This window comes from Aptenodytes patagonicus, chromosome 2 (genome assembly GCF_965638725.1).
Source record: "Aptenodytes patagonicus chromosome 2, bAptPat1.pri.cur, whole genome shotgun sequence".
Taxonomy (NCBI): domain Eukaryota; kingdom Metazoa; phylum Chordata; class Aves; order Sphenisciformes; family Spheniscidae; genus Aptenodytes; species Aptenodytes patagonicus.
This window is the reverse complement of record NC_134950.1, coordinates 816585-943846: the sequence shown is the minus strand read 5'-3', so window position 1 is coordinate 943846 and position 127262 is coordinate 816585. Positions and strand designations below refer to the sequence as shown.

Sequence of the window (127262 nt, the reverse complement as noted above, 5' to 3'; positions counted from 1 at the left end):
GTAGGGAAAATGAAACTAAACCAAACATAACTAAGAGCAATAAAGGAGGACATCATGGAAGGAGTCGTGACTGAACCATGGCCTGTTACAGCACAGGCAGCACGCCAAATTGCTAAGATGCTCGGCTCTTTGCCAGCGTTGCCAAGACCCCATTGCATGCTCACGTGGCACACATCACTACATCAGGACAAAGCTGGGGTTGGCGACACCCCATGAAAGACATGGGGATGAAGCAGAAAGCTGGATGAGTCAACGAGGCTGTAGCCATCCAATACAGGGTCCCAAGGGAGAAGGAAGAGAAGCCTACTACAAAAAAAAAAAAAAAAAAAAAAAAAAAGGGATTGTGCCACGTGCCTGGGCTAGGAAGAGAGGCCAGACCTGCTGGGTCACCTCCCCTCACCGCCTTCAAATCTCACCAGCCCTGGAAAGACAGACAGCAGAATTTGCTTTTGCAGGCACTCGAGGTCATCCTGTGCCTGTTTTTGTGGGGAATCCTTGTGCATGCAGAAGTGGGGGACAGAGCTGGGTCCGAGGATGCACACGAGAGGGGGTGGTGGAGATGTAACCCCCCCAGGTCCTGTTTGCGACAAAAGTAGGGTTTGCAGCACCAGGAATGAACTATGGGAAGTCAGGAACTGTTTCTGCCTGGGGGACTACCAAGAAGGAAACATGAGCCCCAATTAAAGCTGGTTGAAATAATTGCCATCCCATTCTCTTCCACTTTGGCAAACTAAGCCTTCAGGAGTTGAAGAGTCCAGCTATAGCTTGAGAAATAGATAGAATCATAGAATCATTAAGGTTGAAAGAGACCTCTAAGATCATCGAGTCCAACCGTCAACCCAACACCACCATGCCCACTAAACCATGTCCCTCAGCGCCTCATCTACTCGTCTTTTAAATACCTCCAGGGATGGGGACTCCACCACTTCCCTGGGCAGCCTCTTCCAATGTTTCACCACTCTGTCAGTAAAGACATTTTTCCTTACATCCAATCTAAACCTCCCCTGCCGCAACTTGAGGCCATTTCCCTCTCATCCTATCGCTTGTCACTTGGGAGAAGAGACCGACCCCCACCTCGCTACAACCTCCTTTCAGGGAGTTGTAGAGAGCGATGAGGTCTCCCCTCAGCCTCCTCTTCTCCAGGCTAAACAACCCCAGTTCCCTCAGCCGCTCCTCATCAGACTTGTTCTCCAGACCCCTCACCAGCCTCGTTGCCCTTCTCTGGACATGCTTTAATACCTCAACGTCCTCCTTGCAGCGAGAAGAGATTACACAAGACAGCTTTAAAAACAAAACAAAACAACTTAAGAGCTCATTCGTCTATAGGTGACCTGCGGGAAGGGATTAGAGACTTCCTCCTCTGACCCACCGTGGCAGATAAATAATCTGCCCTGTTTACAAGAGAAGGGGCGGTCTGAATGCAATCCACCAAGCTAGTAACACAGCATTTTTTTTGAAAGGCATCAGCTACCTGCCTCGCCATCCCTCCTGCAATGCAGGGCAGCCCCAGGGAACGACTGGAAGCTACCTCAGTTTGCAGAGACCTCGCACCACGCTCTTCTCAGGCTCATGACAGCAGAAGGAACTTATGAGCCCTCCTGCAGCTGTGAAAGCAGTTATTCAGAGGCTTATTTCTGAGTCAAGCCAATCACTCATAATTGCAGTTTAATCCAGACTTGGATTAAGAATATTAATTAAGTAATTTATTGGAATTCCTCACACCCCAGCTTGCAGCGGCTCAGGATTAAGGTCTAGAGAAGCCATTCTCAGAGCTTGGGACAAGCTCAGCTGAGATCTTCCCGATTCTTTATTTTCTTTTGAATAACACATATGCTCAGCTGGCCAAAAATATCACTACTATGGCTAAAAAGAAGCCGTAGGAAGAACCAGCCTATGTATTATCTACTCATTCCCTGCGGGACACCCACGATGGGCAGCCATCCCCCCTTCCACAGCTGCACGGAGCAAGTGCCAGTTCTCCTTCGCAGAGCACTAACCTGATATCTTGGAGTTTTACCCTTGCCTTGGAAGCCCTTCCTCTGCCTCTCATTAGACCCGTCCTTCATTTTATCACAGCAATCCAATTTCTCATCGGTTAATCATTTGCTTTTCTTTGCAGCGACTCTCCTTGGCATCAGCAGCACCACACTTACAAACACGTGGCAAAGGCTAATGTCTGTCCAATTTGAGCTTATTTTACAGCCGTCTGAACTTGGCTGACTGTTGATGGACACAGAGTACACCTGTGTAAACCCGAGGAGCTCCTTAAGCACATGTTTTATTTATGCCAAACCACAGACATAGTCTTCTCTCCTGCTAAACCATGTTGGAAAAGGAAATGCCTCCTTTCATTGCGTTCAGAGACAGAGTATCTGAAGCACAGCAGTGATAGTCTCAAATGTTGTTCTACTCCTTTCCTCTCGTACTGAGAAAAGCATTCCCCTTTAAAGTTTCTGTTCTATTTTTCCCAATTTTTTTTTTTTTTTCCTTCATTTTTGCAACATCAGACCTCAAGGGAAGAGGGAAGGGGAGGAAAAGCCCTCTGGGAACCCTTCACACATTTCTCTTCCTCACATCCCCACAGGGGTTTCCCCACCTCTCACGTGTCTGCCAGACTACAGCTGTTTTGCTTTCCCCTTAATCTGATCACTCACCGGGGAGCAGATGCAGAGCATAAGCAGCAGTTCAACAGCACATGCTCCTCACTGAGGAGTTTTCATCACACCCACTTCCCTCTGCACCAATTAAAGATGAATCAGCCAAAAGCCCATCTCTCCAAACCACCTACGGGTGAGCGAAGGCCCTGTCATTAAGCAGATGAAAAAGCAGCTTTAATGGCTGCCCTGCCTCAGATCACCCACCAGGACCCCCTTCTCCACCCCACGCAGCCCTGATGGGCAGGGGAGCAGTGCTGTCAACCCTCCTGCCAGCCCCGACCACTATGGAAAGTGGCTCTGGGAAACAGGAGGCTGATGCACTTTTTTTTCCATCAATGAGGATCAATAATCTGTTGGCCATGCATCAAGAGCGTGACTCATACCCAGGAGAAAGCACAACGTGGGAAGGTTTCTGATAAGCACGGCTTGGTCCAAGGGCTTTAGTGCCTGCAAAAGGTGCCAACGTGCAGGGGTTTATGTTCCCATCTCTCCAGGGTGCTGATGCAGAAGCAACAGGCAGGGACAGAGCCCCATCAGAGCCTCCGGTTGCTCAAACAACTTCCTATGCAGGGAGAGGTATTGCTCGTACACACCCCCAAGCTATAGACTGAGATGGTCCTACCTCCTTCAGCCACAAACTCGTACCACATCCCTCCAAGGCCCAGCAGGCTGGTGTTCAGTGGAAGTTCAGAGAAGCTCATGAAGTTCAGCAAAGTCCCCGATGTGGGGCTGAATGACCCCACGCAACAGAGCAGGCTGGAGGGGAGCAGGCTAAGGGGCATCAAGTTGTTGCCTTCGGCTATTTAATGGGGGGTGGCTATAGAGAGGCCAGAGCCAGACACTCCTTGGAGGCGCACGGAGAAAGGACAAGCAACTGGTTACAAGATGCAACAAGGGAAATCCCAACCAGATAAGGAAGAAAAAAAAACACAGTTTGCCAGGGTAGTGGCAAACTGTCAAAACAGGGACCCTGAGATATGGTGGAGCAATCTCCCTCCCTGGAGATACTGAAATTTGGCTGGAGGAGGCCCTGAGCAACCTAATCAAAGTTGGCCCTCCTTTCAGCAGGAGGTTGGACTCGAGCCCTCCAGAGACCCTCCCAACCTCAACATTTCTGGGAAGAGGCTGGGCATGGGCAGCAGGTGCCAAGGCAACACAAGAGGAACTTCTCACTACCTCCTACCACCCAGGGGTTTATCTTATCAAACAGACACAGTATCAGGGCTGTCCTTGTGCCATCACACAGTGCAGGACATCCCCAGCCTGCAGGCAGGGAGACAAACTCCCCAGCCCTCAGAAGGGTTTTTTTTAAGTATCATTATGTAACTAGAGCAGCCATAAGCCCATCCCAGTATTAGCGTGAGCAGTCAGCGTTGTTCTTGGTAAAAGGTTGCCTTGAGGTCTCCTCCCAACCCATATGAACAACAGGCTTTTATGAAAAAAACCACCACCAAAAACACTTCTGGTTTTGCCTGAAACCAGATCTTCCCTATTTGCAATATATTTTTTTTGTTTTAAAATTAAAAAAGGAAGTAATTGCAAAGGGAAAATGTTCAACTTTTGACTTTGCATTTCACTAGTCAAATACTGGCAAAAATACTAGTATCTTGACTTTGGGCTAGCAAGTGTCTTAGGCATCAAAGCACAGGTTTTTATGTGCCTACAGAAAAGGCATTTCACTGGAGAAGCCGAGTTGAAAACATCCTTGGAAGGACTAAGGCAGGTAGGGTTCATCTGAGTATGCCAGTATTGCTTGGAGTCACCAAATAACCCCAAACTGTTGGGCTGGGAGAAGGATCCTACTCTCAGAGGTGTCTGTGATGGGGGCACAAACCTGCTCCACAGGGTCCTGAGCAGTGGAAAATCCCTGTCAGATTGGGTGTTACGCCAGACTGCTGCTTTGTGCCACTGTGATGTCAATGGCAAGCAGATCAACTTCTCCAACCTGTATCTCACCTGCTTATTGCCAAGGGCCAGGAGGACACTCCCCAGACTTATCAGCCTCTCTTTAAAGCTTAGCTTTTTCAAACACATCGTGTTACTCACCCCAGTATGGGTTATTCAATACCCAGCAAGACACATGAACTTTCCACCTTGCTTTTGCTTCATACCTCCCAGGCACTGGGATTTCCAATCTTGGTTTCACTAAGCTTTTTGACAGAAATGGTCAAGCCCCATAGAACTGGTTTATAGAGCAACACGATCCAGGGTAACACCCTTTGGGGAAAGGACGCTTCATTTAAGCTCCTACAGAATAGCCAATAATTACTATTTAGCTGACACTGGCAGGTCTTTGCAGCCCCGACATCCAGAGCATCTGAGCATGGCCAACGAGTCCTTCAGTATTGCACAGAGCCCATGTGCCAGCCTGGTCCTCCTCATCTGCTGCGGCACAAGAGGCAGACACGAGGCCTCCAGCTTCATTAACTGAGCTCTCACTGGAGTTGAACCACCTCAATTTTGCTCCAAGCATGGCCTTTTGGAGAGAAACAGGATGCTTTGATAGAGACAGGGAAGCTGTTGAGGAAAGCACAGCCCTGTAAGCATGAAATATTGCCAGCACTCACTTCGTGGATCCACCACCCCAGCAGAAACAGGGTGAGGATGGACAGGACCATGTGGGACCGCAATTACCCAGCCTTTCCACCTCATTAACCCAGCAACCAAAACAAGGATCACAGCATTGATGGGAACCTGCTGGAGGAGAGGCCAAGGACCAAGTTACTCATTTCTCCCCAAAGCTGCAGTAGGATTTGATTTCTGGGGCGATTTTTCCACTGCTCCCCCAGCAGCCATTCAAACTGCTGCAGCTGCTCTTACTAATGCAGCTCCTTTCTCTCACACTGTGCTTGAGAGACTTTTTCCCTCTAGGAAATACTTAAAAAAAAAAATCTGTTGGTTCAATGGAAACACCTGTAGTGCTCATCCGATTGCATCTTGCTCCTTTTTTCTGCTACTGGAAAACAGGAGCACTGTTTCACTAGGGGCTTGGCTAGAATTACTCCCTTTTTTGGGATGGAACAAAAACTTTCCACCACAGCTAGTAGCAAATATTCACTTTAACCTCTTTTGAAAGCCAGAAAGCATTTAGCAGGGTGGGCAGAAAAACCATCTCCATCCATTGGGACCAAACTGATTACCTCTGTTTCACAGGCACAAATCCAACACAGGGGTCAAGGCAGGCTTGGCAGCTCCTGCCCGTTGCTTGTGCAGCTGATAACTGGTCTACCTTTGGCAGAAAAAGTAAATCTTGCCACCATTCAGATTGATTTAGATCCCTGTTGTAGGAGTCAGTTGCCTCATTAAAACCAAACATGAGCTCTTGGGGCTTGCAGAAGCAGTCCAGTTAGAGTTTCATAAGCTGCCACACCTCAGCCTGGCTGTGGAGCACACCCCAGCACGGACGTGAGATAAAACAGCACTGGCTTCACCCGTGCATTTTCCCCTTGCATTTGTCACTACTCTGCTATCATGCAGCAATTCAATTTTGGTGGCTCAGTTTTGCGTACGGGCCCCTTAGGGACCAAGCACAAATGGTTTTTGAGATCTGCAGGCAAGCTCTTTGCTTGAAGGCAAAGGATTTCCTATCAAGCCTAATCCCCCGCAGACAACTGAGCGTACACAGACCCCATTACAGAGACTGAGCCCTGGCTCAGAGCTCTGCACATCAGCTCACAGCAGAACCGCGTCTTGGATGAGTTGCAAAAAGCCTCCAGCCACCGATACTCAGAAAAATCACTTCCAGTTTTAATGAAATGCACTTCAAGTACCTGATTTCCAACCAAAATAGCAATAGTTTAAACACAAGAACAAGTGCCTGTAAATGAACACATGGGAACCACCGAGAGCTTTGGACTATAGCGACCTGAACATCAGCCCTGAGATGCCAGAAGGCTTTGCTGCCAATGCAACAGCTTGCTGACACCTGAGATTCACTGCATGTAGGCTAACTGTTGCCAGGTACATGCTGATATCACGTATTTTTTTTCCTCTGAAAAGCAGCCAATTAGGCAGCAAGCACCAGCAGTTTATGCTGTCAGTCCCTGCCTGCTCCATGCCCAGCAGGAGCAGGCTGGGGAGGACGGAGCCTGATGACGAAGCTGTCATCCCAACACAAGCACAGCTCCATCAAGATTGGTACTGCTCCCCAGCGCGCTCACATCCCACCGGAGCCTGGTCCAGCCCCACAGCCAGCATCATCCTTTCCCATTGCTAAATCTGTGGCTGGACAGTTTAGTTTCTGCTATGGATACAGTGCACTGAGCCAACTGAACCAAGTAGGGGAAAGAAAGTACGGCCCCAAATTAGACGTCCTCTCCCAGACCAAGGTTTAACCACATAGGGGCGATTAAAGTACACTTTGCTCATGCCAAGGTGAATTTCATCCCTCCGATGTGAAACCTGGTTTTTATTCCGGCCTCTTCCCCTCCCTCCTTCTCCTGCCATGACATTCGCTCCCTCTCACAACATTTTCCCTTTTCGATTACGTTTGTGCAATTGCACAATTTTCTCCTCTCCTGGAGGTGAAAGGGAACAAAGTACCCTGACATGTGAAACCCTGAGATTTTTTCCCTTCCTCCCAGTGCATCCCTGACCCAAGCCCAGGTCTTACGCTGCAGCTGCCTGTTTCGGTGCTGTCACTGCCTTGTGTTTCCCCATCAAGCCAATTCAGAGAGTCTGAAAAGGGCAGCTCAGCTCCGCTACATCAAGGAAATAGGATTAGATCTAATCTTGTTTATCAGCACAATTAAGGCTCTCATGCAATCTTCTTCCCAGACTCGGGAGGAGGAAAGAAAAGATCCAAAGCACCTGGCAACTCTGAAGAGGAGTTAAAAGTTCACACCAAAGTCACTGCAGTCAGGATGGGTGTCACAAGTCAGCAATACCTGTTTCAACTAGAAACCGGGTGGTTTTTTGTATACAAAAAAGGCACAAAATGCCTGTATCAAACTCTCATTAGACAACCCCCCAGCCCCATCCCTGCAACGACTGCAGCAGCACGTAAAAAAAAGCTTTCCAACAGCACCAAATGAGCACAAAGTAACATGAAAGGCACTGTCTCAGAATTCGAAGTCCTCATCGGCCATGTCGATCGCCCAGGCAAACTTCTCCCTCTGCGTCTTGTTGTAGATCTTCTCGATGGGCACGCCAAACTTCTTGCACCTGCACACAGAGCACAAGACAGCAGTGAGGATGTGCTACCCATCCCGCTCTGCTCCCACCATAGAGGTCCTCTCTGCTCAGGGTGCAGCATCTTTTACCCATGCAAGCTTCTTAGCCCCAAGCTCCTTAAGAAGTTACCTTTGTGCCACTGTCGATAACGATGTGCAAAGCGACCCCTTTCTTGCCCTGAACCCAGAAGGGACATCCTGCTAACAGTTATTTGCAGCAAGGGAAGCCTCAGCTTTGGACTTTGCTCACCTCCCCCAACACATTCAGGGCTTGGACAGGTTTCTCTGGCCAAAGTTTATTCCTTTCCCCCAAAGGCTCAGGGCTCTGGCATGTGTTTATCCCCCTCCCCAGGCAGGGCTAGGTGATCTGCACGTCTCTAGAGGAGCATCTGCCCCATAGTATGCCCAAGATTTACCAGGCTATGCTAATCCTGGGGTCCAGGTAATTCAGCTTGGACGTGCCCAGAGCTATCTGCTTGTTCTCCTCCTTGTCTGTGGCCTGGACATTCAGCTTGGCCAGCTGCTCTTCCAGCCGCTTCAACAGCTTCTTTTTCTTCTCCACGTTGCTGAGGACAGAGGAAGAACACCACAGACAGCATAATAAAGGGGAAAAGAAGCAGCAGAGGCGAAATACAGAGCAGTTCTCCTTATCTGCTGCTGCCTGGGAGCATGATGTGAAGCCAAAGAGCTTCAGCTCAGAGTAGTCTCTACATTCACCTTAAGTCCTATAAGGCCTGAGCCTAGAAATACTCCAAAATGGCAAAGTGGAAGATGCCATTCAGCACTAACTTATTTCAAGTACTTTAACCTGATGTTGTGGTTTAATTTCAGTCGGCAACTAAGCACCACGCAGCCGCTCACTCACTCCCCCCCACCCGGTGGGATGGGGGAGAGAGTTGGAAGAGCAGAAGTTAGAAAAAGTCGTGGGTTGAGATAAAAACAGTTTAATAATTGAAATAAAATGATAATAATAATATGATAATAATAATAATAATAATACACAAAGCAAGTGATGCACAGTACAATTGCTCACCACCCGCCGACTGATGCCCAGCCAGTCCCCGAGCAGCGGCCCCCCCAGCCAGCTTTCCCCAGTTTATGTACTGAGCATGACGTCACATGGTATGGAATGTCCCTTTGGCCAGTTTGGCTGTGCCCCCTCCCAGCTTCTTGTGCACCTCCAGCCTTCTCAGTCAGTAGAGCATGGAAAACTAAAAAGTCCTTGGCTAGTGTAAGCATTACCTAGCAGCAACTAAAACATCGGTGTGTTATCAACTTTGTTCTCATCCTAAATCCAAAACACAGCACTGTACCAGCTACTAGGAAGGAAATTAACTCTATCCCTGCCAAAACCAGGACAGCATGGCATGAGCAGAAAACAAGAAACCCCAGAGTACAGCATAAAACACAAGCCTTGTTTCTCTCCTCTGACCTCCTCCTGTCTTTGGGCAGCAAGTCCCATTTGGGCTCTGAGAGGGGGGAGCAAATTTGAACAGACCCCATGCAGTGACCGCTGCAGAGATCAGACAAGCCACAGTCCACCACTCAAGTGCCCCGCGAGAAAACCGTGCATCGGGGCTAGTCCGCGTATCCCCAGGTCCAACCCCAAGCTAGGCATCCCTCGCACCACGGCGTTTGTAGGATAACTCCAAGTCAGCAGCTTGGGCTGAAGTCTGAGTATTCAGAGAGATGGGCCCTATCCCAAAGAAATCCCCCTGCAGGAGCTCTTTCCAGTCCTGCTGTTGCAAGGAACCATCCACACGACCTCCGCTCATCTGCCAGGCTGCCATGGGACAGGAGGCACCTGGTACCCAACACGGACACGTCAGTTCTGCTGAGCTGCACGTAGGGTGTCAGACCACACCATCCCCATCCACAAAGCCCTCCACACAGAGATCCCTCTGCAAAAGGGTGTTGCAAGGAAGAGTAACTCACACTTCTGCTTTGGCATCTTTTGTGTCTTCGAACTCATCTTCGGCTTTTTTCAGCTCTTGCTGGGCTTCCTCCACCTGTTGCTTCTTGGCATCGATCTGTGAAGGTAAATACAAAGTCAGCCCATGCTCCTGTCCTCCCTGGAGCTTTCAGCTGCCTCCCTCTTTCCCTTTCGTTTGCCACACCACTCCTCAATTTCTCACCAGCCCTGCTCCAAGTCCCAACAACTTGCCCCTACAGCACCTGCTGGAGCTCAAGCATTTCTTAGCATCTTGCAAGAGTTCCCCACAGTACTGATGCCAGAAACATTTGCAGCTCTTATCTGTTCATCTTGTGCAACTGCCTGAGACTGACTGGCTCGTGACAGTGCTGGAGCCCACTGCAAAGTCCCAAGCTCACCAGTAGAGTGTGAACAAAAGCTGAGAACAATTAAAAGGGGTAGTCTGAGGTATTTCCATAGCAGACCCATGAAATTTTAGCTGGTCCTCCCGCAAACAGCCGGACAGGAAAACCAATTTCCCTGGTCCCAAACAAACTGTGTCGAAGTTGTGCCATTGCAAAAGGCACCCAGCTTGGTTTGAAGACACAAAGCCAGGGAAAACAAACTCTGTGCCAAGTGTGCTTCATCCAGCATTTGAGCTTACCCCATCCCTCTCCCCCCCTGGGTTGCTGATGTCTCTGTACTGATTAAAAACCACTATTCCTGGTTTATTCCCTGCCACGCTTGATCAATGCGATCTCTTTAGGCATCAGGTTATTCACCCTCTCCCCATCCCGCCCCCCCAAAAAAAGATAAGAGGTGAAGTCAGGTCTGGGGGCTCTCAGTTTGGTCTGTCTCACTTTGGTCTGGAGGTTTTGCATCGACTTCTCAAAGGTTTTCGGTGTAGACCTCTGATGGTTGCACAGGATGGCCACAGCTCGGTTAGCTCGGTTGTAGGAGAGGAGCTTTCCTGCAACATTATCTTCAGCTGGAAAGAAATAGAAGCATCATTATGTCTCCTTTCTGGGAGCTGGGGAAGACAGGGAACAGACCAGAACAACAAGTTGTTTGCCTTTCCCATCCTTTCTCAGGGGAGAGCAAAACTGGTTGTGGAAATTGGTGAAGGACACTTGAGCATCACTGAATCTGATACTGTGCCCCATCACTCATAGAATCATTAAGGTTGGAAAAGACCTCTAAGATCATCGAGTCCAACCGTCAACCCAACACCACCACCCACTAAACCATGTCCGTAAGCGCCGCATCTACTCGTCTTTTAAATACCTCCAGGGATGGGGACTCAACCACTTCCCTGGGCAGCCTGGTCCAATGTTTAACCACTCTTTCAGTAAAGACATTTTTCCTCACGTCCAATCTAAACCTCCCCTGGCACAACTTGAGGCCATTTCCTCTCGTCCTATCGCTTGTTACTTGGGAGAAGAGACCGACACCCACCTCGCTACAACCTCCTTTCAGGGAGTTGTAGAGAGCGATGAGGTCTCCCCTCAGCCTCCTTTTCTGCAGGCTAAACACCCCCAGTTCCCTCAGCCACTCCTCAGAAGACTTGTTCTCCAGACCCCTCACCAGCTTCGTTGCCCTTCTCTGGACATGCTCCAGCACCTCGACGTCCTTCTTGTAGTGAGGGGCCCAAAACTGAACACAGTATTCGAGCCTGTGCGGCCTCACCAGGGCCGAGTACAGGGGCACGATCACTGCCCTGCTCCTGCTGGCCACACCATTTCTGATACAGGCCAGGATGCCATTGGCCTTCTTGGCCGCCTGGGCACACTGCCGGCTCATGTTCAGCCGGCTGTCAACCAACACCCCCAGGTCCTTTTCCTCCAGGCAGCTTTCCAGCCACTCTTCCCCAAGCCTGTAGCGCTGCATGGGGTTGTTGTGGCCGAAGTGCAGGACCCGGCACTTGGCCTTATTGAATCTCATACAATTGGCCTGGGCCCATCGATCCAGCCTGTCCAGGTCCCTCTGCAGAGCCTTCCTACTCTCGAGCAGATCAACACTCCCGCCCAACTCGGTGTCGTCTGCAAACTTACTGAGGGTGCACTCAATCCCCTCATCCAGATAAAAGATATTGGTAAAATATCTTTTGGTAAAAAGATATTGAACAACATATATCCAAAGCAGGCAAAAATAATGCAACCAAGCAGCAACGCAAGGAAGGGGGGAAAGAAATACTCCCATCTTGGCTATCAGTTAGTCAGACTATCACTGAACGGGTAACTATTTCTCACTTAGCATGGTTCCCAACCTGCTGCATGCCCCTGTAAGCTACATACCACCCTACAACATGGTGCATCACCTGCCAAGGAGGGGCAGGCAATTCTAGGGACCCCAAGGCAATGGATGGACATCGCTGAGCCCGCTGGCCACACAATGCAGCTGGTGATACCACAAACACTGTTAGTAACTCACAGTTGGTGAGCGCCTTGAGCTGCTCCTGCAGGGTGATGGAGGCATTGTAGGTCCTGAACACTTTGGCAGTCAAACCATCCATCAGACTCTGGAGGTGTCTGTTCAAGATGGATGTCTGGAGGACAAAGGAAGGAAGAGAACAAACAGAAGCCAGGACAATAAAGCACTTGCTTTTCAGACCATCTTCTGCCTAAGCAACCAAATTAGGCATTAAAAAGAGTCTCCTGTAGCTTGCATATCTACTTGTTGGGTCAGGCCCTCATCTACAAAAAGCTGGCACAAATTGCACCTAAACCCACACAGGATTTCTCTGGAAGTCAACAATTTCTGCCCATCTATGTCCAAGAGGACACATCTCGCATCCAATACCACATCTCACGTATATCACATGCGATATCTTTGTTCTGCAGAGCACATGGGGCTGCGTGCAGTTGGACTGGAACCAGAAAATGCTAAGAAGAGTCATCTGGGGTTTGGAAGAAGCCTTACTTGTACCAAGAAAGCCTGTCACAGATAAATCCTATATAACCAGAGAGAAGCAACCTCTTCAGAGGAAAGATGGGCAAGTGGCTTTGGAGGGGGTGCAGGCAGAGGGGGAGCATGGGTGGCAGCACCCTATATTCCATACTGAGGAAGAGGAGGGAAGAGGTTTTTGTAGGGGAGTAGCTCAGGAGGGAAGGCTGCAGCACATCTCTCCAGCATCCCTGTGCTCCGGCAGCCTCTCACACTTCTGCCGAGCCCTGGCGAGGTGCGAAAGTGTCAAACGGCTGAGGTTTGACACCTCCAGCAATGTCCCGCGCAACATGTGTGTGGGCAGGCCTTCCCAGGCTAAAAAAGAAGCCCAAGCAGATGAGTTAGAGGAGGGAAGGAACAGAAAACCACCTCCTTAGCAGGGACATGGGTTACTTGTGGGTGCAGGCAGGCAGCCAAGCCTGTATTCAGAGAAGCAGAGATGCTACCAGCGCAGAAAAAGGATGGAAAAAAAAAAATATATATATATATCACAGCATCCCAACAGGGTGTTCAAACAGTTACAGTGGTGTCTCTGGAGGGGAGATAGTTAAAACCAGGGTAAAGGGTGATGCTGATGCAGTGCCACAGCCTGGGAGCCTGCAGGCTGGACAGGGGTGTCACAGATTAGCTTCTACTCCCTCTGGGCCATCAGTGCTGTTTCAAAAGCTTAGAAGTGACAGCTCACATTGAGCCTATCAAAGAGGTCATCTGCTGGGTCCTTGTTCTTCATGAAGAGCTGCAGGTTCTTGAACACCTAAAGAGGAGGAAAGGATGGCCCTGGTCAGGGACAAAGAGCAAATTGCTCCCAGACATCTCCCTCATCTCCATCTGTCTCCTCATCCAGATGGACTCTGATTCAGACTCATGTAGTACACATCCTACCACACCACCAACCTTCTCAACTTCAAGGGCTGCCACTGGGACCTCAAAGCCGCTGGTGCCACAGGCTGTTTCCCGCCCCCCCATCTCTGCTATCCCTGGCACTCCAGTTTCCCCACAAACACCATTAAAATCATCTATCCCATGGGCAAATCACAAAATAAAATATCAATGAGGACAGTTCAAGTCCTAGTGCCCACCAGTCAACTGCAGATGCTCCAGCAGGAGGCAGGACTTCTCTTTCATGGTTCATGGGCTAGAACAACCTTGAAAGCCCTATCCCAGAGTTTCTCCCCCTTCTCTAGGACAGGGTCAGCATGCATGTGTCCTCATCACCCAGCACCGTTGCATCTCACACACATGCTGCCACCATGGTGTTAAAGCACAGGAGGCATCTTTGCAATGGATTTCAGACGCAGATTTGGGACTGACGACCACTGAGTGAACTGAGCCACCCGGCTAACCCTGCACCAAATTGCCATGCCAGCCGCTGCCTCCATTTCTGCCCCCACTCACCAGCTTCTCCACTGACACTTTGTTGTAGTAACGGATCGAGTCTTTCCCAAGGAAGTCAAACTCCACCACGTGCTCCTGCCCATCCAGCTTGGGGTGCAGCTTGATGTGCTCCACGCGCAGGGAGCAGCAGCCAACTGTGTCCGCAGTCTCCCCTTCCTCTTTCTCATTGCCGGCTCGCAGGGCCAGCTGGAAGGAGACAATGAGTCACCCAGCCCAGCCCACCACTATTTCCCTTTCCAAGGTTAATGGGGACATGGACACCGGGGTGGGGGGGAGGGTGGGAAGAGAAAGCTTTCTCAGGACAGTGCCTCACTGAATGGCTGCTGGGACCCTGGTAGAAACCAAGGGCTGACTGGTTCCAGCAAACGATTATTTCACTGCTCTAAGAAACCCTAGAATATCCACACACACACCCCCAGAATAAAAGTTATTCAGGTCTCCAGTGGGGCCTTTGCTGTCACACAGACGCACACATGCTGGTAAAGTCCAGGAAGGACAGTACAGCTCCTGCACTGCCACACAACTGTCTTTGCACAAGCATCAGCAGATGGTAGGAGTCACCATCCTCCATGATCATTGCCAGATGCCTCACGAGGAGCAACCCTGGCTTGTACAACCAGAGGACACCAAAAAAAAACCCTACAGGGTGGGGTGGATCAGGTAAGCTAAATCCCAGCCTCAACAGGGATGGGGAACCTGGGGGCCAGGGTGAGGCCACAGATACCTTATCAATGAAGTAGAGGGCCACTGCTCTTTGCCTCTTCTTCATCTCCTTGGACTTCCAATCGGCTTGGTACTGAGCACGGATTTTGTGGACAACATCCTTTAAGCGCCGGGCTACCTCATACTTCTGCCAGTCTTTCTCCCCCTGGAAAGAGAGGCCAAGAGCCAGTGCCCCATCTTCCTTCCATCCCCACCAGTCAGACCCTGTTCTGGGAACACCTCCAGTATCTAAAATACTGCTCAAACCCCATTGTTTTCTTGAGAAAAATCCATGAAGTAGAAAAGTCATAGCAGGAACAGCTCATCTAGGGTTTCTGTGCCCTCTGCTGGCTGTGCTGGACCTGGGATCCTGGCCAAGTCCGAGCTGCTCCATAGTCTGGAGGTGTCCTCCACCAGCTAGCAGCCAGCACACAGCAAGTGAGGAGTCAAGCGGTCGAGCACTGCACGGCCATGGCCACTGCTGCTTGGACACCACCACCGTGGACTGACACGATGCGCTTGCTCAGGTGCGCCCAACTTGCATGCAGTTTCCTTATTTGCTTTGAGGACTGAAAATAGCTTTAAAAATCACCTTTCCCTCCCCACAGTGTTCGATCCCTCCCTCCCGTGGCACTACAGATGGTCATCCCACCTCCCCCTGCCCTCCATTTACTGGCATAAATGAATTCAACCCCACAGACTCTGGTCCCTGCGGACTCTCTCTGCCCCTGCCGGGCTTTCAGTAGCCTTCCCTGGACACACATGAGCAGCTACTGGCTCTGCCAGTAGCAATCCGTCCCCTGGAATAGGCTCGATGCTTAACAGTCATCTCTGTCCTTTTCCCCTCACCACCCAACGGCATACCAATTAATTTCATTTACCCCCCTCTTTTTTTTTTTGGGGTGGGGTGGTGGTGGGAGCGGAGGGAAGTACATTTTTGTTGACGTGCCACATCTCTGCTTTCCCCTGATCCTTCCACTTGGCAAAAAGCCAGCGGCCCGACAGGCAACAGCTCTGCCTGAACAGCAGCATCACTCAAACCTTCAGCTTGGAGCTGGGGTTCAGCATGATGTACTTCAAAGTGTTCTGGATGTTTTCCGTCCACGAGGCCAGCCAGGTAACCGTGTTGTCAAAGCGCACCTCCTTCCACTTGTGCCCTTCTGGTGGCTCGGGGATCTTGGAGTCCCTGCGGGCAAGAGCAGGGTTACAACCCTCGGACCATGAAGGAGAAGAAACGGGAACAGGTCGTCAGCTCAACTGCTTCTTCACAGTGAGCCAAGGATGGTGAACACATCACAACGTTACTTACAGAAAACAGACAGCCCGCCCAAAATTGCTCCACAACATGAGGTCTTTATCCTTTGGATGCTGGGGACAACGGGAGAATTTGCTGGGCTGGTGGGGAATGTTTTGAATCAAGGCCACAAGGTCTTCACATGGGTGGTTTAAGACCAATCCAACTCACGTAACTTAGAGGGCAAACACTCTTAACCCAATCACTGCTTTTCCTCCCTCCAGTGAGGATCCTGATGCTTCCAGCCAGCATGGGGGACCCATGAAACGAGGAGGAATGGCTTGTTTGGAAGAGGAGCACAGGAGAAGGAGTACAGAGTTGTCCCTTCTTCTGAGAGGCCATAGGAGCACTGCAGTGTTTGCAGTTGATGTCGGGTGAACAGTGTAGGCACCAGTGAGAGATGGTAGGTGCTGAACAGCTTCCCTGGCCACCGTACATCCACAGAGAAACTGAAAGTCAGACCTAACTGCAAAGCAGATATCTGGAAGTGACCAGGAGGTGATAGAAGGGCTCCAGTGAGTTCAAGCCTGAGGGTGTGCAAAGCAGTGATCGCAGGAGATAACAAGACCCCACAGCAACTTGGGGCAGAGGAGATGTGCTGTTTACCCCAGTCCCAAAAGCAGCTCAGCTTTTGGGAGCTCAGCTCTTCCCATGGCGACTCACTTGCTGCAGTTGATGACAACATCTTCTGGCATGATCCTCCTCTTCAGCATGCCCATTTTGGGGTGGTCACCACGTCCACGGAACAGCCCCGGTGGTTCAGTTTTGAAGTTGCCTATCTTCTCCCGGTGCCCATCCAGGATGCAGTACCCATACTCCTCTTGGATCTTATCTGCCTCCTCCTTCAGTTTCTGAAACGAGCGCCGTACCACCATCACCCCACAGGACGAAACCAAAACCCCGTAACTCGTGCCTGCCTATTGCTACCCTGCTTTCCCTGGAGAAAGCAAGGCTGGAAAGGCAGAGCTCAAAGGGTTGGAGGAAGAGGTGATCACGGGTCCAAGTCCACTCCCAACAAATGGCTCATCTCCACCCACTTTGCAAACCCTCACAGTGAGGCTGTCCCAGCATGATATGCTGATGAAACAAGCCTGTGTGCCACCAGCCCCTTAGCAAGGTCCACCATCCTCTGGACAGGGCAGGACCACAAACCACGGTCTGAGGATGACTGGTAACCTGCAAAGCCATGAAACATGCAGCATCTGCAGATAAACTTAATGAAGAGTGTGATGGTCATCGAGACAGAGCTGGTCCAAAGGCCAAAGAGGTCCCAGGTCAGGGCATAACACCAGGAAAGGAGATAAGCAGGAGCCGAAATACCCCAGGCTGGTCCCAAAACATATCAGCCAGCCCCAGATGTCATCAGAAACAGTCCTCACCTGCTTCTCCTCTTTGGACAGTGCTTTCCGTGCCTCACTTTTGTCCATGAAGTACTTGTGGATCTCCCTGAAGTCGCACTTGTCCAAGTCCTTGATTATCTTCTGCTCCTTTGAGGTCATCTCCTGAGCAAGAGATGAGAGGGGCTGGGTAAAGCCGGGAGGCAAAACCAACTCCGCACAGAACTGCTGCCTATGCCTTTCCTTCACAGAAAAGGAAATAGAGACCCACATGCCAGTTCTTCAGAAAAATCAGAAGGAAGCAGCCACCCTAGCCACATCCACCCAAGGGCAGACAAAGCTGCCACGGTAGGAGGCCACGCTGCCTCTGGACACCTGAGCCTGCACCCACAGAGAAGCAGAACACAGCCAGCTCTGGGGTGGAGCAACCTCTAACCTCTGCAATGGAAACAAGCGGTCCCCAAGCATGGCTGCAAGCAGCTTGCAGGGACTGTGGAAGCAACACTGAAGGTATCTGGGGGCACGTAAACTTGCCCTAGTAGGGGTCTTGCTTTCGTTTGGGGACCGAGACGTGTTGCTGTGGGACCATGAGGTTAATCCTTCAGATGGACACATGCCCCAAACCATTTGTGAAGCTGTTTGCAAGACCCAGCACCTGCTTTCTTAGGTAGCATCACTAAAACTCAGAGGGAGCACAAGTGCCAACGCGAAGCCCTCAAGGATGCTGCAGACAGCAAGCCCCAGCCCAAATCCACAAGAAGCGAGGAAATAAGTCATTAGTTTAGAATCTCATAATTATATGATTATAAATAAAGAACTAAGCCACAAAAACCCTCATCCCCTCCATCCCACGCCTCGGCCTAGGGATGACAGGTTTAATGCTGAGTGTTTAACGTGGAGGACGGACAGCAAGGAAGCCCCCACAGGGAAGGTACCTTCCTCCAGTCATTGAAGAAGTTGTTCTGGAAGATCTCCTTGGTCGTGTATTCATGATCAAGCATTTTGGCATAGAAGGTGGCAATTTCCTCCGTGGCCAGGCTCAGCTTCAGGGGTTTGCCTAGGAACGGAGAGGACCTTTAGCATCAGTTATGGGGACAGCCCAACCCCGCAGCCCCAGGCAGTTGTTTGGCGAGTCCCCCATGCTCAACACAGTGCCAAAACAGGGACAAGGGGTGAGAACAGACACTGGCAAGACTTCAGCACCCCCCCTGCACCAAGCACAGCCTCGTCTGCGGATCAATAGCCAGAGCACTTGGCACAGCAGGCTGCTGCTGCAGCCCATCTGCAGTCACACGCTTCATTTTCTTTTCCAGGAGAGTAGAAATCCTGATTTATGTTCAGGTCACTGAGCCACCAGGCTTTCAGCAGCCACCATGCCATGACAAGTCCTAAACTTCTGGCTCCACAGGACAACACAGAAAGGTTTGTTTTCTGACCATGATCACTTCCAGGACCATGCTGAATAGCCAGGATCCCACTTGGAGAGGTTTCATCTCAAATACTTTCCCATGTGGATGGAGCAACCATGGGAAGCTCAAAGCTGAGATTTGTGCAACAGATACAGATGCAAGAGCCTCTCATGGCTGTCCAGTGAATCCTGGATCATTTCTTGGAGGTGGCAAAGCCACCGTCCTCTCCTGAGCTCTTTGGCTAGAGCAATGAAGTCTAGTGAATCCAAGGAACACCTTGGCTCTTCCTAGGAAACCAATACTTTGAAATAGCTTTTCTAGGCAAGCTGCAGGAAAAGCACCCTGCAGAGCTCCAGGGAACGGCTCAATCCTACCTGCCCCAGACACTCCGGCTTTTTGGGGTTCCTGACCTTCACCTGAACTGCCGGGCATGGTGGGTCACAGCCTTATAGCAGCCCCATGACAACCTACATACACCAGCTCAGCCATGGTCCCTTCCTACTTGGGGTTGTTGCCTGTCCACAAACACTTTTTCATCCAGGAATGGCAACGCCTTTCAGAAAACGAGCCAACATCACCCAAGATGCCAGGCCAAAGCCACCAGCCTAGATGCACACAACACACAGATGAGTCTCCAATAGCTCAGAGGCCACAGAGAAGGTCCAAACCCTACGCAGGACTACATACAGCTGCCAGCGCTCCTCCTCATAGAGCCAAAAACGTCTCCAACATCCCCATCTATGTCCCAGCAGTGCCCTCTGGTGACAGCGTTGCCAGACACCTCATTTCCCCAGATTGGCTTTTTTTTTCTCCTACTGTAAAAAACCCACAAGGTATAGGAAGCCCCAGCGAGGGGGCTGAGGACCACCAAGATGGGTGGCGGTCCCACCATGGGACTGCAGTCCCCTTCCATCTCCAGCATCCCTTGGTCAAGCCCTACAGTCCTTCTTGCCTCCCTTTCCTTGATCTGTCCAAAAACAGTTCAGGGATGGAGCTGAGAGCAGGGAGGAGAAGAGAGCCCAGCAGGCACGGTGGGAAACCAAGGAGGACACAGCAGAGACCTGATGTGCCCTGTTGACCTCTCAGCCCCTTCACTGATGCACCAAGTTGCTGTAAGGCGATGCGTGGCGGCCCTGGGGACAACACGGGGAACTGTGACCGAGAGCTTGGAGCAATCGAGCCAAACCCTGCAATGGCTTGGGGGACAAGCAACACATCAGTCACCAAGACCATGGGACAGGCAAACTGCCTCTCTCAAAAGGAAAGCTACATTGTCCCAGCTTGCAGTGAAACTGTGCCTGAGCTGACTTAAAGCTCAAACCCCAAAGCATCTTAATGAGGAAAAAAAAAAAAAAAAGTGTTTCTTTCCCCTCCCTCACCAGTCCATCTTTGCAAGAGGTACACAAGGACTTCAGGCAACAGCATCAAGATGCCTTGCTTCTCCTCGAGAAACTTCGGGTCCAGCCCCACCACTGCATGCCCCGCGGCCAGGAGAGGCTGTGAGCAGAGGTGCAAGTCCCAGACCCACACACGGTTGCATTACAGCATCCTAAAACCAGCTGCAGGCAACCGCATGGGAGCCCTCACCCTGCCCAGGGTGCTCCGCACGGAGGGGATGCGTGAAGCACCCTGCAACTGTCAGGGGCTCATTAGCTCCCCAGTACTCCCAATAACTCCTTCCATGTGCAAAACCCTCCCAGCTTTATAGAATCATAGAATCATTGAGGTTGGAAAAAGACCTCTAGGATCATCGAGTCCAACCGTCGACCCAACACCACCATGTCCACTAAACCATGTCCCTAAGTGCCTCATCTACTCGTCTTTTAAATACCTCCAGGGATGGGGACACCACCACTTCCCTGGGCAGCCTGTTCCAATGTTTCACCACTCTTTCAGTAAAGAAATTTTTCCTTACATCCAAATTATCCCACGGTTCAGGCTTTATCCAATGGGATATTTAGGCCCTTTAATAATCTGTGGCCTGCAATACTTCCCCCTTCATACAAGAGAAGATACGGGCTCTTTGGACAGGCAGAGGACAACTCCACATGCCCCAGGTCCCATCACAAAGCAGACGTACCATCGTAGTAAAACTGCACATCATCAGGCAGCGGCTCGTAGAGGGGGGCGAAGTAGGGTCCTCGGTGCTCCAGTTGCATCCACTTTACCCCGTCTTCTTTCTTCTCCTCTTCCCACCTGGGACAGATGCACAGGGACTCGTGAGAGCATCCTCACCCTGGGGTCTGGGACCTTCTCCCAAGGTCACACCAGGAAGATGCTCTGTGAGCAGCGAGGGTTGCCGCAAAACCCAGGTGAAATCCTGTTGTCTCTGCTACTGCCTCAGTTTCCCCATTCTTTCAAACAAGGAAGACTGCAAGGCAACCCAGGGAAAGGGGTCTTGAGGAAGGGGACATGCTCGGTGCAGTGACGTAAAGGAACGCAGGGGGAGAGCAAAAGGATGGATGGGTCAGCCAAATCCACAGGGACAGGCACAGAGACCCCACTGCTTCACACCAAAGAGCTGCAAGGGCTAAAACACTCCCCCCCCCCTTCCTCCCCAGACCTCACTGCATTCCTTTTTTAAAAAAAAGCAGCACACAAAAAAGCTCATGGGCATATTCCAGAGGAGAAGCTCACACCACACCACGTTTGTGGCTAGGAGACCACCACCCCATACTACTTATACCTATGATCTTAATGCAAATAAAATCTTAAAGCACCTCTCCTCCCTGCAGAGCAATTAGGATTTTAAAGTCACCACAAGTCTTAGCTGAGAAATGATGATTGTAAAAACTTTAAAATAAAAAAAAGTAAAAAAAAAAAATGAAAACACCCACCCTGAAGAGCAGAGGAATAACATTGATAAAAGATAACCCAGGTCAGGGGCACAAGAAGCCCGCCGGAGAAGCGTTTGCTGATTGCAGTACGTGGGACAGGCACGGGATCTGCACCCTGCGGCTCAGCGCCAGCCAGGCTGGCACTGGCCCCTTAACCCCAGCATCACCAGGAAAATGAGGGTTGCCGGGAAAACACAGCAAGATTTCACCCTGGGGAAGAAAAACCCCTGTGTTTCTTGCTCAGCGGCGCCCCGGAAGTATTTCCGACCTTTCTCCTCCCCATGGGAAGTGGGGTGGAATAAATCAATTGCATCAGAAGGTGCATTGTGCCAGGAAAACATAGGGGAAAAAAAAAAGATTTTAAAGAAAAAAAAATCAAGCAGCTACAAAAAACTTGGCTGAAAGCTTCTCGGCAACTGGCAGCTGCAAGGGTGATTTGTAGGATGCTGCAAGGGCTCTGTCTCTCCTCCCAAACCCACGCGATCCTCCATCCCGGCAGAGCACGGCCCACACTCACCTGCTGCAACCCCCCGAACCTGACCAGAGGCAAATGGGGATGAGCCGGGGGTGACGAACCCTGCAGCCAAGCAACGAGGAGGCAAGACGGCGGTGCATGCCACCAACCACCCACAGAGACAGAGAGGCCGGTGGATGCCCGGGTCACCCCGAGCATCTTGCCCCAGCACCCTGCTACCCACCGGGGCATGGCAGTGCCCGAGGCATCGCCATGAGGAGCCACCACCGTGTCCAAGCAGTCCAGGTTGTGGCACTCCCCACGTGCCAAGGCAGTGCAGCCTTATGGGAAATGTAGTCCTGCACGTGTTTCGGGGAAAAACTGCTGCGAACCGAGCTGATGCTACGTACTGGCCTCTTGCCTCCGTGCCAGGCTCCAGCCCCCCCAAACAAGGCATTACTTAGCAAAAAAAGCTGTATAGTCCCACTTTTCATGCCACCCTGCACCCCACAAGAGCTGTCCCAAAGGTCCAGGCACCCACAGGCATCCCTGTCTGGGATAACACCCTAGCAGCTCCTCGCAGCCCGGGTTGGCAACAGGCTCCAAAGCATCCAGCCCCCTAAACGCTCCTTCTCTACCCCAGATATTGGGGTGCTCCGAGAGAGAGTGACACCAAGTGGCGAAAGCCACTGCTCCCTGCCACCTCGAAAAAAATACAGCATCCATCAGCTTCACTCAAACACCCTTTCCCAACGCTCTCCTACCGAAAAGCTTGCCTGGATCATCCAAAAACTGCTGCAAAGGAGGCCAAAAAAAAAATTTGCAGCCCCTTTATATTGTCTACAACTCCCTGATACGGATCCCGCTGTCTTGGAAGCTGTTGTATTACAGGGGGTTGTGGGGATCATCTCCTTCCACCAGCCACGAGCATCTCCCTTCCCTGGCTGGGCACCAGCAAAGCCATTTCAGGAGGAATACATATTGTATATACTGTTACAAGAATAAAAAAAATAAAATATATACAAATACTATTGTGTATTCAGCACCTCCCGTTATCCCTCATCCCCTTCCTCCTGCCAAGAGTGCCGAGTTCAACGGTTAAGAAAATACAGCAGAGCAGTTAAAAATAGTAATAAAAAAAAGAATTTTCACAGTTTTACCCGAAGAAATAAAACCCCAGTTGCATTAGTGTTAAACCTGCCCACAAGCCCAAAAGGCACACAGGACACTTACCATTTCCACTTGTTTTCTGCCTTTTCTTTCTTTTCTTCCTCTTTCTCCTCCTTTTTAGCCTTTTTGTTGTTCTTTTGTTCTCCTTCCTTAGATTTCCTTTTCCGGGTTTTCCCTGGGGTCTCCTCCTCTTCACTCTTCTCTTTGATCTTCTTCTTCCCCTTTTCTTTTGTTTCCGCCTTTGGCTTTTTCTCCTTGACTTTCCGCTTTTTCTTTTTCCCTGGCGCATCTCCCTTCCCTGCCTCCTCCTCCTTCACCTCCTGCCCAATCTCTGCACTGTGGGTCTCTCCCCATCTTTCATCCATCTCATCTTCTTCCTCCTTTACTCCTTTTCCATCTTCTCTTTCCTCTCCCACCCCATCTCTCTCCTCCAGCTCATCTCCCACTCCTTTCTCTCCTTCCTCCTCATCTGTCTTCTCCAGCTCTTGCTCCTCTTCCAAGATTTTTTCCTTCTTCATTTTCTTCTTCCCCATCTTCTCCTCCCCCTCCGTTTTCACCTTCTTGCGCTTCTCTGCTTTCCCCTTCTGCTTTTGCCTCCCATCACCCTGTCCCCGGGTGCTGCTGCTCCCTCGCTTGGCTCTGCCCCATCCCGCTGCCCGATTCCTGCACCCATCAGCACCCTCCTCTTCCTCGATGCCCTCCATCACATCCCCACGACTTTCCTCAAATTCATCCTTCTTGCTCCCTCCTTTTCTCAGCAATCCCTTTTCCTGCTGCTTCCTTTGCTCTTGCTTCTTCTCTCTTTCTTTTTTCCTTTTTGGGTCTTGGGCACCCCCTCGCTGATGTGGAACAGGGAGGTCCAGCTCCTTCTCCTCACCCTCCCTCATAGTGATGATCGCCACATCCATCTCCAAAGCCCCAGGCTCTCCAGAAAGAGGTGCAGCCCCGCCAGCAACACCATCGTTTGGCTTTGGGACCTGTGGGAAGCAGCCAGAAGGGAAGAAAGGTTGAAGCTGGGAAAGGAGAGCGATTATCCCAAAGCCCAGGCCCATGGAGAAGGTGCTAAGGGATGTGCCCCGTGCAGGATTGGGTCCAGGGGGGTGACAGTCCCCCCCTGGGTTTCCTACCCCAACTCCAGCCTTGGTCGCTGAGAGCTGCTGTTCCGCTGCAGGTCCTGCTCTCCAGGGTTTGCACTGTGACCTACAACAAAAGCACAGCCACTTATTGCATCGGTGAGCAGCAGCCTCCACCTCTTACATGCAAAATTAGGGGATCATTCCCAAACGATCCCGTGTTTCCCTTCAAGCATGGCAGCGCTCCAGGTGCTGCGATGGATGGAGATATCCCAAAGCAGCAGTGACCGGCCCCCGTAGGAACTGGCCCCGGGTTGCAGTTTATGAGATGAGGAAGCTCAAATGAGCAGGACCACAAGGTCTCCAGACCAAATGGAGGAGGCCTCAAGGAAATGTCCCCAGGGACACCTCTGCCCAGAGAAGGGGACAGGTTTGCAAGGTTTAGTAGCACCAACAGAAAGTGGGACAGAGATGGCATCAGGCTGAGCATCGTGGACACACTGGAGGAGGAGACCTTGTGATGGGACACAGCTCCTGGGACTGTAGGGACAGGTTCCCCCACTCTCCTCTCCCGAGGAGGCAGCCCGAACATTGGCATGACAGGAAGGACACAGCCTCATCATCACAACAAGCTGCAGGACCAGGAATGTCCAGATCCATGACGTCTGCCATCAGGAATATGGGTGGGGAACACAGGAATGTTTCCTTGGTCAGCAAAGAGGTCAGGGAGCTCTGTGGGACATGCAAATTTATAAAGCACCAACCTGCTCCTGTAAATACTTTCTCCCAAGGCTTCTCCAAGCCAGACAGGGAGTTGGGAACCTCATCTTCGAGTTGCTCATGTTCCAGAAAAGCAAAGCAAGAGATGAACATGCACAGCCTAAACCAAGCCTACATCTTGTAGGTTGAGCCTACATCTTCACAGGGTTGAAGTGATGGTGTCCCCTTGCCCACAGGGAAACTTGGGGCTGTCCCTGCTTGGTCATTGTCACTTCCCAAGTGAGCGAGATGCCCACCAGGCTGCAGAGCATCACGTCCCCACCTTGTGATCAGCACCACCACAAAAAAAGAACCCAAACAAAAAAAAAAAAACCAAACTGATCCAGGCCAGCAGGTCAGGGCAGCAGGTGAAAAGCAACCAGGGCCACATTCCTCCAGCCCATGCCAGGCAAGTTTGGAGCTGAGCTCAAGGCCCTTGCACCAGCCCATGGGTCAGACCCATTGCCTTCCTTTCCCCCCTCTTGGCACCCCTCAGCTGGGCCAGTTTGAAAGCACGGCCAGCTGCCCTGATGCCACCCAGGAAGGAGCTGGGAAGCCAGGTTTCTTCTCCCAAGGACGATGGTGACGTCCAGGTAGCAGAGCCACAACTTCTGCTTTTAGCCAAAACATCCTGCAGACAACATTTCTGCAACAGAAAGGGAGATTTTTGACCCTTTTCTAAAAGATCATTTAGGCTGATGCTAAATTACCAGGCTGCGGGACATCAGAGCAACGCAAGGCTCAGGAAAGCCTTCAGGCCTGCTTGGGATGGAGGCAGCAAGTTCCCAAAAAAAAAAAAAAAAACAGGGGCCGGATGCTTTTTCCGCACAGCCGGAGCACGCATTGCGCAATCTCCACTAAACTCATTAGGGCAAACAGCCCGGCAAAACACGCTCAGCCCCTCCAATCTCATTAGAAGCCGAGCACCAGCAGATTCATGACTCAGAAGACAAAGTCCTGCTGCCTTTTGGGATCGGCTCCTTCCCCAGAAGGTCTTATTAGAGGCCTCTCACCGGACATGAAAGCCCCTGCCTCTAAGACTCAGCGAGGATTAGCCTGTTAAGGGACAGCTTTATGAATTCAGCTTCCTATCTCTGCCCAGATCTAGCATGGAGTGAGGAAAAGAAACACCCTTTTCCCAGGCTTTGCGAGGCTGGTTGTCCCCACCAGCATTTCCCCACCGCCTACCTCCGTATTTATGTAGGAATGTGCATCTGAGCGATCGCGCCCTGCTGACTCGAGCATCCTTGGGGTGGTTGGATGGGACCAGGAGCCTCCCTCTCCACCCTCAAATCCCAGGATGGGGCCTCAAATTCCACTTGTGATGTTTTTGGCAAGCTTTAAAGTCACTGAAGACACCAGGACGTGGCCAAGCTGCTCAGTGAAGGCAGCAGCAGCAGGGTGGTCTCGGTGATACAGGAGGGAAAGCCAGGCTTGTGCAACCCCATGGCAAGAAGAGAAAGGCCAAATTTTCAGTTCTCTGGGCAAAAAGCATTCAGAACGTGGCCCAGCTTACCTTGAAGAGTCTTTCAGCCCCACTGATGGCCCTTGGTGGAGGGTTGATTCAGTCTCCTCCTGTAAGAAATTAACAGGGTTGATCCGGGAGACGTTAGCTGGCATGGGTACCCCAACAGCAGCATCACCCCCAAGCCATCACCCAGCCCTTGCAACGGGGCAGCCAGCCAGGCCACAGCACCCATGTCCCATTGACATCACCTTCCCCTTCCTCGGCCACCTTGGCTAGAAAGCAGGAGCCCAAACCAGCAGGCTTTTCCAAGCATGAGGAGAGCTTTGAGGTTTTATGGGGTTAGAAAATCCCTGTCTTACTTCCAGCAACACTGAAAAGGTATTTTATAGAGCAAATGCATGAAAACTATCACCCCTCCTCAACCACCTGCTCCTTAGGTGTGTTGCTGCTCTCGGGGACAGCAGTCCAGAACAGCAGAAGGGATGGGAGGGCTCCAAAACAAAGCTGCGTCAAGTGACAGCTTACGTGCATCCACGCCAGCTTGGTCCTTAGAACCTTAAACGACACTTGCAGCAGATGGCAAGAGGGAAAGAGAGGTGGGGGGCAAAGCCACAGGGTGGGGATACGACAAGGGTGAACAGAGGGCAAGGAGAGAGAAAAAGCAAAGCATAGGGAAAATGGGGACAGAACCTAAGAGAAAATGAGCTCAGAGGGGATTCAAACAGAGCCCCAAGAGCTGACCTATGGTGGCCACCAGAAATATTATCACGCTGTTTGCACGCTTGTTTTCGAAGCTGAAGCCAGGCTCTTCAGCTCCTGGCCGTGCAAGGCTACGTCTAACCATGCAGCGCCCTGAAACCCATCCCAGCTTCACCCAACGCTTGCCAAGCATCGAGGCTCTCGTTATAAATTCCAACTTCCCCAAGTTTCTCTTTCGAAGGCTTTCAAGGGAGGCCAAAACCACACAGGGGTTTTTCTTGAAAGCTGCTGCTGAAAAGCTGCTAGGTTAACTCATTAAAGGGGGAAAAAAAACCCGAGTTAATTATAGGTTGGTTATGTCAATATACACTTTCATTCCCTGGGAATACGCCTGCTCTCGAATTCACAATCCTTCAGCTGCTGTCAAAAATCAGGTTGGTAAATTCAGGAGCAGACAGCCACGATCTTCCAAAAAAAATCCTGCATGCAAATGCCTGGCAGTTGCACCGGGAACGCCGGCAATACCAAGACACCAACCACAGGCACCCTTGGGGGAGTTTCAAGGCTGCAGCTCTGATCGCATCCATCCAGGAGAGTTTGCTGATGTTTCGGGCACCGTTTGCCAAGAGGGATGGAGACTCACCATGCGGAAGGGAAAAAGCATCTCTGCCGGTTTTTACACACCAAGAGGACGGGTGCAATACGTTAACGTGGGCAAAGCAAAATACACAGGGAATCAGGCAGGATCTGTGCTCTCCAGCATCATCCCAAAAACAGCAGCGAAGCTCAGATGCCTCAGAAAGGGATGCTGTCAGGATCAAACCAATCCCAACCTCATGCTTGGGAAGCGATGGAGTCCCTGTGTCCTGATGCTCCCCGTTAGCGTCAGCTTGCGCTCTTGGTCCAACACCAAAATGTGACTGATTCAACCCCAATGCCACATGCATCTGCTAGCAGGGCAGAGCTTCAGGCAATTTACTCTTTAATTTAATTCAAGATGCTCAAAGGATCCTTTTTTAGGGGCTTGCACACAGCCACAAGCTGTAGGACAGCATCCTCACGGCTCCTTTGAGAGCAAACCACATGAGTGCTCCTTAATCCTTCGGTGCAGAGACCACCACGTACCGACCCAGATGCAGCTCCCTCCTCCGCTTGGATCCCATCCCGCAGGCTCGAGCCGAGACCTTTCCCTTCTGCAGCCTCTTGCTTTAGAGAGCTTCTTGGCCAAAAAGGAGACAGAGAAGGAACACAAGTTTTTTCCCCAATTAAAAAGCCTTTTTGATAATCAAAGCAGCCCAAGGAGAGCAGAGTTGGACACGATGCTCCCCTGCGTGACTCTGGGGTGAACCCAGATGGGGAACCCCAGCCTGGGGGGGCAGGGAGGGACGGGCAAAGCCCCACCGATGCCACCTCCCCCCTGGCTGCCACCGTCAGCCCCCCCATCCAGCCAAGGAGTTACCTGCTGATGATGTTTTCCTGCAGCGGCTTCTCCTTGACCTCAGGCAATTTCTTCCCTTTTACCACAGGGGGCTGCACATAAGGACAGAGCAGTGTAAGAGAGAGAAGGAAGTTCACGGAGTGGGTTCAATGCCCACAAAACACTGGGGGACAGTCACAAGGGCCACCCCACCGCCCGCGCATGGAGAGGGCTGGCTGGTACCTGCTCCGCGCACGGCGTTTCCTCTGGCTCCTTCTTCACAGCCTTTCTCCTGGGCACCTTCAGCACCTCCTGCCCCTTCCCCGACTCGCTCTTTCGCTTCCTGGGGACAAGAGCAAGTTCATCCCACCAAGGCCAAGCAGGCAACGCCTGCAGCAAACCCCTTGGTGGTGAAAATAAGCCGCGGCATGATGCCGCACTGCCTAACCCTTACGTCCAGCAGCACCGAAAAAGAGCTCCCAAAAGGAAATTTGGGGGGGATTTCCCTGCTGACCATTTTAGGGCTGAGCTGCCTGACGCAGCCAGCTGCAGCAAGCGTGGTAACATAATGCTAGAGGCCCCCAAAAATCCCCTGCCGTGCCCCATGGTACCCACCTGCTGCTGCTCTTTGCCCCACCGGCCCTTGAGACCCTCATGGCACTGTCACCCACCAGCTCTTCAAGATGTGACACAGGGTTAAGGCAGCATCCCCGAGGATGTTCACTGCAACAAGATGGAGACAGTACGTGGCTGGTAGCACCCCAGTTTTGCTCTCAGAAGAAACCCCAACAGATGCCCTTTTCTTAAAGGGGGCTTCTAAGAAAGAAGGGGACAAACATTTTAGCGGGGCCTGTAGCGATAGGACAAGGGGTGACGGTTTTAAACTGAAAGAGAGGAGATTCAGACTAGCTATAAGGAAGAAATTTTTTACACTGAGGGTGGTGAGACACCGGACCAGGTTGCCCAGAGAGGTGGTGGATGCCCCATCCCTGGAAATGTTCAAGGTCAGGTTGGACGGGGCTCTGAGCAACCTGATCTAGTTGAAGATGTCCCCGCCCATGGCAGGGGAGTTGGACTAGATGACCTTTAGAGGCCCCTTCCAACCCAAACTATTCTATGATTCTACGCTCGCTCCATAGCTCGACTCTGAAACTTGCAGCTACCCGCAGGCTTAAGCTCAGCTTTAACAAGGACCCAAGTAGATCATCGAATGGAAAAGCCTTGAGCTCAGTCCCTGAGCTGATGTTGGAAGTGGTAAAAATAAAATTGCTGCTAAAATAAAAGGAAAGCCTCCCCCCCCCCCCCCCCCCCAAAAAAAAAAAGTATAGGAATTCACAGCTCCAGGAGGTAGATGGGGATTGTGTGCTGGGGTGGATTTGCACCCTCAGAACAGCCCAGGGTATGCAGCAAGTATTATCCAGGCCCTAATTACACCCAGGAAGACATGATAATGGAAAATAATAAAACACAACAAAGAAACAAGAGCAAAATTGAGATACTGACTTCCCCCACCAAAGCAGGCAGCCATCACCCAGCTATCACCTCTCCTTCTCGTGGCTGGAGCAGCCAGAGCCCCCTGAATCACTGCTCCCCCTGGAAACTCAAGGCCTCAGAGAATGCAAGAAATATAGATCTATTTCGAACCAAGGTGGTCCCCATCCATGAAGGACCTTCACCATTGAGGAAGAAAGAGGACTTTTCCAGGAGAGAAGACAAGCTACAAAGCGCCATGAGACATCCTGCAAACTTTTCGAGAAGTAGAAAACGCATTGAAAACCATATTTTACCAGCCTTTACCGAGCCGTGAGCACTTGCAGCTGCCAGTGGGACCACGCTCACTCAGCGCCGGGTGACATGTTGCCTCAAAGCCACCCAGACTGGAGAAGACCTCACCCCTTGCCCAGCTGCCTCCCTAAGGGCAATGCCCCGCTACAGACAGCTTATTTGAAGACTCCCTCAGCCCTGATTGGAGGCTCCCAGCCCGAGATGCACCCTGGGAAATGAAGTTTTAGCCCAAAAGCTGACTTTGTGGAGAACCCTTAACCAGCATCTCCCTAGCAAAGAGACCTTCTAAGGGGGAAAATACTTTGCACCGCTCAGGTGGAGGATTGGGCCAAACACATCGCTTTAAAAACAGCTTCGGGAAACCTACCTTCTAGGAGCTATCCCCTCTTCAATTATATGATTAAATTAGTCCCAAAATCCAGCCTTTCTCAGCTGTCTCTTACCCATCAGAGCCCCACAGTTGGATTCGGAGACGTCTTTGAGCCCGGACTCTGGGTGCAGAGGCCAGATCCTGCAGGGTGCTGTATCCTGCTGCCCATAACCCTCATCCTGAAGCACTCACCCATCCCACTCCTCTCCAGCCCTATTCATGGAGGTGAGTCTATTGCTTTCACCTGCCCACGTTGCCATCAAGCACCTCATCGCAGCTGAGCCTCAAAACGGTCTCGACCATCCTCAACCCGGTGCAAGCAGCGCTGCTGGGAAGGGGCTGGTGCAAAGGGGCCACGGAGGCTTTACACAGCATGAAGAAACACGAGCTTTCCCCAAAAACGCTGGGGTTTGGGGCAAAAAAAGGCATCGCCCCACGCCAAGATCGCCGGCCGGGGCGAGTAGCGGGGCCAGGCGTTCCCCTGGGAAGGTGCCACCCGGTTGGTGGCCGGGAGCGGAAAACCCCGGAGGTAGGGCTGGCTCCGGGAAAGCCTCTTTGATCCCCGTTGCGCCACCCGAGGAAAAGGCATCCAAGCCACCTTTCTTGCTGGATGAGTAAAAGTTGTCAAGGGATGGGATCCAGCCCCGGGGCGGGGAGCAGGAGAGGACGATGTCGTGTCGGGGCTTGTTTGCTCTCGGCCGCCTTCTGCCAAGCCGGGGACCGGCGTATATTTGATTTTCTTTCGCTTTCACCCTGGGTCCCGTATAGATTCAATCAGCGCTGATGCTTGGTGAAGGTTTCTCTCAAGCTCTCCGTACCAGTTGGGATGTCCATGATGGGAAACGATGGGGTTTGCAGGGTGGGTGAGCTGGGAGAAACCTGTCCCGACCTAAACCAGCTCCATACGTGCTGCCCAAGCACAACCTGGGTTAAACCTCTTCATTATTAAGATGGGTTTTATATATTTTTTATCGATTTTCCCTTTGCAGATGCTCTTCGCAACGGGGGAGATGGAGCATGGCTCCATCCAGGGCTCTGCAGTGGGGAAACGTGGACCACGAAGGGGGTCTGGCTCATCCTTGGGGAAAACCAGATTGTAAATGGGGTCGCTGCACGGTTTGGTGACGCCGTGGATTAAATAGTAATTTTGCTTTTCTAGTCCAGCGGCTCCTTTCAGACTGGGATATCCAGGAGGGAGAGAAAAGCCCTTCCTAACATACTCCCTTCCCTGGGATCGCGTGCAAGCCTCGAAGCCCCGACAAGGAAAAATTGGCTGGGAAAGGTGGAAACGTTTTAATATATTCAGGCTATTAGAAAACAAATTCATGCAATATAAAAGCTTCTATGTATGCCAGGCTAATTTTTTTTCCCCTCGTTAACCAGCTGAATCTGCACGGTGCTCCCCGTGCCCTACTGACATGACAAGGATTCATCACGCACAAGCGCGGTCTCATTAACTTCATTACAGAAACGAAGCCAGGCCCCGCTAAAGACCGAGGAAACTTTTCGCGGTGACACGACGCCGGTGACAGCCCAGCTCAGCGTCCCCATGCCGGGCACTGCACATGTTAGGGTCCCGTGTGCGTCTTGGGAATTGGATTTTTCCAACCCCCGGTTACTTTTTCCGTAAAATTTTGCCGGCTTTAAGGCTGTCGCCCGGTCCAGCTCTTATTTTACGAGCGTCCTTGAAAGTAAAACCCTGCTATGGCTTAACAAGACAGCTCAGAGGGGGGAAAGTGGGGCAGGATTTGCCTGTATCTGGCTGGAAACAGTCAGAAAGTGGCGTTTGGTTTTTTTTTTTTAATTTACTTTTGTATTATTTTTATATTATATTATATTTGGTCCGGGGCTGTACAGGAGCAGCGTCTAACGGCTACAGCAGGGCAAGGGCACGGCGGTTCCAGGCGTTGCGGAATTGCTCCGGCAGCTGTGCGAGCTGCAGTCGTCACCATCCAGATGTTTGGGTTTGTGGCTGGGGTTTTTTTCTTGGGGGGAGGGGATATGATGTGGCCAAGGGGTCACACAGAGGGAAGCGCCTGGGGCACGGCACTGGGGCAGAAGGCAGCTGGAGCTGGCTGAGGGGGGGGGGGGTGTGCACGATGGGGGCTGCCTTATTACACTCCCCCGCCACAGCAGCCCAGATGTTGCACGGGAGGGGGGGTGCGGGGATTCTAGGGTCTGAAGGGGGGGGTGCCCAGATGGGGGGGGGGCGTCTGGTTGGAGGTGGGGTCGTCCAGATGTGGCCGTGGGGGGTGAGCGCCCCGGGTCTGAAGGGGGGGGGGGGGGGGCGTCTGGTTGGAGGTGGGGTCGTCCAGATGTGGCGGGGGGCGGAGCGGACGCGCATCCAGATGTGGTACGGGGGGCGGGGGGGCGTCCCCAGCTGTGGCCGTGGGAGGGGCGCGGTGCCCCGCGAGGCCCCGCCCCGCCCGTGACGTCCTCGGCGTTCTAATTCCCACCGTTGCCACGGGCGACAGCCCCCCCCCGCCCCTCCCCTCCACGAGCCGCTCCGTTCCTCCCCGCCCCCCCCGCCGCCTCCTGTCCCGCGCCTCCATTGGGCAGCGCCGCCGCCGATCCTCGCCGTCCCCCTCTCCCATTGGCCGCAGCCGCGCTCCGCCCCGCCCCCCCACCCTGCTTATGCTCCGCGCCGCGGCGGGGCCGGCGCCGCGTTCGCTCCCGGCCGGCAGCGCCCAGCGGCGGGGCCGTGCGGGGGGGGGGGGGGGGTACGAGAGGGGTGAGCGGGCGGCATCGTCTCCCGGGGGGTGGGGGGGCCCGGGGCTTGATTCACCCGGGGGCGTGGGGTTTGCCCTGGCAGGGGGGTAGGTTTGTAGGGCTGTGGGGTTTGCCCCCTGGCTGGAGCTTCTCTGCCAAGGGAGGGGTCTGTAGGGGTTTGTCCTTCCCCCCCCCCCCATCTGGGGTAGCTCTTGCAAGGGGGGGGTCTGCGGGGGTTTGCTGCCCCCCCGCTTCCCCGCTGGGGTAGCTCTGCAAGGGGGGAAGCAGGCTGTGGGCTTGCGTCTAGCCAGGTGTGAGGTGCGTGGGGGTTTGCAGCATCAGAGGGCAGGGGCTAATGGGGGTTTAAGCTCCCACCCGGGACAGGGCTGGGCTCTGAACCCCCTGGGGGGCTAGCAGGGTGTGGGGCTAGGCCAGGAGAACTGCAGCCACCCTGTGGGGTCAGGCAGGAGCCCCCAGCTACGGGCCCCCCCCTCAGCTTGTGGATGCTGCGCCCCTGGAGATGATGCCCCCCGAGGAGGAGAGCCCGGCTGGCGGCGGGGAGGGGGACGGGGGCAGTGGCCTCGTCCTCCTGCAAGCCCTGAAGAGCGGCAGCACCCGGAAGGTGAGGCCACGGCGGTGGGGTGCCATGGGTGGGAGCAGGATGGCAAAGCACCCAACTGAAGCTCTGTGGGGCTGGGTATCCCCATCTGGTCCGTGGGGATGGTGGTCCCCATGGGTGCCGCAGGGCATGGGTGGGGGGTGCGGGTCCATCCTGGCCATCAAACCGTGCTGGGGGCGTCAGGGCATGGCAGGGGGCTGGCTGGGGAAGGGCTTGATGCGTGATGTGGGGTAGAAATGTGTCCAGTAGCTCATCCATAAGGAGACCTGCACAACTATCTCATAGCTCGTCATCTCTTAAACTCCACTCCTCTATCACATCTTCCTCCGCTGGCTCCATCTGCAAGCTTCCCAGTGACTACTTTTAACCAAATTCTCCTATATTTTGGCTTTTTCTCCTTCCTGCCCATAGGAAGATGGTCCAGCCTGCGCTCTCCCCCCCCCACCACCACCACCATTGGAGGTACCGGGCAGGGTGGTGTTTCTCGCTGACATGCCTCTTCCCCCAAGAGCTGCCCACGAGGAAAATAGGTGCAACGGCAGCCTGGCTACGCGTGCGAGACGGGGCCGATAGCTCCGCTGGCGTCACTCGTTTAATTAGTAACAGCGGGGTGAAACCAACGGGGTTTGTCCTCGGGCTGCCACCGCCTCGACTTTCCCCGCCGTCCCTTGGTCATCAATGCACGCTCCTGGGGCCGAGGAGGCTTTAAGGAGTGCTGCTTGTTGCGAGAAAAGATGGGTAAACATTAGTTTTTGGGGCTGTTTAAGCGCGTCTCCCGTTAGGTCTGTCCCCTGGGAGCCAGCTTTATAAACCTGCAGTGAGTTTGCCCTGTAATCTGATCTCTTCTTGCAAGTATATAATTTTCAAAACTTGTTCTTCAGCAGAGGGCTGCGTTTCTGCAGCCCTTCGGCAAAAAAAAAAAAACAACCCAAACCAAAAAACACAACAAAACACACCTAAAAAACCCCAACAACCTAAAAAGCAAAACTCAGTCAGGCTCTAGAGGTGTTTTTTTTTTTCCTGAGCGAGGGTTGAGATTGCAACCTCGGCTGAACAAGGATCAGTCTGATCTTGAGTCACTTGAGCCTGGCCTCTTCAACTGCAGCTACAGAGGTTGCAACCTTAAACCAGGTTGGAGTTTACCCAGGGCCTTGTCTAAATAGCAGGTGCTGCTTGTAAGGGAAGATTAGCAGGACTTTTTTTTTTTTCCCCAATTTATTCTGTGTACAGACACACCATTTACCTTGTATGAGCAGTCAGTTTACCCTGTTTGGATCTGTCGGACGGTAGCACAGAGGAGAATAACATAGGAAAATGTTGCAAAGCTTTAGTGGTGGTGGGGAAACTGGCGGGGGATATGCAGCCTCTGTTATAACACGATTACTTTTTTTTAGTTAAAAAAAAAACCAAAACACCTGATTAGGTTTCCCATTAATGATATCAGGTTTTTATTTAAAATAAACTATCACTATAGCCTCTTCTAGTTGTTTTTTTTTCCACCCTGACAGCATCGGGGCTGCGGATGCGGCCGCTGCGTGTTCGCTCTCTTGCAGGGGATCCCGAATGCTGCTGCGATGGTGATTTTTTTTTTTTTTTTATTTATTTATTGCCAGGGTTCATGTACTGGGGCCGAAGATTTAATACATCTGTTTCCTGCTGGCTCCCTGCCCTGGCTCTCATGATGCACAGACACCCCTGTGCCTCCCCCAGCTCCCCAGAGCAGTTTCACGCTCCTGAGATTCGAGCTCTGGATGCAGGTTTTGCTGTTTAAAAACCCCAGTCCCCCATATTTATTTTTTTTTCCCCCCTCCCATTTTATTTTTCCTTCCTCTTGCTGAGTGCGTTAGCCAACAGTGAGGGCACTTCTTTGGGAAATTTAAAACCTTAATCCTCCACTCATTTGTTAAAAGGCTGTGTGGTGTAACTATATTCTCAATAAAAGGTTTTAGAGGTTTTAGCTGGTAAAGTCTCCCACAGAAGAACAGCTTTCAGCTGGAGTGCTTCATGAGATTAGTTTCGTGTTAGGGACTTTTATATATAAATAGATGTTCAAGGAGCAAAAACATTTGTTGTGACCTACTGGTTGTCTTGTAGTAACAGCCCATATTACTTTCTGAAATGCCCTTGGCCGGGAGGAGAAGGACATTATCGATAATCTTTTAAAAAAGAGAATTTTAAAGCCTGCTTTTGTGTGTGGAGTGGTTCTCCGGCTTTTGTTTTGCTCTCTATCCCACAAGCTAACGTGGCTAAACCAGGGTCACTTGGCTACTTGTCCTGTGCTGGCCTGACTCAAACTCACGGGTTGCAAAGAGGAATAATAATCCCAGTTGGCAGCTCTGACTCTATCAAAATAGTTTTTAGATTAGCGTGGTTCTGGAAATAAAATAGGTGCTGAGAGTTTGATGCTCCAGTTACCCTATTTCTACAGCAAGCTTTCCAGCTGCTGGATCGTCTGTGTACTTGGAAACATCCCTTTTTGGGGACAAAACTCTGTGTTAGGAAATATTTTTGCTCCTGAGAGTGGATGAAACTAAGTACTTGCCTAATTTTTTTTCAGTGGGAGACGTTGTAAGCAATTGCTGGGTGAAACTTGTAGGGTTGAGGTTGCAGCTGGAGACGACGTGCTCAATGCACAGGGTTGGGGTCATGGATCAAGGGTACCTCTGTTAATGACAGCGGTAGCTCGTGTGTCAGCGCTTCCTAGAGCTGCAGAAATTGTTGTCACTTTTGGCTGTTCCTTGTCTCTGCGCAGGTATTTTGCTCTAGTTTTAACTACAGAGCAAATGTTGATATATTGTAATGTGCCTTGATGCAAGCTGGGTGAATTAATGGAGAGCAAATGCAGCTTGGACTTGACCAGCTCTCACGGAGTTGCCCACCTCTGCCTGAATTACACTTGGTGGTTGGTGGTTGACCCTCCCAAGCACTGATCTTCAGCTCCTCATTCACCATCCCTGCTGGGGCTGAAGGCTTCCTCGGCACAAGCCATCTGGTTTCCTTGTGCTTCAGCGCCTTGTGCTTCTTCGTGTGCAGTTTTCTTTAATTGCATCGTGAGCGCAGACTGGTAGTGCTGGAAAGGTTGGTTGGTCGCTCACTTGGTGGTGGTGGTGAATGCCGTAGGAGCTCGCCACCCAGGACTCACTAAGCAGGCAGCTCTGAAGACTGGGGACCTTTGGGGTTAGCAACAAACCCAATCTGGCACGGCTTTGGCATTGCCCGTGAATCTCAGTCCTACCTAAAGGAATTCCTCCTCTGGATGAGAGGACTGTTTGCAGACGGGGTGACTCATGATGTCCAAAGATTGCTGTGGCTCTATCTGGAGCATGGCCCTTGTGGTTATCAGGTGTCAAACTGAGATATCTCAGGCTTGTTTTGTAGCCTTGCTTGGCTTTGCCTTTGGCTCCAAAGGTGTTTTTTATATTTATTTTATTCTGACTGCCAGTTCTCTCTCTGTGTGTGTAGAAGGAGCACCTGGGGTGGCTTTTATGGGAGCTGCTGGGGTAGGAGGAGATGAGGTGGAGATGAGTCACGGGGAGCCAGGCTCCAACAGAGCTCCTGCCATTTTGTCTGAGGGGTGTATTTATGCCCTGAGCAACCAACCTCAGCAACTGGTTTGTGTGAGGAGGGAACAAGGCAGCACTGGAGAGGTCAAATGAGTGAAATCCCGACGGGGGTTGTCCAACAGAAGAGCTGAACCACGTCGTCTTCCTTCCCTGGGGAAGGGTTCAATAGTAACGCTCTTGATGCCTTTTGACTCCCTCCCTTAAAAAAAAGCCATAAGCTGTCTATTCCCTGGGAGGGATAAATTATAAAATTAAAATAAAATAATCCTTAAGGCTTTAAGGAACCTATGAAGTGGTCTGGGATAATGGAAATGCTGAAGGCAGTTGAGGCTTCAAGGGATGTAGCAGATGAGCATCGTTGGTCCCTTTGCTAAATGCAGCTGGGCTACGCTTAGGATATTCATGGTATCCACCGTCTCCCAAGTTGGTCTGAGCAGTGGAAGCTGAGATGGGCCTAATCCTGCCATTGGTCCTCAGCTATGTCCCTGAGCTGGGACTGTGTCTGGTGGTCCGATATCAACCACATCGCTCTGCGTTGTGAGACTGGATCCGGGCCTGTGTTGTCTGACGTGGAGTACCAGGACTGCAGTGCAGATGTGCTGCTGCCCACGTGTAGTGCATGACCTTAAGGACAAATTTTGGGGGCAGATAATTTGATTTCCACGAAACCGGGTGGTTCCCTCATTGAAAAAGGAGAGAGAATTGGGTGGGGGAAATGCCTGACTTCCCTGAAGCAGCAGCTCATCCCTTATATATCGCATTATCTGGCAGCAAGGGTCTCCATATGTTTGTATACCCACACGGCAGTGGTACGAGGCTGGCTGGTGCCCTGCTCCCCTTGCAGCTTTCTCCTTGAACTTCCCTGTCCTTGGGGATATGAAGGTTGTCTGCTTGCTGGTGGGGCTGGCTCTATAGCCTAGGTCGGCACCAGGTGGTGACTCATCTCACCACTGCCATATTGCGGATGTCTCCAGTCTACGTGCAAATTAAACTACTTTAGTTTCTCCTGCTATTCTGTGGGCGCTCTTCTGCTGCTTTGATTGGCCATAATCCTGGTGGTGACTGTTTTGTGGCTAAAGCCAGTCTTGGAGATGGCAAGGCTTGGTCCGTGTTTCAGCAGGTAGGCTGTGGAGCACCTCCTGTGATCCAGCCAAGCTCTGCAGGTAGCTGGGAGCTTTAGCTGTGATACCTGTTGGGGCTATAACTTAACTCCCAGCTACGCACCCCTTCTTCATTTCTCTGAAGAGATCCATGCCTGGTTTTTACCAGCACGCTCTTGATCTGTGCCTGTTCCTCCAGACAAGGATGCAGAAGTCCCTTAAACAACCGGATCTGCATGTTTGTTTCTCTCTAGCTTATAACTTTAATAGCATGTCCTAGGATCGTGTTTTTCCCTTCTCACAGGTGTCACGGTAACAGCTCGCAGTTGTCCTTTGATCGCTTCGTATTGCTGAAGTTTTGCTTTTGCTCAGTTGCTTCCAGCGACTGAGCTCCTGTTCTTCTAGCAGAAACGAAAGAGCAGAAATTAGTCCCTTTGTGCATGGCTTTGCCCTCTGGACTTGCTGGCATCCACCTCTTCCTAAAGGTGATTAGTTTTTTCTGTCATTAGCGCTGGGAAAGCTGGGAGGCGGTGGCCTTGTTTTGGCACCAGGGTCACAAGTAATGCTTCTAGGTGTGTCTTGTCACCCAAGACATATCCAGGCTTCATCTCTTTGTGTTTACTGGAGATGTGAAGTGCAAAGTACACTTGGTGATTGTCTCTAAATAAACATTCCCTAAGGACTTGCTTATAGAAGGAAACCTAACCACGTAATTGCCCTATTTAACACCCCAGATGGGTGCTCTTGAAGTGGAAGAGGTGTAGAGGAGTTACTAACACCATTACATCATGGTATATATTCCCTTTAAAGATAGGGTTTGAGTTGGCAGAAACCTTGACATCCCTCAAAGGGTGTTTGTCTTGGCCTCCTCTGGAAGGGGTCTTCTGGCCTCTTCCCTTTTCTCCCTTAGGTGGAGGCATTGGCTGAGCTCTTTCTGTACCGCTGTCATCTTTCCATGCCGAGGGTTGAACGCAATGTTATTTGGCAGGTGTCTTCTGAGCATAAAATGGCCTTGTTAGAATAATACTGGCTCTAATCCTGCGTTGTCAGAGGCAATAAACTTCAGAGCTGGACACAACTCGTGTAACTTAATGACCCACACCTCATTCATTTTCATGGCTTTTTTAACATATGCTGTCCTCTGTACATGCAAGCTGTGCTGTTCCCTGGCTGCTACACAATTTATGGCCTCTTACCGCAAGAGTTATGTGCTCACTTCTCTTTTGTAAAAGTTTTAAACTAGGAAGGCTAAGAAATCTCATGTTCAACCTGGCCCCTTCTTAAGCACCCAACTTTACTCTTCTATTGACGTCCCTAGGTGCACCCCAAAGCTCAAGAGTCTGGTTGAAATAATCCATCTTTCTTCTGACCTTAAAGGGTTGACCTCAAGAGCTTGTACAAAGGAGAATTAAGCAAGGAAAATCCCTTTTATAACCTAACACTGGGTTTTGGTGGGTTTTTTTCCCTATGCCCCCCTTATGTAAGGCGTGCTTAAATCCATCACCGCTTACTTTAGAAACTCTGTGCTGTAGTCTTTAGCTTTTGGCTGCAACTTGGAGAGTACAGGCACAGGTTCCTTTGAACGCAAGCTGTTGGAGGACGGGCGTGCTCTCCTCTTCACTCTCTATCTTCCCTATCTACCTTTTGATTTAAATATGACCTTTTTTGCTTGTGATGGTGTTTCCTTTCATATGTAAGTTAACCTGGGCTAAGCATCTTATTCTGGAGCTGAACTTCCTTCTTGCTCCAATATTTGTGAAATAACGTCATTTCTGCAATGCTCCAGGAGCAGCTGCAGACTAGGCTTGGTTGTTCCCCACGGTGGCCTTGGCATAATGCTTATATTGGTCCGTGCCAGCCAGGGATGATGCTTTGGGACCGACGACAGATCCTCTCGAGGTGAGATGTGCTGCAATCCCATGGGTTACTGCAGTTACCCAACTTCATAAAGGGTGAGGAGGAAAGCAAGGTGCGGGGAGATCACATGAAGTCCCTAAGGGCAGCAAGTCTCAAGATCCTGACTCGACATCCTCACAAGGCTTTGGTATTACATCAGGTGCTCCAATACCTGACTTCTCGGTACCTTTTTGCTGTTGGCTTAGGAGCCCGGATGGGAATTGATAACTATCTCTTTAAAACAGATTGAAAAGACACCCAGTGTTCAGATGGGGGGGAAAAAAACCTCGCAGCTCTACAAATGGCTTAGTGTCTCTCGGAGGGAGAATAAAATAGAATAGACTATTTCAGTTGGAAGGGACCTGCAGTGATCATCTAGTCCAACTGCCTGACCGATTCAGGGCTGAGCAAAAGTTAAAGCATGTTGTTAAGGGCATTGTCCAAATGTCTCTTAAACACTGACAGGCTTGGGGTGTTGACCACCTCTCCAGGAAGCCTGTTCCAGGGTTTGACCATCCTCTTGGTAAAGAAATGCTTCCTAATGTCAAGTCTAAACGTCCCCTGTGCAGCTTTGAACCATTCCCATGAGTCCCATCACTGGATCCCAGGGAGAAGAGCTAAGCACCTCCCTTTCCAAGTCTAAGCAAATCCAAATGCTGTGATGTCCTGGATGTTGTTGAACTGTTTGGTCCCCAGCTGCATCAGGGCTTGCAAGCGTTCCTGGAGGGCAGCTCCTTTGTGCCCTTGTGGAAGGCCAAAGTGATTCATGATTGTCGGCGCTGCTCTGTTTGCATTCTTGAGAGGGGTCTCGGTCATCAGGTTTGACACTGTGGCCACTCGAATTTTGCCCCTTGGTGTTGTCTCAAGCCAGGCATGGGAGAAGTGGGGAGCTGCCAAGTCAATTAGCTAAACCTCTTAATTGCTTTTGCAGTGAAGAGGTTTTAACGCTGTTTTTGAATGTCTTGTAGAGCCATCCAAGTGTCATCTTATGCCACTCTGCATCTCGCTGCTTTTCTTACTTAGTTTCTTCTTGCCTCGCCTCCAGACAAGGAGGCGTTCATGGACCTTCTCTGTGGTTTTGGATAGTCCTTCCACTCGTGCCTCTTCCATCATCTCTCACCTGTAGTTCGTCTGGCCTCCTGCCCATGTATTCAGGTAGTCTTTGCTTTTTTCCCCCTGAAAAAAATCTTAAAATCCTCTGACCGCTTTCAAGCGAAGCTTTGCAAGAAGTGGAGAGGTCTCAAAGGTGATGAAAGCTCCTGTAGGAAGAGCTGGAGGCAGAGGAGAGGTGCTTTCCACCTCCAACAGTTGCTACCGGGGCTGTTGAGTTCTGGATGGATTTTTATGGCTCTGGAGGCAGAGAGGGGGGGCCTGGATCCTGCTCGCTTGCGTGTATTTGGATATATTTGCATATGCATTTGTCTTGTGTGTCTCTGGAGTTGACAAGCGCACACAGCTCTTATCTGTAAACCTGAGGGGCTGTTGAAATTTTAATAAGCACCACCTTCTCTTTATGGCTCCTTCTCCCCCCCCTTAAGCTTTAACTTCCGCGTCTGGGTTAATGTCTTGCACTGTATGAAGAAACGTCATTGAAGGCACAATGTTTGTAATCAGCCTTTAATAAAAGAAATACTTGTGCAATATCTTGGACTACATCTGCATGAGCCGCTACTTTCTAGACAAGAGGTTGGTGCTGTCTCCTTTGCTTTGGGAGCCTCTGGGTGCTCAGATTTGAGTAGTGCCAGCATGGTTAGGTTGTTTTTTTTTTTTTTATTTCAAGGGCCATGTTCAGCGATGACCCAGCTCCTTCGTGCTGGAGAAAACCTGGCATGGTCCCTTCTTGGGCTTCGTGGTGTGGGATTCCTCATCCTTTTTCTTTTTCTTCCAATTTCTGGATTTTTTTCCCTGGGGAGCCAACAATGTGTGCAGGATGGATGGGTTCCCCCAGGGTAAATCCAGAAGTGGCACTTCTGGATCAGCCTTTCCTGTATTTGCTCCTGAGTGTCTCAGACCCAAGATTTGTGCAGCTGTTGGGGTGTTTTCCTTAAGGTCCCACTTAATTGCTTTTCCAGAATAATCAGGGTCTCATGCTTCCAGCTTGTTCCTTCAGTAATTTCAACAAATTCATGGATTACTGTAAAGCACTAAGCCTGCAGATTTATGGACCAGATGGAGTGACTCTGATTCCTTAGTCTCCAACGTACCAATTAGGAGCTCAAATCGTTCACTCAGATGAAAATGCCAATGTTAATCCCAGACCCTTTTCAAAGGGGGCACCACTTAGTGGACTTCAAATATGAGAAATTAATTTTCAGAAAGCTGAAGTCCATGAAAATGCGTAATTTTTCCATTCCCTACTTACTAATCAAAGCTGATCTCATACTTTTTTGAGCAAGGATTTCTTTTTTCTTTGGTAGAAGTAAGTTTTCCCAGAGTAACGCTGGGACCTACAGTGTTTTCTGGAGAGGTAACCAAGCGTTGCCATGGCTTGTTGGATTTGAGGCTGTTGTGAGTCATCCTGGAGGATGAGATGAGACCTGGGGAAGCCCCACCGAGACCTCTACATGGAAGAAATTAGCTGAGAAGGTGTTTTGGACAGGACGAGAGCGGGCACTGGTGGTGCTCTGTAGAGTCTCTTGGGTAGCAAAACCCCTTCTTGATGTGGAGGCAAGGGGTCCACCCGCAGTGGTGGAGGGAAGGCAGTGGGGAGCAGGGTAAGACTGACGTGCATAGCAAACGGAGGCTTTCTAAGGGAAGCAAGAGGGAGAAATAGTGGCTTTGAGGAATTTCTTTTAGTGCTACGGTGGATCTTAATATGTTCTTGGAGGGATCTGCCCGTGCTTTGCACTGGTGTGTGAAAAGCAGGCTCGGAGGTCTCCATCCTCTTAAACTGCCCAGCCTTGTGCCCTCCCAAACAGTTTTTTATTGTGTTTTTTTTTTATCCAGGGGTCTTTTTAGAGGCTCATTTAATCCATCTGAACCTCTCTTTGCACAATGGAAATCATCTCTGCTTGGGCAGAGTTTTTGTGGCCCTGGATTCGGAGACCCTCCTCGTGGCAACCTCTCTGCCTGGGGCATCCCATAATAACCTCTTGCCCCCGTGAGACAGAGGGATATTGCCGTCTGTTATTTCCTGAAGTTGGAGATTAACCGCGTTTCCCTGTCTGCAGAAAGTCCGAGCCGAAGCCAAAGAAGGAGGCAGGGATGGAATTAATTTACTGCTTTGTGCAACTCACTTCTCCACCCCCGTGAACTCTTGACTTGCTGCCTGCGCTCGATCCCCTATAGCCGGCAGGAGAGGGGAGCACGTACAGACGTAGGGTCACATCTGTTCCCAAGCTCGAGGGTTATACTGAGCACATCTGCAGCCCCCTGGGTCTTGTCTTGTGTCCGGATGGCGAGACCCTGGAAGGGAGATGCTTAGTTCCTGTATCCCTTCGTGGTTGTATTTGGGAAGCGTTTTCTGAATAGCTTAGAAAATAAATTGCTGTAAGCGATGTGTGGTATTAGATAATAAAACTTTTTATTTCAAGTGCAATGCCGGGCTCTGAAAGTGCCATTTTTAATCCCAAAATAGTGGGGGTTTTGGTGAGAGCCTGCTCCTCTCTCTCAGCAGGGCTGCGACCCCTTCGCCCAGACCCAGCGCAGCAAACTGCAGCATCGCCGGGCGCGGATTAACCAGCAGATCAACAAGGAGATGAGGATGCGAGCGGGAGCAGAAAACCTCTTCAGGTGAGTCCTGACCCCCGGAGCGTCCCTCTGGCCCAGGGATTTGGCTGGGAGGGCAGAAATATGGTCTTGATGTTTAGGAGGCAGCTGATGCTGGCACTCCCCTGGCTATGGTGGGGGTTTGCTCGGTCTTCCCTTGACTTTGCAGCGTCCATCCTAGAAATGCCTGCCCGCCATTCGATGGAATGCTGATGCTATGCATTTTAATTAAAAAAAAAAAATAAATAAATTATCATTTTAACGTCCTGGAAGCCTGGTACAAAGCAGGGTGTGAGCAGATGGAATAATGGGGAATAAATGTTTAACCGGGATTGAGCTCGGACTGCAGAGCTCCTGCCTGATAACCCCAGCGGGTTAAATCCGATAACCCCAGTGGGTCAAATCCAGCTTTGGTTCCAAAAAATCCCCATCCCAGTGCTTCCTCCAGAGCAGAATCTGAAAAATTCAGGTATGTCTCTGCAGATGGGCACAGTCCAGTGGCTCTTCACCCTGTTGGGAGGATGCATTTAAGGGATGGTGCAAAAGTTGGTACCTTTCAGATTGCAGCTGGTCCAGGAGAAGTAAAGCCAGCGGGTTAATGCCTTCCTCTGTAGAGCGATCATGATGCAATCGCGTTATTTTTGCAGCTATTTTATCTTTTTTTAACCCGAGGATGACCTTTTTTGGTAGCTCTTGTGTGTATCTCATGTTTCTGTAGGATATTGCAGCACATGTGCAGGGTGGGCAGGTCTGTTAATATAAGAAAATATCAATAAGGCTGCCCTAAAATAACTTTTTTTGGCGTATTTTGCCAGTTTGTTTTTTTTTTTCCCCTCAATAAAACAAAAGATTGACTTTTCACTTCTGAACTTGAATGATTTAACGTCAGTGGAGTATGCACTTGGAAGAAGGGAGTAATAGTTGCTCCACCAAACTACAGGAAGAAATGGTATTTTACTGGTGGCCGAGGACAGCGGGGCTTCCCGGGGGAGGTGAGGTTACAGCCCGCATACCCCGCTGCTTCAACCAGGCTGCCGTGCCTCATCTAATTAAAAAAAGGCGATGAAATCCCAACGTGTGCCACTCCACGTGACTCCCCTTTTATTATAATAAAAAAAAAAAAAAGAAATAGGGGGAAAATGTGCTGGCTCAGCAGAAACGTGCCTGGCCGCGGTTTTGGTGCAAACAGCGGGAATCAGAGCCGCGTGCAGGGGAGTGAGCAAAAATGTGATGCAAAACACATCTTAATTACTCAGCCAGGGAAATGCACTGATGGGGCTCTTTTTTTTTTTTGCTGGATCAGCAGTTTGAATGTCCTTTGGTAGCAGCCACTTTTCCTCCCTCCCCCAAGTCCACTTCGCAGCTGAGAAATAATGTGGGTTTCTGGGTGCGACGGTGCTCAGAGCTTATGAAACATGGGAAATCTGGGGGGGTGTGTGTGGAAATCAAGCTTGTGCCTGAAATTAAAGGCTGAGGTGGGGGGGGGGGGGGGATTATATTGTAAGTCTAAAGGTTACTGCTTAAAAATTACAGACTTGAGTTGCACGGAGAAACTTCCTTTGCATCTCTCTAGGCTAGTGCTAAATGCAAATAGAAGAAGCTGTGGGTTGCCCAGCTTGGAGCAGAGTTTTCAGCTGAACTTGCTGGTTTCTTTGCTTCTGCCAAGACAAAAAAAAACAAACCAAACCCCTCAATGCTTTAAAAAAAAAAAAATAATCTGAACTGTTCTGTTCAGCATATCGGTCCCCTTTCCTGGAGAGGTTGCCATGAATGGTGTGCTGGAAAAAATGCACGTGGTGTTTGCTCAGCGGTGTTAAGAGGGTTTGTTTGCTGGATAAATAAATGGGCAGAGGTAGCGGAAGCCTTTTCCTTTCTTGTTCAAATACTGGGGCTGAGCGAAGCAATCGGGGAGATAAAGGTGTCGCCAATAAACCAGTTTCTTAAAAAGAAATTAAAAAAAAGATTTCTGATGTTTTTTTTCTTTGGTGTTAGCTAAGCAAACAGCGGGTAACTTCACCGAGGAGGTTGATGGAGACACGTAGGCTCTGCGTGCTCATATGGTGATTGGTGCTTGCCCTGGAGAGGGAGCACAAAGTGCATCAGTGCACGTTTGCTCATGGAAACGATCGAGTGCTCCCCTAAATTACCTCTGAGAGTTACTGTGCTCTTAATTGCTGCATGTGGCGCTTGCAGAGTGCAAACTGAAGTGCCCCGAAGTGACGTTGGGCTTTAAAACCTTAACCTGGTGGCAACTCTTGGAAAAACTTGCACGTGCCTGCGAAATCCTGCAGAGCACGACTGGGCTCTGCAGGGTGATACGTCCTTTCTGCTGCAGAGCAGGGGTGAAAGCACTGGTCAGAAATATATCATGTGGATATGCAAATGTTACCCTGGTGTCGCTGGGTTGCAGGTCAGCACAAATCAGCTATTGGTAATACAAGAAAATAATAATAATAATAAAAAAAAAGATATTGTTGCCAGCTGGGAGCAAGAAGGGGAAACTCTCTTTAATTCCTATTGGAAGAAAATTGTAGCGACAGCAGTGATGCACCCTGTGTCCCGGAGGTGGTGTGATGTGTGGAGGACTAAAACGGTGACTGAATACTGGTTTATATGGAAAGAGGGTGATTACTGTGCTGATGCTGTATGGGGAACTGCAGAAGTGCTGAAGGATGTTTAAAGAAGGATGTTTAAATGGAAGAGGCCGCGGAGATCTTTGGACCTGCTGTGGTTTTTGCTTTGTTTAGAATTAAAAAAAAATGCAGTGGCCTTGGGAAATCTCAGCAAAGGGGTGTCAGGGGAGGAGACCCTAAAGGACCAGCATCTTAAAGGAAAAACAGCATAGCTTCTTCTCCTGCCCTAAGCCAGGACAGGGCAAGGCCCCTGAAGGATGCTATCCACAAAAAAACACGAGTCGAAGGCGACATGCTCTGCAAAAGCTGGGGGAAAGCGGTGCCCTGGCTGAGCAGAGCTCGTGCACGTGCTATTTTTCCTGGAGCCTGGCATGATTTAGCACGAGCAGCCAGAGCCCCTTTCAGCCGACGACTGGACTGCACGCTGCCAGCTCTGGGTTATCTCTCCCTGCTTTCCTTCGGAGCAGATAAGGAGGTTGTAATCAGCCTGGGAGCTTGTCTTGCTGGGAGCAGGCAGCTGAAATCAATCTTTGGTGTTTACATCTCCTGTGAGTGGGGAAGGGAGGGCAGGATCCGGCTTTCCTAAAGGGCGAGCACAGCAAGCCTCTTCTCTTGCAGAAGGGTTGTTTGCACGCAAAAGTAAGTTTGGTTTGTTTTTTTTTTTTCCTCCTCAAACCCAACCATAAAGCACTTTTTTTTTTTTTTTTTTGGTGTGAGTGAGCACCTGGAGTGCTCATAGCCAAATCTCAAGCTGCACTGGAGGTGGGAGCATGGATGGGCAAGGGGAAGGTTGCTTTAGGGCAGGAATAGCAGGTTCATCTGAGCAGGGTGCAACGCTGTAATGAGTTTTGCCTGGCCTCAACCTCCACAGCACAGTAGTCTGGATGTTCTGGCTTCCCCGGTCCTGAAAGGCTGAGAGAGTTGGGGTTGTTCAGCCTGGAGAAGAGAAGGGTCTGGGGAGACCTTGCGGCCTTTCAATACTTAAAGGGGGCTTCTAAGAAAGATGGGGACAGGCTTTTTAGCAGGGCCTGTAGCGATAGGATAAGGGGTAACGGTTTTAAACTGAAAGAGGGGAGATTCAGACTAGATATAAGGAAGAAATTTTTTACGCTGAGGGTGGTGAAACACTGGCCTAGGTTGCCCAGAGAGGTGGTGGATGCCCCATCCCTGGAAACATTCCAGGTCAGGTTGGACGGGGCTCTGAGCAACCTGATCTAGTTGAAAATGTCCCTGCCCATGGCAGGGGGGTTGGACTAGATGACCTCTAGAGGTCCCTTCCGACCCAAACCCTTCTATGATCATGTGCAGAGCAAGAGGCACGGTTTCTGCGTGAAGGTTTGGATGGATGCACGTGGTATTGCACCGCTGGATAACTTAATCTCTAGTTATCAGTGCAACCAAAGCGTTGATAAATAAAGGCATTGATGAAATGGGGGGGGGTTGATCCACACGGTGTTGTCTTGCAGGGCCACCAGTAACCACAAGGTGAAAGAGACGGTCGCCCTGGAGCTGAGCTACGTGAACTCCAACCTGCAGCTGCTGAAGGAGGAGCTGGAGGAGCTGAACAGCAGCGTGGACGTGTACCAGAACGACAGGTACACCGGGCAGCCGAGCCAGGCAGGCAGCTGCCTGTGGTGTGGGAAGAGCAGCTTGCTCAGTTGGGATTTTATTTTTATTGTTATTTCACTTTTGCTTTTTCTGGGAGCAAGGCAGCCTCTCGTCTTGTACCCATTGCTCTGCCTGCCTGCTCTGCACAGGGTTTGGCCCTCTGGCAGGGACCACGAGGTGGTGGCTGGGGAATAGGGGAGGACTTGGGCATGGGCCAGATTTGCTGGAAACAGTTTTTCACCCTGGGAACGTCCACGTTTCATCTATAGAGCTGCAAGGAGACCAAACTCAACAGCTTTTTCTAGCAGATACTTAGGAGGCATTTGGAGATGGATGGCGCGTCCTCTGGACACCGATGTCCCAAAGCAGGACGAATAAGTCAGAAGCAACCATCTTCGCTTGCATCATCCTCCTTTCCTGAGCATCCCACCAGAGCATGAGTTTTTTCCAGCAGGTGAAATAGGTATTTAGCAGAAGAAATTAAAAGCGTGGCTGCTCAGGTGCCCAACCTTCTGTTCTGGCTGTTCCCAGAGCGGATTACTCGCTGGTTTCTTTTCCCATCGAGGGTATTAGGTTATTTTTCTCTCTTTCCGAGGTTAGACCTTTTGTTAATTGAAACGCTCTGTCGCTTTGAAACGCTTACCTAGCCACCTCGGGCTTGACTCACCGGAGCGGTAATCCTAGCACGCTCGCCAGCAGCAAACCAACGTGCCAGGGCGGCTCGGCAGCGCTGTTTCGCTGGGTGAGAAAAGCAGAAATCCCCGAGGCAGAAAAGACCAGGGACACTGCAGCAAGATGGGAGCTGCTGCCCCTCCTTCCCTCCCCGAGATGGATGGGTGGATGGCGTTTGATGACACCAAGCTGAGTGGTGCAGTCGACAGGCCAGAGGGATGGGATGCCATCCAGAGGGACCTGGACAAGCTCGAGAAGTGGGCCCGTGTGAACCTCATGAGGTTTAGCAAGGCCAAGGGCAAGGTCCTGCCCCTGGGTCAGGGCAACCCCCGGTATCACTACAGGCTGGGGGATGAAGGGATTGAGAGCAGCCCTGCCGAGAAGGACTTGGAGGTACTGGAGGATGAAAAGCTGGACATGAGCCGGCAATGTGCGCTCGCAGCCCAGAAAGCCAAGCGTCTCCTGGGCTGCATCCAAAGCAGCGTGGCCAGCAGGTCGAGGGAGGGGATTCTGCCCCTCTGCTCTGCTCTGGTGAGACCCCCCTGGAGCACTGCGTCCAGCTCTGGGGTCCCCAGCACAAGACAGACACAGACCTGTTGGAGCGGGTCCAGAGGAGGCCACAGAAATGATCAGAGGGATGGAACAGCTCTGCTGTGAGGACAGGCTGAGAGTTGGGCTTTTTTTAGCCTGGAGAAGAGAAGGGTCTGGGGAGACCTTCTTGCAGCCTTTCAATACTTAAAGGGGGCTTCTAAGAAAGATGGGGACAGACTTTTTAGTAGGGCCTGTTGCGACAGGAGAAGGGGGAATGGTTTTAAACTGAAAGACGGGGGATTCAGACTAGATATAAGGAGGAAATTTTTTACGCTGAGGGTGGTGAAGCACTGGCCCAGGTTGCCCAGAGAGGTGGTGGATGCCCCATCCCTGGAAACATTCCAGGTCAGGTTGGACGGGGCTCTGAGCAACCTGATCTAGTTGAAGATGTCCCTGCCCACGGCAGGGGGGTTGGACTAGATGACCTTTCGAGGTCCCTTCCAACCCAAACCGTTCTGTGATTCTGTGTCCATCCACGTGCTTTTCCTGGCGCATGGTCCTCCTCGGGGGAGGATTGCTGTGCTGCTGGGGGCAGAGGGAGGTGCAAGGACCAGGAGACCATCAGTGACTCCATCCTGCAGATTGCTGCAATGATATTAATTGTAGGACCAGGATGATCTGGGTGCAGGATTGTGTTAGGGTCTCGAGGTCTCCTATGGGGAGAAAGCCGAGGGAGCCCATATCTCCACCACCCTTGGGTGTTTGCTGCACTCAGAGGGTCTGTTGCAGCCTCTGAATGTAATCCTGGATGTTGGCCCTTCTTCTTCTGTGCTAGACATAGGGATGCATGCAACATCTCCTGTGTTGCATGCATCCTTCCCAAGTTGTTCCAGGGGATGCTTGGCTTTTCCAACCAGCCGCTTGTGTGCCCTGGTTTAAAAAGAAAACAGCAACCCCAAAACCCTTCCCAGGCCAAACAAAAGCCCCTTTGTTTGCTCCAGGCGTTGGATTCAAGTGGAAATCTTATTAGGGAAGGAGCGATAATGGCTTTTCTGCACTAATTATAGCTCTTGAAGCTGTTTATTCAGTGTGAACAGATGAAAATGTGGGTGTAACCTCCCTGCCCTGCTCCCCGAGTTTTTGCAACTTTCTTTGCCTCTTTTCCTCCCTGGACTAATGAGTGATGTGCTAATAAGTTGTCAGCGGTTTCTGGAGGTAACGAGAGGGGGCTGTTGTGCAAACCTGGGTTGGCGAGGGCTTGATCCTGCCTGACTCCATCTCGCTCCCTGCCAAACTTTCTTGTCTCTTTAAACCAGTTCCCTGGGAGGCCAAGTGTCCGGGGATGCGGTAACGTGGCTCGGTGCCGGGGTTGGGGACTTCCCCGAGGGATAGATGGGTATCGGGGAGAGCATTTGCGGAGCCGATGTGAGCTGCAGGTACCACCATGGGTTCCCATCCCCCATCTCTGTATAGAGGAGCCGGACGATGGGTCCAGCTTTGGGGCTCTTTGCAGGGCTGTAATTTTCTGTCATGCTCCAGGCTCTGCTGCTTACACAGACCATTTCTTTACTTCTTGGCAGCAGAAAAACAAAATAGCTGCTAAATCCCCCAAAAGATGGTCCTTCCTGGCTGTCGTCCTGCAGCGCTTCTTCCTCGGTGCTGCACGACTGCCCTGTTTTAATGTTGAAACACAAACCACTCCCCAACTGGGTGTTCCCAGAGTCGTCGTCATCTTCAGCATTTTACAATATCGAACGGGCTTTGCGATAAGAGCTATTATTAGACAACTGCTTTTAATAGAGACAGAAAATTTCAATATCAGGCACAGCGCTGCAGCCCGAGCGAGCCCTTATCAGCACCGAAGCCCAGATTAGCACGTAGGAGTGCGTGAATCCGTGACCTGTGCTCGCATCACGCCTAGTTCCCAAGGGCTGGTAATTAAAGCAGCTTCGTTACTGGAGCCTATTTTGTTGCTATTGTACTTGTTATGGAGAGAAGCTGGAGGGATAAGGGTGATGGTTTCAGGTTATTTTCTGTGCACCCCTCCTCTCGCGCTGCCGTTTTCGACATCATGTTGGGAAAAGCGTCTTTCCGCTCTGCGGAGTTGGGTCCTCTTCTGGCTTTACCTTTAATGGGAGCAGCACAAGCCCAGGGCAAAGAGCTGCTTCATTTTAGTCCCCGACACACAGGGTCTCTCTGAGGCTTGTAAACCAGCCACCAAATAGGTTGCTGTCTTCTTCCAGCGAGTCCATCAGCGTCCCCATGATCCCTTTGGGCCTGAAGGAGACGAAGGAGCTGGATTTGCTGGTACCGCTGAAGGTGAGCATCAGGGTTTTGCACGCTCGATGCGATGTAAGACGACGGAGGAGAGCGACCATGCGCTTTGGGTACGGTTGGGTGCTGTAGAGGAGATGCTGCAGCAGCTGCAAAACGTTTTCTGTTTTGGAACAGTTGCAAAAAAAATAGGTTTATGGGGAGGAGCTGGACTTAAAACATGGGAAGGTGGGAGGTGAGGGTCTCGAGATGCTGGAGAGCAAGAGCCAGGCAGGGGAGGAGATGGCTTCCCCTGCCACAGGTTTCCTTGCAGAGAGAGCTTGCAAATTGCCTGTACAGAATCGCCCCAAGTCACCCTTTAAATCTTGAATATCTATTTCCCAGGGTGACTCAGGGTTTTCTTTTCTCTTGTTTCCCCGTCCAGGATCTCATCAGTGAACACTATGGAGAGGAGGCTGTCTTGTTTGAAAAGGAAATCAAAGAGTTCATGGAGCTACGGCAGGTCGGTGCCCCTTGAGTTGCAAAGTCTTGCTTTGGCTTGTCCAGAAACGCTTCTTGGAGGTGCCACATTTTGCTCCAGGGTCCCCTCAGCCTCTCTCCAAACTGCACACTCATCCTTGTGTCTCGGGGTGCGGGATTCCTGCGCTGGAACACCTTGCCTTCGGTTCATAGGTTACAAAATATTACAGGCCATTCAGTAATTTTTTCCTTTCCCCGTCCTTTAACACCCTGCTAACCTAGAACTGAACGGCAATAAAAGTTATAATGCAATCCCTTACTGGTTTATGAATATTAGTTCCCCCCCAGCAAAGCTAAATGACTGCTCTCTCTCCAGCCAGCGCTTGGAGAAGAGGAAATGTAAAGCAATCTGGTAAAGGTGAATTTTCTCCTCTCCTACAAAACAGCTCTCATAAGTAACTTCAAGTTTTGCCTTGCCGCGGAGCTTTGATCTGGGAGAGCGGAAAGAAAGAGGCTTGCTCAAGCCCTTGTGAAGGGCCCGATCCTGCTCTTTAGGCTGTGGGAGAGGAGCCCTGCGAAGCCAGAAGCGGGAAAGGAAAAAGCCCCGTGGTTAAAACTAGGCGTTAGGAGAGCTCTGACCCTCCTCCCTGTGTCAGGTCAAAAGCTCAAGGGCTTTTTTGTTAAGAGCAAAAAATCCGATTTCTTCCCTAGCATTTATTTCAGCAGACTTTGCATGAGTTTCTCTCTTAAAAGAAATAATAATCCCAGCTTGGTTTAGGTGAGCATTGCCTCCAGCACAGCTCCCAGGCTGCTGGCTCCGGATTTGGGTGCCCCAGCACCGAATTAGTGCCTCCCTGACCTTTCCTGCAGCTGAACCTGTGCCGGGGGGGCTGCCTCCCGCTGCTGCACAGCATCTTGTCCGCTATTGATCTAATCATATTGATCTGATCCTATTGATCTAAAAACTCAGGTGGATTTTCTCCCCCCCTGGGCTGGCCAGCATGTGCAGCTCCATAAATCCGTCATTTCCCTTCCCGTTTTCCCCCTCTCTTCCCACCCCCGTGTCTCCTCTCCCGTCCCCGCAGGCGATGCGCACCCCAAGCCGTAATGAAGCCGGGCTCGAGCTCTTGATGGAGTATTACAACCAGCTCTACTTCCTCGACAGCCGTTTCTTCCCTCCCACCAAAAGCCTGGGTGTCTTCTTCCACTGGTTGGTCCAGCTTTCCCCATCCCACCTGGGGCATCGCGAGTGGGGAGGGAGTCGGGACCAAGCCTCCACGACGGGATTGCTGCCTCGGCAGCAAAGCCGGGGCTGGCGGACGCGGGGAGCTGGGTTTGCTGTTGCCCTGGGTGGGTTAATTAGGGGAGGCAGGGGAAAGCGTGTGCCCCAGGGGGACGAGCCGTGACGGGAACGGTGGCTGCGAGCCCACACGGAGCGCTGAAAACCCTTCAGGCTCCACCTGCATCTGTGGGCGAGGACCCGGGGATGTGCAGCCGTCGACTCTTCCCTTCCCTAGGTACGACTCCCTGACGGGGGTCCCATCCCACCAGCGGGCGCTGGCCTTCGAGAAGGGCAGCGTGCTCTTCAACATTGGAGCCCTGCACACCCAGATCGGAGCGCGGCAGGACCGTGCATCCCTGCCGGGGCTCAACCAGGCCATCGATGCCTTTCAGAAGGCGGCCGGTACGTGGGTTCCCACCTTCTCCGGCTCTCCAGGGGCATGCGGGCAGCATTTCCCTGGGGTGGGAATAATCCACACGAGTGCAAGAAGGGGAGAGAGCAGTCGTGCAAAGAGGGATGGGGACAGGGCACCTCCAAGGGACCACAAACCAAGTGCAAGTTGGCACCACGCTACTTCTGTGGGGTTATGAAGAGGAGCTGGGATGACCCAACAGCCACCCAAAGGGCGCTCTCTTGCCGCACAGCAGTAGGGATGTCCCAGCTCAGGAGAGAAGAGATGCTGATCCGTCTGCGAGCAGCTGGGGGGGAAAAAAAGGACCCTGGGACTGCAGTCACCCAGGGCTTTGGGGAAGAAAGCTGTGGGCACAAGGATGGTTTAGATAGCAAGGGAGGGACCCCCGACCTTTTTACCCACCATTTATGGTGAGATGTTTGATGTGCGAGCTGGGTCGCCAGCTCTTCTCTTCCTGCGCTGCTGGTGGGGAAACCTTCGTGGTCCGAAAGTCTGACCCTCCTGCTTACAAGCCCGGTGGCTACCAGGAGCTTCTCCCTCACGCAGGTGCCTTTAACTACTTGAAGGAAAACTTCTCCAACGCTCCCAGCCTGGATATGAGCACCGCCTCCTTGAACATGCTGGTGCGGCTGATGGTCGCCCAGGTCCAGGAGTGCGTCTTTGAGAAGATGACCTTGCTGCGTTCCCAGCACAACTTCCTCGCCCGGCTGCAGCTCGCCCAGGAGGCGGCAAGGGTGAGCACCTCGGGGAGGAGAGAACTTGGTGGGGCTGTCACCACTGGAGAGGCTCCTTCTATGGTCGGCAGAACCCCCCAGGAGAGGACAGCCTGCTGTCACTGTCTCCTGATGGATGTCCTACATCTCAACCCATGGCTTAGCAGCTTGTCTCTTGATGCCCCACAGGTGGAAGATGTCTACTTGCTGGTGCACCAGACGATGACCCAGGCCCACGTGAAGGATTACGTTCCCTTCTCTTGGACCACCATGGTCCACGTCAAGTCGGAGCATTTCAAAGCCCTCTCCCACTACTTCGCTGCCATTGCTCTCTGCGACTGCCCTGGTGAGTGTTACAGCTCGGAGGCAGCTGCCTGCTCAGCCAAGTGCCGGCTCCACGTGGTAGCCTGGTGTTTGGGAGGGATTGCAAAAAAAAGAGGTGAAGGGAGATATGTGCAGGGTAGATGGATACAAAACCTAAAGTTTTTGGGATGCTCTTGAGCTGTTGATCTCGCTTATTGACTCAGCGATCGATGCACAGAGCAGATTTCCCCCCTATTTCTGGTTTGCACAGCACTTGCAAAGTCCTTCCAAGAAGGTGAGCAAAAAGGTGCTGTAGGGATGTCACCTGCTGGTCCCCTTTGGGGCTGGGTGGGTAAATGGGGGGGGGGGGGGGGGTCAGCTGCCTGCTGACCACACGTGTGCTGGTGTCCTCAGCCGGGCAGCCTCCAGAGATGCCCTGGTCCATGTGGCAGGCCAGCTGGGGGCTTCAAACAATAAAAACAAAACCAAAAAAACCTCGGATTTAATTGCCAGCCTCGTGGCTGGCTGCCCTGGGCATCCCAGGGTGGTGGGGTGCTGGCAGGAGGGTACGTGTGGCTGTGCCGGAGCCGGGCTGACGTGGCTCCGTGGAGCCAGCTGGAGCGTGGACGTAGGATGCGACCTGTGATCTCCATCTGTGCCATCACCAACAGCCGTGCAAGCAATTTCGGGTCAGGCGGAGGATCTGGGGGCAGGCAGCCGATGCATGCTGTGACCTGTGGTGCCGACCCGTCACTTGGTGGGGTGGCTGAGGACAGGCTGGGGGACTTCTTGCAGTTGCTGTGCCGGTGACTGCTGCCAAAAGCAGTGCTGTGTCGGTGACGGCGATGGCTGCCAGACTGTCCCAGCATCCTCCCCCGCTCCGGAGCCTGCCCAAAATCTTGCTGCCGGGCTTGTGCCGTGTGGGCGTTGCAGAAGCAGCATTGAGCAAGGAGAGCTGCTGGGGCAGAGACGGGAGAGAGCGGGGTACCGTGGGGCTGGAGCAGCTTAAAGACAGAAACGGCAGAGGACGGTGATGGGGCCGGGTTTGCATGGGGTTACAAGGGACAGGGCAAACCTTTCCCCTAAAATTTTGAGGCTGTTTGCCTGGCCCAATGACCTTAAGTGCTGTGGGAAAGACAAATCTGCAGGAGATGCCTAATTTGGGTGTTTGGGGATTTTTTTTCTCCATCCAGAGCATGCTGTTGAGATCTCAGGCGCACGGTCGCTGCCTCTCCCTGACCCCCTTGTTCAGAATAACAAATCTTTTGCTCCCCTAACCAGCCGGTAATAAACTCCTTATGTTGCAGTTTAATTCCCCAGGGATGCTGGCACGGAGAGGGTTGGCATGGGGAGAGCCAGCCCTGGAGCTGCCGGTTCCCTATGCTGGGGGTGCTCACCAGGCTTTGGGACCTCCTAACATTCAGACCGGCAAGTCCACAAGGCTCCCTGGAGCCCTCTGGGTTCCTTCCTATCGCACCCTGTTGCCCAGGCGAGGAAGCTGCCATCCAACCCTGAGCTCCCTGTGAGCCAAAGAGGATTAGGAACAGCTTTGGCTGGAAATAAGGGTGTAAAAATCATGCTGTACGGAACCCAGCGTGGTGCTTGGAGCACCTGTGCAAGCTCTATCCATCTCGGTTTCTCCATCAAAGGACCCCCTTGGTTGCTCTGCAAGCCCTCTGCCCGTGCAGGGGTCCCGGGCTCAGCTCCCAAATTACACTTTAATCTGCCCAGCTCTTGTGCTTTAGTTGTTGTTTGTCTTGGCACCATGTCACTAACCTCCAAGTGGGGAAAACCCAGGGCTCTTGATTTCCAATCTTGCTTCCAGACCGGAGCAAAGGAGGGAAGGAGGCAAAAGAGCCGGATACTTGTGCTGCGCACAGGACAAACCCTGCACTTGGCTTCAAAGCCTGGTGCAGCCTTGACTGTGATAACTCATCCCTCTCCCCATCAGTGATGTCTTGGTGGTTGTTGCAGGCTGGGTGAGAGGAAGCTGCTGCTGAAGTTATCAGGGCCACATGAGCATGGATGTGGCTTCCTGGTCCCCTTGTCCCCACCACCGCGGGGGTCCAGGTGGCCGAGCAGCACCCTGACTTCTCTCCAAGCCCACCCGCACCCAATTTTTTCACGCAGCGGCAACTGATGCTGAGCTGCCGGAGCAGGAGAAGGCTTTTATCCAGTTCCACGTCACCATGCCAGAGGGACCCTCGCTCCGCGTCCTGCTGCAGGACCCCGAGGAGAGGAGGAAGCTGGGTAAGTGCATCCATGGGGGCAAAGCCCTCCGTTCTTGTGATGAAACCTTGATGCACGGGCAGTGAGCGCCATCGTAACCCTACCTGGGTAGGCATGGTCTCTACAAAGGAATGTGATGAGCTGTTGGGGGATGTCTCTGTGCAAAGACACCTTTTTTTTTGGGGGGGGGCGATTTCTTTGAAAAGAGCCTCTCCTGGGAAGGCAGGAAAGTGTCACAGTTCCCTGTCAGGGTGTTGAGGACCAACTCACGGTGCTTGCACCAACCTGTCCAGCTGAGTTTGCCAGTAAAACCTCGAACACCGAGGTGTCCTGAGCCAGGTAACGTCACCCAACACAGCATGGAGAAATCCGTAGGGACACAGAGATCCTGGAAGCTCCTTGGCTTGGGCTTGCTGCTGACTTGGCTTGATGACAAGAAGACACAGCAGATGCCAGGGGGTGTAGCTGCATCAAAAAGCTTGGGAGACGAGAGCTTCCTCCCATGCGGATTTTCAGCTTCAGGGGAAAAACAAAGCGTTGCTTATTCAGCTGAAGTTGTGTTTTGGCAGCCCCTCCCCAACAAGGCTGCAACGAGAGCAAGCTCAGCGCCCCGATTTTGGGGTGTCGTCTCCGGTTTGCCTCCCCCACGAGCTGCCTCCTGGTGCTCTTTCCCCTCGTGGCGCACGTATGGAAGGAGACAGGTCCCACCAGGAATGAGTTCGTCACGTCGCCAGCCTCAGCAAAGTCCTACCGGCTGCTCGGCCAGATTTCGCTGCTGGGGATGGAGGTGGAGGACGTGCATGAGGAGACTTCTTAAATCACCCCCAAAACCAGAGCGTTACGGTAACACCACCCCGACACCCTCAGCTTGCTGCCATCTGGTTTCCCGATTTGCATCAACCCACCTTCCTGCCCTTCCTGGGGGGAAGGGGCTCCGTTCAAAGTCTGCTGGTGAAAAATGAACGTGCAGATGCCAGCCTCAGCTCTGGTTTTGGTTTACAGGAAGGGGAGAAACTTGCAGCATTAAAACCATCTCCCTGAAAGGATTTTTTTTTTTCCCTTTCCCTTGTCTTCTAGTATTATAACATAATGTTTTATCAAAAATGGTATATTCCACCATCTTCAATAGAGTGGAGCCAAAAGCTTGCACAGCTTCCATGCTCGACCTCTATTTCCAGTGATGTCTTGAAAATAGGGGTTGATGATATTCAGTAAAACATAGTTGTTTTCTTGCCCATGGATGGGGCTGGCTGTGGGTGCTTTGATAAAATATAATTGATTGCATTTGATACAATTATTTTGGAGAGTCTCTCTTCCTTTCTGGTTTCCATCCAGCCTCAATAGATTTCCTCGATTGTGACTTTTCGGGGAGGGGAAAGCAGAGGTCTTCAGGCCGCTGGCTGTGGTCCTCATAAGTCTGGAGCAAACTCCAACCATCTCTCTGGGTTATGTTGCCACCGTGTGTCCTAAAACTGGAAATGCTACAGGCACACGTGTTTCTATGATACGTGTGTGTGTATATATATATCTCTATCTTTTTCGGTAGTTTAGCGTTGGATGCGGGTATCTCGGTTGCAGTCTCTTGCAAAGGAGATGTTTGCGTTGATACCCATGGGTCGTCGTGATTTCATCTCTTCTGGCCATTTTTCGGCCACTCCGTTTTCACGAGGGTGGAAGCATGTTGAAGGCAAGTTGAGAGGAGCAAAGCAGGAGCAGATGCCGAAAAGGGTGGAAAGCAGGACCTGCCGGGCAGGGAGAAGGCTTTGCTTAGCCTAGAAAAGAGGGAGATGTGTTCCATCTTCCCGAAGCTAAAAGGCTGTCACCAGGAGGATGGGGCTCGATTGTCCTCCGTGTCATCCCCCCCCCGGGGGACGCAAGGCAATGGAGAGAAGTTAATTTGCAGAGGAGATTGAGGTTAAGTGTTAGGAGGGACTTCGGGGGCGGCGCAACGTGGTGGCGGCTCCTTCGCCGGTGGTTTTTGGGAACATCTGCCAGCTCTGCTGCCGGCGCCGGGGGAGTGAAGTAGGTCACCCTTCAAGGTCCCTTCCGAGCCCTACATCGGGGGCTCGAGCTGACGGCTGGGACCTACTCCATTTAGCGCACGTTGAACGCCTGGCAGGCTGCGAACGTGACTGAGCTGTCCCTGAGTCACGCCGGGTGACACAGCCACGGAGGCTGCTGTCATCTGTGGGCAGCTGAGCGAGCGGAGAGGGAACGGCGGTGGCGGCGGGGCTGCTCCGCTCCGCTCGGGCTGCGATCTCTCTGCTCCCTTGCAGGCAAAGCTCATCTGAAGAAAGCCATCATGAAGCACGAGGAAGCCATGAGGATCCACGGCTTGTGTAAGATCCTGCGGAAGATGGATATCCTCCAGGAGGTCCTCTCCTTCGCCCACAAACGCTCGCTGAGCAAATATTCGGAAATCGACCACGAGGAGGACTTCTTCGAAACTGGAGATGCCCCGGACATTCACCGTAAGTGGTTTTTTGGGGGGTGCAGCTGGGGAGGGGATTTATGGCAGGTTACATGGGGTGGGCAAACTCCACGGTGAGTTTGTGGCATGTCGCTGTGGACCAGAGCTCCCTGCACGGCGGTGGAGCATCACGGGTGGGAGTGGGGGCTCCAGGCTGCGTGTCTGGCAGCTGCCTGAGCAGGTCCCAGCTCTTATGGGTCACACCATCCCTTCTTGGGGAGCACAATGTAGAGGCAGCAGCTGCCACAGCTACCTGACCCCGGTGTATTTGCTCTTCTCTCCCTACCACTAGCCAAAACGCACCAGAAACCAGAGATAAAATCCCCCAACTTCTCCCAGGTGAAGGTCACCGACCTCTTCCACAGGCTGGTACGTACGGCTACGGAATGGAGGTTGCCCCGAGGGAGCAGACATCTCCTCCTCCTCCCCTGCATGCTCTGCTTGCCTGGTTTCCTTCTCCCCGCAGCCTCTTCTCCCTCTCCCGGTGCAGCCGCTGTGCCCACGGGCGGCTTTCCAAGGAGGACGAGCCGCCTCCTCGCAGGCAGGGACCCGTGCAGGGAGGAGGGGCGGGGGGGCACAGATCTGTCTCTGCCAGACCTAAATGGGTCGCAAAGCTCCTCCGGTGCATGGGGGAGTGGGCACAGGCATTTTGGGTGGGCTTTACCCGAGAAGGACCGAAGGGACCCTTTAGAGGAAGCTTTTGGGGGGAGCAGAGCCGGATGGTGCCAGGTGGGAGGCACCAGGAAAATCCCATCGGACCTTTATCCCTACCTTCTTTAGGCTTACAGGGTCCCGGGGAGCAGGACTGAGCTTCGGGGCTGCTGTGGGACCTGGCTGTGCTGTCCCCGTCCCCCAGACGCCCCAAGGGCTGCGTAGCACCCCAGGGAGAGGCTGGACTTCTCTGCTTTTGGACAGCCCCAGGGCAGGCAGGTATATCCTGCTCCTGTGGGAATAGAAAAGTAGGAAAAAGGCAGGAAAAGAGGAAAGATTTGGGGGGGGGGGGAATCTGACCCTGAAGAGGTGACCTGTCCCACCGCCTCACACCCTGCTGCTGGACCACCCCAGCCAGGCTGCCTCCCCCAGAGGCAGGCAGCGGTGAAAAACCTCAACCCCCATCGTCCCTCCTTGGATGATGGTTGGTTTTTTTTTGTCCTGAAGGGGGGAATTAAGGAGCCAGCTCTGCCCACCGGAGCTTTCTGTTTCATTTGCTTTGGGATTATAGCGTCTAAACTGATGCCAGCTCGCTGACTGTGCCGAGACCTCCTCCTCCTCCTCCTGCCTCGCAGGAGCGGGGCAGTGCCGGCAGGATGTCCAGACCTAGGCTCTGGACAGAGGGTTGGACCAGAGACCTCCCGAGGTCCTTCCCAACCCACACGAGACTGCTGCTGCTGCTCAGAAAGCCAACATCTGACATGGGTTTTAAGCACCTCTAGCTTTATAGTGTATAAATCTGCATTTTTGGGCATGCAGGCAGGGTAAATCACTGGGTAGGCTCAAAATCACATCCTTAAAGAAATGCAAAAGACTGCTTTCTTGCTCTGCCTCATCCCCATCAGTGGGTGTTTTGCAAGGTTGCACATCCCTAGGGAGTTGTTCTTGCTCTGAAAGGCGCTTTCCATGTCTCTACCTTACCCCAGGGGCCCCTTTCGGTTTTCTCGGCCAAAAACAAGTGGTACCCAGCGCGGAGAGTCCACCTGATGAGAGGAGAGAACGGTTTTGGGTTCACGCTGCGAGGAGACTCCCCCGTCCTCATTGCTGGTGTCATCCCGGGGGGCTGCGCTGCCGTGAGTACCCCAGGTTCTTGCTGTCCCCGTGGGGATGCTGGAAGTGAGGTGTCAGGGGTTGCCTCGAGGGGTGCCAGGTGGTTTTAGATCTGAACGCTCAGTTGGTAACTGCATTGGTGTGCTCAGGTGGAGATTCATCTCTGCCGGGGCTTGCAGATGGGTGTCAGGAAAGAATTGATTTTTTTGTTTGTTTGTTTTAGGAGACAGCTAAGGAAAAAATATGGAGGTTAGCTCCATTTTTAACTGCTGGCAGCCTCTCTTTGGCAAGCACCCAGCTCCCTTCTCCCCCATTTTGGGACGTGACAGTGGATGGAACAAGATGGCAAGTCTGAAACGCGAGTTATCTCAGTGAAAACTCACTGTTTGGGCTTTCCGATGTATCAGGGGCAACTTTGTTTTCCAGTAGAAGCTTGCTGGAGCATCCTTGTGGGACACCCTAAAGGTTTCCCTCCTCCCTCAGCACTATTCAGCATCAACCCTGCCATCCAGAGCCCAGCATCTCTGTAACAACACGCTCCTTAGCAGCAGGATCGCATCCCTTTTTGGGAGACTAAAATCTTCTCAAAGACCATATATGGTCCATATTTGGACCACAGTTGTGTCCCCTGGGCTGCTAACATTCCTTGCACTCAGCTGGGGTGAGGTTGGTCTCCAGATAGACACCAGAATGCGGGTGTCCCTGTGTGGACAAGTTTTTAAACCTCCATTGCAGCTGGTCTGGCATGTCCTGGCTGGGTTGCTCCTAGCTATGATGCTGTCCCCACGGCCCCGAGCTGGCACGTGCTTTCCTTCAAGCATGTCAAGAGCCTTGCTGATGCCTTGATGGATGAAGGGTGTGCAAAGAACCTTGCTGAGCCTGCTGTTTTCTCAAGGATCAAGGCTTGCAGGCAATATTTTTTTTTATTTATTTATTTTTTTTCTGGAGACCTGCAGCGTTTAACCTTTATCGAAGAGTCAGAGCTGGATGCACTTTTTGCAAGGCTGCAAAAAGTCACGGGGCTGGGAGTTTGTAGCATGCTGGATGTCAAGCGTGGCCATCGCCAGCAGCTGCAAAAGAGGTCCTTAGTCTGTAGAGCATCCCACTTTTGCATGCACGCTGCAAAAGCAGACATAAAATCTTTAGGATGATGAAGGCATCGGCTGTTTTGTGCTGCAGGTGGAGGGTGGACCCCAACCATCCCTGTGGCCCGTGCCTCCACAGGACTGGGACCTGTGGGGTGGAAACCAAGCAGACTTTGTGCAGCAGCATTCATGAGCTCAAACGCGTGCGTCTTCTTTCTTCCCCCGCAGGAAGCCGGACTGAAGGAGGGAGACTACATCATCTCGGTGAACGGCAAGGACTGCAAGTGGTCCAAGCATGCCGAGGTGGTGCAGCTGCTGAAGAGCACTGGGGAGGAGGGAGTGGAGATCACTGTGATAACCCTGCAGGGCTCAGAGGGACCAAAAGCCGTGAGTCACGTCCCAAGCCTTAGGTGGGAAACTGCAGGTCTTGGGGGGGAGAGACCGGCTGTGGTCCGCTTAAACGAGGCTCTGCGCTGTCTCTAGCGTGGCGGCTTTGTTTGCAGCTGGCTTAACAAATGTGAAGCAGGATTTCTAGGGACGGAAAGCTTTGCTCTTTCACCGTTAGCCTCGAGCCAGGCACCGAAGCAGGTGGCTCCACGGGGGGCAGAGGTTCCCCAGTGTCCTGCTCCCGGGATGGAGGTGCGGGGCTGAAGCCAGGCACTGCATTTGCAGCCCGGGTGCTGCCCTGGCTTCACGCCCCTCTCTGCTCCCCTTCCCAAACAGGCAGATAAGAAGGCAGCAGCGATGTCCTCGGCCAGCGGGATGCTGAAGAGCAACAAGGAGAACAGCCGAAAGAGCCTGATGAACAGCAAGAGCGCCAGCACGCTGCTGGTCTGGAGCAAGAAGAGCAAGCGGAGCAAGAAGAGCACCTACGGCGTCCCCTTCACTGCGGTGGGAGACAACGAAGCCATGTACTGAAGCGGCCACCGGGCTAGGTCGTGTCCCGTGAGCTCCGGGGCTGGCTGCCCGTGAACCCTCGCAAGCACTGGTGGCCTGTCTGGGCTGCGCTGGTGTCGGTGCTGCAAGGACCCCCCCGCCCTGGGGACGTGCCGCTGGTCGGATCCTCTCCGAAGAGGCGAGCGATGCACAGCACCGGACTCCTCCATCTCCCAGCTCCTGCGTTAAACGATCCTCAGCTAAACAATATGGGGAAACACTGTTTTATTCTTTATTTTTAATTTTCTTTTTTTTTTTCCCTCTTAAGGGGTCGGGGGGAGCTGTGCTTCGGTATAAAGCAGGGACTGGTTTGTGTCTTCTGCTCGGTGCGAGGAGCAGCCAAACCAAGCCCCAGCCATTAAAGCAAAAGCTGTAACCTTCTTTAGCGTCTCCTAGGCTTTCTCTGCAAGGTAGAAGACGGCACCGCTGCTGCCGCTCGCCGAGAGCTGCCAGCGGAGCCGAATTGTTCAGCAGCTCCAGCTGGAGGTCACCTTCAACTACCCTTTTTCGGGAGAAGGGGATAGTGTGGGCATCGGTGACTCGTGGTGACCCCATCATGGGGTCCGGCGCAGACCTGCCCGGGCAGCACTGGGCTGTGCATCTCTGCTGCGGTACCAGTTAGGGATGTCCCAGTGAAACAGGTTGAAGTTAGGATGGGTTTGACCATTTTTTTTTTTGTGCTTTTTGGGGTTTTTTTTAATGGACACCTAGGTTGGCCCAGCAAATACAGCCCAGCTGCACAGCCTACTTCTTTGGAAGAAAAGGGAAAGACTTAACGTGCATTTGTTGTCTCACTCTTTTTTTTAATCAGTAGAGGTGGATTGCCCTAAATATGTGAGTAGATTAATAGCTAAGAGCCTTGGTTTTTTTCTTGGTATGAGATTAAAATTCGAGGAAGATAGCTCCTCCAGATTATTAAACTACTAAATTTGTGCTAGTATTGGATCTTGCACACGTTGCTAATACCCTAACACTGTGCTGTCAGCATTCGTACCCGAGCTGGGCTGATGGATACATACATCTTGGTAATTGTACTGGAAATGCTGGGAGACTCCGAATACACACTTAGATATATTGGCAAAATTTTCTCAATCCCATTTCTGCCTTGTGCATTATTTTTCTGAAGGCTAAAGAGCTGTCTGGTCTTCAGTGCTTGGATGATCTTGGTAGGTATAAAATACCCTTCAGAGATGCAATTGTATTTTTGTACTTTTTAAGTCGTGACAAATTTGTAGCGGTAGTTTAATGAAGTGAACGCGCGCTGGCAGCAGGATATCGTCGCGAGAGCATCTCTCTGGGGTTGTACCGTGACTTCTTCTAGGTGGCTCAATGCCCACGTGCCAAGCTTTCGGCCCCAGTTTTATTTAAGGAGAACTAAAGGAGGGGTTCTAGCTCTGCGTTATTGACCGAGAGGCCTCTCTGTAGACTGAGACATCATCAGACGGGATTACAGATCTGGCTGCCACCACGAGGCCATCTGGTGCAGTCAAGCTTTTCTACGTAAGCTTGCCAGCTGCTTGGCGCGGGAGTGGTAAGGAAGGGGGGGTAGGTTCACAGAAAAGGCCACCTTGCTGTTAAAGCATCCCGGCAGCATCTTCCCCCGATCCTAAATGTGTTGCCGACACGGACACCTCCAAGTTGGAGATGTATTTAAGAAGCATGCACAAGCGGCGAGCCCGCGCATCGCGTTTCCACCCGCACCACTCAACTCCTCTGTTGGCGTTGGTGGAGGTGTTGTGTTTTGTGCGAGTTGGATAATTTCCCTAACACCGGTGGTTTTGTTTTGTTTTTGTTTTTAATTTGTACATGGACTCTCACCTTTTATGGATTAAAAAGCACTGATTCGAGAACACTTCGTTGCGCTCATCTCTGTTGCAAATCACAGGTGGACTGGGTGCACCCAGCGCGAGGGGTACAAAGCCCTGGGTCAGGCTTGCAAATGGGTTGTTTTGGGATTGGTTTTACATAAATCTGGAGCTGTTGAGGTCGGGAGAGATCATTTGGCTCTGGTGTCATAGAATCATAGAATCACTGAGGTTGGAAAAGACCTCTAAGATCATCGAGTCCAACCGTCGACCCAACACCACCATGTCCACTAAACCATGTCCCTAAGTGCCTCATCTACTCATCTTTTAAATGCGTCCAGGGATGGGGACTCAACCACTTCCCTGGGCAGCCTGTTCCAATGTTTAACCACTCTTTCAGTAAAGAAATTTTTCCTCATGTCCAATCTAAACCTCCCCTGGCGCAACTTGAGGCCATTTCCTCTCGTCCTATCGCTTGTCACTTGGGAGAAGAGACCGACCCCCACCTCGCTACAACCTCCTTTCGGGTGGTTGTAGAGAGCGATGAGGTCTCCCCTCAGCCTCCTTTTCTCCAGGCTAAACAACCCCAGTTCCCTCAGCCGCTCCTCAGAAGACTTCTTCTCCAGACCCCTCACCAGCCTCGTTGCCCTTCTCTGGACACGCTCCAGCACCTCAACGTCCTTCTTGTAGTGAGGGGCCCAAAACTGAACACAGTATTCAAGCCTGTGCGGCCTCACCAGTGCCGAGTACAGGGGCACGATCACTTCCCTACTCCTGCTGGCCACACGATTTCTGATACAGGCCAGGATGCCATTGGCCTTCTTGGCCGCCTGGGCACACTGCCGGCTCATGTTCAGCCGGCTGTCAACCAGCACTCCCAGGTCCTTTTCCGCTAGGTATGACCTAATCCAAGGCAAACTGTGCTCCTAAGCATCCAGATCAGCCCAACAGCCCATGGTGAGCCATCATCTCCATCTCCAGCGTGGTGTAATGGGAGCCAGTGGCTTTGGCGCATGAGTTATTTCATGGAAGTAATGCGGGAGGTGAGGATCGGGGCTCAGGCTGGATCCCGTGGGGGCTTTTCTCCTGGAAAAGACCCAAAACCGTTCAAGAAAGTCATTTTTGCTTCACACAGCATGTTTTGATCTGTTGTTTTTGGCTTTCCAAAAAAGGGTTTCCAAGGGGGTTTTCCAACAAGGGTTTCTAGACCCCTTGTTTTTGGAAGGTATCACTGGTGCTGGAGGAGCTCATTAGTAGCTGGTAAACAGCAAAGCCTTGACACGGGACAGCCCCCCACCCCATTTTCCCTTGGGGGTCTCTCTTTCACTGGACCCCACCTCCCCGCCATCCAGACAAGTCCCTCGCTCAGGGACTGTGCACCCCACAGGAGGTTAAAGGACAGAGTACCTCCTCTTCAGAGACACAGGGGCGGGTTTAAACCCCCTTAGATGGGAATGAACCAGGGTCAGTGCTTTCAACTTTGGGTTAATACATAAAAGGGTGGCGGGGAGCCTCTTTTTCTCCTGTCTACCAAGCCAGGGTTAAAACGGCGTCTGACTTTCTTTTGACATATTTTTGTAATTTAAGGTGTTTCCCGTTTCATCAGACCTCCTGTACCCAACACCAACCTCCAAGCCCTACCAAGTGTTTTAAGCCACCCACTAGAAGTTCTGCTGCAGTAGATCCCTTTCCCACCTACATTCAGTGGATGTGGGAAACTCGTGACTCCATAGCGGCGATCGCCTCCCCCTCCGATGGCATGTTTTCAGATGAGATGTGTGCTCCATCAGCAAGAGCCCGGTGCTCCCTCCCTCTTTGCTGGGAGGCTATGGAGCTGGATCTCTCCATGCTTGTCTTCTCCATCTGGACCTGGAGGTGCAGGGGTCCTGTAGGATGCTGGTGGTGGGGGCCAACATGGGTAGAAAGCACAGGAGCCATTGCAAAAACAGCTTTACAGTAACCAAGAACTTGAGGTGTCTCCAACCTCTGTCCCTGTGGAGAGGAGCTCCGGGTGGGCTCGGGAGCTGAGATTGTGCATAGTGCTCCTTGGTCCAGGTGTCCTGGGCTGGGACTACTTAATGCAACTCTTGGGAGCATCTTATGACCAGAGAGGAGGTGCAAAGAGGGTTTCTTTTAATCCCTTGCTGATTTTCAGGGCCCTTGAGACAGAAAATGGTGGTGCCTGCCATCCTGGAAACCCCATCAGGGAGAACCCAGCAAACCCACAGGGGGGGGTTCCTGCCTTTGAGGTTGAATTTTCCTCCTCCCAGAGCTTCATGCTCAATAATAAAAATCTCCCAGCCTGTATATCAGCCCTTCCAGCATGGTGGGAAGGTGTTTTGATTTTCCCCTCCGTTAGGTACACAACGGCTCTCTTAATAGAAGAGAAGGTACCTGCAGTGTTGGGAGCCGTGGCCGTGCGCCTGCCTCCTCGCTTCGTGACTCGTTGGCACCGTAACCCATAATGGCTCCTCTGGAGCTGTTGCTGGCTACAAATTAATGCTTCTGCCTGTCCCTAGGGACAACGGAAGGAAAGCAGCTACTTGGGCTGATGGCCTCCAGCCACGGCGTGGTTTGGTGCTGGGATACTGCAGCCGTGCAAGGTGCTCTCACTGCTTGCTACACTGAATTTGCAATTTGTTAGGGGGATCGGGCCCTTCAGCAGCACCTGGTGCTGCTTTCAAACAATCCTGGGCCAGGAGCAGATCAGTGGGGTCGTCTCGGGAGAAGGACGGGGCAAAGCAAGCTTTCTCCTGCTCCCAGGAAAGGGAGTGATGCTGTGCCTGCTTGGTTCCTTGTCCAGTGCTCACTCCGTCCCATGGAAGGTGTCACCCTCAGCCCCACGTCCCACCTTGCCCCTCCCGAGCACCCATGTGCTTGGTGCGGAGCGAGGTGCCCACAGCCATCCTCCTTTCCAGCCTGAGCCCACTGGAGGGCAGCAGCACCCTGTCCCATGCACCCGCTCCTGGCAGCACCCTGCGTCTGCCCAGCGATGCTGGCACCCCTCAGCTCACACTGCTACCCAAGGGTGAGTAGAGGTGTCCCTGGGGTGCTTTGGAGACCAGTGCATTGCAAAGCATGGCATAAAAAGCTGTTTTAAACTACATATCCTGCAAGGTCCTTATGGGGGAAGTGTGCAAGAAATAAAGCCAAGCATTGCGGTGCGGCATCCTCTGGGATAAAGCAACCTGAGCTCGCAGCAAGCTCCATCCAACCCATAAAGGAAGGGATGAAATTTTGTGGGGAGCACTGGGAGCACCCATCCTGCTCCTGCAAGCTGGCCCTTGGGCCCCACTGGGGGGACCAGGCAAGCCCAGGTTTGCTCCCCTGGGCTGAGCCTAAAAGCTTTGCCAAGGTGCTCATTGAGATTTGCAAGGTCCCCTTGGCCCTGGCTCCCCAGAAGCTCGGAGATGCTAAAACCCTCCTGCATGGCCTTGCATCGCAGCTAGCAGCGCTGGGAGGCTCATCAGACACGAGGCCACAAGAGAGGGGCTGTGCCAGAGGGGTGTGAAGCCACCAGGACAGCAGAGCCCGGTGGGTCAAGGCGGGGCTTCAGGTCAAGGCACTGGGGGCTGCAGTGGAGAGACCAGCAGGTTCAGGAGCTGGTGGGGATGTGAGCTGGCAGCACTGCACTAGAGGGCAGAGTCGGTACACGCTGAATCCGGCTTCCCACAGCCTGGCCACCCCTTCACCACCCCAGCACAGGGTGGGATGGTGTTGGAGTCCCGAATTGTCACATACCCCCACGCATGTAGCTCCATGCACATGACTCTGTGCAAACTGATCTACATGCTCGCATCCAAGTCAGCTCTTGCTCTAGCAATTGCCTCGACGCTGCCCGACTGCAAGTCTTCTTGCATCTGTCCAGTGGGCAAAGTGCTGCTGGGAGAGGAGGGAAGGCGAGCTGCCACGAGCAGGGACCTGCCAGGCACCTGCCTGTCCCCAGGGCCCGTCATCCTCAGCTGCTTCCTACCAGGGACAAAAGCGGTGGCTGGGGATAATCCCCCATCCCTTTGTGGTCCCTGGGGAGTGCTCAGCCACCTTCCCGTGCATGGGAGCAAACGTCTCCCGTGTGGGAGTGGGTTAGACCTGGCCCAGGGTGGACCTGGTTTGGCAGCGGGGCAGGGGTGGAAACAGAATCTCCTTTGATCCCTTGTGCCCTATTTTCTGTGGGACACGAGTGTTTCTGAAGGGTCTGTGCTCTGTAGTCCAAAGGAGGATGGGGGAGGATGCTGATCCTCTACTGGATTCATCCGCGGAACTTGTCCTGAGGCGTTATGGGTCACCTTTTCTAAGCTAGTAGCTTTCACACAGCCCCCCTTCCTTATTTTAGTCTGCAAAATTTTTACCCTAGACAGCGTACAAAGCTGCCCCACTTCGGGGTTTGCATCCCCATATGAGGAGCTGCCTCTGACCATCTCTTTGCAATAGCAGTAGCAAGAGATGGGCAAGTTTCCACTGCGGCACAAACTCCACTGGCATAGGAGACTGAGGCCAGACCAGGGATGTAGGACTTTTGCAGGCTGCAGGATGCACTGAGAGGCCAGTCTGGGTCTACACGAAGCAATGAGGTCAAGACGGCCATGCTATGGGGCAAGGAGCTCATGCTGTGATGAAGGAAGGTCATGCTATGGAGCAAGGTGGACATGCTGCGGGGCAAGGAGGTCAAGTTGTGATGAAGGAGGGTCATGCTGTGGAGCAAGAGAATCATGCTAGGAGGCAAGCGTGTCACGCTATGGAGCAACGGGACCATGCTGTTGGGCAAGGACATCATGCTACAGCACAAGGGGGTCGTGCTGTTGAGCAAGAGGGTCATGCTGTGGGTCAAGGCTGTTGCGCTATGGAGCGAGAAGGTCGTGCTTTGGAGCAAGGTAGACATGCTACAGGGCAAGAGGGCCATGCTATGGGGCAATGGGGGTCATGCTGTGGAAGAAGGGGGTCATGCTGTGGGGAAAGGGGGTTTTCAGGGTCCTGGTACTCCGTGGGGATCCCTCATGGCTCAGAGCAAGCCCAGCTGCTGTGACCTCGCTCTGCATGGCTGGATGCAGCGGCTGGGCCAGGCAGGGATGTGCCCTTGCATTGAGCCAAGCCAGCAGCCTGCTTGACCCTCCGGGAACTGTGGGTCCTGCTCAACTCCTGGGGACCGGGGGGCAAATAAACTCTGCAGCATATGGAGGGGCCCTTCTCTGCAGCACCCAGGGGCAATAAATGCAAAACAGTGCTGTGGGGTGCATCTCCCTGCTCTGCCTCTTCCCTCTTTTTCTCCTGCCATGGAGTGATTCCTGCCATGCCCCCAGACTCTCCCAACAAGTTCAGCCTATTTTTTTTCCCATCTCGGGAGCAGTCCCCCTCTTTTTCCCTGCACTCACGAAGGGCCTCCTTCACCAGGCCCCGGTCTTTAATGGGAAGGACAGAACTGAGCCGTTCGGAAATGGCTCCTGAATCTTTAATAAAGCAAACATTGCCTGGGCCATAAACATGTGATGACAGCAACAGAGGCTCTCAAGCTTATTGCCTGGCCGCTAGTTCTTTACTTAACTCTGCCATAATGGCTTTAATAGCCCGGGAGGGAGCTGAGGTGAAAGTCCTATTAAAAAAATGTATTTCCGAATTTAATTGAGGCTCCATCTGTGGGGAAAGACAGAGGAGAGGTCGCTCCACAAGAGAGCTATGAAAAAAAAAAGAGCGCTCTCTACCTTCCCCGGCTCCTGCCCTGCCTGGTTAGTGCCCAGCAGCGAATCCTACCCCAGCCGGTGGACCTGGGGACGTGGGACCAGTGTTCCCTCCCTGGGGGAGACCACCAGAACGCTGAGACTGTCAGTTGCAGAGGGAGGAGGCACCCCCCGTTTGTGATGCAGCCCCTCTGGCTTTGCAAGGGTGTCCCCTTCACAACCAGCCAGGACAAGCAGCTATGGTCCACAAAGCCCATCAGCACGTGCAGGCAGCACCACCGTCCATACCGGGCAGCATCAGCTGCCCGTGCTCCGCGGTGGCCTCGCCAGAGGTATGGCCTGGGTGATTGATCTGACTGTCTCCCCGCCCGTCCGACCTGCACATGGCCCTCCAGTCACCCATCAGTCTGTCCAGCCATCCCCACAGGTTCCTAGACACCTGGTCCCATATACATATACATAGGCATACGCATACGCATACACATACATACACATCGGCATCATCAATCTTTTTGCCCCAGCCCCATCAATACCCATTCATCCATCCATCCATCCGTCTATTCATTCACTCCTATCAGTCTATCTATCCACCTATCTTCCTCTCTCTCTCTCTCTCTCTCCCCCCCATCCATCCATCTACCTACCCATCAATCAGTCTATCCATCTATCTGTCCATCCATCTATCCATTCATCTATCCACCCGTCCATCTATCCACCAGTCCATCTATCCACCTACCTACCCATTCATCTGTCCATCTATCTACCTATCAGTCTATCTATATATCTACCCACCTCTCTAACCTTCCATCTGTCCATCCATCTCTCTCTCCATCTGTCCTGTCATCCAGCACTGAGCTTTTCTCCATCCAGGGAAGCTTTGTACATTGAGACCTTTGCAGCCCTTTAAAGAAGTCACCGGGGATGAGCCCAGCACTCCAGGCTGGGAGACATCCCCACATCCTGGATCACCACCATTTGGGGCTAGACACGCTGAGATAGGGTTATTTCTCCCTGGAGGAGTGTCTGTTGGAAATGGATGAATAAGGGGACAAACAGACAAGAAGGCAGATGGACAGCAGATAGGGAAAGGAGGAACGAAAGAGGAAACAGTTGGGATCAGGCTGGGAGACATCCCTGTCTGCTCGAACCATGCCAGCATGTGGGCTCGCAAACAGCCACTCTAATTAGTGATGAAGAAGAGGGGTTGGGAGAGGAGGAATTCACTCCTTCCTCCACCCTCTTCCCGCGTCCCCTCCTGGCGAGCATCACCCTGAGTCAGCAGATCTGCTGAGGTCATGCCACCCGCTCTATTAATTGGATTAATAAAGATGTACGTCATTGAGGTAATTACCCGCTAATTGGGGATGACAAGGTTGTCAGGGTTTGTCCCTTGAAGGGACAATTTCCCGTCCCCGGCCCTCCCTTTTCCCAACACGCACCGAGTCAATCGCATTAATTAAAAATCAGAGTCCATAACCTTGCGCTGCCAAGCCCTGGGGAAACTGCTGCCTCCAGAACCATGCGGCAGGGCAGGGTGGTGGCATCTGCCACCTCCGGCCACCAGCTCAACTGGGGAGCATGGTCCAGGCTGCCGGCACCCAGGCAGCAAGTTGGTGGGGTCTCAAAGGTCCTTTCTCCCTCCCCTGCATCCCTCATTAACCCCTTGACGATGCTGCAAGGTGCCAAGAGGAGACACACGGATGCTGCAACCAGGGTCAGTGAATACATTGATGTGCAGCACCTCTCATGCCATAATATCCAGGAACGTAAGGTCCTCTGCTTTTTGAAAGAGAATCAAACTGCAACCCCCCCCACAGCACGCAGGTAACTCTTTCAGACAAGGAAATGCTCATTGGAAATGGTTTGTTAAAAACAAATTTCCCCGAGGAAAGATCTCAGCTGGATGGTATCTCGGTGACGAAACATTTCCATTCTGCCAAAACTTTCCCTACCCTTTCCCTGGAGCGAGTCCCTGCTGTCAGCCGCCGGCTGTGAGTCGTCTCTGCCTCTCCCTGGACTCCTGCCTTGGTGGGGATGTCCAACGTACGTCCAAGCCCGTTCCTCTGCATGGCCAGGATGCCCCAGGGCAGCCCGGTGCTGAGCCCTGCGCAGCTGGACGCTGAATCCTGCAAGCTGTGTGCTGTGCCCTGATGCGCTGCACAGCTGGATGCTGCACAGCTGGATGCTGGGCTGTGCTAGGCTGGTGATGTGTCCTACACAGGCATGCGGAGCCTTGCACAGCTGGATACGACTCTGGCATGGCTGGATGCTGAGCTCTGCACATGTGGATGCTCTGAGGCCTGATTCTGAGCTGTGCGTGGGCTGGTGCTGAGTCCTATACAGGGATCGGGAGCCTGGCACAGCTGGATACTGAATCCCGCACAGCTGGATACTGAGCTCTGCATAGGGATCTGGAGCCTGGCACAGCTGGATACTGAATCCTGCACAGCTGGATACTGAGCTCTGCATAGGGATCTGGAGCCTGGCACAGCTGGATACCGAATCCAGCACAGCTGAATGCTGAGCCCTGCACATCTGGATGCTGCAGAGCCCGGGAGGGAGTCAGGTGCGACGAGATGGTGCGGCCGCAACACCGCTGCAGCCCTGCAGTGCCGAGCTTCGGGGCTCGGATAACAAACAGGTTCAACGGCGAGGCAGGGGGGCTGTTCCCGCGGCGGGGGCACAGCAATAAAAAAGGCCAAGGGGGCTTCGCGGGGAACCAGCCCTGCCAAAATGAACGTGATTGCCACAGTTTTATTTTTACCGTTAAGGCGGCAACAAAATCAGCAGCAGAGGGAAAGCGATGGCTGCAGCAAGGCTATAGTGAGATGTGAGCAAAACCGGTGAGTCACTGCACCGGCAAAGCTCAAAAGTTAATAGCGGGTGGCAGGACTGGGAGGGTTGGGGGGTTCAGTGCCTGTGCCCCCAGTGGGAACGGCCGGTCAGGCTGGGAGGGTGCTTCTGGGCTCTGTGGAAAAAAAGGGAGGCGGGTTACGTGGCTTGCAAGGACTCTGGAGGGATGCTTTGCTTGGCCTCAGTTCAGCCCTGCATGAAAATTTGGTTTTTGCCATGTCTAGTTGGCTTGGCCCTCCAGACGGGTCCCCAAAACTCTCGTGCTGCTGCTTCCTCGGAGCAGTCTGTTCTACAGAGAGGGGAAACTGAGGCACGTGGGGGTCAGCTGGCTGGGCTGGGTCTGCTGCTGTCCTTATCTTCTCTAATCGCCAGGTTGAGGGCTGGGAGGTGGCGTTTTCTCAGCTGCTTATGCGATATAACCAAATCATTTAATCCTTGCTGAGCCGAAATCAGCCTCCCTGCCCAGGCCCCGTATTGTGGAGACCACAGATATATTAAAGTGCATATTAAATTGCTTGAACAGCCATTAAAAATTGCCATACATGTGTAATGCTACTAAGCTAATGTTTCTACAGAGACTTGAACTTCTTAATTACCCGATTTGGGGCGTGTTTACTTTCTCCTGACTTTTTTTTTTTTGGTCTTTTATTTAAATCGGACTGAGGCCAACACGATTATTTCTGTGATTTAAGAGAAAACTGTAGCTGGAGGTGGCATCTTCACCATGGCCTTTTCCCTTCCATATTCACAGTGAAAGGCTGCAGGTTTTGTGCCGCGCTGATTGTTATGTCGACCAAAACTCAACAGAAAAGGATGGGAAAGGAGTCTGGGAAAGTGGGAAAGTCAACAAGCTGAATTTCTATCCAGGTACCAGGACAGGTATAACAGATGATGCATCAGAAGATTTGAATGAAGGTTTTTTGATCCCCCTACCGAGGATCTGGCCATTCAGAGGAGACTGGGCTCTCCTTTCCGTGTTTCCCTCCGCTGAAAGAAAGGCAAACAAGGAAAACGTGATTAGAGTGAAGAGATTAGCACAGGCTCAGGAAACCTTCGAGCAAAGGCTCATCCCCAAAAGATACACCAGCATGCCCTGGCGAAAATAGTGAAGAACTGGCAGCGTTGTTTTCCCCAAATCCCTCTGGGGACACCTGCAGAGGACGAGGAGGCCAGAGGGATGTCTCAGGGCCTGTAATGGCCCTGGTCTCTGCTTTTCAACCCAAGAGCTGCCTTTTGAGAGCTCTGGTGCAAGTAGGGCAGGAGACGCCGAGTTGAGGCCAGCGGGTGCGGAAGGAGAGTGACTACCCCGAGTGATAAATCAGCAGCGCGGGGCTGATGATATAATAATGGTGATATGATGTCATCTCAATCCTGCCCATTGATTTTTTTCTTTCTTTTTTTTTTTTTTTTTCCTCTCGGTGAACTGGCTTTTCCCATCCATTACCCTGCCCAAGTCCACGCCGATGCTGCTGCTGCGGCTCTTTATATCCAGAGCTATTGATTGAGCCCCAACACCGTGCTACGGTGGCAAAGAGCAACGCTTGCGTGGCTGCAGCACCCCGGGGGGTCCCCTCACCAGGGACACCCTTGCTGAGGCACCAGGATGCTCCCTGTGAGCTGTCAGAGCAGCCCAGTCGGTCTCTTAAACGTCACCCGCAGGGAACAGGAGAGTCTTTGCTCACAGCTGGGCTGGGACTTCGTGCAATCCTTGGTCCATGAGTTGTAATCTTCCTTTTGTCCTGTCCTTGCTCTTCCTTCCCTTCTGCTGCTGCAGGTGAGAAAGAAACGGCTCCCAGCCCCGGCAGGCAGCATCTGAATGCATGTCTAGGGTGCGAGGAGATGGGAAAAGGTTTCAGCTCGGCTGAAACCGATAGAAGTGAATCAACGCATCCCCTTGGTGGAGGCATTTATAATATCCTCAAGCCCTGGCTGGGGGTTTGGGCATCCACCATTTAGCAGGACCTGACTTATTTCATGTTTCTCCTGGCTGTGGCTGCAGGTTTCAACCCTGCGGTCAACCCTCCCCATCCCTTTGAATGAACGTCCCCATCCAAATCCAGGTCAACGTCCACACTGCCCTGACATCCATAGCTGCAGTCCCATGCCATGAGGACGACCCAAGACCAGGCTTGGCTGGAACCCCACCACCTTCCCCATCGCCTTGCAGCACCCTCCCAGGGAGGTTTTTCCCTGTCCCAGCATCCAGGCTTCAGCAAGAAATGTACCAGGTAAGCTGGCTCCTCCGGAGCAGACGGGTTTCCATCGGAAATGCAAGGACAAGCATTAATCATTGGGCTCCACGGAGTCGGGCTCTGCCAAGCACAGGCACGAGCTCAAGACAGGGAACAACTCCCTAGTATGATCTCCGACCCATCGCCTTCCCCCAGCCCCAATGTCCCTCTCCACCACCCCACAACCTGTCTCCCCACACCTCTTCCAGCCTCACGGATGGAGGGCAGAGCTGACCCACCCCCCTTGGATCAGGCTCTCCAAGGGGACAAGACCCATCACACAACTGGGGTGATACCCGGTAGAGTTTCAAATTAAAAATGTGAAATTAAAAATATGGATGTGAAGATGTTTTCTGGCTGGTTTGCAAGCACTGAAACCACATGCCGAGCCCTGGGGAGCCCATGGGGTGAACCCCACCAGGATGTCCCTGCTCCCATGGACCCCAGCTCCTCCTGTGCCTGTCCCTGTCCCCGTCCCCAGGCTTTCTGAGCCTCGGGGAAAGGCTGTGGATACCAAGCTCACCTGGGGAACTGAAAAGTGGTGAGCAAGGAGCAGCTGATGGATCGGCCGAGCTGCTGCCAGCAATTTCATGCAGGGTAAATCCATTTATCACCCCAGCACAAGGAGCGGAGCCACCGGCAGCACGAGCCACCAGCAGATGAGCACATCTGTCACCGGCGAGCAGGGAGGACTCCAGGGCCTCCCCTGTACCAGAAAACCCTGGGCAATATCCTGGTTCCCAGGGAGAGGCACTGGTTTGGGGGACAGAGCTGCATCAAGGGATCACAGCTTGTGATGCCCACGAGCCTCCATCCTCCTCCCTACCTCAGGACACAATCGAGGCTGACGGTGGGGATGGAGATGAGATTTCACATGAGCCAGTACCGCAGTGGACGCAATCAAGAGCGGTGCAAATCAGTGGGCTGGGGAGGGACGGGGGTGTCGCACCGCAGATGGGATCCACTGGTGGCTCAAGGGCTCCTGGGTTGCCCACGGGCTTCGGGGCTGGTGTACCCAAGGGATCACCCAGGGCTGAGCAAGGTCTTTTTGAGACTTGCCTCTCCCTCACGGGTCACGGGCACATTGCTGGTGGCAAGGTGCTGCATAGGACTCGCCACCCTGTAGCATCTTCTCGTCCTGGCAGTGGTTTCTCAGCCCCTTTTCTCCCTGGAGCTAACCCAGACCCCACTGAAAAAAAAATAATAGCAACACACAGAGCTCTGGGACACATCTCCTTGCCCCTTCACGTGTTGTCCTCTGCTGTTCCCTCGCACTCTGTTGCTGCAGTGGGCTCCTATTTCCGTACCTCCCTGGATAGCCTCCAAGGGACAGCTTCGGAGCCAGATGGGCACAGGACGAGCACGCTGGAGCCCCCAGCAGCATCTGAGCAAATTCCAGGCAGCATCTGAGCAAATTCCCCTTCAGCTCTGTGCGTGTGTGTGTGCGCGTGCGTGCACACATGTGTGCACAGTGCACGCTTGCAACGTGCTATGAACAGAGCTTTGCTGCAGGCATGCACGTGGGGCTGCCATCCATCTCCAAGCGTGCAAATGCGCTCTATTTGTGTGCAGGTGGGAAGACGCTGTGCGTGCAAATCCATATGCAGATGCTCTTGTGCAGCCTGCGGGCCCCTCGTGGGGCATTTTTGGGGTGCACAGGTGCCCCACGCGCCGGTGGGGTGCAGGGTGTTACGGCATGTGCTCCTTTAAGAGGAAGCCGTGTTTCGCGGAGTTAGCACTTTGTAGCGTGTAATGTTAAGGCTGCAGTGGGAATTGCTCTCTGATATTGAACAGGTAAATAAAGCACGGCTTGGAAAAAGCCTCTAGAAATGGGCTGCGTGCGAGGCAGCCTTCCCTGGGGTGACCTTAACCCGCAGCCCTTCTCTCCACCCTGAGACCACAGTAGGGGGCTGCCAGCCCCGCAGCAGGGAGGCCTGAGCAGCCCTCAATCCTCTTAACCCTTTCCTCGTCCCCCTGCATCCTGAGAGCATAAAGTGCCCGTGCAAGACTCAGACCAGAGAGTGCAAGACCAGAGGGGTCCAGCTCAACAGGGTGACGATGACCAGGAATGGTCCTAGAGACCTGCACACCCTCGGACCTCCCCATGTGCCCCCCATGGGGCTGCCTTGCTTTGGGAGCAGCTTCAGAGGGGGTAAATTCAGGATTTCAGAGACCAGAGGCGTCTGCAGAGCACGTCCAACACAGCTCTGTGTCCTGCGGCACCACTGCCAAGGGCCAGCAGTGTGAACCCCTTTCTGCAACCGAAGCGCAGGGTAGGGATGAACCCCATTTCCCAGAGCATCCAGTAGCAGAAGGGGGTCTTTTTCGGGGGAGCCCTGCTGGGAAATGAACCCCAGCATCCTGCCCTCTCCCCGTTAGCAACCCCACTGATATTATCCTCCATCTGAGCCCTCCCCCTGGGATCTTTACCTTGTGCCCATCCCTGCTTAATGCAGGGCTCGCTAGCGAAAACCGGGAAGGATTTTTGTGGCATGAGCCGCTTTGCCTGGATTTAAGCCAGAAGAGACTCGATGGTGTCCCCCAACATCACCGTGCAAGTGCCACCACTCATATTCCTGCAGCCTCAAAAACCCACAGCCAGAGACGTCCCGGTCCCCTGCCCCAATCCTGTATTTATGGAGTAGGAATGCGCTCATCCCTTTCCAATTCGATCCCCCCCCCTTTCTCCGCGATCCTACCTGGTTGTAAAACAGTTACGTCGCCGCTGAAAGGGATTCGCAGCCGATGGTATATCAGGATTTTCACCTCCCCTCGGGGATCCATTTGTGGCATTATTGCTGTAAGGTAGACGGCTGTTACCACACACTGGGCGGCCTTTACTTGCGGCATTTGGACAGATTAACGGTAGGTTTCCCTCAGAAATATTAAATGAAAAGTTTTGTTTTTTTTTTTTTAAGAAAAAAAGAGAGAGAGGGAAAGGGAAAAAAAAAGATGAAAACCCTCTGGAGCCTGCATAGACCTTCACCTGAAGAAGAAGGAGTTGGGAAATGGAGTTTGTTACTTATGAAAAATTTCCAGAAAAAGTGATGGTTGGATGGTCGTCTTTAAAAACCCAAATCCCACTGACCCCTTCAAGGTATTACTTAGGTGTGTTTGTTAAAAACTATCAAATTGGCTTTAAAAAGTGTTTTCATTTATAAAAAACTTGGAAGTTGAGGCTTTGCATCTTCATTTTCTCATTGAAAACATGGAGAATTTCAACAAAAATAAACATGAATGAGAAAAAACACCACTTGCATTAAAAACACAGATTTTCATGCCCTTATTACCGAATTTACAAACTACTTCACTAGTGCAAACGGGATGCAAAAAGTGGCTGATCTGATCCACTCTGGGGTTTTTGAGGCTGAAATCAGGGGGTTTTCCCCTGTTTATGACTGCACCGTGGCTTTGGACGGAGGGTGGGAAACACGCTGGACGCCTGCGTGCGTGTGCAGATTCACCCCTGGGCAGCTGAGAGTTTATACAGGTCAATGCAGAAGCGATGGCTGCCTTGGAGCAGGGGAGTTTTGTGAGTTCACTCTGGATGTTTCCATCCTAAACCCAAGGGAGGTGATGCACCCATACATCCAGAGGAAAGCGAGCACCTTCTGCTCCTGTGAGCTTGCTGCTCTCCCTGCCAACAACGCAGCTGCAAGTGCAACCGGCTCGGCAGAACGGACACAAACCCCACAGGGCTGCCGGAGGTGGGTGGGAGGTGGAAGCACATGGGGGTGTGATGCCTCCACTTACCCCGGAAGCATGGGTGCCCACGAGAGAGCTCTCCTACACACGTCCTCGTGCACGGGATCCCCGTGTGCGTTTGCAGATGCCATATGGGCACGGGCAGCCCTCAGGAAGGCTGGTGTTTCCTGAATCCTTGGGACCAGAGCAATAGGCATCTTCTCCTCAGACGGAAAGCGCAGGTGCCCAGCGGTCCCAGCTTCTCCGCTTGGCACCCCATGCTGTTTACCAGCCGTTCTCCATCACCCCAGCTCCTGACCTGGTTCCGGCTGAGCAGCTTCACAGCAAGGCTCATCCCAGACCCTCCTGTCCCAAAGAGATGCAGGTTCAATCCATCTGGACCCCAGGGGAGCCAAGCTGGTGATGGAAGAAAAACAACGCCACGTCCTAAAACAACCCTTTTTGAGAGCAAAAAGGCATTTGCTGTCCCTAGGGTGATGCGCGTCAAGGTGGGGTTACCGTAAGGGGCTGGAGCCACCGGGAGAGTTGGCTCTGGGCTTGGCCTCAGCGATACGTGTCTTAGTGGAGTCGGATAAGGACTCCACGAGCACCGAGGCTGGTCAATACGCCTCGCTGCGATCAATGGGCAAGCGGCAGTAATTACATTTCCAAGATCAAATGGGCATATAAATGTTTCATCTGGGTAAACGTGTTGTTGGGTGTGTTGGTTTGTTGGGTTTTTTTCTTTTGTTTCTCCTTTCCGCACATGCTGCGGACATCTGAGTGGATCCCACCGACTCGAACTGAGCTGCTCTGCTAAGGAATGGGAAAGCCTTGCCTTGACACCTAGGGACCCCCCACCCCAAAATCCCACTGCTCTTCACATGCTGTGGGGGCAATCAGCTGCGTGCTCTCACCCGGCCTCCCTGCAGCCCTGGCTGCAACGCACAGCCTTGGGCAAATGGGCAGGCAAAGGTCATGCCTACGCCGATGTATCTGCCAGGATTGCAGCACCGCTCTGGCATGCCCGGGCTGGCTCTAACCTTGCATGACTGACTGCTTTCCTACCATCTCCCAGCCTCTCTGAAGGCTCTGGCAAAGGGGCTGTGTCTATTTTTGCACCAGTCCAGGGTAGCTGGACACTGCTTACACTGATACACGTGGCTGTGATTTGGACACATCCCAAAGGACCTGATGCACCTCAGCCACTGACCGTTACACCCACTCCTCCAGCTCCACATGCCCCATGGGAGGCTCTCGGCCTCCATCCTGCCCTGCAGACTCCCCTGCTGGCTGCTGGATCCCCTAATTTGTGGACCAGCAGTACACGCACATTTGCATCCCCGTATTGCTCAGCAGCTGGACATGTACCCCAGCAGCTCTGCTGGGAAACATCCTCCCCAGCTACCGCCTCTCCCTTCCCCTGCCATCCAACGCCAAGCTGTTTTGCACAGCAAAGCAGAATACACCCGAGCAGCCTCTGAGGACACAACATAACCACCTGGATATGTTTCACCCTGCAGATGAGCCCCCAAAGCACTTCCTTTCCGGATGCTTCAGCCCTTTTCTGACACCACCGACCTCCAGGCTGTGAAGTGCCAACAGTAAAGAACCGTAGGAGAAGGAGCTGGTTTCTTCCAGCACCAAGCAAAAAGTGCTGGAAAAGTGAAGTGATCGTGCCCCTGTGCTCGGCCCTGGTGAGGCCGCACCTCGAATGCTGTGTTCAGTTTTGGGCCCCTCACTCCAAGAAGGACGTTGAGGTGCTGGAGCGTGTCCAGAGAAGGGCAACGAGGCTGGTGAGGGGTCTGGAGAAGAAGTCTTCTGAGGAGCAGCTGAGGGAACTGGGGTTGTTCAGCCTGGAGAAAAGGAGGCTGAGGGGAGACCTCATCGCTCTCTACAACCACCTGAAAGGAGGTTGTAGCGAGGTGGGTGTCAGTCTCTTTTCCCAAGTAACTAGTGACAGGACAAGAGGAAATGGCCTCAAGTTGTGCCAGGGGAGGTTTAGATTGGACATGAGGAAAAATGTCTTTACTGAAAGAGTGGTTAAACATTGGAAGAGGCTGCCCAGGGAAGTGGTTGAGTCCCCATCCCTGGAGGTATTTAAAAGACATGTAGATGAGGCGCTTAGGGACATGGTTTAGTGGGCATGGTGGTGTTGGGTCGACGGTTGGACTCGATGATCTTAGAGGTCTTTTCCAACCTTTATGATTCTATGAAAACTTTACACAGCTCAGGGAACGGCTGGCCCCATCTCTGCTGCTCCCCATATCTTCCTTTTTCTTATCCCTGGCTTCCTGTACTCGCTCGTGCTCTGCTGCAAGATGGAGGCAGCTGGGAGGCGATTCTGGCAGGGTGCAAGGAGCTAAAGTCCCTCTAGACCACGTGAGACCTCTTTAGAGGAAGAAGGATAGAGAAGCTGTGAATATCACTTCTGGTGTCCAAGGAGACCAGGAAATGTTTTTCCATGATTTTTCAGTCGGGGGGGGGAAAAGTCCCATTTTGGCTGCATTTGAGTCTAGAAAGGAGGCTGGAATTGGGGCTGGTTTTGATATTTAGAAAGTCCAGTCTCATTCTCCTGTTGGACAGTCTTTGTCTTTGACAATGTCACAGCACCAGAGCTTTAGTGCTCAGCAAAAGAAGGGCAAATTTTCCTATCGAGGATAACAACGCTGCCTGGGATCAGCTTGGTGCCTTTTTCTTCCCCATCTGCTCATGCACCAGGCTGGGACTCTAGTGATCCATGTGTGATGCTCCTTGATGCCTCAAAGTTCCTTTGTGATGGGTCGGTCACTTCTGTCTCCCTCCTGAAGGTCACATCCCTCTCCGCTTTTGTAAGAGCACTGGGAGTCCCTGGAGCAGGGGCTGGCGCCATGCAGGGCTGGCCCCAGAAGTCCTGCTTTACGAGCATGGTAAGGGGTGTCCTGAACCTCTCAATCCCTGACCAAGGTGCTCCTCAGCAGGAAGGCAAATTGTCTGATGGACAGATGGCACAGAGACACTTGCAGAGGGTACACTCGCCCAGTACCCACCTATCTCAGATTTGCTCCTATTCCAGATTCAGGGATGAGTCCACCCCAAACTCCTTGCACTTCTTGCTTGCCCTCTTTCCTTCCACTCCACCTCTGCCGCACACTGGCCACACCACGCTGTGTGTGGCATCCTGGCGTCCCAGTCCCATGTGGCCTCTGCAGGAGCATTGTCCTTGAGACGTCCCCCAGAAGCTGCTGAGGAGCCAGTTCCCGGGCTGCTGACTTAGTGCGTTGGCTGCACTCACGCACGGTGGCATTTTGGGGCCAGCTTCCCCACCTGGGCCCTGGAGCTGAAATCCAACACCAGGCTGACCCTTGGAAGGAGGCTGACCGTCCTGTCCCTGCCAGGGAGGAGTTTCGTTGCAGAGAGCCGGGATGCTGCTCCCAGAGCTCCTGTCTGTGGCAAGATCAGGCCAGGCTTTCAAACTCTTCCACCCATTTTTCAGACCCACTTGTAACAAGGAAGAGCAGAATGACCCTCATCTGCACGAAACCCCTTGGGCCTTGATGGGGTTTAACTAACACTGCCCTCAGTGCATCTGCCAAGAGCATGACCATCTCCTTTCCAAGCACTGGAACAAGAAGAAAGACCCGTAGGGCCAGCAGAGATGGACACATATTCTCCTCTGTTCTTTGGCCAAGGTGAGTCAATCGTTTCATGCGCAGGGCTGAGAACGGTCCTCTCATTGCATGTAACAGACTCCAGAACACCCTGTCTGCACGCCCAGGAGCAGCCTGCAGACTCCTTATGGGGCTGCTGTGCATGGAGGGAAGAGGCCCTGCCATGGCAAGTGGTATGTTTCACCCAGTGCAGAAGTAAAGCAAAGCTCCCATGTGCTCCTCCACGAGACGTGTTCCTGCAGCATCTCTAGGCTCAGGAGTGGGAGGAGGAGGAGAGAGGGAGGATCCAGCACCCACTGTGCCACACCTGACCCCACAAGAGATGGGGAATTCATGGGAGGACGCTTGTAGGGCAGATGCAGCCGTGCTGACAAAGCAAGCCGGGAGAAGCTGAGCTGAGTGACCTGAGCTGCCCCATCCATCCCTTCATCCCTTTCTGACTTCCCAGGAGACAAAACTCCCTGGTGCCTCAACCCCAAGGTGGAGACCAGTGGATCAGAGTCACCCCTTGATTTTCCTCCTTCCTCCTGCTCCCTGCACCCACCGGTCTGTGCCTGCCCTTAGCAGATGACATACACCCGAGGACAGTGAAGGAGTTGTTGGCCAGTGCTGTAGGAACACCCTGCATTTCAGGTGCCCCAACGCACCAGGACAAGGCTCTTGCAGGGCTTCCTCCAACTTGTGGACCACCAACAGTTTTGCCCCGTCAGCAAAGCCATCCCCTTCAGGCCGTTGGCGGTGTTAGGTCATCAGAAACACCCTAACCAACATAACCACTCCACTGCAGCTCCTCTTCCCATGCCCAGTTCTTCTCTCTGTCCTGTGGATTTTCTTAAACACCATGAACCTGCTATTTGCTTAATTCAGCCGTAACTTATTGAACAGGGCTACTAATTATATTTCCTTCTCCTTCGTGCAGGCGTTTGCTGCCTCTGCCAGTGAATTCTCCTCTGTGCGGAGGATTGAAAGTGAAGACTGACCAGCTCTCATCCCCACCATCCTGCCGCACACCAGCATGAAGATTTCTTCTTTTACAGAAAACCTGAAGCGTCTTTGTCACAAAGACACGTGAACTTTTGGTTTCCTCTTGCAGGAAACATTTCCACTGCCGGTTCTTTCTGGAGACCTGAAAAACTTCGTCAAAAGCAGGCACTTGCCAAGGTAGCCTCCTTTTTTGTCAGTAAGAGGATTTGAATGACAATCTCTGAGCATCTCCGCTTGAAGGGAGCTTTGCAGCAGCACTCGTTTCTCTCTTGGCCACGTCAAGAAGCCTCCAGTGAAGTGGGTTGCTAAAGAGGGATGTGGTAAGAGACCAGCTCCACTGAGCCGATAGACCAACCAGCACAGGGATTGCAGATGGTGCCGAGTCTTGGCAGCAACTTCTCCCAGGTAGCTCCAAGACTGGCACGCAGCAGATCCCCAGCTCCCAGGCTGATGACCTAATTGCAAGGGCCCTCTTTGCTAACGAGAGGTGGAGTGTGGGGGAGACAGGAAGGCTCTTTCCCAAGGCGCCGCAATCAGCATCGTTATAATTCAGAGCACCGTGCCTGGCTCCTCTGCTCAAAATCACCACATATCCACCAAAGAGGGTGAATTTGAAGGGCTTACCAAGAACATGTCAGAGCCACAGGACAGGACGCTGCTGCCCTGATCTGCCTGAAACAGAAGAAATAAATGGCCCCAACCCACAGCTGAATTGGGGCAGGCAGGGAGCAACCAAGAAAGAATGAAACCCCAGCAGCTGGCTTGATAACTTCACCCCTTAAGCAGTCAGTAAAAAGGGCCCCCACCCTCCAGGCTCCTTCCCCACGTTCCTGCATTGAAATAATTAGTTTTCACTTCTAAATTATTTTTTTTCCAGAGCCCAGAAGGTCAAAGTTTAGTACCTCCAAAAATAAAAAATAAAAATAATACTAGTAAAAAAAATCCTTTCTCTGCTTTGCTGGCAGAAAACAGCAGGGGGTGAGGGGTAAGGGAAAAAAATCAATTTGAGCTTGGGTCAGCGGTGTGTGTGAGAGAGACCTTTGGAGCAATGGAGATTAATTTAGTAGGAGAGAGAAGGCAGAGTGGAAAAGCAAGGAGGGGGGAGAGGAGAGAGCCCAGCCCCGCTCTAGGGGAGCCGGGGACAGGTTCGGGATGTGCTTGCTCTCTCTTTAATAAGATCCCAGTGTGGCCCGATGAAATTAATCACTGCTTCGTTAGTACACAGATGCAAAAGTGCCAAGTCAGTTGCTGCACTAGAGGAAAAATCCGAGGAGCTGCTGGCCTGCTGCTGTGTCCCAAAGCCACCGTCCCCAGGGATGGGAGATAAGGGTGCCTAGATATGGTCCCTCCTGTTTGTCTCTGCTGTAAACCCTCCAGTCCCACTGGAAACCCTTTCACAAATCTGATGGGAGGTCAAAGGGGCTTATTATGTCCAGCTGAAGGCTAGGGAGATGATCCAGCAGCAGCAAGGGTGTGGACCCTTGAGAACCTCACCAGAAGCAAGCTAAACCCAGGGCAGAGTTGGGGTAGCATCCCCGATGGATGATGGGGAGCCTGGCTGGCTAACATGCTGCTGGAGGCGCCTTAGGGGCAGGAGGGATGGGTCTACTCGTTCATCTCTGCCTGTCAAAAGCATCATCCCTGGATTATGAGTTGCTATAACTGGGGGAGGATAATAAGCACCTAATCTAACGTCTGCCCAAGCCTTGAAACATCTCAGTAGAAGATGAGCTCCTCTGAAAATCTGTCCTGCTCACCTCTGCTATCACAGCGATGGCTTCTGTGACGTGGGCATGTCCAGAGCTGCTTAAGAGCTTATGGAGCCCAGCTGGCTCATTAGAGGCACCTTCCAAGGCTTGGGATGGGAAATATGAATGTTTGAAGGGGGCGGGGGGGGGGGGAACATGGTGGGGCAAGAAAAAGGCAAAATTCATTTATCCCACAGTCTCAGACCGCAATGGGATGCAGAAGACCCAACCCGTGCTTGCTGGTAATGAGTCATTCATGGATTGATTGATTTTGTCTGTTAACAACAGCTGTAAAATATTCTGGGGTGAATTCTGACTATATTGACCCTGGCGAACCCAGCCATCAAAGACAGTATTGACAATTATGAGTATTGCTATGGACAGCATCCCGGACTGACTGGGATGACGGCAGTGGTGGAGGGTGGCGGAGGGGAAAGAGCAAGCTTTACTTTTCCTAAAGATGCTCCAAAACTGCCAGAAGTGCAAGAAACGAGCCCGAGTGGGAAGTACGATGTCGTGGAGAGGAAGCAAAGGTGAACTCAGGGCATCCTCCCACCACTTGGCGGGTGCTCAGATTCTGACCGGTCCCAGGAGGGAGACAGAAGAGCAACCTCGCTCACCAGGGCAGATTGGCAGGGATCTGGGGAGACTTTGCCTTCCTCTCCAGCCCAGGAGATGACTGGCCAGCCAAGAACCTCTTGGCCGCTGCGAGGACCTCAGCAGCACAAGCCATCACACAGCGTGTCCTGCCTTCTGCCTGTGGTAGGCAGCCGCTGAGAGCTGCAGCAGTTCCAGTTTTCGGTTTCCGTGAAGCCAGGGGGTTCAACGCAGAGTGAAATACACGTGATGCTGCAGATGAAATACCCGCTGTGGATCTAACAGTCTGGAAGGAAAGCTGAAGCAGTCACTTGAAAGACCCAAATTCATGGGGCCAGCTAAACCAGCAACTGGAAGAGCCCTGCCCATCTTCAGGGCTCTTCAAAGCACCTCTCCTCTGTCATCAACCAACAGCCAAGACTTGCCCAGATCTTTGTGTTTTACCAAACGGAGAGGGCAACAGTGCTTGAAGAGAGAAGAAAATGCCCAGTAAGGAGAAACTGCTGTCACAAACCCCTCGTGTCTTGGCTCTATGCTGTTTCTCACAGGGAGAGATAAAGATATGCCCGACTTGGTGTTGTGCTGATGACCTTAACGCTTGCTGCCCCAGCTTGAGACCAAAGGTGGGTCTGACTCCACCAGGCTCTCGGTGACAGTCGGATCTCACCCAGCTGGAGAAGAAAATATTGCTAACAAAGCTTATGTCCAGCAGGATTAATGGCTCACCGAATGACCCCAGGCTTTCAGCATCCTTGCTCTGCCAATCACGCTAGCGGAAATGAATAAAGACTTTCTTATTGGTATTTAAAAGGCTTTTAGGAGAAAACAACCCAAAACCCAGCAACTCCCCCAAACCTTTTAATTGAGTCTGCAAAGTATTTAAATGCTTGACTGGTCAGCAATTGCTTACAAATTACTTCAGGAGCTACGGGGACCTCCCTGTGTGGGGCCAGTGTCATTGAGCGGTTCTGCCTCGTGACGTTCCCCACATGTCCAAGCATGTACCTTGTCACTGGAGGATGCTCGTCCTGTCCAGGGTGCTTTGAGACCGGGATCCAGCCCAAAAGGCAGAGCCAAGGTGCAAGGCATGCGCTGAGCAAGCAGGAGCCCTCATAATGTGGGCACAGTCGGTGTGCCTCGGTTTCCCCAACTCTAAATTGGATAAAATTAATAACGAGGTGGACTGTAGAGGTGGGTCAGGTTAAGTATTAATATTTGAAAAAATACTCTCTTAAGTATCTCTTGCTCACACACATGCACATATATATATATATGTATTTCCTTCTCATATTTGAGCACAGCATGAAAGCAGCCAAGGAGGAGCTCAGTTTGCGCTGAAGGACTTTGTTCACTGCTTCACTTAGTGAGAACACCAAGATGTATTAAAATCTAAAGGGGAAAATCATCTTTAAGGAAAAAAAAAAAAAAAGAAAGAAAGAAAAAGACCCAACTCGATTTGACTTTCATGAGACACCAGTTAAATTTTTTTTAAGCTTCCATACAAAACGGCAAATCGTCTAAAATTAGATCTAGGGAATTATTTTATCTGCATGGGGAAAAAGGCTGTTTGATACCGCGACTGTGTAATATGGGACTTCTCGGCTTCCCAAACACGTTAGGAAGATGCTTTTGATTTTTTTCCCTTTTCTCCTCCTCTTGTCTTGGCAAGCGCTCAACTTGTTATTTAAAGAAAAATTAAGAGGTGCTCTCAGGTCTGGCTAAGCCCAACGTATAGATTTTGTTTTAAAATAAAAGGTTGGACCGGGTTTTTTTTGTTATGTGCTTTAACACAGCAGAGGAGCACTATAAAAGCAATCTCATCACCGATGCCGTTCCCAGTGCTGATGCTCCCTGTCCGCCTCTCCCAGCAGCATTTCTACCCCGCACAGTGCAGCCAAGGGCAAGATGCCAGGCTCTGCCCAAAACGTATTGCAATCAGTGAATCCTTGGGTTCATGAAGACTGGGACAGAGAAGGAAAAGACCACAAACTGAAGAGGATCCTACGTCTGTTTGAGCTGCAAAGCCCTGGGGAAGGGAGGGAGAGATCTGCCCTGCAGATGTTGAAGCCTGTGATTTTTCTGCCCCCGGTGAGCGGTGGGGCTGTGTGGCATGTCTGGGATTGGGCTGCAGCACCTGCACCTCCCGATGGTCTCCCCGGGCTTGAGGAAGTGCCAAAGGCGGGTGGTTGGGGTGGTGGGAATGTGTCTGCACCCATGGGTAACATCACAGTGGGGAAACTTGTTGTCAGGCTCCCGTTCGGGCTTTTTATCATTGTGCAAGTCCTTGAGAGCGTCTTACATGCATGTGGCGTTGCAAAGGGGGAAGGAGGCCACCACACAGGGCTGCAAACGTGGGTCAGCCCCAGTCGGCTGGGGGGCAAAGCGTCACCACCGATCTGCCGCAGGTAGCTCCATGTCACCACAGATCCACTGCACGTAGCTCTGCGGGAGACAAATCCCCTGCCAGCCCCCTCAGGTCTCTGTCACCACGCACAGGACAGCTTATGAGGCTGGGACCTGGGTTTTGCACAACACCAGGCACAGCTGGGGCCTGAGTTTAGCAGGGGACTTGCATGAGGCAAGAAATAATACTGACAGGGTAATATATTTTGAGGCCAGAAGGATACATTGAAGTCTCAGCTGACCTTCTGCACGGCACCAGCTGGGCAAGGATGGCACATGGTGACCAGAAATACCCATCTACTCAGCTCCCTCATGCTTTCAGAGGGCTTCTTACACAAATAAAGATGGAGAAGACAACAGAATGAAAAATGGCAATCCTTTCATCTTGCGTGACTGACGCTGGGTGGACCAATAGCATACTTTGAGGAGTCTGGTTTTTAAAGACAGTTTTTAACCCAAACGTTAAATACAGCTCTGAGAGCAGGGGACTTAGGGAAGAAAGTTGGGGTTTTTTTACATTCAGAACTGCCATGGGAATTAAGATCCACAAGATATACTTGCCCATGATGCTGGATCTAAGCTCCTTACCTGTCAGCATTTCTAAATTAAAACCTGATCCACATCCGCCTGTAGTCCGTGGAACTGCCCTGCAAGTGGCCACGGTTGTGTTACACGTGATGGGTCCGAGTGTGAGGACCTGGCAAAGTCCCAGCAAGGCGGGATGAGAGAGCATCGCACTCCTGCCCAGAACGAAGGTCAGACGTTCAGGCCGCAGCTGCGACCATCTGCTTGCACCATTGTCACCTCCTGGAAAAGTCCACCTCTGTGTTCACCTTGTCAAACTCTACCACTACCATCCTGTAACAGCAGTAAGAACGAACTGGTTTCACCACTGGCCCATCTCTACGGAGCTTATTCTTGCTCACTGGCAGGGACACACAGGGAATAGATAAAAACTCCTTGTGCAAGTCCCAGGTGTGGTGTCCCCACCTCAAACACTGCTTTACAACCTTCGGCTGGGCTTAGGGGTTGAGATCAGACTAGGCAGGGGTCTGTATCACCAGGTCAGCATTTCAGTTGGCAACGAAGGCTGTGTTACTGGGCTGGTGCCACCGACCAGCGTCCTGGGAATGGTGTGCTTAGCTCAGGAATTGCCACCAGCAATGCAGCGCCCATAGACCAAGAGCATGCAGATGATGTGGCTTTTTTCAGTGCCTTGACAGGACATCTCGAGTTTGAACTTCAAACAAAAGCTGTTTTGCTTGGTCTCCACCTTCCTGAACTAAGACTTAGCTTCAGATCTGGTGGATGGACAAGTCCCACACAGCCTCTGAGTAAATGGTTTTTCTCTTGGGGGAATTGGAGACTGCATTTCTTTTGGCTGCAGGGATGATGAAAAGGTGAAGTTCAGGAACTTGAGGGAAGAGAACAAGACAAAAAGCAGGATCACAGCCCTGGGCATCTGGAGAGAAGGCCTAGGACTGTTTGGAAGAATCCCATGGGATACAGCCTTGGAAAGAAGAGGGGTCCAGGAGAGCTCGTTGCTTTACAAGGACGACAGGAAATGGCCTCAACTTGCGCCAGGGGAGGTTTAGATTGGATGTGAGGAAAAATGTCTTTACTGAAAGAGTGGTTAAACATTGGAACAGGCTGCTCAGGGAAGTGGTGGAGTCCCCATCCCTGGAAGTATTTAAAAGACGAGTAGATGAGGCGCTTAGGGACATGGTTCAGTGGGCATGGTGGTGTTGGGTTGACGGTTGGACTCGATGATCTTAGAGGTCTTTTCCAACCTCAATGATTCTAGGATTCTAGGTTTCTATAAGGATCATCTCCTCCAAGCTCAAGAGCAGTCCATCCCAAAGTGCAGGCAGTCAAACAAAAGTCAAGCTGGAAGTGTGGCACAGACAGTGCAAAAAACATAGCCAATCTGGAGTCAACCTGCTTATTCAAAACCATCTCCAGCAAAATCCATTCCCAATCCATCTCCCAGGGGTGGAAAGCTCTGCTCAGAAAGTGCTCCCTCCACATCTTCTTGTTCTCCCCTCCTCATCCCGCACTTATGCTCTGAGCCCCGTCCCAGAAGTCAACACAACACAAACTCAGCACAGACATTGGGTAGCACAGACATTGGGCGGCAGATACCTGTCACCAAAATCCCCTACAAAGCTTCCCCGGGGGGGGGTGCTGGAATTGGGAAACCCCATGCAGAGGTACATGGCAGCAAAGGTGACCAGCTAATAGAGCCACTCTCCTGGAGACCTCTGTTAGATATCAGCGAAGCTGTTTACTGGCCAAGCCAAGGAAGCGTGCTCTGCAGCCTGTCATGTCATATTAATAGGCAGGATCATTTAAGCTTGGATAAAACCCACAACTTAATTTTTTTTTTCTTTTTTGGTGGTGGTGCTTGTCGCGGCTGCCTGTTCCAGATGATGAATGGTTCTGTTTCAGGCCGATCCGCTTGTTTGAGCACTGTGGTGGTTTTAAGACTTCATGCAAAAGAGGAGCCCTGGCCATTTTTCACTCGGAGAGATGAGCGACACAGGAATAAATTTTCCTGCTTAAAATTTGCTGGGCCCAGGGTTTCTTGGTGAGGCAGCTTTGACAGCCTGTCACTTTGCTAGATGTTTGGTGCTTCGAGTATTCTGGGTCTTTTTATTGCTTTTTAAAAGATTTAAAGGAAACAAAACCCTAGTGCATTATGACATTTAGCAGGGTCGATATGTGTATCTGACTCTATCCAGGCATCACACCAATACATGCTGGGTCCTGATCCCACCTTTGCTCAGACCAGCATAAATCAGGAGTGGATCAGTGGCAGGTGCAGGAATCCCAGGACTGTAAAGCAAAGGGAGGAGAGATCAGAGTGGCACCAAATGCACAACTCGCCTCTGGCTCGTAGACAAGTCAAGATTCAACATTCTGCACTTTTCCATGATAGTGGGAGTAAGAGATTTTTCCAGGCCTGATGACGAATAGCAACGCACATGCGATACACATCCAATGCACAGAGCTGTGCTCTGATATGTCAGCGCACAACTGGAGCTGGATGCATTTGATCCAGTGACCTCTGAGGATCCTCGTAACGTGAGCAAAAGGCTGAGATGCAACTGAGACCCCCCTCAAGGAAATGTCTTCATTTTGAGGCTGTAGATTCAGAGTCCTTGTCTGAGTTCACCTTGCCTAGCACTTACGTCCTTGGCCACGCTGTGGTTCAGCTTCATGGGAAAAGCAGAATTCCCACTCCATTCCAGCCTGCGGTCGGGACATGCTGGGCAATGGGAGAGGTTCATTCAACCTCCCTCAGGCTGAGGGAGACTTATCTTCTTAGACAAGTTGTCTACTTGGGAGATTAGGCACTCTGCAGAAGGAAGACACCTTCTTTTCCATCTCTAAGACTGTTCAACATCCTGAAGCTGCCATGACACACCACAGCGCCATGCATTTTCCACGACTTGGCCCTCTGCAGTGCCCTCTGCAGCGTGTGGAAGATTGGACCACTCCATGGAGATCCAATAGTGGAGGAGGAATGGCATGAACCATTCTTTCAAGGTATGTACTTCTCTCTGTTAAGGTCTCTTAGACACATAGCTTCACCACTGCAGGGGAGCTTATGTTAGAGAGGTAATGTCCTCCAGACATCTGCAATTCCTAGTTTGATTGTGGCCCTGACTTGCTGTGTATTTTGCCGCTGCTAAATTTTCCACCAGGCAGGCCCAGTAAGTGACAGCTGTGGACAGCAGCTGGACAGATGTGGAGAGCGCGGTTGTCATCAGAAGCCACTTGAGATCCACCTGCTGGTGTGATCTGGGCTGCCAACTCATGGGGTGTTGGGCAGCCAGGCCCACCAGCCCCATGGGGGCTGGAACAACTGGGGTAGATAGAGGTCTGAAGCGTGGGGCAGAGCAGGGCAAAGAGCACACAACAGCCCCAACGTGCAGAAGCAAGGAGAGAAGGGGTAGAGGATGCCCTCTAAGAGATGAGGTGGCCGACGTTGACCCTTCCAACCAGATGTCAAGTAGCTCATCTGGCTGAGAGCTGAGAGGCTCAAAGCACATAGCTCAGTGAGCTGAGAGATGGGGGACCGCCAGCAACAGTTCACAGGCAGGAGATAACTGCACGTCCCCAGAGCCATCACCACTCTCCACAGCTGGATGACGCTGGGCTGGGAGCAGGGCCAGTCCCCAGGATGAGCAATATTGCTACTGCCGGCAGGGCTGGGGGGAGAGTGATTAAGTCAAGCACTAAGCTAAGACCTGGAAAGTGGAGAGGAGGCACACTTAGCTGCAGGTCGGACCTCGAGAGAGCTGTTTGGGGTGAAAGCTGGCGCTTGGGGAAGGGTGGAAACCATCAGCCATAGAAACAGAGTCAGCCTAGCACTGCCTCAGCAGGGATTGTCCCAGGGAGGGGGAGAAAAGGGAACGGAGGATCAATTCCTTCAGCGTGGAGGCCAGGCTGGCCCCGGAGATGGGCGCTGGGGGAACGTGGCTTATAAATGCTGCATGGAGTCCTGCAGGGACAGAGATTGGTGTCACTTTAAAAAGTAAACATAGGCAGCCTAATGAATGAGTTATATCCCAGACACTCCATTCCAGGAGAGGTATTTAACAGGCACTATTGGATTCTGCAGTATCTCTCTATCTGTAACCAGTGCATTATGACCATTAATGGATTTTTGAGGCTGGATTGATTTTTCATTAATTTGGTAAAAATCTTTTCCCTCTCCCATATAATTCTGTCTTAAAACGCTCCCCCTGACAGACCGATAAGTCACTCACCTCATAATGCAAGTCTGGCTCATAAATCTCAGTGATCTGGTGAGGTGGGGTGTGGGGGAGCAGACTGGGCTGGGGGAAGGAGGAGGGAAAGGGGGAACCTCCATGGGTCTGGACGGAGCTGCCAGACAGCTTTCATCGCATGTGGAATCAGAAAGGTCCATCAGTAACGAAGTGCGGATAAAGGATGGGGGCATGTGGATGTGCAATTTGGGGGGGGCTGATGGTCTCCAGAGCTCTCTCCAGGGCTCTCTCCAGAGCCCACCTTGTCTCCCCAAGCCTTGATCTTGTATGTCCATATGTAGGACAGTGCTGTGATACGCTGGGACCTACTCAGGGACCCCATGTGCCTGCTGGTGAGTGTGATCCACATTGTCCCAAAACTTTGCACCCTATGAAAGGTTCATTACAGGGACGAAAGCTCACGGCACTACGTTGTGTTTAGCCCAGGGCATCCTGGTTAAAGGCTCGGCATGGCTGAGGATCACGGATTCATGACTTTTCCCAGTATGGTCTCAAATGCTTTGCAGAAGGACAGCCCTCATCCAAGGTTCGTTCCTTCCAAAAGTTGTATCCTACCCCCAGGGAAATCAACCAAGCAGAGAAGAAGAAGCAGACCAGGACCTGTTTCCCTGAGGGTGTCTGGGACAGCCTGGATCCAGCCTGTGACAGATTCCAGGGTGCCCCAAACTGAGGACAGGGTGGACTTGTCTCTACCCTGGTACATCCAGGAAGAGGCTGTCTCTAGAAAATGAATCACATCGTCCCTTTGGTGACCCGTGGACCGCTTAGCTGTTGGGTTAGAGGAGCGAAGCCTTGCAGAGCAAACACACCTGAGGGATCTTCACCAGCCAAGCAGAGATCTCCTCTCTGCACCATCAGGGAGGGAGATGAGGTGGAGATTAGCCTGCTTGTGAACATTAACTGGTCATCAGGGTCATCATCATGGTCAACATCAATTGGTCATCATCATGGAAACGGCGATGATGAGAAGGAGTAAGGAGCAAGTGAGGATTGAGTTAGTAATCTCTGCTGTGCAAAGAGTGAGGGAATTTTTGGAGCTCATTTAGGGATGGGAGTCCTAGCCCTGCCTCTGCTCAGGGACATCACCTGCATGAAGATTACATGGGCTCGCATGTGGACTCTCCTCCCCCAAATGCGTGTGCACAACAGCATCACGCTCTGGGCAAGGAGGGAGCTGGCATGGGAGGCTCGTGCACGGCCACAGCGGGAAGCCAGGACATCTTAGAAAGAGGCGAAGCAGCTGCTGTGTTCTTCTGAATCTGCTGCCCCTTGCATGATCCCCCACAAATTACCATGACTGCAGGAAGGTGCGAGAGGCCCACTTTAACTCACACTATTGGATTTCGCTGCAGCTCTTGCTCCTGCTACGTAACCAGTGCATTATCACCATTAATGGATTTTTGAGGCCAGATTGATTTTTCATTAATTTGGCCCAAAAAATAAGGGAAATCTTTCTCTCTCCCCCACCCCTTCATAATCCTGTCTTTAGATGCACCCCTGGACAGCAAGGCAAGTCAGTGCTTCCCAGTGCCATTGGGAAGGAAGAGGTGGAAAACTCACATTCAGAAATCCCCCCTTGCCTCTTTCGGGTAGGAAACCCTGCACTGCCCCTGCTCAGCAATGCTCTGATGAGAGGCCACAGCTCCACTTGCAGCAGAGTATTATGTCCTTTCCCTGCCTCGTTCACAACATGGGTGCACAGGCAGATGCCTAGATACCTCTACGCCTGTCCACGTGCACCCTGCCAGCCCTCACCCATGTGCACACACTCATTTCCAGTCGTGTCACCTGTTTTGCACAACCCATGCATCTCTAAAAGGCTCGTGCACAGATCCTGCACCCCTTGTGCTTTCACAAGCTGTGTGCACCCCAAATGCAAACTCTCTCCCAGTGAGTGGGGTGCATTTACGGCAGGCTGGCCTGTAGGAGAACTGCCCCGATCATAAGAAGGAGAGAGGCAAGAGGAGAAGGGGTAGGAATGATGGGGCTCTCAATTGTCTATGCATTTCCATTCCCCAGCTTGACCTCCAGCTTCTGATCCAGAGAGGGTCAAGAGGGTTCCCTATAGGTCCTATAAAACATCTGCCAGCCTCGGGAGGGTGTCCCAGGTACCCTGAGGCAACTCAGATGACACACGATGCCCCGTGTTTTTAAACTGAGCCCATAACACCAGAATCCTGGGCAGAAAAGGAGACAGAGGTGCTCTGGGGAGGAAAGGCAGAGGCAGGAGCTGAGTTCACCTCTCCCAAGTCACATCCAGCACCATCGTTGCCTCTGTGTCCTGCAGACTCAGGGGGTGCTAGTCCAGTCCCACCATCTGGTGACCAAAGCAAGAGACAGAAGAGGAGCTCACTTGTTCTCCCAGGGCAGAGGTTTTTCTACATCCACTATGCTTACAACAACATCCCTGGAACAAAAGGCCTTACTAGCACCGATATTTCCTTAATCCCAGAGCAGAGCTTGTTAGACACAGGGCGTCAGTGACTTTTGGTCACATCCAGCCTGGCCAGGCCAGGGATCCCACTGAAAGTGAGTTGAATTTTCTAAGAGCCTGCAAACTGTGTGATTCAAGTACCATTTCTGAGGATGTTTTCCTGATTGGGGGACATTGTTGGAGGACGTCATAAAGCAGAAATAAGCCCAAGTCATAAAAAAGTCAGGAAATCAAATCCAAGATTCAGTTTTTCTCCCTTGAAGAACTGCAAATGAACATGATTGTTTATTCAGATGGCACATCTGAAGTAGGTGTGCAACGTTCCCCAAGAAAAGCTTCTGCTTGCTTCTTGATTATCTTCCAATTGTTTATTAAAAACCATACTTAATGAAGACTAACAAGCAAATAATCAATACCCATGCAGGTCACCTAGGAATAGATAAACCTCAATAAGCCCTTGGGGATCAGTGTATTTACTAAGCAGACAATTACAAGGGTAATGACTACCCGTGCGATTTAAAATTAATAAGATGTGATTGCATCCTGAGAAAATGCAAACTGATTAGCAGAATCACACGTTGAGGTGGGCAGGCGTTTTGGAAACATGTTTTAACCTGGGGTAGGCAGGATACCCATGAAGGCCCAGTACTCAAGACCTTCATTAATCTGACAATTAAAAGCCAACTTTGAATTTTCAGGCTCTTTTATTGGGGATCATAGAATCCAAAGACAGTGGAGGCTGGAAAGCACCTCTGGCAACCCACTGTCCAAACCTCTGCTTAAAGCATATCAACGTTGAAGGTAGATTCCATTTCAAAGTTAGAGCAGGATGGTCAGGGCCTTCTCCAGCTGAGGTCTGGATACCTTCAAGGATGGAGATCCCACACCTTTTCCGAGTCCTTAGTCTAACATCTGATCGCCCTCATGAGCAAATTTTTATCCTAATATCAAGTTAAAATTTCTTCTACTATAACATTCATCTGTTGCCTCTCCTCCTATCACTCCAAGAATCCAACTTCCCTGTAACCTCTCTGGACAGTTTATATTCATTTCTTTATGTTACTTACAGTGTTCAGTCCAAATCTTTCTTTTCCCTTCCTCATGTTTGTCCCCGGCACATTTACAGAAATCAGCCATAACTTTTCTCAGATCACCCTTTGCTGACTAACTAAGCCAAAATCTTCTTGCTTACTCCTTAAAGCTGTGTCGTTCGTTCCCCTCGCCCTACCTCATCCTTCTGTCCCAGCTCAATATCAGCTCTGCCATAGTGGCCTCAAGCAAAAACATTTTTTCTTGACCAATTCTAAGAAAAATCCCTGCCGTGGTATATCTTACAGTCACATTCACCCTTTTTCATGGTTGCATGTAGTGACAGCTCATAGCATCAAGTCAGTGACTAACTTCAGCTTTCCCTTTTTCTTTCTTTTCTTCCAGGTTACAACAGAGAATCTTGTTGTAAGTGCATATATGCATCATCTTGTGCTTTGCATAACTACATTTCATCCCATTTCTCCTTTTCCAATCTCTCAAGGTCATCCAGCACTTTCCTGGACATGGCTTTTGCCTCCTAAACTCATATCATCAGCAGATTTCATCTGCAGACTCCTCCTCTTTGAAATGAGGTCATGCATAAAATTATGAAATAAAAGTGGTTCCAAAGAAATCTTTAAGGAACTCCGCTAGTTCACTTCCCTGCAGCCTGGTGTTTCCCCCCTTCAGCCACTGTTTTCTCACTGTCCGCAAGTTCTTTACCCATCTCACGGTTCTCACACAGATCCTATCTTCTCCAGCTTCATCTCTGATTATCCATGAGGTGCCACATCACATGCTTTGCTAAATCCAGATAGATGAGACCTCCTGCGTTCTGCTTTTCCTGGAAAATCTGTTATCCAAGGAAGATCTCAAGAGCGAAGGACGCTACCTATCTTTAATAAATGTATTTCCTTTCATTTATCATTTGCTCCAAGTCTTCAATAAGTGGCTCCTTGCGTGCCCCTGAGACCAGGCTAACAGCCCTATAATTGCCCAATTTAGCATATTCTTAAGCCAGCAACTACATCTGCCAGTCTCCAATCAAACGGTTCCACTCAGGCTCACAATTCTCCTACTCAGCTTGTGCTGTTTCTTATTTTCAGCTCTTCCAGGATTCTGGCTGGAGCGTAGTCGATCCCAAAATGCTTTAGGTGTATAGGTGAAGTTTCACGTGGTATACCCTGAGTGGATTTCTGGGAGTGGTGTCTCTCCTGGACTTAATGGAAGACATGACCTCAACTCCCAAACGTATCTCTGTCCTTCCTTAGGCTGCCTGGAACAGGGACTCTGGGTCCTGGGCTGGAAATTACTGAAAATATTGATGGTTCTGTGTATGTAGAGAGGAATAAGACATCTGCACGGATTGTTGCCACATCAGAGAAGAGATCTAGACATGTTGTGGAGGAGACAGTCTTGGGTCCTGCGGGCTGCCCCATCTGGAGAAGACCAGTGTAAGTAGAGAAGCTCCTTTTCGGTAGCTCTGCTATAATTGGCTGTGACAGTTGATGTCACTGTCTTTGAGCATTTCTGCCTGCTCTGCCAGCCCTGCCATTGCTATTCATCTTCAGTGCCACCTGCCTGCACTGAACGGAGGTGGACGGGTTGCAGACAAGGCCTTCTTGTGTGGGCTTCCTGCTGCATTTATCCTTGCTGCTTTGCTGGTGCAGCTTTGCATGATTTCTGTTTCCATAGGGCGATACCTGTTGTTGTCACATGTCAAAGACTGATAACGATGAGGGGCAGAAAATACAAACCCCAAACAAGCTGGGCTTCCCTGCAGCACATCCCCCAAGTAAGAGGCCATCAAAGGAGGCATCAGTGACACGTTTGTGTCACCTCAATATGGCAGAGCACATTCGCGTCTCCCTTTCCTCCTCACAGACAGCTCATTAAAGTTGAAAGCGTTGAAGAGCGATCAGCCATGGAGTCAGTAAGCTCTCAGTCAGTCCTCTGAGTCTGGCTTTGATCAGTAGAAACCAAAGGTCTGACTGTGTGAAGGCTGTTTTCTAGTTGAGGTTCTGGTTATCTGGAAGCATAGCCTGTAATCCCTGGAAAACAGGGCTGGGATGGGCACTGTAGGGCCGTGTAATCATTCCTTCTCCTCAGGGTAGGAGTAGCAAGACCCATATTGCTCTTGAGAGGTGTTTCACCTGACCTGGTCTTGAACTCTTCCAGTCTTTGAGATCCTCCTCCTCCCCAGATATTGCTTCACTCTTTCCAGTTAGGCAGCTTTGCCTAATGTCTAGCCTAAATCTTTCTTGCTGCATCGTATTCTGAACCTGCCCACCAGGGACACAGAGAGCAAACTATTCTCTCCCTCTTGCTGCTTTGTTTGTTTGATTTGAAGGCAGTCTTTCTCTTAGCGAGAAACAGCCCTAATTCTTTCAGTCTTTTCCTGTAGTTCCTGCCCTGTAGCTCCCTCATCCTCCTGGCTGCTTGCTTCTGAACTCACCACCTTGGCCCCAAACTGGACACTCCACCAGCGGGTGGAGTTCTGGTCAGACACTCCACCAGCGGGTGGAGTTGGGCATTTCCTACAGGTGTACCCCCATTGTCAGAAAGATGTCAGTTGATACTGGAGATAGGGAGGCTAGTACTGGTGTGAGGGAAGAAAACTCTTATGTGGAAATGTTCATCTAAAGCAGAAACACTTCTGCTCTCTGTACTTTTCTTACCACAGGCATAAATGTGCAGTTTCAACCTCCGTTCAGCAAGTTTCATCTAACCAACAGCATGTCCTAATTAGTGGCTTTCCTTGGCACATGACAAGGATATGTTGGGTCTTGGACTCCTGCTGCAAGAATGGGGTTAGATAGTTCATTTCCTTCTACCCTGGATCTGCCGTCCGCAGATAGATTCAAAACCAGCTGTGCGAAAAACGAGGAAAACAAAACCCTGCTTGGAAGAGAAGGGAGGAGGTGTCTGCATCACTTGCAGACTTCCCTGCAGGCAAGTGGTCTGACAGCCAGGGGACCCACCCCATTGCTAGGAGGTGAAGTCACTGGAATACAAGCATGGAAAAGAAGGCCAAGAGCTAGTCATTTGGAAACTGCACATTCCTTGAACAAAAAAACAACTCATATTTGGGAAACCAGCTGTGTCCTGAGTCATCTCCTTATTCCATTTGTGGAGTAACACTAAGTGATTCAAATGCTAGTCCATAACAAATGGAAATCAATAAATATGTCAGGTCTTATCTAGCAGAGGGATGAGAGAAATGCCTTCCAAAAACACCCTGTGTCCTTCTTTACACCTGCCCACTTCAGCTGGATTCTTGAATAAGCAGCATTAGCATTGTGAATGACGAGAACTCTGCTGGATGCAAGCTCAGGAGTCATCCTGATTCCAAAGCCAAATCTTTGGAGACCTACCAGATTCGCTCCCTAAGCCTCACTGGGTTGGATTTATTGGAATATGAGGACAAGGACTGTGTGCAGACCACCTTTCCAGCTGCCTCAACTAGACATTGGTTGGAAAGCATACAAAGAGTTGTTAACTCTCAGCAATTAACGCTCAGATCTGGTAATTCTAATTTTCTCTCCCTGCTGTTCTTAAACTCTTAGCTATTTAGCCCCAGGAGGCAGTGGAATACAGCCCTGATAGTCTGGCCAGCATTGCCATGACTTTCCAAGTCCTCTTTTCCAACTGTTTGGAGTAAAATCCCAATAGTCAGATGGAAAATAAATATGAAGACTATCTTCATGCCAACCTGGTATCAGCAAAACAGTTCTTATCCCTGGTTCAGTCATTAATAGTCAATTGCAGACTCTGGGGCAGAAAAAAATAATCATAAAACTAAACTGCTACCCAGTGAATCTGTATTTCCTCTCTTCAGAAACGTCTGGAAGCTCTGCCTCTTCACATCCAATTGTGGGATTATAACTCACGGCTCTCCTGGCAGCTGGTGCTGTAGCTCACCATTCATTTTATGGCTGCAAGCGTTAACATTTCTGCAGAACATCACGGTAATTTTCTGAAAAGAATGATCATTTTTTTAGTGACTCGCAACAATTAATTATCTGCCTCTTAACAATTTGCTGGGATGAATGATCACCAGGGAGAGGCCGTTGGGCTCTTAGGGAAGCTGATAGTGTAACGGCTGAAATGGCAAGAGGTGAACGAAGTATATTCTGCAGTTTTGGTGAGGAGCTTCCTTGTATGACACTGCTCTGGTAGCGACTGATTCGGGTCATTATACGCTTTGAAAACCACCCATGCCACGTGTAGGTAGATGAATGGTCGGGAAATCTGTACGTAGGTGTCAGCTAGGACCTAGTGAGATCCAAGTCCATGCTCCCCACTGGTGGGAGGTCAGCTCCACATGATGACTTACAAAGTCAATGGTTTTATTTTTAGCTGGTGTTGTGCACCTGGGAGGAGAGCTGGACGGATGGAGCCTTTTCCTTGCACATTAACTCCTGTTTTGAACACAAGTCAATGGTGTCATGCACCCTGTCTGGCTGGGAAGTGGCCACCTAGCATTATTTTGAGTGCTTAAGAGGACATTTGCACACATCTGACATGTTCTGGCATTGCCAGGAGTCGCAGCATAAGAACTAGTAAAAGTAAGAGTGGCCTCCTTTCAGGTGAACTCACATTAAACACCTCAGGCATCTCATAGCATTCAGGTTATCTCATAAGAAAGGCCATACCAGCTCAGACTAAGAGCTCATCTCCCAGCAGGACCTCCCAGAGAGTATAAGTGCAAGCTGGTGCTAGTGAAAACTCCCCAGAATACCATCCTAGCTTTCAAAAACATACAGCTTGCAACTCCTGAGCCAGAAGCAGTCTCGTATTTCACAGCCCTTTACAGATTCTTCCCAGCTTAATCTATCCAGTTTTTCTTTTTTCCATTTTTTTAACCCTTATGAAGGTGTAACACTCACAACATCTCATGACAAGTACTTCCATGGTTTAACTGTGTGCTGTCTGAAGTATGACCACTGCTTTTCTGTTTTGTTTCAACCCTGCCATCTCCTAATTTCATGCAATGTCCCACAGTCCCTCCACTGGTAGAGGCCATGGACAGCTGTAGCCCTGGGGAAAGGTGTCAGGGTGGTTAATCTCGAGCCTCCAAGATTGGAGTCAGAACATCACTGTGAGCTTGCCTTTGCCACCTCATCTTTCTGCTAGCTCAGAAAAAAATGTCTGCATCCTGTCCATGCCATGGACAAGGTATATCTGCCAGCTTGGATCTAGCTTCCATGAAACTCATCGCCTCAGCTTCACCCACCAGCGAGCTACCAGAAGGCAATAGCAGGAGTCCCCTCCTGCCAAGCACTGCAGAAACACACTCTGACAAGGTCATCTCTGCTCTGAAAAGCTCTCAGTTCAAACGGCATGTGGGATTCATCTCCCCTAAGTGCCTACAAAGGGGTATGTCCATCCATGCCAGTTATCTTTGAACCCGTTACGGTTGATGGCGATCAAGTCAATGGGGCTCAAGTCATCATTCATCTGAGCAGTGCAGACGTCGTGCCTCAGGATGACATGATCTCCACTGAGTCGCTGCCCTTTGACTACAGAGCGGTCCCAGAGTGAGGTCAGATATCCGTGCCTCCACTGTAGACAGCTAGAGGATGTGCATTAGCTCCATCCTCTACCCTCCGGCTGGGAATAAGTGCTTTCACCCCACATGGGCTGTTCCTACAAGGCTCAGAAGTGCTGGGAGAAGTGGCCTCGCGTGATTGAAAGCATCCAGAAGGAGAGACCAGCAACCTGCCTCCCTGCCGCCCGAGACAGCTTGGGGGAGCTCAGTGTGGCAGGCAGGAGCCCAGCCCTTGCTTACAGACTCAATCTGCTGAAGCCAGCACATTTCTGCAGACTAAGCAAGTTTACCAATAAAACCCTCTCATAATCTACCACTGTTCAGGGAGGAGAGAGAGAGAGTGAGCAACCGGGCCGCAGTGCCCGTGTGTAATAAGCGCTGGAGATTTAAGCGGGAGAGAATTACCTTAAATATATATCTATATAGGGAGAGAATATATAGGTATACTTAAAAAAAAAAAAAAAAAATGCACTGCCGAAGAGGAGTAGAACCAATTTCCCAATTTCAATCTCCAGCACGCTGGGACTCAGCTTCTCAGATGTTGCCTGCTTTGCTAAATTGGCTGGGCTGAGGGCTGCTCCGTTGCTTATTTCGGCTCATTGTGGTGCATTTATGAAGGGCTGTCACACAGGTCTGACAGGGTGATGAATTGAGCGGGCTCACCAGAGCTCAAGGAAGGTGGGGAGGGAGGAGGTGGAAGGGGGGTTTGACGAGGGCTGGAAGAGGTGATGGGAGCGAGAAGAGAGGGCATGAGATGGGGGCAAAGGGAAGGGGGAGGAAACCATCCCAAAGGGTTTCGCTCTGTAATCGATTCCACTGGCAATAAGCAGCCAAGCCCAGGGGGAGGCTTACTTGTATGGGGGATGGGGGTGGGAGAAATGGGGGGGAGAAGACGGAGTGGAAACAGCAAGTTAAGCAATTTGTTGCACAATTCCCGGGAGCTTATTACTTGGACTTTACAGTAACAGCAAGACTTGGTGCTGCCAGGGGCGAGAGTCCTGGATAAAAAACTGCTGCCCGGATGGATCCCATCTTCTCAAACTCAGTGTCCCAGGATCTGGGCACCTCTCTGCTGGTGGGGCTTCATGGGTGTCAACACCGGGTTGGCAGCAAAGAGCGATGGGGAGCAGAGCAAGCAGGAGAGAGAGTAAATGAATAGCTTAGGGCTTCCGTAGCATCTGTCTCTTGGGTGTCTGATGCTCTCACTTTCCTTTGCATGTGTTTGGATGCAGGTAAAATGTTTCTTTTGACCTGCAAAACAGAAAAGATAAAATAAGTCAGGTAGCCACAGATGGCAATCCGATGGGTGTAAAGGAGATATATTGATCTCTATCTGAGACAGATAGTATCCATCCAAATCTATCTCCCAAGCATATTTATCTATTCTCAAATCTCCCTCTAGTCATTTGCCCATCTCCACTATAGATCTCTATCAATTTCTGCATCAAATTTTATGTCTGTAAATCTCCCTCCTGTCTACGTGTCCCCAAGGCACATAACACCAACTAGCCATACAATGGTAAGGAACAGTCCGACATGTTAGCAGATATCATATGGTAATGGCAATAAAGCCTCTCTTCTGTCCCGTGTGGCCTGGCACACCCTACTTGAAAAGCCCCAGGTGGACCCCAAAGCCCAAGTCAGCAGGGCCAAGCCTGCACCGAGCAGTTGTATTGCCAACAACTGGGTGCAAAAGGGGAGGAAGGAGAAACAGAAACATCCCTCAAAGGAGCTGTCCTTTTCCAGCTGACCGTGAAAGGCAGCGTGCTGGCAAATGCGTCCTACCTGGGTCAGCCTGGCCCACCCGCATTACGAGTTCAAGGTCTGTCCGCATCTACCTGAAAGGTTGCAACAGGGAGGGTGCAGGACACCTCCAGACACTGTAGACATGAATCATTTCTCATGACCAAGATCAGAAGAGAGGTTGGAGAAAGCTAAACCCTACATCTCTCATGGTGAACATCTTTTGGGCTTAGCCCCAAGCCCTCTCTCCGGCAGGAGAGACCTTTTTGGTGTAGATTTACAGTTTTGCAGACATAGAGGAAGAGTTTCCTTCTGTTCCCATCTTTGACTGCAATACATGCAACTACTCCTTAAAGGACAGGAACATAGCTAAAAGTGGCTTTCTAAAATCTAATCTTAAACTGCAGCAATATTAATATTGACTGTCTATAGCTATAATACAGGAAATATATAGATAATATAGTCCCTTCTCCACAACATATATCCCAATAAATAATCATATAATCTAATAAATCTTCACTGTGCACTAATAAGCATATTTTTTCCTACAGAAAAGCCAGTGCTTTCAAAGTGGCTTCATCAAATTCCCCACCTGTCCCAGCAGATATATCCCTTTTTATAATTACACTTTTTGTCGATTTCAAATACAGTTAAAAATGTGCAAACCGAGTCAATTTTTACACCGTAAGTTTGTGTGATATAGGGTCCTTGTGTCTCAGACGGCCAGACCCCCCCCCCCTCAGTGCTCCTCTCCTCCCTGATCCTGACATTAAACTACTCCACTTAGACTGGGTACCTGGTGCCAGGCAGGCTGACCTCATTAAAATAGATTACTGCAGAAGTAAAATCTAAAAGGTAATAAAAATTGCCAATATTTTTTACTGGGACACACATGTATTTTCTTTTTTTTTTTCCGTCTGTATCTCAGTGGAAAAAGCTCCTCTTTGGATATCAAAATATCCTGCCTGCTGCTGAAAATCCACCTTTTCAGTATTACCCTCTAGGCAAGATGTTAGTAGTGACCTGGACAAGTGAGAATGCATTTACTTTTACTTCTTGTGCAGTTCTAGTAATTTATACAGGCGATGTAGTGATGTGACTGCAGCTGAGATGAGCTAAAGCTTATAAGCACGACTGGGTTTCTAGGGAGAGACTTCATGAACCTGAAAATGTTCCTGGTTTTTCCAATCACACCAAGTAGCCCTATAAAAGCTATTACCTCTCCAAATATTCACCCTGATGAAAGAGATGCAAGAATTTTTAATTTTCCCCACTGTTTTTTTCTTCTTTCCATGAGAAATGTGCCCTGTGGGATTACCTCCAGGGCATGCAAGGAGTGTTGCTTGGCGGCTCGTAACCACAGGTGCTTGACCAGAAAAAATGACAAGCAGCACAAACGTGGTGACTTGTGTTGACACGTGGTCTCCTGCCAGTCTGAAAGGGCTGCCTGTGTGCACAGCCGTCACATCCAGAGACACTTGAGCCAGCAGCAGCCTGAAAACACCAGCAGGCAGGAGATCCTCTGCCTGGTCAATGCCACCACAAGGCCAGGGAAGAGAATGGACAAGCTCTCCCTCAAGCGCAGCAGGCTAATGCGGTTGGAGGCATTTTATTTAGCTCACCAGACTTTGTCCAGCAGGACCAGGCACTTACAGGGTTAGTTGGGATAAATTCTTCTTGGGGAGCTCCCAGACGACACTGCCCTAAAAGGGGAGGAGGCTCAGCTGGGAATGCACCTGCAGTCTGGCTCCACCATATCTCTTCCATCCCAGAGGGCCCCATGCTGGGGCTTGGATGGGGGCAGCTGCCTGCAGGTGGCCTGTAGAACCATGGAGTGGAAGAACTGCCCACCTTAAACCCAAACAGGGAGTGGGAGGTGGAGGCCAGTTGTACCCAGGGTCCCCTGGAAGGGCTCAGGGAGGCTCTGCTGGAGAGGAGCGCTATTATCGGCCCTTTCTGAGAAGGACATAGGGAACGCCAGGGTGACTCAAACCAGACATGCAGGCGGTGGTCCTGCCTCTGAGAACGGCTAATGTGTCCTGTGCCTGGAGGAACGAAGACCACAATGAGATGGCATGCTCCCCAGGGCAGGCTCCTTGAGGAAGAAGGATTTCAATCCCAGCTGGAGTTCAAATTTGCATATCACTGCGCCGGGGGGTGGGGGGGCAAACTGGAAATTGCAGCCAAAACAAAAATGCATGCAGCTAGTTAAGTGTGAGGGAAAGGTACTTCCCAGCTAGGGGCCAAGGAGAGAGCTCTTGATCCTCTTTCACCAGCCTTCCCCAGCCAGGGATATAATGGGAGAGATGGGCTTCTGAAGTCCCCCTAGAAAGAAGGTCTGGCATTCACGGGTTGTGGGTGACCTGGCCACCAAGCTCCTGTACCCCGAGACTCTCTCCATTTACAGCTCTTTTGAAAGGAATTAGAAATAACCACCTCCCTTGCCCCCAGCGCTCTGGGAAGCACTAGGGAGTGATTTACTCTGCGCAGGGGAATCGAGATTTATCAGTTCTTGGAACCAGTGTTTATGAATATTCCTAAAGAGGAAAATCAATCAGCTCTATCATAACATTGCCATTTTTCTAAATGATAGAACAAGCATTTTTATACACCTCGCACTGGCTGGTTGAGAATCGATAGGAATTATGAGCTTCTCTCTGAATTTACTAATGTTCTGGCATCATCCCCTCCCGTCACTGAAGCTAAGACAGGGAGGATGCTCAGAGCCCTGGGGCTGAGGAGGCTCTCACTCGCCTTTTGCATCGCTATCCTCCTTCTTCCCTCTTTAAAACTCTTCTACCTTCTCAACTTCCAAGTCACCCAACAAGCCCAGCCTGCCTGTGCTGGGCTGGACCAGATCAAAGTGAGGAGAAAAGACCCTGAGAAGCATCATGAGGTTAAAACCAAGGGCTGAATTTGCCTCTCATCTGTGCCAGCTTGGGTTACGTGCCTGGAGGCAGGGCTCACCTGGAAGAAAAGAGGCCTGAGAGTTTTCCCTATCATTTCTCTTACCAGTGAGTCCAATGCAAAATGAAATCCAGGGACCCCTGGAACCAACCTAGCCCCTTAAAATTTGCAAGAATAGGTCACACTTTTGGTAAACTTTCCATATTTCATAAAATAGGTCCCTGGAGAGAGACATTGTCCATACTTCTCATCACTAAACGAAACAGTTCAGGGGGAAAAGCCATGAGAGTACCTCCAGCAAGACTCTCTCCCTCCCCAGGGATGTGAAATCTCAAACCTTTTGCAATATTTAGCTGGAAGGAGACCTCAGAAGATGTTTTTCATGCTGACTTGGTTGCCTTGGTGTTAGGTGGTCACAATTCCCTTTCTTCCAGCCGATCTCCAGACATGCCACTGGAAGTACGGCCCACATAAATATGAAATAAGAGCCAAAGCCTAAAGAAATGTACCCACACATGGGGTATAAGGCATGATCAGCTCTTCAGCTGCAGCCCAAAATCCACCCAGGGCTGTTCCCTGTGCTGCTGAAGCCCATCCCTGGGGATATTATTCCCCTCTCCTGTGTATGTCTCTGTGTTTGGAAAGTTTTTCTGCTATGTACACCTACACCTATACATGGCACGCAGTGCCATGAAGCCCCTTCTTGCTGCTATGACCCTTCCTACTCTGGTTAACTGGTTGTTCTTCTTCCCCATGGATTTATCATGTTGTGTTGTGCATCCCTTACAGATTTCACATCAGGAGATGTTTGATATAAAAGACATTCTCTGGTGCAAGCAGGGATTAATTCAGGAAACCCATTAGGTTGGAAGAAATGCTCCTAATCATCCCACCTTAATGTTCAGTAGTTATGTCCCCATCTCTCTATTTTGATTACCTTTGCAGCATCTTTCTCTCCATTCCTGAGCACTTCTGGTCACCAGCTCTGGACCGGAGAGCTTAGCTGAGGGATGGGCCACGGCTCCATTAGGAGGTCTGCGCTGGATCAGGCCCCGCAGAGCCAGATCTACTGCCTCCGCTGCTAGCCCTTGCAAGCCCAGACATCCCCTTTGCACGCACCCAAAAACACCTCCATGGGGAGAAGAGGAGAGGCCAGTGCCTCCAGCCTTGAGTTTAGCCACTCGGTCATTTTTTCTTCTTGGGAGACATGAATCTTTGCAATAAGGGGCAGGCAGGGTAGCGATAAATCCCACTAAAGGTAGAAGTGATTGATTTTAGAAGACACTGTTTAAGAATTTGTTTTTCTAATGGATCCTAAAGTCCTGTCATCAATTTTGCCAAGCTCAGCGGTGCCAGGAGGCTGCTGTATCCTGTCCAGAGAGGAGGAGGGAGATGCAGAGAAGAAGGAGAGACGGGGTGGGTGAGGCGGGGATGGAGGAAGGGGGGGGGGGGGCTGGAAAAAAGGAGTTCATCATATGTCCCTCCTAGATGCAGTATCCTAAAATGTGGATTATACTCAACCATAAATACTAATCCATTAGTTGCTCTTTCACACGCTGCTGACTGGAATGCTACCTCCATTTGCCTGCATGATAATCTATTTGAATATCAATGTGGCTTCATGTTAAACTGCTTCCCTTGGAGTTTCAGATGAAGGGCAGGCGTGTAGGGCCTGCGCTTTGGGGATAGGGTACCGTATCGGGGCAGAATTGGAAGGTAATTATTGAAATCCCTCTTCGCTCCGAAAGCTTCCTCGCAGCCGACCGAAAAGCAAAAAAAAAAAAAAAAAATTAGACAAAAAAGGAGTAAGCCAGGCAGTGTCGCCTTGGTCTTTAATGGGACATTAAAAGAAAGTTCTCCTTTATTTTTAATTCCGCCAAAGGACTCCATTGATTTGCCTGGTTCCCAATGACGGGGAAAGGCGAACACAGCCAGACGATGCACAACAGGGGCCTGCACGGGGCAAGTGCTGCTACGGGGGAAGGGAATTTCTCTAAATAAATAAAAGTCCCCCACAGCTGTGGAGGAGCCTGGAAGCTTGACAATAAGACTGCTACAACCCCCACCCCATCCCTTCCCTTTGTCCCTTACAGGGATTAGTATTGTTTTGTAGGTTCTGATAATAGAAACAGCCAAAAGTGGCAAAATCCCAGAAACGGAACCAAAATTGTCATTGTTTATAAGGTCACAGAGACCTTGCTTGCCCAAGCCAATGCAGGGATTTGTGAACCCCTTGGAAATTATTTAAGACTGGGATCTGTGGCCACAGTTGTGGCTTGTTACCTCTGTGTTTAGGGGAGGTAGATCCAGCCTGGTCCACAGCGAGCAGAAAGAGGCCCCACTTGGTGTGTATCAGCTCACTTTCCAGAAAGATACTCAGCTTGCTACATCCATTTTGCTTTCCTTTAATGCAGACAAGGAAGTAACCCCGGTTCTTTTAAAAGGGAGCAGTACCTTTGTAGTGGCTCACGTTCCTGTTGCACGCTCAGCTGGATCTTTAATTGCTTTTTTTCTTGCCTTGAGAAGCCTAGATGGGACTTAGCCTGTCAGCAGAGGATGAAGCTGCCCTACCTGACTTGCAAGGCCTTCTGGCAGATGTTCCCCTCAGGGGAACCCCTCCAGCAGAGAACCCCAAGATCCAGAGCATAATGGCTCAAAGAAAAGAGCTTGGACATATTTATCCCGGGAAGGTTTGGGCAGATGATCATAGGCACAGATAGATAAAACGCAGCCTCTTCTTAACAGAAAACCCAAGCATAGTTTGAGAGTCCTGAGTATGAGCTGCAACCAAGACAGGCAAGTTTTAAACATTTCATCCATGGGGATTGGAGCATGGCCAACAGAGCTATATTGACTTCTTGCTTTGTTTGACACAGCAATGAGAAGCCATTAAATGCCTCCTGCTCAGGATGTTCATCCTTGACGAGGGGCTTCTGGAAGGTGGCCAGCTAAACCAGCCAGCACTCAAGCAACGAGGAGAAGGGTCAAAGGAGAGCATACAAATGCCTGACAGAAGAAGCCAACAGTAACATTGACCAAGTAAGAGTTGTGCTCAAGTAACAGCCACAATCTTGTGGGTTTGTTATATCAGCGTTAACTCCACACTCAAGGTATCAGTAGGTAATGGGTGAAATCCCCCATGATCTTTTGCAGACAGACCTATAGGCATCCCAAGCCTTTCTCCTGGGCCAAACAGTTAAGTAGCCAGGATCTTTGCGGCATAGCCATGTCCTACCTTCCTTCAGCCCATGCTGCCATGTCTGGCTTTCTGGGTGAGTGCTCCTCGCTGGAGAACAGGTCTAGTTTTAAGCCCTTCACATGAGGCCAGTGCCCCATCCCTAAACTGAGTTTGTAGATTTTGGATCTCCAAGGTTTTTAGGTGAGCCAGGGCTCTAAGCAGCTGAGAAGCAAAAGAGTGTTTTAGGGGACTGGGTATTTAAGCATTTCTGGGGGCAAATGGCAGTTGAGCATCTGCTCTGGAAAAGCCTGAATAGGAGGAATATCCACAAAAGGCACAGGCGACTTAAGGACTTTTAGGGATCTGGGCTCTTGTGTTTCCCCCAGAGTATACAGCACCCAAAAGATTGAATACAGCACAGTTTTTCCTGGGAACATCAAAATAATATATTAGAAAGAAAGGAATTTTAATGGCTAAAGAGTTCTAGGGTCCAGCAAAGATGTAAGTAAAGCCCAGCTCCCTGGCAGTAGGGAGTGAGGATGCTGTTTCCTGGCTCTGGGGATGCTTCAATCTCACACCCGTCTCTGCAAAGAGATCTCCAGAAATGACGAGTACCTGATAACATGGTCTTGGTTTACTGCCTGCTGTACCAGCTTCTCCCTTCTCCGAGGAGGTGGTCAAGGCTGGGAAGGAGAATGGCCACCCAATGCCAAGCACAGTGCAGTCCCTGCTGCATACCTCCCCAGGCTGCCTCCTGCCTGCCTCCTCTCCAAGGCCTGGCAGAGGTTCCTTCCCTCTCCACGCCTCATACATCAAGACAGATGATGTTGTTTGCCCACCCCATCTTCCTCGGCCTGTCAGTGCCCAGAGAAAACAATGATAAATAAACTGGCACTGAAGAAACTGTCTCCTGCTGCTTGATTTATCTATTATTTGTGTTGTAATCCAAAGCCCTTCTTCTCATCCCCTGCACCCCAATCATTAACGCTTCTTCCTCTGCCTCATGTTGTTTCCCTACCTGTAGCCCTCAGAGCCAGCACGTGGATTTTTAGACTCTTTATCAGCCTGGGCTTTTGTCTAGAGCTGAATTAGGCTCCCAAAGCGGAAGCAAAGTAGATGGTACCCACGACACGTCAGCCCCAGCGCAAGGTTAGGGAGGTGAGACTGCAGAACCTGGGACCTGTTTTAAGTCCAGCCATCAAGCCTGGCTCTGAAGTGCCTTTCCATGTACGGAGAAGCCTCCAAGCAAATTTTTGGAGGAAGTTTGGTACAAAAAAAACCAAAAGTCCACGTGCCACTACATAAATTGCATTGTGCCAGTCATATTCATGCCTACCTGCATACACAACCAGGAGAGGGCTTCCCCAATTCTTGCCTGAACTAATGTCTTCTGTCACTTTGAAACCGCTCACCCTCGATGGTGTGAGAAGATGCAGTGGGCATTTTCTCTGCTGCTTGTTTGTTCCCTGTTTATGTTATGTTTCTGTAAAAAGAGAGCTGAAGTGGGACCCTTTGAGGGAGCTGCTCTTGGGGATCTGCTCAGCCTCAGAGGAGAAGCAGAGAGGAAGAGCCACAGCACACAGCTGGGAGCCTGCAGCTCCTGCTAAAAGATGGAGACTGCAGAGAGCAGCAGGGAGCTGGCAGGCAGGTCACAGAGCCCAGAAAAAGCTTCCTAGGGACCAGAGGAGACTCTGCATGGCGCGGTGCTCACTGCAGAGGAGGGCTAGGCACACCACAAAGCGCTCCCCATCACAGAGAGGAAGCACAAGCTGTATTACAAGGTTATGGGCCCCTACTGAACTTTCAAGCAGTAACTCCTGCTTTCCTCTACACCTTTCTTCTTTGTACATCTGCTGAACCACAGCACCAATATGCCAGGAGCCACGAATCACCCTCCATACGTGAGCAGGGCAGTTACAGGTTAGACTCCAGCTCTCTTCAACCTTGTGCAAGCACAGTGGGATCCCCTGTCACCACAGTGGGGACCAGAAAGCAACCACCAAAATCATGCTGGCAATCCGGTCACCCACATGGCCTGCCCTAGGACTGACTGTTCATGACAGCCCACGTGATTTCCAGAAGAAAAGCTGTGGTGGGTTGCAGACAAGGCGTTTGGGTTCAAAGCCTGCTCAGGCTGGAATTGCCTTGCCCTGTGCATGGGGTTTGGCAACACTTAAAAGTGGGAGGGAAATTATACCTTTAGGGCTTCCCCAGTGCCATCATCACCGCCCCAAGCAAGGCTGCTCCCTGCTCTCTCCAGCTGTGGTCACTGAGGATCTGTGGTCCAAGACAGCAGCAGCAGCAGCAGCTGGCAGAGGTGAGGGGCAGGGCTATTGGCCGGACAACACTTTTCCATGCCTTGTGCAGTTTGGTTGTAAAATATTAAAACTCATTTATGTGAGCTAACAGTGTATCCGTGACCAATTACCAGGACCGATGTGCAGCAAGTTGTTTCATGTCAGAGCTCATAGTTGCAGTCTCTCTCTCCCATTTCTAGCACTATCCTTCACCAAATAACTCTGTAATGCCTTTTTCGCTGTTGTTGTTTTGTGGGACACCCATATAATCATGGAGAGGGATTCACCTGTGGCCTGTTGAAGTCAATGGGAGATTCTCCACTGCTTGAAAGGTTTGAGTTAGACCCTGGGAGAAATTGTATCAGTAGTCTCCAAAGCCCAGCCCTGCACCTGCCTGGCCCAGAAGAAACCTATTTTCTGGAGACACCATCATTGCCAGTACTGATGTTCTCCAGATAGTTCACATTATGCTTCTGGACAGGCCCAGGAGTCCTTCAGCCTTGATCAGCCTGTGCTGAAGAGGTCCAAGCACTTCTGTCGTGTCTATCGCCATTTAGTGTTGCTTGTCGAAGCAGGGCCACTTTACCTCCAATATTTAATACTCATTGTCCGATGAGTATTAAATACTCATATGTAATTACAAATTATGAAATTACAAATATGTAATTTCTTGTTACATCAGGAAACCTTGGTTAGGAGAGTCTGCAGGGCACCCAGCTGCCTCGCTCTGGACTGGGGACACCACCGTTAAGAACCAGGCATCGAAATGTTACCTGTGGTGTGACACAGCATCACATCCTGCTATAGGCTTCGTTCTTCACAGCTTATCTAAGCTACAGAGGCAGAGAGATTTAGAATAATCCTCATAATCGCTCCTCTGACCATCTTGCCAGCCTTGCACCCTGCTCACAGAAGGGTGCATCTGGCTCCGTGAACACCTGCCTTGGCTGTTATTATGATGTTTCTTCCCACACAATAAACCAATGAAGGCAGTTCCGTAACACACAAAGCGATAAAAATATATTGAATGTTTAATCAAACATTCCCCTCCTTTATTTGCCTCTAGATTGCTAGTTATTACATCATCTAGATCCTTTTTTTTTTTTTAGGTGCCATAAAATTATCTCTAGCTCTTGCAGTCTGTGAGTTTATGATTAATCAATTATTTAGAGAAGTTATCTATTAAAAATCAAAACGTGACGCTCAGTGCACTTCCAATAAAGCATCATACAGCAAGAGATTACTGGTCTAATCCTTTTCTTCATCAGTTGCTTATTACCAGTAATTGTGTTAAGGGGATCACAGGAGTCATTAAGTAAACAGGGTGCATTAAAAGTGTGTGCAGCATAACAGGGAAAATTACCTAATTAGTGATAGATGGTGCTGGAACAGATTAATTGAAGAGCTCTTTTCACCAACTTTACTCAGCCTGATTCATGCCTTGCCTTGAAAATGTGGCCAGTGAAATCACCGTATGGCTTGAGTAAGGTTGCTTTCATGTTACACCGCCTCTGTCTAAATGATGCAGGGGTAACACAGCAGTTTGGAGTTGGACCATCCTTCCACCAGCTCCCCAGGGGACCCAGGTGCCGATCTTCAGCTCTGCAAAAGTGAGCTGGGCCATAAATAGCAGAGGACGGGGGTCGAACAGGGCTCTGATATCTGCAGCAGGTGCCCAAGAGCTCAGATCCTCAGGACCAATTTTAGGAGAGGAGTGGTTGTTTGTGCTCACCCTCCTGGGGAACCTCTTCCTCTTCAACATAATCCCCTCCAGGAGGGGATTCAAACTGTTCCCATGGTGGCCCACCCTGCCTGCAAACCGCAGTCCATGGAGTCATCTCCTCCAGGGTAGCAGGGAGAGCTCCGTGATTTGAGTTTGCTGGGTATCATCACAACCCAACCCCTGGTGAACGAGCCTGTTGTCAACAGCACAGCAAGCAGCAGACGGGGGCTGGTGCCTTAATTAGTAAAGACAGGACCAAATAAACAAGGGGGTTGGAGTTCCCCCCCCCCCCCTCCCCCACCAGATGTTCCCCCATTTCAGGAGCCTTGACAACACAGCATGTGGGAAGGGATGGGGCTGCTCCCGGCCACCACGTATCCGCCCCACAGCTCATGCAGCGAGCTGCCTTCCTCAGAGTTGTCAGTTTGCAGAGCTCATTTAGAGACACCAAGCAATTAACTACCCCGTCGGCTCCCCTGTCCCCCTCTGAGCCTGACATCTCAGGAGAGACAGGGACCGCAATGCAGGTCTCTCCCCAGCAGTGTGAGTGGCTCATCTCTGTCTTGGCCCATGCAGGCAGCGCTCAGTGGGTCTCATTTGTTTGCATTTGCTTGGTGCCTTGACATGATGAAGTAAAAAGTTTTAATATTCGCCGACATGAATTTTTAATGCCTGGCTCCTGCTCCCATGTCATTATTTGCCTGTGCTTCAGCAGTTTTGGAGTGCGTTTGTTTAGATAATGTTCCGTTAAAGGAAAAAGGGGGTGGGGGGAAGCCTGTACCTTTCTCCCCACAGTGACCATTAAATTATATACTAGTGCTAGGCTGGTGTTCGACAGGTGCTGGCGATGCAGCTTCCCCTCACATGAACAGGGGCTGCAGCCACCCTGCTTGCAGCAAAATTAATGGGAGAAATCTGGTATTGAGGCCAACAATGTGATTCCAAGGAGCTTTGGTGTGTAGAGAAATTGAGCGTTTCCACCTTCTCCTGCTCTTCCTCAACGTCTCTCACACTCCTCACCCTCAGCTGCCCTATGGACAGAATGGGAAAGGGAGAGGATGAGGGTGACAGGAGGAAGAAAGGGTGGGAAAGGAGGTTTTTGGTAGACTATAACACCGAGCTAAGATGAGGGGGAAATGGAACAGCACTGGTAGAAGGCGGCACAGGCCTCAGCATGGCAGCAAGGTCTCTTTCTACACTCCCACTGACTGAGCTTGAGGAGTGGGCAGAAATGGGTTAGAACAAGACTGATTAGGTGGAAATATAAATGGTTCTGTGCTGCATCAGACAGGCAGGAGAGTAGTGGGATGGGTCCGGGAGGAATCTGGATTTTGTGTATGGTTTGTGTTATAGTAATAGACTCTACCGAGGCTGAGTCCAGGGCTGATATGCCCTAAAAACAGCTTCTGCAAAGACAAGCTCATGAGTTAATAAGGAATGGATAGAGAGAACATTAGGTGATCTACAGTGATGGATGGATGGATGGGGACAGGGAGGATGGATAGGCAGAATCACAGTGAGGTTTAAGCACGAAGCCTCATCCTTTCTCTTAAACATGAGCTGCTCTGAGCTGAACCTCCCAAATCAGGACCCTACCCGCAGCCTTCCCTCTTGGTGGTCACACAGGCTTTCCACTTAATCACTCCTTCAAAGTACCAGACGAAACTGTTGATGAGGACGGGAGGGTGATTGCCCACCCTGGCTGTATTTCAACGTTCAGATGCTTCTCGCCAGAACCCTTTGCAACACAGAAGAAGTTTGGGGTCTCTGCTCTCACCCACCCCCCCGCCTCAGGCTTGGCTTTGCCCCCCGGGTCTGTTCCTGCCTCTGTCCGTGGTGCTGAGCGCTGCCCGCAGGCTCCGCTCCCCGGCCCCCTCGGGGGTCCCACCCCTCTGACCGCCCATGGACGGACCCTGGCTTCAGATGGATCAAAGCATTACGTTGTGCACAGGTTCAGGAGAAGACATCTCAGCTCCCTAAGCTTCCAGCTGGCAGTCTTTAAGCCAAGCCGTGGTAAGGAGGAGGTCCGGGCAGCGCAGGACGTGGCAATGGTTTGTTCAGGGAAAGGCAGCCCACACTTCAGCTGCTCATGTTTAATTTAGCTGTCCAACACAGTGGCTGAGAAAACAGCCAAGAAGGTCGCCTCTAAAGGCTGCAAACAGACCACCCGCTCTTCTACGTGGATTTTCAGAGCCTCTCTCTGCATCTGTAGAGTTCGGAATCTCAGGGATTCATCGTGGGATTGTAAACAGTAGTAATCTCATAGTGTGGTTGGTAGCAGGGAGCTGGGAAGCAGGGAACTCACCGAGTGAGTGCAGTTCACCTGCTTTTCAGTTGTAGTCTTGGAGAAGGCCAAGTTGCCTTTCCTGTGGCTTGATTCAAAGCCCAGTTCAGCCTCTGAGACTCTTCGATTGCTTTTAGTGAGCTTGAGACCAGCTTTTCAGTGAGTGGGGCTACAGGTTTTTTCGAAAGTAAGTCATGGTAGAACAAAGAACTGATCTTCACAATTCCTGTGGGAATAGCTGTAATCCAGGGTTCACGGGATAATTCCCCACACCACGAAAAAACTGAGGTATAGGCAAGATATACGATATGCCTGAGGACACATAACAAGTATAACAGCAGATACTCAAGTCTGCGGACCCCTGGTCTTGTTTCAGGCCATTAGTTCCCACTATCTCAGAACTAAGTGAAGAGGCTTTTGCTCCAAAGTATGTTGACATATGGGAAGGTGGACAAGTCAAGTTATGCACCACTACTCTGCAGTGGAGAAAACTCTCTAGACTTTCTTACAAAGTAGATCAGGGTATAGGAGATCCCAAGGCCGCAAGTTCTCTGAGTTTGCATTCAGCTGGCCCTGCAACAGCAATGGTTTCTCTCAGCAACGAGCTGGATGTCCTCTAGGAGAGCTCACGGGTTGGAACATGGCTCAGGGCAGAAGTAACAGGAGCCTTCATCTCCCTGTGATACGAGCCTGAGGGAGCTGCTGTCCGTTCCTAGTCCTTTAAAAGCTGGAGACAGCTCCAAATCGGGATGCCCTTGGCTCTTGTGTCTGTCAGCAGTCTCCTTCTGGCTGCCCGACACCAGCCCAGTTCCACGCAGGCATGAAGGGTCTGCGGCAAGCAGGGGGTTACATTTCACACACTCGCCTGCCTCTGTCGCGAGGAGATAAGGGCAGCACAGTCTCCATTAGGGAACATTCTTAAGTTACTTGTGTCTCGGCTCCAGCCGATATGTAATCCAGGGGAAAGCAGGTGCAAGAGAGGAGCACAGCCAGGTGGCTTCTCTTTAAAGCCCGGAGGCGAGCTAAGGATAGAGGAGGAAAAATAGAGAGATGAGCTTCACCTCCAGAGGGAATTAGCACCCTCTGCATGCTATTAAAGTATCCAGCACAATCCATGGGCATGTCAGATGGCACAACCCCAGCACCACCCCTTCTCACAGCGGCCAGCATTAGCTCCCATTGCTGTTCTTACCAATTCCTCGTACTGCAGGGGAAGACAGTGAGGATGCACTAAAGAGAGGTTTGAATCTCGGCTTTTGACAGCAAGAGCCATGTGATTCAGATAAAAGACGGATTTCTTTTGCTGGAGAAAACCTGTTCTCCTTGTATGTGGACCAGTTGGCAAGGGTGGAGTTAGCCTTTCGTAATTTTAAGAAATATAAGTGCCCACATGCAAGCTAGTTGTCTGAACTCCCAGGGTAGTCAGTGAAATATGGTCAGGGCTCCTCCGACCCAAGCAGGCATCTGCTCTAGGACGAGACAACTCACACTCTGACGTCCACTGAAAACTCAAACCAAGGACATTTTAATGGATTCATGAGCACCTAAAATTAGGAAAGGCTAACTCCACCCTTGTGAATCCCCACCCCTCACCCCAGCTAGAAGGAAAAGTGGTCTCAGCTGAGACCTAGCAAGTTCCTATGGGCAAGTCCCTGCTTTATCATGAATTTGGAACACAAATGCTAAAATTTGGCATTTGCGGATAATTAGAAGAATGGAGCGCTCCAGTGCAGGACATACCACATACTAGACAACTTCTCTTCAGTTCTCTGTTAACTAACCTGTTTGCAGGCATATGATTTCATCCCAGATCACAGATCTGGGGGAAAAAAAAAAAATGGTGCTGTGTTTCTTTCACCTGGGAGGGACATGGCTTTGATTCCTCTGCTCTTTACCTTTGCAGTTCACACTTTATTAAAGCCATTAGACCCTCCATAAATACACCGATAATGATCAAGTGGCACTTCTTTAATAGACAGTAAGTAGCCTGCTACATCTCAATGAAGTGGGCTGTTAAGCAGACACAAGACATTTCCCACAAAGACACTGCTTCTCGGTGTTTACGCCCTTCAGATACTTAGGGAGATGTCACATCACGTCTTGATCACTGCTCTACTGATTCAGCTCTTTTCATCTTGCCCTTGTAAATCAATCCTTCCAGCCCTCAGTCATTTGTCGGTTGTTCTTATATGAACTCCCTGCCATTTGACAATATCTGTCTGGTAAGAAGAAGCCCAGAAATGAGCACAACTTTCCATATACATTAACGTTGAAGCTCCACCATCCCTCCGGGATTTTTGATCTTTCTGCTGTTCGTTATTTCCAGAAGGCTGCGGAAGGCGGCTCTGCTCGTGAAGTGGCTTCTTGACTGGGAGCTGAGACTTGCAAAAAACCAACCAAACAGGGGCTTTGCCCAGACTTTAAGACTACTCTTATACATTAAAGGTGCCTGGACTGTCCTCTTCCCCTGAGGATAGCCAGCACTGAACAACCCACAGCTGTACTATTAAAATCCCTTACCCTTCAAACAAGATGTCCACAGCTGTGTGGTGATAATGGACGGCGGCTGGTCATGATTCCTGATTCCTGGCAAACATTTGAAACAGGGCTAATTACCCTAGGTCATTAGTATGTCCAGGACTGTTCTAACAACTGACCAGTTTAACACTTGGGTCACAGTGCCGGGAACACTCTCAGGCACTCTTAAATTTACTAGTACCAGTGTGGTCTCAGTGACCTTGGCTCTCCTACTTTCCATCCATGCAAAGAAGAATGAGGAATATTCCCAACACGTTATAATTCACTCATGGGAGAAAATGTCCAGCCTGGACTGTGAGACCCCAAAGAAGAGGCTGAAGGCAATAAACAATTGAACCGTAAGCCAGAGGACCGATTTTTATATCTACAGACCCCACACAACTCCTCACACAACTCCTTCTTCAGATTGTTTGCACCGATCCTTCTAGTATATGACCAGTTTCTTTCACGCAGGAGGAACAGTCCATGAGGGTCAAGACAAGGTCTGAGGAGATGATGTTTGTGTGTGGATCTGGACTTGGTTTTACAGTGATGGAGCAGAGCTGTTTGCCTGGCAGAACAGGCATTCCCTGCCAGAATAAAGATCTGATTTATGAAGCAGAGTCCCTATCACCGGCAGATAAGCCATACCCAGGGTCAATCCTCATCATCAGCAGGTTGAGTTAGAGAGTCCATGGCTGACATAGACCCTGCTGTGTCGCCTGTGCATGCAGCAGAAGGGTGCTAATGACCCAAAAGGCTAAGAAGTAGAAAGTGACTTGTATCTCTGCTAGCAAAGCTGGTTTCACTGGGAGCCATATTCCTCTCTCCTCCTGGAGATGTGGTAAGGGACAATGAATTCATCAATCTGTCATTTAAGATTGTTCGCTTGACAGCTCCAAAATGCATCTTAAAAAACCCCCAAACATTAAGGGCTTTAATAATTTAAGTTACTTTTAAATATGCCCTGCAATTCAAATCCTTGGAGTGGTTTAAACATTTGAAAGAAGTTCAATCTGGACAGTGATTTAAAGCCAAGATAGACGAGTTCAATTTGGCTGTGTACTGCAGACTGGCACAGGACCTGGAAGGCCACGGACCTGACATCACTTTGCATTGAGAGTCTCCAGAGATGTCCATATGAAACAGTGATTAGGTGGATGGCCAGGTGTGGAGTGGGATGCAAAGACATTGCCAGGACAACTCCAGACTGGATGAAGGAGACACTAGAAGGTGCTAGGATTACTGTAGCTTCGGTTGTTGTCTGACCTAAAATCTGTCCATGGAGAGACACCTCTGAGGGCAGTGAGGTTGGATCCAAATGGCAGTGATCTCTAATTCTCAGCTTTGTCTCCTGTGAAAAATGACCTTGAGGTTTTGTAAACCAGAATGGTTTTAGTGGTTCAGAAGCCCACATCTTAGGTATGATTTATTTGATCATTCGAGTGGGATGAGCCACACCATCAAAGCGCTAGTTTTCTCTCCATTAACCATAAAGAGAGATGAGTCAAATCAGTTTTGATGGAAACATCTGAGATATCTACACTGTAGGCATCTAGACTGGTCAGATGAAGTTCATCCTCAGTACCAGAGCAGATCAGTATCACCACTGCTTTCTCTCCCACAAGCCCTAATCTCCATAGAAATTGCCCTAGACTGCTCTCTGTTGGTTTCTACACATTGCTGTTTTTTCCTACTAGTCTTATTTTTGATCTGAGACCAACATAGCCCCAGCACAATGAGATATCAAAACTGTTGGCTGTAGACAGTACCAGGCTATAAATAATGGCAATGAGGTGATCGCCCTAAAGAAAGCCAAAGGAAGATCACGAAAAACCTAATGTAGTCCCAATTCTCATGTCTTTTTCAAATGCTCTGAAAGTTGTTCTTTGTGACCAAATCTATCTATCAACATTCAAGAACTCAAAAATGTGGTTACACAGGTAATGAGTTTCCAAACTGAAATAGCATTTTGTTCTCTATGGCATGGGCTGAAGAACTGCCAGCCCACAGACAGAGGTATGAGACCATGCTATGGTGAAGCGGAAGAAGAAGATGAAGCAATAAAGTCTGCAGTTCTCCCGTTATGGATGCTTTTAAACACTTCCAAAATTTGCAAGTCGTTTGTGAACAGCAAAAAACACTTGCAAATGCTCACATGGAAATTCCTTGTGGAAACTGATTAAAACATGGGATGTATTTGTGTGTGTAGGGGAGTTGTGGTTAGGAACAGAGGACTGCAAGAGTGTACACGAGCCCATAAGGTCCTGGGGTCCCAGCACCTCCACTCTACATGACCCCACACATCACAAATGATATCAAGAGACCTGAAACACGTTTTTTCCTCATAGCCCACCTTGTCTGAAGACTGTATAAATTGACAAACACCGGATTGCAAATGAGGATCTCAGTCCCGATCCACTGAAAGGAGTAAAGGGTCCCCCATTAGCTTTGTTGAGATCTGTGAAGAGCCCCAACGCTGAAGAACCAATGTCATGAGCTGCCACCTTCTGTAAACTTTCTTCCTGAGGCTTAAACATTATCCTGCCTAGCACATTCAAGAGTTATCTTCATAACCCCACTCCAGCTAACAAGAGGCTGCTCCATTACTGACTAGAGATTAAATTATAATCACATCCAATTCCTTTCCCCCCATTCCCAGCAGTTTCATTACTCTCCATAATCAGACACTGACTCGCATTCTTCAGACACGGCAACCAATATTGCCTTCCATATTTCACAATAAAAATTGCATGTGAACCCATGTCACCGAGAATTAATTTTTGTAATACAATGTTTATATTAACCATTCATTTATTGACTTCTGTTTGGTGGGTCAATTTTGAAATTTATGCTCCCCTGAGATCCACACATTGACCTCAGTTTCATCTCAGGTCAATATTCCCTTCTCAGGTCAATAAATCTTGAAACTGACCGTAGCAGAAGTCAATAATATCTGCATATTCTTATATTTTCAGAGGGTTGGTAACATACGATTGTGTGTCTGAGAGGTGAGGAAGCACGAGAGACACCCAGAACTATTGAATGAGGTATTAAAATGGAATTCTTGCTCAATAGCTCTCCTTCCCATCCATCTGTCGTTAGATCTGCCAGCTGTAGAGAAAATCGTTGTTTACGTTATTTATTTGTATATTAAGCATGTGAGCATCCCATCACAGAGAGACACCCATGCTGAGAACAAGTAAGAAGTGGAGGATAGTAGGTCCTGGCCCTAAAAAGCTTCCAGTGGGTATGGATAGGTGGGGCAGTTCAAAGAAACGGCATGTAAGTGAAGAGTGTAGAAATCATGTATCTCAAAAGTGATCAGAGGAGTCTCTAAATATCTCATCAGAGGAGAATTTTATGCTGGGACTGAAAAGAAAATGGAGAGGTCATTTTGTAGAAGTTCATGGGAGGTTTCTTCCAAGTCAGGGAAAGCATCAATCTGCATGAAAATCTGCTAAAGGCACAATAACATCTGCACTCTTGGGTTGATCGGAGATTAGAACTGGTCTTCTGGCTGTGAATGAGAGATGAGATGCAGGATGGAGACAGACTGCTGAGAACTCAGACAGAGAAAACAAGTAGCTGATGCACTAAATGGATCCCAAATCTGCCAAAGCAGTGCTGCGTACAAGCTAGCAAACTGTGCCCAGAGGCTCCAGGACCAAGCCGCCTTTGTGGAGCGAGTCACTCATTGATGGATGGTCACCCAACAGTGTGGCCAACGTTTCCTCTGGTCTCTTGCCTCCTGTTGGAATTCTTGGGAGTCTGAAAGTTCCATGTGCCCGTGGATCTCCCTCTGCTTTCCAGCCTCCTCCTTTCCGTCTCCTTTTTGTGTGGAGTCTGTGCAGCCTTTACCTCCGTTGCGGCACTGTGGACTCTTTTACCCAGCTACCTGTTTTCACAGATTTTTCAGGAAACGAATTGTTTAACAGCCCTCTTTTTCTGTCAAACCTGTTCAAAGTTGGCCCGGGAATTCAGAGCTTACAGGGGCTGGGGATGGCCAACAGGCAGGCAAACACACACAAACAACAGGTTCCTGTCTGCCTTTTACAAACTGGCAATGACTTCTGGTGGGACTGAAACTGCTCCCTCCTTCTGGCCATGCCATGAACCCTCTTAAGTCACCGCATTAAGATGACCTTTGTCCTGAAAGCCCTGAAGCCCAGCTTTAAGTACTGTTCTGGTTCCTGACCCTTCCTTTAAATCAAGGCTCTGCCTGGAAATGTGTGGTTGGATTGGGATTGCCCTCTGGCCTCCCCCAGGCTCTGGTGACGGTCGCATGGGCAGTATTCAGCTGGTCTGTTTTAAAGTTATCCATGGTCCGCTGAGGAGCCAGGAACAGAACTTGGGAAGCTCCCAAACAGCCTCCTTTGATTAATTCTCCATGGTCTGAAGGTGCCCATGGTATGGCGGTGCCCAGATGTTATATCTAGACCTCACAAACCTTCAAGCAATGGAATTCCCTTGGAGCCACGGTGCTGCAGCCAGCCACGTGTGCTTTTCCCCTTCCAACCAGAAGGCTTTGTTTCACAGTGTCTCTCAGTGTTGAAGTTCATTCTGCTTCATGGACCCTGACCTGATCACCGCCTCCCCCCATCCCTGGTGCTGCTGAGCTTTCCTCCTGAGGGCTCTGGTGGGATGCAGCCCCCCTGGGTGGGGAAGACAAGTGGGTTTCAAGCAAGTGTAATTCCCCCTCCCACCTTCCCCGGCTAGGAAAACACAGCTGTTACCTGTCGTCTTTTCCTCCACAGCTCCGGAGCAAGAGCCCGGATCCTGCCAGCCACTAATCTTCCCTGCCTCAGGGCTTTCCTGACAGAGCAAATGATCTGCCAGACCCAGCTTAATGGAATTGTAATTGCCAATTAAAAGCTGTCCTGTTAATTGCAGCAGCTTGAAGGTTTGAGTGTGCGTTCGCGTGGGCACGTGGGTGCATGAGCCGGTGTGAGTTCCTGAAGTCTCTGCTGTTAAAATTGATGGTCTACCCGCAAGGAGATGAACTTGGGAATAACCGGTATCTTGTGAATTTTGCTGCTGTTGAAACACCACCCAGAATGCCCCTTTGGCCTGTTCAAGGTAATGAACCAGCTAAAAGGCAAGAGAGGAGGACGAGCCACGTGAAGGGGGAGAATCTGGTGTCACCGATGGGCAAAGCAAACAGGAGAAGCTGTCCTAATTACCATCAGTCCAGAGGGTGAGCTTGATGGGTGCTGGGGGAAAGCTATGGGAGAGAGCTTGCAGATTTACTAAGGCAGCTAATGTATTAACACACAAGGTCTGATAATTTATCACACCTCTGTAGCTTCCAGCACTGTGTCTGTCCAGACCCGACAGACTTGTACCGTCAATCCAAAGGACTTTTCAGCTTAGGTGAAAGGGAAACACCTGAACAGAGAGAAGAAAATTGAAAATTTTCTTGTAAAAGCGAGAGAACAGAAACCATGCATTTTTTTACAGGAACAAGGAGCTTTTGAACTCTCTGCAGAATGACAGCCTGTCTCCACACTTCCCTTGGAGTCCCGATTTCCCACTGTTATGCATGCAACTATTTATACCTGTGCAAAGTAGGTGTTTGGCTGTCCGATTCCACAGGGCAATGCCCCTCACCCACTGTTCCCTGTGTAAAAAAAAAGATACATGGAGGCTAGACACTTTGGGTAGGAACTTGGTCTGCAAAAGACCAATATTCAGACACCTGGGGTCTTTTTCCCGCTCTGCCACAAACCCTTTGTTTGACACTGGGCACGTTACTTAAGCTCAGGTTTGCACAGAGATTTAGGCCAAGCTTACTTAAGCTCAGTTTTTGCACAGAGATTTCATGCCAACCTAACCAGAGAGGCTAGAAGAAAAAGCAGGCAATATGTTATAGAAAAGCAAGAGGCCTGCCGTATCTTCCTCGAAGCATTCCATATTCTCATCGATACTGTAGCCAAGAACCTAAGGCCACCCGAGATGGAAACCCACCCCCATGATGTACACTGCGTCTCCCTTTCACAACCAAGAGCAGAATTTCTCACAGCTCTTTCTGGGCCAGGACCAGGCCTCCTGCGCATGAGGACAGGAGGGGAGGATATAAAGAGGTTACTAAAAAGCCATAGCTGTTTAAACCTCATCGCTTATAGAGGTATGGATAGCTCAGCTACACAGGTCCTTACGAAGACAGTCAGCATTTTACCAGAGTTTGCCTTGACTGCTTTCCTACTCCCATAGGCTGTAAGCAAGGAGGTCTTCTTGGGTGAGAGTGATTGAAGAGCGCAGGTCCATTCCCATGGGGAAAGGCTTTTCATGTTGACCACTTGGACTCTTTCCAAATCCATTGCTGCTTTCCCACCGGCCAGCCTGGGACCCTGCTGAGTGCACTTATCCTTCACTGCTGCCAGGAGCCTCCAGATCTATAGCAAGAGGAGATTAGCTCTTTGGCTGGGGTTGGGAGACATTCATCTGCCTGCACATCTCCAGTCAAGCAGAGTCTGAGGGGCCCATTTATCAGGGGAGCTGAGACATGTGGTGCTGTCAGGGAACAGTTCATCGTTGTGTGATGCGGCTTCTCTTGCTCTGGGGTTTGCGTCTTCCCTTTCCATTTTGAACAAGGACAGTCTCTACAGCAGAGAAATTGCTCTGCTCTGCTTGGACTGTTCTTCCAAGGAGCAGATGCATCTACTAGTTCCCCAGTTTTATCCTATTCTTTTTCAGTTGCATCTCACCTCATCCCAGGAGAAAAGTCTCCACATCCACGCACCAAGGAAGACTGAAGTCCTTCCGCAAGGTAGCTGTTTTCTTTCCCTCTGAATATTCTTCTCCAACTTTCTTCTTGACGTCTCATCTTCAGACATTGAGCTGAGCCATGAAGTAGAGCCTCAGAGCTTCTTTATGCATGATGACATCTCTAGAAGAAAATTGGAGTCTTTCCTCTTGAATCCACATATTCTGGGCAAGAAGCCAAATGAAGTGCATGGGAGGCTCAAAAGAGATCCTTGAAGACCTGGTCAGTTCAGTTCACCAGGAATGGAGGCTCCACCACCTCTCTGGACCCTTTTTTCTTTGCTTAACCACTCGCATGGGGCTTTTGGGTTGTTCTTTTTATATCTAATTGGAATATCCCTTGCTCCAACTCGCAGCCATTGAGAACCCAGGTGACATTATGGCCATTCCCTGAGAGCCTTTCCACCAGAAAAACAGGAGAAGGGGGAATTTTTACCCTTGGGATTGCTGGTATAACCTGCCTTTGCTTTGAGCAGTCTTGTCCAGTCTCTCTCCCTCCCTGGCTAGCAGGATCTGAGACTTCTTTGTGCTAACATCGCTCCAAGCTGTGAGTCAATGCAACAGTAAGCCTCTGTGTTTTGCTTTGGTGACTGCTG

At 51.0% G+C, this 127262-nt stretch overlaps 2 protein-coding genes across 6 annotated transcripts; one reads left to right on the top strand and one right to left on the bottom strand.

Moving 5' to 3' along the window:
• Positions 1-6380: 6380 nt before the first annotated feature.
• On the bottom strand, positions 6381-23985 carry TOP1MT (DNA topoisomerase I mitochondrial). Of its 4 annotated transcripts, none has more exons than XM_076328992.1 (14): positions 23345-23382; positions 20901-21016; positions 18347-18468; positions 17454-17576; positions 16738-16925; positions 15822-15966; positions 14803-14946; positions 14079-14264; positions 13369-13437; positions 12171-12285; positions 10601-10728; positions 9764-9858; positions 8245-8394; positions 6381-7820 (listed from the first exon to the last, which is right to left on the bottom strand). In XM_076328992.1, exons 2-14 carry the CDS (start codon positions 20977-20979, stop codon positions 7718-7720), a joined length of 1647 nt encoding a protein of 548 aa, XP_076185107.1. In that variant the 5' UTR covers positions 20980-21016; positions 23345-23382; the 3' UTR covers positions 6381-7717. The 4 variants fall into 4 exon arrangements, with proteins under 4 accessions (XP_076185107.1, XP_076185106.1, XP_076185105.1 ...); XM_076328991.1 differs by lacking the exon at positions 23345-23382 and adding an exon at positions 22175-22390; XM_076328990.1 differs by lacking the exon at positions 23345-23382 and adding an exon at positions 21658-21882.
• Positions 23986-33690: 9705 nt separating this feature from the next.
• On the top strand, positions 33691-65667 carry RHPN1 (rhophilin Rho GTPase binding protein 1). Of its 2 annotated transcripts, none has more exons than XM_076328987.1 (15): positions 33691-34183; positions 44356-44471; positions 48547-48675; positions 52135-52210; positions 52590-52667; positions 53710-53834; positions 54142-54308; positions 54865-55052; positions 55221-55377; positions 57465-57584; positions 59840-60034; positions 60326-60402; positions 61671-61817; positions 63108-63266; positions 63603-65667. In XM_076328987.1, the coding sequence occupies exons 1-15, from the start codon at positions 34082-34084 to the stop codon at positions 63795-63797; spliced, it is 2031 nt and encodes a 676-aa protein (XP_076185102.1). In that variant the 5' UTR covers positions 33691-34081; the 3' UTR covers positions 63798-65667. The 2 variants fall into 2 exon arrangements, with proteins under 2 accessions (XP_076185102.1, XP_076185101.1); XM_076328986.1 differs by having other exon boundaries at positions 44353-44471.
• The last annotated feature ends 61595 nt before the right edge of the window (positions 65668-127262 follow it).

Coding starts and splice junctions, on each gene's coding strand:
- RHPN1 (XM_076328986.1), top strand. CDS start 34,082: ATGATGCCCCCCGAGGAGGAGAGCCCGGCTGGCGGCGGGGAGGGGGAC. Junction 34,184..44,352: donor AGAGCGGCAGCACCCGGAAG/GTGAGGCCACGG, acceptor CCTCTCTCTCAG/CAGGGCTGCGACCCCTTCGC. Junction 52,668..53,709: donor AGTTCATGGAGCTACGGCAG/GTCGGTGCCCCT, acceptor CCGTCCCCGCAG/GCGATGCGCACCCCAAGCCG.
- TOP1MT (XM_076328988.1), bottom strand. CDS start 23,985: ATGGAGGGCATCGAGGAAGAGGAGGGTGCTGATGGGTGCAGGAATCGG. Junction 12,286..13,368: donor ACCTCTTTGATAGGCTCAAT/GTGAGCTGTCAC, acceptor TTTGTCCTCCAG/ACATCCATCTTGAACAGACA. Junction 8,395..9,763: donor AAAGATGCCAAAGCAGAAGT/GTGAGTTACTCT, acceptor CTCTGTCCTCAG/CAACGTGGAGAAGAAAAAGA.